The following is a 144,179-nucleotide window of genomic DNA, read 5'->3' on the forward strand; positions in this document are numbered from 1 at the left end:
GACTTTGCTTTCTGGGTCCAGTGAAATGCCTGACTTCAGGTCATCCTGTGTGAGAAGATAGATGTCTAAGTCCTGTACAGGTCTTCAGTTAATGCCCTATTTTCACATCCACTTTCTCCTGCCCTTTCTTCTACCTGTCGTCTCCAATCCGAAGCATCTCGATTTCTGCTGGGTGAGTTGTTTCCTCTATCTGCTGAAGCCTCCTTCTCTCTTCTTTTGGGCTCTGGCTTCAGTACAAGGCATTCTTTCTCAATTTCCATATTCCAGAAATGTGTTAAAATACTGGGTTTTGGATAGTCCCACTATTCTTTTAGTTATTGTGTTTTTATAATTTTAGATAATCCTTATTTTAATCTGATGGGGTACGCAGAGGGCAAAAAGTTGAAAATGGGCTGAATTTGCCATTTTGTCCTAAAATATAATATATAATGTTTGGATGAAGTTGGTGGGGGAAAGCATAAGACCAGCTAGTAAAAATTTGTTAATGATTCTTAGATTTTATGTGTAAAGTAGAGAAAGGGATAAGGATACACAGAAATAGCATCTTATGTGATTTGGACCCGTAGAATTCATGGGTGATACCTTGTTTTTCAGTCCCACTATTCCCCTAACTTCCAATCAAATCAGAACTTTGATTCAAACACATCTAAGAATATAAAATCTCCTTTGATTTGGATTCTTTTGGTTTTTTAAGGCCCCTTTTCTATAGAGACTTCTCAGAATTGTGTGCAATAACCTCCAATCTGGTGTCTCGATTATAGTTTGATCAGAGAAGGAGACCCCCTATGAATGATATAAAATAGATTCATGGTAGCAATTAGACTGTACAAAGTGTAAGAGAATCTGGAGACACAAAGATCCAAAAAGTGAGGGTTGGAGGATCAGATAAACGTCGTTAATCATCTTAAAGGGAAACTGGTGAAGTAATATCTGGAAGTCCCCTCTGCACCCGTCTGTGGTGGGCCTGCAGTCAGGGTAGATCAGGAGGACAAGGAAGCGGGAAAGAAATCTGGACCTGAAGTGGGGAAGGAAAGTGCGAACTGAGATCCACGGGGACAAAGTGGAACCCGAGAAGACAAATTGGAACTCATGTGGGGCAAAGGGAACCCTGTTTGATGCTCATGACGTCTAATTGTGGCAATTTGGGTGACCTGAAGATGAACCTGATGCCTTCTCACATTGTCGCACATGCACCTGGACTTGAACTCAGAAATCTAAAGAAGGATATGTGGTAGGAGCTGAGTCCCTGAGGACAGGCAGCATCTCCTAGTCAGGTGGGTGAGCAGGTCAGGGACAAGGTGCATAAACTGTAGCAGTGTGTGGGGGACAGTCTTAGTTCAGGCTGTCACCATTTATCAGTTAGACATAATCAGGTCTGATATTTCTGTTGGATGTCCATGTGGACATGTTGGTGGAAAGTTGGAGTTTGTGGCCAGAGAGCATAATAGTAGAATCTTAAGGTTTTTTAAATAGAAGATTTCCATGGTTGATAAGATTCAGAAAATAGAAGATTAAGATCACTAGGTTTTAGGAGATTAAGGAACCATGAATCTAGGACTTTAGCCTATTGGATAAGTCATCCAAATGGACATTGAAGTCATACACTATGATGATGGGTATTTTGAAAGACTAGTGCCAAAAACATCTAAGGTAAGTATTGGCCAAAGGCAACAGATGGCTGAGAATAAGGGCTGCATAGCATGCCTCAAAGGAGAGGTTTGTTTCCTTTTATTAGAGAAAGGTAGAGAAGAAATGCTTTAAAACTAACATGACGTGCTAGGGAATGCCATTTCTTCCCTAGTAAATAGCTTATTTTGTTTTCCTTTGGAGATATGAACTTCATGGAAGCCCTATTAAAATCAGACAGTGATAACAGGGCATAAACAAGGCATCGCCCTGGACAAATGGAATATACAGTCAATCTCTTTGTGCAGCAAGACGAGATTTAGTCTATCCCTGAGAGCATCTTTTCAGAGCAAACCTAATCATCTGGAAACACAGGAAACAAAATGTGATGATGTTCAGAATTCTCAGAGGTAGAATATTGAAATAATTGCCACTGGGTCTCTGACCTGAGTTGTGAGTTTTTCAGAGCCACCATTGCTTCAAAAAGATCTAGATAAAATTAGCACGGAGAAGATCAGTTTAGGTTTTTGGATATTTGTTTCTGATGAGCATTCACTTGTTTGCTTATTAAACACTGTTACTGTATTTTTGTACAGCAAATGGGGAAATAAGTTAGAAATATGCTTAAGCATAAATAAGCTAGTAATACTTCTGATGAGGTATGGATTCATATCAGAAAAACCACAAAATAGTACTGAAGCTGATGCTTATTATATTTACCTAAAAATTCAGATATTCAAATATATCGAAAAATCAGATTACTCAAATATTACTCAAAATGAGATTACATCAGAATTACCCTTGGAAATGATAATTGAGAACTTATATTTTGCCTTTGGACCTACAGATAGAATAATATAGGTTCTGTTAATAATTCCTAAATTTAAATCTTGTTGAATAGGAGACCAAATATTTTCAAGTTCCCATAGTGTCACATATTTTTACTCTTCTAGGGAGCCGGAGATATTACAGTTTAACCTTCAGTGCTTCATATGATATTTTCATTTAGAGATCTTTGCTTGGTATGTGGGGAAGGAAGCCTTACCAGGTTAAGAGAGAGTGCCGTTTACTTTTGGTTTTATTTTATTTTGTAGGTGTGCCCAAAATTTTGAAAAACAGAGTCTTTTATATTTAGTATAAAATTATAGTAACACCTTGCCAATAACCTAAATCCTTTGGAACAGAGCCCTGAATTGGAATTATGCAGAAAAGGCTTCTAAGTTCTCTAAACAAATTTCACAAAGCCTCTACACTAAATCCATGCCCTTAACTACAACACCAAGTTTACTGACCTATCATTTTGTGTGTGTGTGTGTGTGTGTGTGTGTGTGCCAGAGTATAAAAAACTTTATTTTCTCTATGAATAGAAAATTAGGAACAAAAAACTAGAGGGAAGGCAAGGAGAGCTGATAAAAAAGGAGACAAATTTAATCTACATATATTTTAATGAGATCTATTCTTAATGAAGACTCTGAATCAGCAAGAAAAATTTAAATGATGTCCATGAGCTACTGCTTAATAAGGGTAAGATATAATTTCTTTTAGAAAGAATTCCATTAAAAAATCAGTATGGAGCACTTGGGTGGCTCAGTTGATTAATTGTCTGGCTCTTGATTTTGGCTCAGGTCATGATCTCATGGTTTGGTTCGTGAGTTCGAGCCCCGTGCTGGGGTCTCCACTGAGCCTGCTTGGGATTCTCTCTCCCTTTCTCTCTGCCCCTCCCCTGCACACACTCTCTCAAAAGAAATAAATAAACATTTTTAAACAATCAGTATATATGTTTTAACAAGTTGTTGGTATTTAAAGTTGTAGGCTTTACATTTGGGTAAAATTCACTGTCACTGACCACTTCATTCTCCTATAAAACTATATAAATGAAATGGTTTTATAATATGAATTATGTGAAAGATAATACAAAATTATGCATATTATGTGATATGTAAGTATATAAAAATATTTGTTGGTATAATTTCCCCCCAAAATAAATCTCTCTGGACGTGAATACTTGAGACTGAGACTGATGAGGGAGAGTTTGGGAAAATGCATAATTCTGGTTTTCTTGGCCGCAGGTTATAGGACTGTTTTTAGCTGGTGCTTATTTGAAGTGATAAGTGACGTCATTCTCTAGTATAGGAGTCTAGAAACGCTGATTCAGTATCACGTCCAAAGACATTTCCTTGGGAAGTTGATGAGGTTGAGCTGGGAAACAGCTGTAGTTAACGCATAGAAAGTGGTGGATTAGCTGCTACAAGGTACTGTGGCGACTGAGGATTCATCAACATTTCAGTTATGAAGAAAAACAAAATAAGCAAATTGTTTCATGAGAAGTAACATATTACTATACTCTCCTTCCCGCTTGCCCTTCTCATCTATGGATTATTAAAATTGAGTTGTTGGGGCGCCTGTGTGGCTCAGTCGGTTAAGCGGCCGACTTTGGCTCGGGTCATGATCTCGCGGTTCGTGAGTTCGAGCCCCACGTCGGGCTCTGTGCTGACAGCTCAGAGCCTGGAGCCTGTTTCGGATTCTGTGTCTCCCTCTCTCTGACCCTCCCCCGCTCATGCTCTGTCTCTCTCTGTCTCAAAAATAAACGTTAAAAAAAAAATGAGTTGTTAAAAACAACTTGGTCCCATCTTTGGGACCATGAAGAGAACAAGACAAGACTATAATAACTCCGGCCTGGGGCTAACATTGCCAGGATTCCATACTCCACACCAAACACATTCTTGTTGACAAATTTCTCTTCCCTCAAATTATGAATGAATCATTGAGTTGTTGGTATAACCTCTGAATCATTTTGCTGGTGTGAAAATATGCTGTTAGAGTTATTTACATTCCTTTCTTCCATTTCTTTTGGGTCGGGCTAGGGGAATCTGTGGACAGCGATCGGTTTCCCTCTGCTGAACCTTGTACTAGGATCGCTGCTTGGCTCTATTGCTGTTGAGATTTTTTTCAGCATATCTACTTGGCCAGGTGCTTGTGGCTAATGAATACCATCTGCACAGTAGAGGGAGTATCTTTCATTTTTGCAGATACACCAAGCCCTGGGGGCTGTGTGTAACATAAGTGCTAGACTTCAGTCTCTAGTTATTCAATGACCTACCAAAGCTCTCAGAACTTCTTTCAGGTCTTAAGTGTTGTGGCCTCCCTGTTTTGCCTGGTGAGGTTCTTGCCATCATTTGTCTTGTGTCTTCAGGACACAAAGAAATGAACAAGTAGGGGGTGAGAAGTGGGGGTGGGAAAGAGCTTGGAATGACACAAAACAACACATTCTTTTCTCATCTGAATCTTAATATGGTGGAGGTGGAGTGATCTTAGTGATTGGTTGGAAGTGTTTTCAAATACCAGAGTGGCAACTCACATCTTTTTTTTTTTTTTTTTAAATTTAAATCCAAGTTAGTTAACATACAGTGTAATCATGGTTTCAGGAATAGAATTTAGTGATTCATCACTTACATATAACACCCAGTGCTCATCCCAACAAGTGTTCTCCTTAATGCCCATCACCCATTTAGCCCATCTCCCCATCCAACACCCCTCCAGCAACCCTCAGTTTGTTCTCTATATTTAAGAGTCTCTTATTGTTTGTCTCCCTCTCTGTTTTTATATTATTTTTGCTTCCCTTCCCTTATGTTCATCTGTTTTGTATCTTAAATTCCGCATACAAGTGAAATCATATGATATTTGTCTTTCTCTGACTGAATTATTTCACTTAGCATAATACACATTAATTCCATCCACATTGTTGCAAATGGCAAGATTTCATTCTTTTTGATTGCCGACAACTACATCTTTCAAAAAATAAAGTACTGCTTTGCTGATTATTTGCTTATTATTTATTTGTTTGCTTTTGGTAAGGCAGAGGACATTATTGCTAATAATTTCTCACTTTCATTTCATCACCATTTTTTAGGTTTATTTATTTATTTTGAGAGAGAGAGAGAGAGAGAGAGAACATGTGAGTTCCAGCCCCCTTTCAGGCTCCACACCATCAGCATAGAGCCTGAGGTGGGCTTGAACTCACAAACCAGGAGATCATGACCTGAGCTGAAATCATGACCTGAGCCAAAATCAAGGGTCGGTCACTTAACTGACTGAGCCATCTGGGTGTCCCTCATTACCATTTCTTGAGTGGAAAAAGAAAGGAGCATAGTTACAGTTACTATGCTGGGAATTTCACAGGACTTGTCTTCTCCATACTGCAACCCGGAAGTGACTTACTGTTTCATAATTCTGCCTGAGCTGTTCTTCACTCCTTTCCTGTTTGGAAAAAGAAATCTGCTATTTCTTCAAAGCAGAGATCCAGTGTCACTTCCTTTCTACTAGCAGCTCTCCTCCCCCAACCCAGCAGAACTTTGCTCTTCTCAGTTCTTTATGATACCAGATGCTGCCAGTATGATGCTTATCACCTTATGTTTCAGTTGGGTATATGCAAATCTCTCCCTCCTACGAGAGGATGAGCTCTTCAAAGGCAGAAGCTCTCTTCACTGATATATAGACAGGGCCTCACAGAATGTCTATCTAGTTCTTGGTAATGCCTAACAGATATTAGTGTCAGAACCAGAACTGATGCCAGTCTGATATTCTTAACACTATACCAAATTATTTCTGAAACAGAAATTAATCAACCAACCAACCAACCCACGAAACAAAAAGAATAGTTGTTGACTTTATTACTGGCCTAATCTGCATCCTTTACTTAACTCAAGCATGGTTTTGAGCGTGGGTGTGTAGAAAGTGGTTGGGGCAAGACAGGATAGAACATGTTTCTGAGTTTATATCTTCTGAGACTTCAGAATAAGTCACGTAAATCACAGAAATCTACATGATGAATACACTGTGAAACTTTTAAAAGTCAAAAAATACAGGCCTTTCAGATGAAAGGTGTGAGCTGTTGGGACATTAATAAGTGGAATGAATAATGAACATTGAAGGTACTGTACTTTTGTCAAAAGCCTGGCTAAGAGAATCTGAAGGAATTTCTCTCTGTCCTTGTATAAAGCAATCTTTTTGTTTCTTCTTTTCCTCCCACCCTCCTCTCCTTCTGCTTTTCCTCCTCCTTCCCTTCCCCCTCCTCCTTCTTCTTGTCTCTATTTTATATGCTCTCTTTCCCTCCCTTTTTGTTCCTAGAAGTTTTATTTTTTAGAAGTTGGCAATGACGACGGCAAGTCAGCAAATCGAATGAGGGGATGGTTATGGAGAAATTAGTGCACGTTAGACTATGACTATATGAGGAAAATAGTTCTTACTTGTTTTTATTTTTCTGTGTTTCAAAATGCATTTATTTATTTTGTCTAGGCAATACAGTTACATAGAGCAAAATTCAAAACTAGAGAAGGGAGTATAGAGAAAAATCTTCCTCCCACATCTATCCCTTTAGTAGTCAGTCTCCTCTAGGCAGAAAGGCAAGATCAAGTTTCTTTTGTATCTTTCCAGAGATATTTTCTACATATACAAATAAACACTCACTCACACACAGATATTCCTTTCCTCCTCTTTTACATAAATGGAAGCACACATTTTGCACCTTAATTTTTCTGCAAATTATTTTTCTTTGATGGCTATAAGGCATTCCACCATATGGATATATTATAATACATTTAGCTACTTATTCATTGATGGATATTTAGGTTGTTTCCAATATTATGTTGTTGCAAGTTATGCTAAGTAAATTACGTTGTACATATGCTGTTTCATACATGTTTAAGTATTTCTATATTCAAAGATGAAGAACTTCTAGGTCAAAGGGAATGATTTTGATAGGTGTTGCCCAAGTGCCCTCTGCTCTCCCTTCTCTCACAAGTGGTAGGTTTTAAAACTTTTTGATAATCCCCAGTATGATTCACAGGATTTGTATGAAGCATAATAATTTTTTATTAAATATTCCATTAGCTAATTATTAAGGCAAAAAGCATTTGCTTTTAGTGCTTTTATGATGTTTAAATTTTAATAAAGTGCACAAATAGAAGAATCTATATTGGAGACCATGTCCAAAGAACTGGTTGAAAAGTAGAAAAAATAGAATTCAACTGGTTATTTTGTTTACATAATATTGAACCACTGATTTGAGGGTTTGTTTTACTGACTTGGCAAACATCATTTAGGCTTAGATTGAATTTCTTAATTTCATAGCAGTCCAGAAAAAATATCATTTTATATCTGTTTATTTTCATAGTTACTTTCTATTTAATTCAATAAATATTACCTACCTAAAATGTGTTAGACAAGATTGGGAGATTCAAAGACAAATATGACAGTCTGCCAATTCAAGGGTTCACAGTCTTATAAATGGCATTCAAACAGACTCCTTTTGGGGTGCCTGGGTGGCTCTGTCGGTTAAGTATCTGACTTCAGCTCAGGTCATGATCTCATGGCTCCTGAGTTCGAGCCCCAAGTCGGGCTCTGTGCTGACAGCCTGGAACCTGGAGCCTTCTTTGTATTCTGTGCCTCCCTCTCCCTCTGCCCCTCCCCACTTGTGCTCTGTCTCCCAAAAATGAAATAAACATTAAAAAATTTTTAAATAGACTTCTTTTTTTTTTTTAAGTTTATTTATTTTGAGAGACAGAGAAAGTGAGAAGAGAGAGAGAGAGGGAGAGAGCATCCCAAGCAGGCTCCACATGGTCAGTACAGAGCCCGACATGGGGCTGGAACCTACAAACCATGAGTTCATGACCCGAGCCAAAATCAAGAGTCCCACACTTAGCCTACTGAGCCACCCAGGCACTCCCGTTTAAACAGCCTTCTAAAACATAGTTAGGAAATACTGAAAGCACTTGCTTGTCATTTTAAAGATGGCTATTAAGGAAATCACTGTCATAAAGAGGTGAAGAAAATCTCAACCAGGAAATTGATCTCCATTTCAACTGACCAATTGATAATTAGTCACAATTCTCTCCCTGGTGCTAAGGCAAACTGGATAACCTCTTTGAGTAAAGCAACATGAAGTGAGAGCTATAAAATGCTTCACTCCTTTTGGCCTGGTAATTGCTACAATTGGGCAATTTTCTTTTAATTTGGAAATGGTTGGTCAATTTAGCCTGATCAGTGAAATTACTTTTAAGAGACCAAACAACTAGTTGAAAGATCAATGTTTTCAATTTTCATGTTGTAGCCTTGCACTGACCATGAAGCATACTATTCATGAATTAATATTTACTGTATGATCAGACTATAAACAGAATCATGGACACTTGAAACATATATTACACAATAGAAATTGTATGACATTGCTCTACTTAATGAAGTTTTTGTGAAATCCCTTCTGTTGATTAAACATTAGATCTTAACTTCTTATGCAATGAATAATTTGTTCCATATCATGTGGTAAGAGTTTTGTCCCACAATTACATTGTAAATAGAAATTACAATTTATGATTTTTATAGTGTGCTATTGTTAATGTTGTGCAACTTTGATTTCAGTACTGTGCTTTCCTAGGGCCAGTTCAACCTTCTTATTTCAAAGCTCATGCACTGAACAAATACTAATTAGCACCTATTGTATGCCAAACTATATTTGGATATTAAGATAACAGCTGGGTATTGGGATGTAGACCTTTTGTCATAGTGCAGAAGACAATAACAGATAAAAAAATAAGATAATTACAGATTTGGATAGCTATGATGAAGGAAACAACTAAGAGATGAGAGGAAATGTATCCAAAGCAACCACCAAATAGTCAGGGAAGGCCTCTGAGACGTTCGCAGTTGACCATGGATCAGGAGTTTGAGAATAAATGGGTTCTATGATTATTGGGAAGAGTCCTCTAGGCACAGATAATAAATGTTAAGCCAGGAAAAAGAGCTTGATCTTTTCTGGGAGAAAGATGAGAGCTCATGACTTATCTGGAAACACACTCCTACTTCATGCTAGAAGTCATAAGGCTAGCTTTGTGTAAAATCATCAAACACATCTGATTGAAGGTACAAGGGATTCATCATTCGTCTAGGCCTTCACTTATTTAATATGTTTCCCTGGAAATACAAAAATCAAAACAGCAAAACCACTGCCTTGACATCTGATATTTTCAGTGGTTAAATGACCTTTTAATAAGTTTGTGTTCTTATCATTTTCTTGATACTGAAATATTCACTTCATGAAGGATAAAACATGAAGATGAAGAAGGATAAAAGATGAAACATACAACGTTTGAATAATATTTTTCCTGGGTATAAAGAAGATTCTAATTGCCAATAGGTTATAAACTCTGACCTTTTAAAAGATTAATATGTAAATGGGACATCACACTATGTATTATGCTTTTCTTAGCCCCAGCTGAACCAGAGGTGGACATCTGATCCATGATGGACCAGGCAGATGATCCCTTACATGATGAATGGAGCTTGACCGGAGAGATTCAGTAGAGGGGGTGAAAGCCATTGCATGCCAAAGCAACAAACTACCTAAACTTTAGGGGGGTATTAGAGAGTCATATAATGCACAGAAAGTCAATTTGAAGAAAGTAGCAAGAAAATATGGCAAAAATGCAGAGAAGCAACATTAAGACCATGTGGCTCAATGAGAAACAGAGTGTGTGCTTCCAGATTTTCCAATCTTTATGTGTAGGATTGCTGTTAGATTCCCCCAATGGGATTCCTGCCATGGACACTTTAAAGCATGTGGGGCCCACATATCACAAACTCACACAAAAACAGTTACTTCACTAAAGAACTCAAGGATGCTTCTATCATTCAGTAGCCAGGCTGCTTCTATCATTCAGTAGCTCTACACTGGCACAGCAAGACCCCAAATTCGGAACAGTCATTCCTGTGACTAGCACAATTCAGTCCTAATCAAAATGCTGCTCTATATCTCCCGCCCTGTGTCCTTGCAATAAAGCAGCAGTGCCAGTTGTTGTGACTTTGACATCAGAGGGAGCCACTGTTTCAGAATGTGCGCCAGATGGGGGAAGGTAGACGTTCTTGAGTAAGAGAAAAGACTGGCTTTCTTATCAAAGGTTTCTCTCAGCCAGTATGAATGCAATAGACTTTTGCACAAGAAAATGTCATTTACAATAGTGCAGGATGCATATTTTTTGTTTCTCTTCAAATATTCCAATTTGTGACTCCAGAGGAATTCACAAATTGCTATAGTATTTAGAACAGTTGTGCATGGTGGAAAAGGATCATTTCATAATATTAAACAATTCATATCATATATAAATGTATATAAATGTGAGTTATAATACACATATTGGTTTTTTTAAATATATAACTGAGAGGTTCTAAATATTGTGAACAGAGCTGATAAAAACTGACATACAAGTTTGATGGATTGATGTTGTAGACTCTGGGTCTGGAGTTCTCTCTTGTCCAGCAAGAAAGCGGGACACAGGATTAAAAATGCAAGAAAGGCTAATGTCCGGGAGGAGACAAGGGCCCCGAGTAGGGACCTTGCTCCGTTTTTATTAGTATCAGAAGGCTTACAAAAGTGGTGATGGACGTGCACAAAGAGACAATGAAATCGTGAACATTAACTTATGGGTGTGAGGGAAAGAGGGTTTTGAAGATATGCGGTGTGAGGGGTTTGGGTCAATATAAAACAAAATCCTGGCGCTGGGAGGAAGGTTGTTTACAGCACACATGAGGCCCCCCTCCGTTTATCTACACTGGCCTAGGGAACAAGAAAGACAGAGCAAGCTACTTCAGGGTCAAAAAGGCACCTTTCTTTTGCTAATTACTCTGCTCTGGGAAGCTTCACCCTGCAACTGTTTATAGCCCTGTTTACCTGTTAACCTAATTTGGTCCTTCCTTCCTGTGAAAGCAGCTTTCTGCTATTGTACTAAGTTGGTTGGGGGTGGGGGGGCATTTCCGCCCTGAATACCTAATCTTGTTTACCTCATCTTGGATGTTTTCATCCTGAGATTCCCTATTCCTATACCTTTGTCCTATAGGGGAGGCCTTTGCCCCATTTACCTAATCTTATTTACCTAATCTTGTTTACTCAAATTTGGGTGTGTACATCCTGTGGCTTTCTAATTCTTTATGCCTTGTTAACTCATCAGCGCAGGCTCAGGGAATTCCTAAGCTTATTCCCCATAGATTGATACTATACAATTAGTATATTTTGCAATATTTTTGTGGAATAATAATTTTCATATGCAATCCCATTAAATTTTAAGTTATGGTATATAGAGTTCTTGGTTCATTTCTGAGTTATTGACACTTCGTGTTGTCACTGCCTCATAAGAACAAAGTTTGTCCAAGTAGAAACATACAAATGTATTCTTTAAGAACTACAGTGACTCGAGAGTGGTTGTCTAATTTAGCATTACCATTGATAAAACACAAATGAAGTGAACATTTGACTATGACGACATCATCAGCAATTTTGCTGGGACAAAATAATTAATTTTGTAGAATATGTTATTTATTGCTTATATCTGTCTTTATTAGTCATCCAAGCATCTGCCTACCAGCAATATACCCGGATATTTACAATTATAATTAAATTCATTTACATTGTGATATGTTGCCAACTTTCAGTTACACTAAACCATAGGTTTATGTTAAGAAAAAAATTGTTATCAGGTTTGTGAAGGAGAAGGATCAAACGTATCTAACTTAACAAACATATTAGTACTTTGACATCACCTTCAAATATTCACTCATATGGTATAGAAGTCTCCATTGTACCCTTGTGCCATGTGCTACAGATATCAGGGGTGGGCCTGCTGTGACCTACTTTTATTTTTTTCTCGTTGAGATTCCTGTTGTGTCATTTCTATGAGACTCCTATTGTATCCTTTTAACAATGCCCCAATTTTTTGACTTAGGCTGGTTTGAGTGGGTTTCAGTTTTTTGCACTACAGAGTCTTATCTAAGGCAGTCACAGAGGCACATTTCATTTCCCATGTAGAGGAAGAATAAATTGGTTCTCATTTGAATAAAAATCATGTAAACCACAGTTTACCAAATTCTGATCTTCTTTATCTGGAGCCTTTGTTTTTAGAAATCAAGACTTTTGAAAGAGACTAGTGATCCTGACAAATTTATTAGTACATACACTTCTGTTCTCTGACTATTTGGATTGATTTGAAGTGTGCTATAGGGATAGAACAGGCCAAAAAAAAAAAAGTTTTACAAAAAACAATAATTATACTTTGAATTCAGGTCCATCATTTTAATAGAAAAACAGTCAGCTCAATGTATTACAGAGTATATTAAAAGCCAAAGTGACATTAACGGTACTTGACTCATACTTCAGACAGAAAACTAAATATAAACAACAGTAGAAAAGAACTTCGTGTAAAATATAAACACGGTTCAAAAAGAAATCTCAACTCTGTGTTTTGTTTTATTTGTTTTATTTAAGCACAAATTTCAAAGTGAAAACCCAAGAGAAACATTTCCTCTATTTATTTTCCTGGTTAAAATCAGATTGTTCACTGTTTGGAAAATGTCCTCTAATTTTGAGTCAGAGGATTCTTAGATCTGAAAAGATCTTTGTACAGTTCTCAAAATCCACTCTCTCACTTTAGAGAGGAGAAAATTGAGCTCAGAATGCTATACCAATTTGCTCAATGTTACCCAGACCATAAATGGAAGTTTAAAGTGTGCTTGTATTTTGGATTATTAAGTATATTCTTTGTACTTTCTTTAAATAAAAGAAAAAAAAATTTTAAGTAATTATAAGAGAGAAGAAAGAGGGTTGATGGCCAATTTTAGACTCCATTTCTGACCCTGTTATTCCTGAAGACATTACTGTGAGATCAAGAAGAGAAAGTTTAACCCAAGGGAAGTATCTTGGCATTAAATTCAGATTTGAACATATTTTGATTCCATCTAACTCTGTGCATTCATTCAGATGTGAGGCAGATATTCGGATTCTGTCCTTTGGTGCCTGAATGCCTGGAAAGTCAGTCTTGGTATGAAAAAGGGACAGAACTGTCGAAGTTCCGTGAAGCTTCATTTTTTTTTTGTCGAGTCACTATTTCAACCTCTTTCTTTTCCCTTCCTCCTCAGGGGAGTTAACCATTTTCATGAACTGTTTTATCACTTCCTTCTTTCCAAGGTGAATCCTTGCACATCCGCTTCGAAACCCCTCCATGGGTACCTCTTCGGGGACCTCATCTTTTCACACTTTTTGCTTGTCTCTCTCTAGGGGGTCTTTCCTGTCAACATTTGAACGTATTTCTATTTCTCCCATCATTAAATTCAAGCAAGCAAGCAATTTCCTCTGTCTCACCAAATGGATATTCCCTTCCATCTAACTCGATTCCCTCTTTCTCCTCAGGGCTAGGCTAACTGAAAGATAAATGTCTAATCCTGGTCTCCACTTGCTCACGCCCGACTCATTCCTTAATGTATTTCTTCTCGGGGTGGCCCTCCCTGACTCGCCTAACTCTAACTTCTAATCCTGAATTCCCTCACAGAAATTGCTCTCTACTGAAGTACCACCGGCTGCCTCCTTGCTGAATCCCAAGGATCTTTTTCAATCCTATCTGTCTCGGTCTATAGAAACACAGAATGTCACATCTAGGAAAAAACTACATTGTCCCCTCCAGCCTCCTCAAATTGAGCATACAAAAACTGGAACCATGAGACAAGGCATTCTCCTTGCCCACCACTCTCAGCAGCCCTTCCCTAGGGAAGGGAAAGAAATGAAATGTCATGTTGCCAGAAGACTCTTCTGAGTCTTCACTGTTCATCTGCCCGTCTCTCTACCAGAAGAAATAAATGAAAATTCATGATGCTGAAAGTGAAATGCTTTCAACGGGGGGCCAGAGGAGAACTGTTTTGTGGTTTGCATGCCTAATGAGTCTCATTCACGAGCTTTACGGTAGCTAGCTTTTAAAAACAGTGTGTGATTCTGGAATTTAAAAAATAATTTATTTTTACAAAGAAGAATAGATACCAAAGAATCAAGGAAGGTTTGACAGGAGTAAAATCCCTCTCTTAGTACCAGGGAATTTCTGAAGCGGCCAATGCTGATACATCTGCATGAATGAATTGTAATTACGGACACAGTAAAGAAGTGAAAGATGCCTCTTGTTGCAGATGTGATCTATCAGCCGGCTAGATGGCTTTCTGCTGGAAGAAGGAGCTGTCTGGTCAGCTTCCTTCCTCTCTCCTCACAAAGATGCTATTTTTAACCTGTTACTCGGGCCAGCCTGGGTCTCCTCCTGTTCCAACTCAAGTACTTTTAATTTTCACACTCATCTGGTGTTTCTCAGCTTCAGGAATTAGGTCAGCATTTAAATTTAGAGCAACTCCTTATTTAAAAAGTTGAGAGGCACTGGAGCCACGTCAAGCCTTATCTCTGTGAAGCATTCTGACTCGCTCTTACTAGCACTATGTGAGAATATTCTCTGAAATGTCCTCAGCACTTGCGAATTCAGTTTGTGCCACCGATCAAACGTCTGCTCACATGTTGTCTTGGAGCTCTTTTGTAGTTTTTCTCCATTTAGGTACGTTTCTTGGCCCACTTGGCTCATAATTTCCGTGAAGAACTTGGAGTCTATCCAGAAAGATGAATGAATATGGGCAATTTACTTATCTTTCCTAAATCTTAATCTGCTCATCTCTCCAACGAGAGTACAATTACCTGCTTCACAAAACTGTTCTGAGGATTATATGTTCCCAGTGTACCCTGCACATGGCAGGAATCTAACACATGTTGATTTCTTATCTCCCTCATTTCCTCTCTTCCCTCCCTTGCTCCCGAGCAGCACCTCTTTCTTACCGAGTCACCTTTGGTAGATGCTTCTTTGTACATTCTCGTTAGGTGAGTGGGTATTACCGTGGAAGATGAAAGTGGGCACTTATTTTGCACGGTTAACATCGAAAACTGTATGTATACCTTGGGATGAGTTGTTCTTTATGATACAGCTAACTAGGTGTACTAAGCAAACTTTGAAATAATACAATAAATTATTAATCCAAATTAGAGAGTGGTAGACTAGAGCCCTGGATGCGTGCCCGGAGAATGGCACTGCCACGTTATAGGCATATGGTCGCCTGGCTGGGACAATGACTTTTTGTACGTGTGCCAAAGAAAACTTAACAATATCTGTTGACATTCTATCCTTCCTTTGTTTTCCCATTATTGGATGACTTTACTGCTCTATCTTTTGTGTGTGTGTGTATGTATGTATTTTATCCTAACTTATGCCAAGTAAAACATCGCTGAGAAAATGAGCAAGATGAAGGAGAAGGTTTCTCTTGTTAGATGGTTTCATGAAGTGTTCAAGCTGAAGCCCTCTATGGGCTGCCCATGAGTAGAGGTTCACACCTTTATACTGAAGGCCCAGTTTTGTTTCTACTCATGTTTACACAATGTGAAACACTCAGCAAGGCAGAATCTCTGTGTATGTGGAGTGTGTTTATTCTCAGGTTCAGGAAGACACTGTCTGTCCTCCTACACAATAAATATCTGCCACCCAGCTGCTTTCCACATATATCTGGTTTGGCATTCCTGGTACTGAAATCCTCAGTAGATTGGTAGAGATAAGTAATTTGTATCTATGATAATTTATATCACCAGCCCTCTAAATAGATTGTATGGCTAGTGATCTAATTTCTAGGCAAAAGATTAGAAAGCTGATGAATCTTCTCAAATATGCCCAGATAGTAACTAATGTTTTTTTGGCTAAAATCAATGATACTTTCTCAAAAACATTTTTCTACTTAATAAAGTAGGTAATGTGATCTAAATTATAAGACCATATATTATGATTATTGAAGTTAATTTAGTTATTTTCAGACTGAGTGGAAAAGTAATCTCTAAGCATTTTTTTGTTTTCTCAACTAAACCCACATGCCAGTTGCTTACCATGGAGTTCATTGCTAAGAGGCTGGGGATTACTCTACAAAGGCCATACTGAAACACAAACATGTGGGAAAATTTATTTAAGTCTCTTTCTGAGCACATTTACCCGGTTAATGGAACAGACTAGTGAGTTGCCACTTTGGATTCCTTAGTGGGATCAGATAAAGGATTGGTAAGCTTCAGTGGGGAAGGAATGAGCAGGGTCACTCAGGGAAAGACTTTTTGAGGGCCTGGGAGGGGCACCTAGAACAAGGAGAGACAAACAAGACAGGCTTTGCTCAGGTGCAGTTATACAAAGGGCCTAGTCCCTGCATCAGAGGAACCCAGCAGCTGGAAATTGGCATATGGTGGTATAATAGTAAAGCGGAAAGGAAACTTCTCTGACAGGCAGGAATTATGGCTTGATCTGGGCTTTGCGTTAACCAGCTCTGATTCTGGACAAGCCATTATTTTGGATGAGCCTCTGTTTCCTCAGTTACAAAATAATGCGGTCAGGCGACTTAGGCCCCTCTTTCTACTGGTAACATTCTATGATTCTAAGATTAGCTAATCCTTATACCACATTCTCTATATAATAAGAGCATTTCCCAAATTTCTAGGTAGAGCTGGGGAAATATCCACTGTTGTCTTCTGAAGATTGATGGTCTTAAGTTTCAAATAAATTTTGTATTTCCAAGTTGACTAGTGGCTCTGTGTCAGTTGACTTGTAGCTACCACTGCAGTAATGAGACATGATCTGAGAGTATTAAATATTATTCAGACAATATATTTTCAGAAGCATTCTGCACAACTTTAAAATATCTCTGTGTTTGGGGCACCTGGGTGGCTCAGTCAGTTAAGTGTCCAACTCTTGATTTTGGCTCAGCTTATGATCTCACAGTTGTGAGATCGAGCCCCATGTCGGGTTCTGGGCTGCGCACGGAGCCTCCCTGGGAGTCTCTCCTTCTCCCTCTCCCTCTGCCCCTCTTCCTCTACACCCTGCCCCCAAGATAAAAATAAAAATAAAGGAAATAAAATACCTCTATGTTTGGTAATTAGAAAATGTATTTCAGATCACTATTAACAATGATAAATTCTGACCTCAAAATTCTTGAAAAAAAAAAAAGCTTGATAAGTTATTCTTACTGTGTTTTATAGTATACTTTCTTTTAACCTTGTAACTCTTGTTTTCACCAAAAGTGCTGATAGACCAATAAGTGGTTATACGATCGTATACCAAAAGTTCAAAACAAACTCTTTTTCTTATCTTATGGTTATGAAATCGCTTGTTCCTCCTGTTTGTTTGGTTTTATTAATAAATATTACTTATATTAAGAATTCATACACAATCCCCTGGGCTGATCATATGATACAATTCTACATTAAAAATTATCCCTGAATTGAACAAGAAAATTCAGAGTATATATATTAAATATTACCTTAGAGGTGAAATGCATCATTTAAGTATGGAACTGAATCAAAAGAGATCTGAAATAGACATAGTAACCTACCTGAATGAAGTAACCTACCATACTTTCCATATGGAAAGTGCTAGAAGAAAAAGCTAGTTTCCTAGATTGGAAGAAACATCAGCATCTGGTTATGCTACTGGCACAGATGGAAAGAGGGGCCATAATTTTCTAATAGATTAAAATATTCAAAGGCATAGAAAATTCCCATAGATGAAAGAAATTTATATCCCACCAATTAAACCTGGATAGAAATTATTGCAGATTCCTGAGAGAGGAAATGCTAAAGGAATCAGTCATAAAGTATTACAGAACCACTTGGCCAAGTTTCTGGGTCCTATAGAAGACATTTCCTTTGACAACACTCCTGAAATGAAATAACATGTGGGGATTTCAACTGAAATGGAGCTCTACCAGGGGAGTGTGAGCGAGAGTAGGGCAGTTTTTAGGAATTCAGTCCTTTTCTCTCTGTGGCATTAAGAAAAAAGAAATTGCAAGTGACCTGAAATTCAATGAGACAATGTGACTGTTTCAGTGAAAAAGTTCATCTGGTTCACAGCGGAAAAAAACTGAAATGAGAGTTTTGCTGAAACAAGCAACATTTATAATAACCACATGAGATATTTAAAAAGAGGAAAAAGAAAAGCATTCTAAATAATTCTAAGAAAATAAGATGTAGCCAGAAAAATCACGGCCATTCTTCACATGTTCCTCCTTGGGAGCAGGAAATCGTACCACAGCTAAGAGGGTTGGCAAGTGTGGACACGGCAGAGCCTCTGGGCCCTCTGCTCCTTTCCTGACCTAGCATTATACAGCCTGGAGGGCTGGTGGAGAAGGACAGAAAGCCGGTGGGCCCAGCTGACATCCATCTCTAATGTGACGACATTATTTTGTGTCTTCTAGTCTAGACTCCTCCCAGGTCAGAGACGAGAGTTTTAGGTACCAGGAATAGCAGTTCCAAAATGTTTAGGAATTGTTGATTAGAGAAAGACTTAAGAACAAACAACAATAACAAAGAATTCCATGTCTATTTAACATGATGAAGTTATAGCAAAACCTATTTTAAAATATGTGTTTTATTTTATTTTTTTTACGTTTATTTTTTTGGGGACAGAGAGAGACAGAGCATGAACGGGGGAGGGGCAGAGAGAGAGGGAGACACAGAATCGGAAACAGGCTCCAGGCTCTGAGCCATCAGCCCAGAGCCCGACGCGGGGCTCGAACTCGCGGACCGCGAGATCGTGACCTGGCTGAAGTCGGAGGCTTAACGGACTGCGCCACCCAGGCACCCCTAAAATAAGTGTTTTAAATGTAACTTAAATGTTATTCCTAGTCCGTAGAGGAATGTGGGATTAAGACCAGGTATATTGGCTTCATCCCTTACCTGTCGATATTCCTCCAGGCTCTGTGCTGGATCCTATTTTATTCCCCTCTCCACACTGGGCAATCCCAGGTAGCCCAACACTTCAGTGACCACATGCCTATCACCTTCAAATCTGTATTTCTCTCTCAGATCTCCCTGATGAGCTTTAATCACACAGTACACACTTGAAAGTTCATCATGGATGTCCTACAGGCAACTCAAACTTAATAAAATAAAGTCATCATCTATCCCTTCTAAACCAAACCCTTCACTAAATTTATAGCTCCTTTACTGCTGTGTGGAAACCCTGATTATCAGTGTTTTGTTTCTCCTCCTGGTCCTCTACTTTCTTTTCCAATGCATAATTTAAATTAAGTTTTTACTTTTATTTGTATACTTTGTAAGCTACCTTACATCTCTATTATGGAACAGGAATAGGTAAAATAAAGAATAAAAGTGAAAACACTCTAAGGTGGCAGCGAGGGAGGGCACATTCACAAGGCAGAATGTTCTCTCCAGGAGATGGCGCTCACAGTGTATTTTTGCTTTTAGGTTTCTATGTTGAGAAAAATTTCACAAGTTTCTTATATAGAGAATTAATTCGAAACAGTATGATGTTTCATACTTTATCACTTTTAAGACAGTTCTCTGGGCTACCAAGACTTTACCTAATGACTTTGTGTCTTATTTGACAGATGTAGGTAGGGTTTGGGGGTGCAATTGCTAGAAGGAATGACATTTTTGATGAAGGAGATCTGAGATATAAGGTGAGAAGAAGTACACACCTAAAAGCTGTTCCAGTAAACAGAAGGTCATCATCTTATTACTACAGGGTGGGAAGCATACAAGCTGGAAAGCAGAAGAGAAGATAGAGACGTGGGGAGAGGACAGCTAACAACTGAACATATGCCGAGGGTTATCTGAAAAGCTAAAGTGGTAAAACCATATATTTCAAAGGCAATTACATAAAGTAGTCCTGGCACTTCACTTCTAAGATGTATGATCATAGGAAAGGTTTTTTTCCTCTCTGTCTGTTAGCTGACTTGTCTTTCAGAGTCACAAAGTTGAGCTAGATAATATCTATGGATACTACAGTTCTAAAATTCTATGACTGCCAAATAGAAGCACAGAGTAAGGGGGAAAAAGTAATTACAAGTTTAACTGGGGAAAGATATAGGCTGAGAGAGAGTCTTCATGCCTTATGAGAAGGTAACCTACTGGTTTTTCCACAGAAGTAGTTTGTGGATGGATCTTAACTCTTGGTCATTATTATTCACTCTGGCTTCATCTTTGGTTCCCTGGGGAGGATTCTGAATTATTGCAATGGCTGGGCCTCACACAGATCAACGAACCAGCATCCCTGGAGGTAGGCCTAGATTATCATTAGTTGTTAAAAAGTGCTCCAGGCAATTCTAGGGTACAGATGATTAAGAACCACTGATCTAAAAAACCTGGAAGATAGTAAAGCTAAAAACCTTTACTGGAGATAAACAACATTCCTCATACTCGAGAAAGATGTGGGCATAAGCCTAGAAGGGAAAAAGATACAAAAGAAAAAAAAATAAAAGAAGAAAGAGAGAGAAGATACAGACTATAAATCTGGGAAGAATAATAGGGTGTCAGCTGGTGGGGATCCCACCAACTCAATGTGTCACCACATTCAGAAAATTTAATCTAATGAAGACAATTGCTCCATTAAAGAAAGAAGAAGAAACATTTTCCTTCACCCTCCATTCCATACCTTCAGCTCTGTTGTCACTGTTGGGAAATGAAAATCCTGAATGTGGGAAATGGTGGGAGTAAGAAATAACATAGCCATGTTTTTATAGCTCACATCATGTTATCTGGAATCTCTTCTCTTTCCAGATGGAAGGGCTAAGTTTAAGGCATCTCTGCAGACAGTCTTCTTTCTATGATCTCTTCCTTATTGAACCCTTTGTTGAATTTAAGGTTGCAAGTGACTCTTATGGTTCTCTACTTGATTTTAGTACTTTGTCCCAAATAAGTCTGCAGGGGTTTTTTTGTTTTGTTTTTTTGTTTTGTTTTTTTGTTTGTTTGTTTAGTATAAGGATCATTTTGATAGCCTTTTCTCTCAGATTGCTTGGCTCCATTTTGAATGAAGAGAAACTATTTGTTGCCTGGGTCATTGGACTTGAGAGCACTAATAACAAAAATGTCATGTTGTGTATTTGTTTCTTTCTTTGTAAACACATAATATTGCTATTGTGGAAATCTCACTCTCTAGAAAGTTTATACTTGAGTAAGAATGCAGAGGAAAATGATAATGATCTCTCAGAGAAAACAGGGTAAAAAAATTTCATTTAAAACACACACACACAAGTTTTATATACAATTTTAAGGGCTTCATTATGGTCTTGAAGCCATTCATGGATTTCTATTGGGCCCCGGGGGCGGGGGGGGGGGGGATATAACCAAAAGGAATCTGGATTGGACATATGGACAAGTTAGTTGTTGTCTTTGACTTGTTAAATGAATATGCACTTACATGGTTTTGTATATATGAGGGAACTCTAAAAAAGGCACAGAAGTAGACTTGAGCAAATGAAGAAAAAAAAATCCCCTGTTCTTGGAAGGATGACTCACCATGATAAAGTTGTCAGTGTTTCCTTAAGTTATAATTTTAATTCAATTTAATAAAAATACCAGCAAATATTTAATGGAGCTAGACAAATTGATTTGAAAGTTTATATTAAAAAAATTCAGGAGTAGCCATAAAAACACTGGAAATGTAAAACCATGAGATGGACTAGCTCTACCAGACATTAAAACACACCACAAAGTCACCATAATTAAATCAGCCCAGTGCTGGCTCTTGAATAGACAAAAAGACTAAAGGAATAGAACTGGAAAAATAAATCCCAAAACAGACACACTACATATGGGAATTAGTATAAGATAAAAGTGGCATCTCAAATTACTGTAGGAAAGATGGACTTTGTAGTAAATGGTGCTGAGACAACTGGGTAACAATATGGAGAAAAACAAAATTAGATTTTAGACCTTATGCTATACATAAGAATAAATTCCTATATAATCTAACCATACTATACACAAGAATAAATGGAACAGGGATAAAGATAGATAGATAGATAGATAACCATACAAATAATAGAAGAGAACATAGGTAGATGATTCCCTAACCTCAGTATTAGAAAAGGCTTTCAAACTATTGTCAAAACCTAGAGGCCATAAATAAATTGATACATTTAACTACATAAAATAAAATTATTTGCATGCAAAAAAATACCTTTAACAAATTAAATGACAATTGAGGTTTTTGTGTGTAAAGAGATTGGAAATTGCCACTCTGTCTTAACAAGTAAAAAGCCGAACCGGCTGAAAAATCAACTCTTGAATTCTTAAGAGAAGTGAGGACACAGGGCAAATCCCCAAATTGGAGAGACAGTCACGTGAATACAAGGGGTCACAGCTCTGTCTTCTTAACTGAGACTCATTTTGCTTAACAAGGCCTGTCCTCAGGAAAACTAGTTAACCAGAGGCATCTTCCTGGGGTGTTATCAGAGACTAACCAATATGGCAGAAGGGAAATACCCATTCCAGCCTACTCTAGTCATCCTCTCCTACCTAAAGGGGAAGAAAAAAAATGCTGAAAAATACTTTTGAAGTTTATAGTCCAGAAGTATAGGCTCGCTAAAAGATTGAGATCCAATCATAGGACTATAATATACCTCCCCTCCCCCCATATTTTACCACCATAATACAAAAGGACTATTTATAGTAGTTCCTTTTATTTAGTATATCATGTCCAGTTATCAAGAAAAAAATGACAAGGCATATCAAATGGCAAGAAATACAATTTGGAGAGACAGAGCAAGCATCAGAACCAGTCATGACAGAGATGTTGGGATGGAAACAACTGTGGGAATGTAAAGGAAGTATGGGGATTTAAAACAACTATGATTAATATGCCAAGGGCTTTAATGGATAAAGTAGACAGCATGCAAGAACAGATGGCACTATAAGTAAAGAGATGGAAATCTTGAGAAAGAACCAAAAAGAACTGCTAGAGATTTAAAAAAACAAAACAAAACCAAAAACACTGTAAGAGAAATGAAGAATGACTTTGATGGGCTTATGAATAGACTGGATGTGGCTGAGGAGAGAATCTCTGAGCATAAGGATATCGTTGTAGGAATCAAAAACTGAAAGTAAAAGAGATCAAAAACTGTAAACACATAAAGGGCTGTGGGGCAACTACAAAGTTATAATGTTCATGTGATGAGAACACAAGGAGAAGGAAGGAAAGAAACAGATGAAATATTTGAAACAGTGATGGATTTACCCATATTAGTATCAGACATCAAACCACAGATCCAGTAATCTCAGAGAACACCAAACAATAAATGTAATAATAGTAATAATAATAATAATAATAAAATAATAATAGCAATAATCAAGTTAGGAATATTATATTCAAACTACAGAAAATCAAAGGTAATGAAAAAAATCTTGAAAGAAGTTACAGGGAGAAAAAATACCTTACTTATAGAGGAACCAAGATGAGAATTATATCAGACTTTCCTCTGAAACCATGCAAATAAGAAGAGAATGTATTGAAATATTAAAATATTGAGAGAAAAAAACCCCACCAACCTAGAATTCTGTACCCTGTGAAATTATCCTTTGAAAGTGTAGGAAAAATAAAGACTTTCTTAGACAAACAAAAATGGAGGGAATTTGTTGCCAGCAAACTTGCCTTGCAAGAAATCTTAAAAGAAGATATTTAGAGAAAGGTAAAATTATATAGGTCAAAAACTTGGTTCTGAAGAAAGGAAGAGCATTAAAGAAGGAGTAAGGGAATAAAAGCTTTTATTCTTCTTTTTTAAAAAATTTTTTTAACATTTTTATTTATTATTAAGAGACAGAGAGACACAGAGCATGAGCAGGGGAGGGGCTGAGAGATGGAGAGACACAGAATCTGAAGCAGGCTCCAGGCTCTGAGCTGTCAGCACAGACCCGATGCGGGGCCTGATCTCACAAACCATGAGATCATGACCTGAGCCAAAGTCAGACGCTTAACCGACTGAGCCACCCAGGTGCCCCATAAAGCTTTTATTATTCTTATTGCTAACAAGTAAGAGTTTGTTCAAAGTAATAATAGCAATGATGTATTCAATTATGTATGCTATGTGTATGTTATATATATGTATGCTTTATGTATGCTTATATATAAGAGGAATGAATGACAGCAATGATACAACTAATGAGAGGGAGAAATTAGGATTATTTTAATATTATAAAGTATTCACACTATCTGTGAAGTGGTATAGTGGTACTTGAAAATGGACTCTGATTAACTATAAACGTATACTGTGAACTCTAGGGCAACCACTAAAAAGTAAGAAAAAAAAGAAAGAAAGTATGGCTGATATGTAAGAAAGGTGAAAAAAACCCCAAATGATATAAAATGCTCAGTTAAATCCACAAAAGGCAGAAAAAAAAAGGGAAAACAAAAATAGGAACAAAGAACAAGAGCAACAAATAAAAAAACCAACAAATACGGTAGATAAAAATTAGAATGTATCTGCATGACATGAAAAATCTCTTTAACCTATTGCTTTTTAAAACTTACTAAATTGTGCTAACATTCACAGGGTTAAATTTTGAAAAATTCTCTTAATTCTAAATGATATAATATAGAAGATACAACATTGCAGTTTCAAGTACTTTTATCTGCAAATAACTTTTTAAGTGAATTTTTCAAATATGTATTTGGTTAACTATCAAATTGAGAACATAGAATGTATATATATGTTAGAAAGAAACTTGAGGAATTTGGTAAGTTTTGGAAAAAGAGCTTTTATCTTCTAAAATCATCTAGGTAGGGGCGCCTGGATGGCTCAGTTGGTTAAGCATCCGACTCTTGATTCGGGCTCAGGTCATGATATCAAGGTTTGTGAGATCAAGCCTGGAATAGAGCTCCATGCCGACAGCCAGAGTCTATTTGGGATTCTCTCTCTCCCTCTCTCTCTCTCCCTCTCTCCCTCACACATGTGTGCCCTCTCTCTCAAAATAAATAAACATTTAGAAAAAAATAAAATCTTTAAAATTATCCAGGTAAAAATGAATGAATTATGGGGTATAAACAAGTGTTTCAAAATCAGGGGCAGGGGTTTTCTTTCTTTCTTCCTTTTTTTGTGATAAAACTTGTAGCTGGCTATATTTTAAAAACTGTATTTTTTAAAAAATATAATTTATAGTCAAGTTGGCTAACATACAGTGTATATAGTGTGCTCTTGGTTTCAGGGATAGATTCCCACGATTCATCACTTACATACAACACCCAGTGCTCATCCCAACAAGTGCCCTCCTCAATGCCCATCATCCATTTTCCCCTCTGCTACCCTCCCCCCATCAACCCTCAGTTTGTTCTCTGTATTTAAGAATCTCTTATGGTTTGCCTCCCTCTCTGTTTGAAACTATTTTTTCCCCTTCCCTTCCCTCATGGTCTTCTGTTAAGTTTCTCAAGTTCCACATATGAGTGAAAACATATGATATCTGTTTTTCTCTGACTGACTTATTTCACTTAGCAAAATACCCTCCAGCTCCATCCACGTTGCTACAAATGGCAGGATTTCATTCTTTCCCATTGCCAAGTAGTTTTCCACTGTATGTATATACCACATCTCCTTTACCCATTCATCAGTTGATGGGCATTTAGGTTCTCTCCATAATTTGGCTACTGTTGAAAGCACTGCTAAAAACATTGGGGTACATGTGCCCCTATGAATCAGCTCTCCTGTATCCTTTGGATAAATTCCTAGTAGTGCTATTGCTGGGTTGTAGGGTAGTCTCAGGGGTTTTCTTTTGGACAGAAAATAACATTTTATGAAACAAGTGACAGTTTAAACAACTACTTAGGCTATTTCAAAGGCTCTTTTCAATTGAACATAGTTGTTCAAATGGTCCCAATTCAAAAAGATGGTAGTTAAAATGAGCCAATTTAGGTCTGACAAATATTGTTTTTAACTCTAGACATGTGTTGAAGTTGTTGATTTTAACACTAGATTGCCCCGTGGATGTAATTACTTGGTTACCTTAACTACTTAAAACAAAACAAAACAAAACAAAAATCCATAGATATATATGCTGAGAGAACATCTTTGAAAAACCTACCAAACAAAGGATTTTCCTTTTCATCTGGTAGGATATTTGGATGCCACAATAGGCAGTTATTTGGGATTTTTTTTAGATTATGAAGTATAAAGTTGGCCTGTAATTAGAATGTATAAGCTCCGTCTTGACCTCTTTTCTGCAACACAAATTTATTTGCAGACACAGTGCAATATGATAACAACTACTAGTTGGCTTCCTCTTTCTTCTGTTTCTTTCATTAATTACAGAAATAGTTATAGGTGAACATTGGAAACTTAACACACAGTGGTTTTATTTATCATAGATGCATACTTAGCCCTCTGTAAACATGTAGTAGTCCTAAAGGTGAATATTCCTTATTATTTTTCTTTCTCTTCTCCTTTGTGCTCAGCTACTACTGCTTTCACTATTTCATACTGGGTTTTAGACTTTAAACACGGTCTTTAGGGGCGCCTGGGTGGCGCAGTCGGTTAAGCGTCCGACTTCAGCCAGGTCACGATCTCGCGGTCCGTGAGTTTGAGCCCCTCGTCAGGCTCTGGGCTGATGGCTCAGAGCCTGGAGCCTGTTTCCGATTCTGTGTCTCCCTCTCTCTCTGCCCCTCCCCCGTTCATGCTCTGTCTCTCTCTGTCCCAAAAATAAATAAATGTTGAAAAAAAAAATAAAAAAAAATAAAAAAATAAAATAAACACGGTCTTTAACTTATGGCCTCACTTTCTCCCGCCCTTTGGACTAGGCATTTCCACCGGCATTCTGTCCTTGCTCCTTAGTTCTGTGTGAAGGACTCTGGCTTGGATTCATTTGACTACTATTTGAGAATTTTTTTCTGATTGCATACATACAGTCCTAAACTGGCTCCTTGCAATCCAAGTTGGTCTACCTGAGCTCATAGTGAAGGGAAGATTCTGCCCAGTGGGGTGAGTACAGAACCACTCAGTTAGTATTTTCTAGAGCATGAATATTAGTTTGGAAAAAAAAAATGAATCTTCATTTCATTGTCAGCCTCTTCACTAAGACTAGCCTGATTATGTAACCAATTTAAAGGAACAGCCTCAGTACTGCTCTATCAGCTCTCACAAAGCTAGAGGCTCTATAAAAGTTAAGGTGTTGCAAGGCAGAGGTAGATGGCCCCAAATTCCAAATGTGAAAGTTCCTCAGCTGGACCTTTTGAGGGAGAGAGTGCCAATGCTGCAACAATACAGTATCAGCACAAGCCACTCCAGGCCTATTTCAGAACTAACACCTGGCACTGGAGAATCCATATCCCACCTAATATTACCTTTAAATCAGCAAATCTGTATTCCTGGGATTCCTAAGGGCTGATAAAAACCGTAAGATCTGATAATAGAGATTCATTCATTCTGGCCTAAGAAACTCCAACTGAGATATTCCCAATATGAAAGAAAAATTTCACTGGATGCTTGTTAAAAATGGTAAGGAAGACTCTATTCAACCTATTGCAACGGGGGTCAATTCCATTGAAACAAAAGGCAGGAGAGTTTAGAAGCTCTGATGTAAGGTAGGGGAGGAGTACTGGAACACATTAAGGGGGAGGTCTGTTAGTGTGATTAGGCCATTTGTGTTTGCCAATCAGTGCTTATAAATTGGGCTTCCACTTTCTCACACAGACTTGGAGATACGGAAACTATCTTTCTAGATGTTTACATTTCTGGGAGAAGATTTACATCTCAAAGGCATAGAAAAAGAATTTACACTTGTCAATTTTCTAGAGTAAATCCTCTGAGTAAAGGGAAGTCAAGGGTCTATAGTCAGAAAGAAAGTGTCTAAAGTTAAAGTCAAGCTGAGAGGATCATTAAGGCCATCTTGGTCAACAGGTGAGGGGAGTTCCAGTGAACCATGAAACTACCCAGGAGAGAGGAAGTTTTAAGCCATTGGCAGACCCATAGAGTGAGAAGAGAATACCAAGTACCAGTCAGTTAAGAATTTCTTGCCCCCTTTCTTCTGTCTTGAGTTGGAATTGATGTTTTAACTGTTTTTATCCAATTCTGAAGAGTCTGGCCCAGAAGGCTTCTTGGTGGAAGAAGTGGAAAATCATGCCAAGTATTGAGCTTGTAGGTTAAGCTTAAAATAATACCCAACATTACTTTTTTCTCTCTGGTCCTCATCTGCCTTCCCCATTTATATATTTTCAGGTTGTGTCTCACCCCTTCATTCTTCCAGACATCCTACTTATCCTGGAAGTCATCCGGCTTTTCTCCCTTCCCTTAGTCCACTCCACTGAAAACAGAATGAGATGTGATTTGAATTTATTATTTATTAAGTGTATGAATAAAGTGAAGATATGATTAAAAAATATATAAGATATCATAATGTTAAACTTAAAGAAGTTTCTGGAAAGAAAGATTGAGGACTTGCTACTGCTGGAGTGGTTTGAGCCATTGGTGACTTTCAATTCAACATCACATGTTAGAGTAATAGCACAAAGCAGCTGATATGTTTGGTCCTCTGGCTATAAACTCTATCAGTTTATGATGGGGTTTGGAGTGGTGGTGGGGTTTTGGAGCTGATGGCCAAGAAATAATTCTTGAAGACATCTTTGGTGCAAAAAATGTGATTTTATTCAAGAATGGGGATGGGGCCATGGGTAGAAAGAGCTGCACTGGGGTTGTGAAGAGTGACTGGTTATATACTGTGGAGTTGGGGGAGGTAAAATCAAGAGGAAATTTCTTAAAGGAATTTCCATATGCTAAAGAAGACTCACAGGTTACTGGAGCTTAGCTATTGTCAAGCTAAGGTTGCTTTTCCCTCTAGCAAAGCATTATCCTTAAGAGTAGTGAGTTCCTGGAGATTAGGCTATTGATAAGATTGCCCATTTTTGTATTATTACTAAGATATTTGTAAACTGATGGAGACTCTATCAGTTTAACCATTTGTTTTCTGTCCTTTCCTTTGTTCCTGGGCAGCTAGGAGTGCATGAGGAGTGTCACACATATCCTACCTGGGGGGGGGAATAGGTATGCTAGTTTGTGCTTTGCCCTCAGCTTGCCTTATGCTCCCTCATCAATTTCTCCTTCTCTTCCCAGGGAAAAGCACTGGATATTAGGAAAGCCTAATGATGTCTAATATCATCTAAAGATAGTCTGGCTTGTCAAGTTGTATCAGGATATTAAAGGAGAAGGTTAATGATCCTTGATCTATTTCTTTTCTAAAGAAACAAAACCAACTCTGGAACAAACACAGGGACAAGGATCCTCTTGGTTGGCCCTGTCAACAACTATATGATGTAGATTTATTATTCCTACTTTATGGGTAAGAAAATTAGAACTTTGCAAGGTAAATATCATGTTCATTGCAAATGCTGCACTGGATCTGAACCTAATCAGATTGTGGCAGAACCCCAACGTTAACCACATCACTATCCTGGGTCAGATACTCTTAAAGAAAAATATTGCACTGTACACTTGTTAAAAATGGCATGGAAGATTTTATTCAAGACTATTGCAATAGTGGGTTCAGACTATTGCAATAGAGGAGAGAGATTCAACTTTGAATATAATTGGGACAAATGTGGCTGTACAGCCAATGGGTAAAGTGAGAGAGTGGATGAGAAATTACTAAGTGGAACTTTGTTAGGTGCCAAGGGTGAGAAGAAAGAGGAACTTGATTAGACATCAAGGGTAGAGGGAAAAGGACTTTGAATAGACATCAAGGGTGGGGATTCTTGATAAACTTGTTTAGCAGGATTCCTTGCTAAAACTGAGCTCAGCAGCCCAAAGTGAGAGGTGGGGGTGGAGGGAGGACCCAGGAGACTGACTAATTTTTGGTCAAAGTCCTTGTCAATGCAGCAGTGAATTAAACAGCTGAAGATATTAGAGTTTAGAAGGAAAAAATATGTACATAAAGTTGCTTTTTAAGTCATGTTACATTGAAATTTAGTTAATTTGTATATTCTGTTTTATGATGATAGGCTTTGGAAAACTCTTGGGCCTCATTTCCCAGTCATCTTGTCCTAATTACATTACTTTTATTCACAAGAAATGATAATATCATTGTGATATGCAGGAGGGAGGTAAAGAGGAATAATGTAGAAATGTTTCATATTTTTTATTGCATTTCAATATTTACTTCTTTCATATAGGTTATAGGGGAGCAAATTTTACCACCCCAAGATGTGCCTTTTTGGTGTATTTTAGGTTGGTAATTTTTTTTAAGTTTGATTGATTTATTTATTTTTAAGTAATCTCTGCACCCAATGTGGGACTTGAACTCACAACCCCAAGATGAAGAGTCACATACTCTTCCAACTAAGCCAGATAGGCACCCTTTAGACTGGTTATTTTTAAGAAATTGCAGACACAAGAGAAGCTCTGAAAATTGAGTAGAAGTTACTGTTCTTTTAATGAGAGATTTACATGTATAAGGGAAATCTCAATTTGTAAGAGTGTCTCCCTCAGTACCAGGAAGATGGGGAAACTCTTAAATCTCTAGAAACTGTTATCAATGGAGAAGGCATGGGCTTAAATCTGGTAACAACCTTGCCCTTGTTTATTGTCCTTTTCCTGGTAACCTCCTGCAACTGACTCCCTATCCCCAACATTTTGCCCTTAGCTGGAGATGGTATTTAAGGTGATATCTTGGGCCATTTTGGGGAGTTATTCAGTTCTCCAGGGTCTCATCCATGCATACAGGAGGTACACCTGTTATTAAACTTCATTTGATTTTCTCTTATTTTTCTGTTTCATGTTAATTTGATTCTTAGGCCAGCTAGAAGAACTTTGAAAGGCAGATAAAAATTTTTTCCTCCTCAATCAGGTACAACCCCATTGATGACGGAGCATAAGACAAGCTGGGGGTAAAGTACAAGCTAACAAAACACCTCTCCACCCCCCCCCCCTCCCCGCCACACACACACACACACACACACACACACATAACCAGGTGGGATATGTGTGATATTTTCTGGACACTCCTGGCTGTACAAGAACAAAGGAAAGAAAAACAAATGGTTGACTAATAGAGATCACAGTCATGCAGGACAGGAGTCTCCTTCAGTTTATGGATAACTTAGTAAACTGCAAGAAAAAGGCAATCTTATCCACAGCCTAATCTCCAGAAACCTATAGACTGTTTCCTGGAGCCCTAATATCACCCCCATCACAAAGTAAGAGGGTTTGTTTAAGTGCTTGTCATGGTGATGTGGGAAACAAAGGCAAATGGAAAATTAAATTCCCTACTTCCTACACCCTTTTGACAAGTCCTTGAAACAGGCAGAGTGACCTCCCTCTAGGAGCTCTGCTGCCTCAATGATGACACTTTGCTAGGGGCAAAAGGGAATTTTGGATTAACATTATCCTGACCCCCCCAGAATCCTGTGAGTCTCCTTAAACACATAAAAATTCCTTTGCAAATCTCCTTTATCTTTACCCCCCAAGTATATGTTGGCAATTATACTCCAAGCATATGGCCCCCTGATTTACATCTGAAGTTTCATGACTGAGGTTTTACTAAACATTAGTAGATGACATTTTCCTAACAACAGCTAGCCCTTCAAGGTCTTGGAAACCTTGCTTTCAAAACTCCTTAGACACTGATACTGCCCTTAACCCCCACCCAACCTGAAGGTATATAACCAGTCACTCTTCACAACCCCAGTGTGGCTCTTCCTGCCCACAGGTCCTGTCCTGGTGCTTTAATAAAATCACCTTTTTACACCAAAGACGTCTTCAAGAATTCTTTCTTGGCTGTCAGCTCTGAACCCCACTATCACCCCAAACCCTCATCACCATTATCTGGATTCTATGTCTATCTCGTATTTCCACCCTCCTTCCTTCCCATCCAACTTGATCTTTTTCTTTTTCTTCATTTGCAAATAGAGAAAAAAAGGAGACTTATTATTTCTTTTTATATCTAGAGTCCTAGTTTCAATTTTATTTTATTTTTTTCTCATAATTTTTAGGTTTTTAAAAATGTTAAGTTAGTTACTTTCCTTCTTTAAAATGTGTTATAGCAAGAGATAAACATACTCAACTATTTTAGGACATATGCAACTTTAAATTATCTGTGAAAGCCAGCTGAGATCTAGAAACATTGGTATGCAAGAGCATGTACTTGAGACTATTTGGTTTCCAAAGGTCCTTCATAACATCCAGTCCTGAAACAACAAACATCCTTTTGCTCTTGAAACTGGTTCAGGACAGAATAGAAAGAACAAGGCCTGCTGGTTAGAGCATTGGAGGTAAGCCGACCATTTGCTCAACAAAGCAAGGCTTTACCTCTCCAAGGCGCTTTCATCTGAAAACTGGGTTTGGAACCAAGTAGAAACAGGCCCGCTCCAGTGGGATTCATCACTTCCTGGTTTCAGATGGGTACAAAGAATAGACTCTTTTGTGTTTTCCTGCTATTCACATTTCTAGTCAGATCCGAAACTCGAGGTGTGCTTCAATAATGATGGCTGGTACACATTCCCTTTTCTCCAACTGGGGATTCAGATTCTTATTTTCCCAGAGCAAGGTGAAACTGCTTTTCAACTCAGCACACTAAAAGCTGATGCAAAATAATATGAAAGGAACAGTCCTTCATAATGAGAAAGATAATTGGAAACATACAGTCTCTGCTGCCCCCTCTGAATGCCTTGTAATTTTTTTTTTCTTGGCCTTTAAAAGCTCTGGGTTTCTTTCTGAGGACAGGGAATAGAAAGGGGAGCTCTTTAGCTATACAGATACTGCTAAAATCAGATAATTTGGCCTAACACGACGTTCAGAAAGCCATTTGTTCCCCCTATTCCCGTTTTTGTGTAATTAATGAGAACTGCATTGATTTACATATGTGTATTCTAGAAGTTTGAATACGGTGCTAATCATCAGAATAGACACGGTTTCATCTCTGCTGCCTTTTAAGAGTGGTCAGCCTCTTTTGAAACGGAAATAAAAAATACAAACTAAAACCAAAAACAAACCACAGACAGGCAAGTACTGTTTCTGCCTCCAAATGTGCATAACCGTCAAACTCCGTTTCCTGATCGGACCTACCCTTTCAACAAACCCTGCATGTTGTGACCACAAATGCACATTGTTTGTGTTCAGAAGTGAGTCTGGTCAACTTGAAGATGTGGATAAGAAGCTAAAAGCAGGGGACCACTAATGTTTGGGTCTAGCTCATGCCAGAACACTTTTAAAGACCATCAAATTCCATTTTCTTTGTGATGGAAGGCACAATATTCTATATCCGAAAGGCCTCTTAAAAAGCAATAGTTGAAGGAAAAGAGGTACTAATGTTGGAGGTGGGCATTCAGTTCTTTCTTATCGCAATCTATTAAAAACAAGAATCTAAAGATTGGGTCTTAATGAAAAAAAAATGAAAAACAGAAGAGTGAAAATAATGAAGGACTGATAGGTGGGTAGAAATCTAAATATTAAGTATATGGGCATCTGATTAAATGCTGTACAAGGTAGTAACTAAGAAAAAGATATATTGTCTGTCTTTGAGGACTTCTTGCATTCTAGGCACTAGTACAGAATAGAGGAAGTAAAAGGATAGCCTCGCTTGTTATTGTCGAAATGAATATTGGCAAAATGAAACAATTTAAGTAAACAGTGTGATGTCTTTTATCCAAGGTAAAAAAAATCCACGGACTGGGGATTGCAGGGTCTAACAATCTGTGGCGCTCTCTTCCCAAGGGATTTTGGGCAAGGGCAAGTTTTATAGAGTTTTAGAAAAGGCAACTTGAAAAATGGCATGATTGACTAGGAGGACAGGGATTTCCTCATAGGGCGAGCAGACCCTATTTTCTAGGGCCAGATAAGCTAGCTAAAACCGAGTTGGAGGATTGTGCTTGGTGTATGTTAGGCTTCCTTGACAGTGAGGCATTTTCTCCACCTGCAGGCTGACTCAGGTGCAGGTCTGTGGCATGGGCTGGGCCACTGGGACAGCCTACATTTTGTGGGTCCTGAGGTACACAAATTAGCTTTACGATCATAGGTCCTGAAAAGCAGGTGAACAGTAAACTAGAATGGTTCATTCTCTCTTTCTCCCTCTGCTTCAATATCTAATTCCCTGCTCACCTCATCCCTGTCTTTAACAGCACGTCTAAGGCTTATCAGAACGCACACTGACCCAACAATACTTGAAGACATAGAAAAAGAGGTGGTTTTGTTTTTGTTTTTGTTTTTTGATTTTGTTTTTGTTTGATTTTGAAAGAGAGAGCGTGAGAGTGAGCAGGGGAGGGGCAGAGGGAGAGGGAGAGGGAGAGAATCTCAAACAGGCTTCACACCCAGCATGGAGTTGACCAGGGGCTCGATCTCATCATCCTGAGGTCATGCGTGACCTGAGCCAAAATAAAAAGTCAGGTGCTTAACGGACTGAGCCACCCAGGTGTCCAGAGCCTTTTTTTTTTTTTTTTAACCAGCAAAACCAAGATACAACAATTGTATTGAAGAAAGAAGAACAAATGCATACATTCAACTTGTCAAGGCCTTTTATGACAAGACTGAAAATGGTGTTGACTTTTCTGAGGTTTTATTGTATTCTTTTGTTTGGAACCTATTCCCGTTTCTTTATTTTGCTCACTCACTGGGCTGGTTTCCATGCATTAGGTAAAACAGCCACCTCCCCCAGTCTTGAAGGAGCGGCCTGCAGCGGGAGATAAACCTCACCGTTCAACACTGGCCTACCTCTTGGCTGTCCCTCAAACCTCAGTGACTGTCCCAGCGGCCAGTTTTATCTTTAATGGCTCCCAGTGGTTGAGGGTGTGCTAACACCAGGGACCTGAAGGGGATGGTTTCAGTCAGCACCTGGATTCAGGCTGATTGGAAGCCAGACCCTCAGGCAGTAAGTAGCTTTTAAAATATGCAAATACAGACAGTCAGTGGGGGCTGCAAGCTTAAGCCCCACTGGCCACCAGTGCTAGGTGATCTACAGGGGTCCCTTGTGGTGCAGCTGCAAATATCCGGGCTCCAGACACGTGTATGCAAGCTCCTGTCTGGGAGACAAGAGCCGGCTGTAGGGACGCGGAGAGCAAGAGTAGGGAAGGCGCCCGCCAGGAAAGAAGAGGAAAACAAAGGAAGAAAAGATGGCACCTGCCAGTCTCCATCCTCAGAGATACCCTAGCAGGCCCCCCAGTGTTGGTCAAATGCCTGCCCTTCAGGCAGACCCTCCAAGACAAGCGCAGGAGCATCTCCCACCCGAACCCCAGGCCCAGCGGCAGGGCAGGAGAGTCCCCGCACACCAGCCACCTCTCAGGTCCTTAGAGCCCTGGGGTTCTGGTGGAAGCAAGTCGCCCTGGGTTTCAAAGCTGGGTGCTTCGAGGGCTCCTCTCTCAGGTGCACGACTTAAAAGTCTGGGGGTGCCTGATGTGGGTTCACACTGTTGGGGTCCTGAGGGAGAAGCTCTGGGATCTGGGTGCCCTCCAGACTGTGGGTCCCGGCGCCGCCGTGGGTGGGGTTTATGGCGAGGCTGTCTCCCAGCCTCTCCTACCTGCTTCTGCGTAAGCCTTCCCTGACTGTGGGATGCCCAGGAGCCGCTCAGCCCGCCGCTGCACCTGTAGCTCCAGATTCAGTACGTTCCATGGAGGAACTGAGTTCAGGATCCTCCTGCCTCGCTGTCTTCAATCCCAACTGGGTGTTGATCTTTGAAGGCTGAAAATAATAAATATGGAACAATTCAAAACAATTTAAAGTAACTATAGGCAAGGAAATTGGGTGAACACCTTCATGATTTTCTACCAGATTTTCATGCCCAAGAGACCTGTTTACCTGAAAGAGGTCTGGACTAATCATTTATTTATTTATTTATTTATTTAACATGTATTTACTTCGAGAGCGTGTGTGCACCTGTGTACCTGCATGAACAGGAGAGGGGCAGAGAGAGAGAGGGAGAGAGAGAGTCCTAAGCAGGCTCCACACTGTCAGGTCAGAGCCAGTAGCGGGCTGGATCCCACAAACCATAATATCATGACCTGAGCTGAACTCAAGAGCCAGAGGCTTAACTGACTGAGCCACCCAGGCACCCCTGGACTAATCATTTAAAAATCCAAACCCAACTAAAGGAAACAATAGCTTTACTGTTAGTTCAAGCATTCATTGAATAAATTCTAGTGGTTAAAGAAACCACAACCCAAGAAGTATCATAGTTCTTGTACAAGGGCTTTTCTTTCAATGAGCATTGTTGTTGATGATAAATATCTAACAATACATAGTATTTGCTAAATGAATAAATCTTGAAGTTGTCTTATTTTTTATTTTTTTATTGCACAAATAATATATTTTGTTTGTGGATGTTACAGAGAAATACTATATATATATATCTATATCTATCTATATATATATCTATATATATCTTTGCATATTCTTTGGCATTTTCTACTAACAGTGTGTGTGTGTGTGCACGTGCATGAAAGTAAGTTTTATTTTTTTCCTCTCCAATTTTTATATTTTTTTTCTCCAGTACAATTTGAATAGAAATGGGGAGGAAAGATATGCCTTTCTCATTTCTGATCTTAGAAAGTTTTCAACGTTTTGCCATTGAGCATGATATTTGCTATAGTTCTCTTCTTTTAATGCAGATCCTTTATCAAAATAAGGAAAATCTCTTCTATTTTTAGCTTCTGAGATTTTAACATTTTATCATGAATTGATGTTGAATTAAATCAAATGCTTTATTTTCATTTACTGGAATGATCATATTATTTTTCTTTAGTCTGTGTATTGGAAAGCCATTGTCACCATAAAATTGCAAATCACCCCAAAACTCAGTGATTTAAAACAACAATAACTTGTATCAGGTCTGTCAATATCTCACTGGCCAAAGTAACTGACTTGGCTTAGTTCTGGGTCAAAAGGAGGGAAATGCTTTCTGCCACCAGTGAGAGGAACTTCAAAATTTCATGACAAAGAACATGGATAGTGGGAGGGGTCAGTAAACAGATCTTCCACATTTCTCTTCTTGGCCACAATTATTTACAACCCTTTCCATGCAGAATACATTTATGCCCATCCAGGATCCCCAGAAGCTCACAATACATAGCAAGAGGCTTAAGATCAGATCAAGATGCTACTCCTCTTGATCTAGAGCCCTATAAACAAACAAACAAAAAGTCAAATTATCATCTCATTTATAGGTAGCATTGAACCATGGACTGGATAATCATAGTAAGTGCTCTCAGATAATGGGAGAAGGGAGGCATACAGCAATCTCTAGTCCAAGGCGATTCTGAAATTCCACTGGGAAAATGCTACCATCTTCTCTTACTTGGAGGTAGAAAATGTTACTTGACCAACCTACATTGCTATCTGAGAATGGCTATCCATCAAGTGTCTTTTTTGGCTCTTGCCTCTATGCTCTAGGAAGTCATTCCTTTTCCATTATCCTTCATGGTTTCTGAGGAAAGGCATTAGAGAATATGCTTTGCGGTGGAGCAGGTGAGCAGTTTTATTGGCCTGTATACTGCCTCTGGAAAGTTGAGGACTAAGTTTTTAAAAGTCTCCAACAGCATCAGTCCCTTTATCCCAGGCTAGTGACACTTTTGCTAATAGAGATCTATTTAGAAGGTTGTTGATTACCTTTGCATTTGATTTCACTCAACTCCTTTTGTCAAATGCTGCCCCTACGGTTCTTTTAAAGACATTTCTTGCTTTCTTTAGGCTTAATTATAGGTATTTTGGGTCTATCAGATTTCTATGGGCCCACATCCTTCAGCTTTCTAGGAGTCTTTTTATTCAGGTGGAAGGGTCTACTAGGTACCACCTTAAGTTTTTCATAGCTTTTAACAAAGGGCATGAATACTTCATCTTTGATTTGGTTTTTACTACCAAGCTTAATCAAATGGCCACGGTCTTGATTTCATCTCCCCCAGCCCCATCACAATTTGAAACTCTACTCTCTGGACAGGTATAGATGAAAGACAGTTTTATTTTTCAGCATAGTAAATTCTGGGCTCTTTATATACCTTCTAAAGTCTGCTTGTACACTGGCCAGTTCTTTTCTGAATTTATCTTTGCTTCGTAGTGTCTTTTTTTTGTACAAGGAAAAGGGATAAGCTGAAGCTTTGAACATCCTTCCTGAAAAACATCTTTCCCAAGACTACACATTAATTAGGTACACTTAAATAAAAGTTTCTTTTGAGAGAGAGAGGGAGAAAGAGAGAGAGACAGCATGTGGACATGCACACACACAAGTGGGGGAGGGGCAGAGAGAGAATCCCAAGCAGGTTCCACACTGTCAGTGCAGAGCCAGATGTGGGGCTCAAACTCATGAACCCTCAAACTCACGAACCATGAGATCGTGACCAGAGCAGAAATCAAGAGTCAGACGCTTAACCAAACTGAGCTATATAGGCACCCCTCATTAGGTACAGTTTTCATCTTGCATGTTATAGTAGGCAACAATTTTGCCATTATGTAACATAGGTCATCATTTTTTTTTTTAGTGTCCTGTGTTAATAACTTTGTCATTTTTCAAGACTTATAACATTTTTCTCACTTTCCACTATCTGGTTCTAAAACAATGCTATATATACTGGCAGCATTCATTTCTATTTTGGCTAACTATTGCCATAACAATGCTGCCAACAAACCATCCTGAAACTCAATGCCTTAAACAGCAATCATTTATTCTTACAGGTCTCCAGGTCAGCTGGAACAGCTCTGCTCATATGTTTGTCAGACTCATCCTGGGACCAGCGGTCTAGTCTGAGCATGTTCTTCTAATGTTGATGGCAGATACTAGATATCAAGTCCACTCACTTGAACCATTTCAAGTCTCTGCCCCTCCCATCCCATCACTACTAACATTTCATTGGCCAGAAAAATCACGTGGTTGAGCTCAAAGTTAAAAAGAAAGGAAATGCATTCCTAACTAATGTAGTGGAAGGAAATGCAAATTTAAATGACCAAGGGCATGGATACAAAGAGGTGAAGGAAGAGTTGAGGCAATAATACACTCTACTATGTTCTGTTAATGTGGTGAATTACATTAATTTTTCATGTTCATGTTAAATTGGTCATGTTAAAATATTACTTGCATTCCTAGAATAACCTCAATTTTGTCCTAATAGAGTATACTCTTTTCATTTGCCTGGATTTGATGTGTTAATATTTTGTTTCAGAGTTTGAACTTATTTTCCTGAAACACTGAGTGGTTTGTTTTTTTTCTTTTTAATGCCAGTTTTTAATATTAAGATACTTTTGGCCTCATAAAATGAATTGGAAGGGTTTTCCTACTTGTCTATATTCTGAGTGTGTATAAGGTTGGTGTTGTTTCTTAAATGTTTGGTAGAATTTATTAATAAAGTCATGCATACGTGGTGATTATTTTTGTGAAAAGCTTTCAACTATGGTTTGGATTTATTTAATGTTTTTTTTTTAATGTTTATTTATTTTTGAGAGAGAGAGCATGAACAGAGGAGGGGCAGAGAGAGAGGGGCACAGATGATCCAAAGCAGGCTCTGCATGCTGACTGCAGTAAGCCTGACACTGGACTTGACTCACAAACTGTGAGTTCATGACTTGAGCCAAATTCAGATGCTCAGGCACCCGATGTTTTGGTTTTGTTTCTATTTATTTATTTTGAGAGAGAGAGAGAGAGAGAGAGAGAGAGAGAAGGAGAGAGAGAATCCTAAACAGGCTCTGGGCTGTCAGTGCGAAGCCCTATTTGGGTCTTGACCTCATGAACCGTGAGATCACACCCTGAGTCAAAATCAAGAGCCAGATGCTTAACTGACTGAGCCAGGCACCCCTGAATTTATTTAATTTTACCCAGATATTCACTTTCTCCTTGTGTCAGGTTTGTTTGACATTTGTGCTTTTCTAGAAATGTTTCATTTTATGTAATTTTTCAAATTTACAGGGAGAAGTTGACATCATTGTATCCTTTTAATGTCTGTAGAACCAAAAGTTATTCTTCATATTGATGTTTTCTGCCATCTCCCTTTCTCTCTTACACTTCACCACCTCCTATTGTTACTATCTCTTCTATCTTGTCTTGCATTTGCTTTACAGAAGCAATTGTTTCAGCCAGAGTTTTGTATTCAAGGGGATATATTTTGTCAGATTTTTCATTCACTTTATGCCAATATTTTTGTGGTGAGTGCTCTTATCTACTTTTACTTTTCTTATTCTTTTCTTCCTTTGTTCTTGGGGTATCTTCTAAAAAAGATTTTCTTCTGGCTTCGTTTTGATCACTTATCTTTAAATGAGTTGAGATTAATTTCCTATAGCAATGACTTGAGAAGTAGGAGTGGTCCCAGAGCCATGTTTCAGTTTTGTAGGCATTTTCCCTATGCTCTTGCCTTTTCATAAGTGAATAGTCCTAGTCTTTACTTCTTCCCAGTCAATAGACATCAAGAGCTATAAGTCTACTTACCATTCAAAATGTTTCTTCTCTTCTTGCAAATATGGCTTATGTGTATGATTCCATTTTAACTCTCTTCTGCTCATTAGAACCAAACTGGAATAACCGAAGCTCTCATCTCTAGCGTGCTTGTGGTCATGTTAATTTTAGTTTTGTACCTGAGATCTTGATGCACACATCAAGATGCACTCTGGAGATGTGTATGTACTTTGACTCTTTTCTGCTAACACAAGATTCTTGTCTTAATTCTTCCTCATAACCCTAATGCACTTTCCTGCTTTTGACCCCTCTTTCACCTTTTTCATCTTGTTAAATTTGGAGAAAATTAATTATTTTACTAATTTTTTTGCTAATGCATATTGTTTCTTTTTTCTTATTCTCCTTGTTGCATTTAAAAAGATAAAGGAAAATGCCAATTTTACAGAATTAATCAAAACTATGGACTGTGTTGATACGTGTCAGAATTTGTTTGAAGCAATCTTTTGTTCGTGGTCTTGAGGTCAAATCCTGGGCTCTTTTCTCATTAATGCACAACAGTTGGCCTCAGGTGGATTAGAGACCGACTGTTTCGGTAGATCTAAACACATCCAAATCCATTTTTGAAAAACATGATTTATAATGAGTTTTCCAATGAAAAGAAGGAAGCATCATTTTTGTACTTGAAAAATTCTTTCCATATCTATCTATCCAGCCATTTATATGTATCACAACTCTTTTACAATAATATGATAATAAAGAACAAGAAATGAGTATTTACAGTTAAAACATTAGATATATATTAGTTGATATCCTAGAGTAGACAGAAAACTGTATGATGTAGCCCTGAGGAGGAGAAAATATATATAGATGGTACCAAAGTAACATAGGGAAATGGTAGAGTAGATCTCAGCAGTAGGACCAGGCTATCCGAGGTCTAATCCCATCTCTGCTCTGTCCCAGCTGTGTGGCTTGAGGAAGTGACTTAACCTCTCCGTGTCCTCATTTGTAAAGATGAAGAAACAGTAGCATCTCTCTTATAACGTTGTTGAATTGATATATGTGGGGAGCCTAGAATAGTATGTGGCATACACTAAGCACTCAATAGATGCTTACTGTTATTGTGTGGCAGTTGACCTTATGCAAAACTCTTCACAAGTCAAAATAGTCTTTTTTGTGATACATATAAACTTATGTCTACATTTCCTCAGCTAGATGGTAGTTTTGTATGCACGAAATGGAGAACAAATTGGCAGACTTTTGTAGTTTTAATTATACTTTTGCTGTATATTATTACTTTACAGTTACTTGCTTTCAATTTCTCACAACTTAAGGTAATTCTGACTTCATAAAAAGGATTTTTTTATAAAAAAGTATTATTATTTTTTAATGTTTATTTATTATTGGGAGACAGAGAGACACTGAGCATGAGCAGGGAAGGGGCAGAGAGAGGGAGACACAGAATCTGAAGCAGGCTCTAGGCTCTGAGCTGTCAGCACAGAGCCCGATGCGGGGCTCGAACTCACAGACCGCGAGATCACGACCTGAGCTGAAGTCAGATGCTCAACCAACTGAGCCACTCAGGTGCCCCAAAAGGATTTTTTTTAGAGAGCTTGTGCTAATCAATTGCTGTACATGAAGCATATAGTCTCTAGTTTTCAGAAGATCAGAGAATCTGGTCTTTGTTCAGGGCATACCCACCATGTACACTGTTCAGTGACGAATACTTCCAAACCCAAGGGGCCCAGCTGTGTGCTATCTTCTTCAAGAAACTTTCCCAAACCCCTGCAGGACAGTAAGTCTCTCACAGTAGTGCTCTAGCTTACAGCTGCAAATAAGCTAATCCCCTAAGAAAGCGACCTAAACAGTGGTGGTACTAAAGCATACAAAAGTTCTAGAGAGGGGCAGCTCCATGATGGGCTCAGCAGCGTTCTGCTATTATTGAGGGTCCGTCTTTTCACCTTATTATCCTCATAGTACTGCGTGAGTCTAAGACCCTGTGGAAAATTGCTAGATAAAAATTCAAGGTCTTCCCTCTTCTAATTCTTTTTTTTTTTTACTAACAGAATGACAGTTTTATGTGCAAAGACTACTTGTCTAGCTTAAAAAAAAATGTCAGAGGAAGTCCCCTTGGACGACACTGACATCCAAATGAATTCTGTAAAATACCACTACTTTTTTTTTTTAATGCCCACAGATATTCCCTGGAACATTTTGGGGGCTTTGATTTCATTATAAAAGTGATTCATGCTCAAAGATAAAAACTATTAGGGCGGAAAATCTTAAAGGAAAAATTAAAAATTATCTCCCCTGATCCACTCCTACACTCCCAATTTCTACTCTCCGTTCAGTTAACTTCAGTTAACAGTCTCTTGTATATTCTTTAAATGACATTATTTTAAAATGTCTTTTATTTGCTGCATAAGTTCTTTCTTAGCCCTTTATTTTTCTATTACAACCACCCCAGTTCCTTTACTCGTCTATATATTCTGAGGTAGGTCGGCTAGAAATCACTTTTGGAATGCTACAGAGACATTGGCTGTCTTTATCAAAGACAATATGTTCATTTAGGAGAAGAATTTGAATGAACAAGACTCGCTTTTGAAACGCTAAAACCTGTGACGATTATAGTTGTAATGACGATGGTGCGTGTATGTGCATTTTTGTGAATAGATTACTGTCATGTCACCGCTATATTATCCATTATTAATAACTATGGCAGTGAGATGCGCTGGTCAGTCACAGATTTTGTAAATGGTCTGCCATCTTTAGTGGCAAGTAATATTTTATATTTTGTTGTAGCACAAAAGGTATGAGTGATATCCTTTCACTGACACGTATAAAGCAAGATGTGAGATTTTAAAAATGCGAAGCATGTCTTGGGTACATGTGCTGGAAGATTATGGCAGAGAAAAATGACCGAGGCTAATGCATTTGAAGCTTGCTATAAAGTACAATATAGTCTAAGGTAGGACTGTTTTGGATTTCTTCCAAGCCATTTATTTCTAAAGAACCATAAGAACCTTATTAAATAGGGGTTATCCTGGGCAGTGTTATAATGTCCTTTTAAGTCTCAGCTTACTTTTCCCACATAGTTCTCCCTTTCCTCCAGAGACTATTTTATCCAGTCCTTCAGGAGCTCCCACACTGTTTCTCCTTCCCACTAGTCTAAAGGCACTAGTATTCATTTACTTCTTAAGTCACCATGTTTGGATCCCATCTCTTACTCTGAGTAGACAAGGTGTCTTTCACCTTAAATCCTTAATTAAAGGAATATACACCATTCTTGAAGGAGCTGGAAGTTTCTGAGCCCTTTAAACCTCACTCTACCAGCTGAGAAGAAAGATGATCCTCCATTTAATACGTTGTCATTTCTTTTCTTTTTTTTTTAATATATTAAATTTATTGTCAAACTGGTTTCCATACAACACCCAGTGCTCATCCCAAAAGGTGCCCTCCTCAATACCCATCACCCACCCTCTCCTCCCTCCCACCCCCCGTCAACCCTCAGTTTGTTCTCAGTTTTTAACAGTCTCTTATGCTTTGGCTCTCTCCCACTCTAACCTCTTTTTTTTTCTTTTTTCCTCCTCCTCCCTCATGGGTTCCTGTTAAGTTTCTCAGGATCCACATAAGAGTGAAACCATATGGTATCTGTCTTTCTCTGTATGGCTTATTTCGCTTAGCATCACACTCTCCAGTTCCATCCACGTTGCTACAAAAGGCCATATTTCATTTTTTCTCATTGCCACGTAGTATTCCATTGTGTATATAAACCACAATTTCTTTATCCATTCATCAGTGGATGGACATTTAGCTCTTTCCATAATTTGGCTATTGTTGAGAGTGCTGCTATAAACATTGGGGTACAAGTGCCCCTATGCATCAGTACTCCTGTATCCCTTGGGTAAATTCCTAGCAGTGCCATTGCTGGGTCATAGGGTAGGTCTATTTTTAATTTTCTGAGGAACCTCCACACTGCTTTCCAGAGCGGCTGCACCAATTTGCATTCCCACCAACAGTGCAAGAGGGTTCCCGTTTCTCCACATCCTCTCCAGCATCTATAGTCTCCTGATTTGTTCATTTTGGCCACTCTGACTGGTGTGAGGTGATATCTGAGTGTGGTTTTGATTTGTGTTTCCCTGATAAAGAGCGACGTTGAACATCTTTTCATGTGCCTGTTGGCCATCCGGATGTCTTCTTTTTTTTTTTTATTTTTAAAAAAAATTTTTTTTTCAACGTTTATTTATTTTTGGGACAGAGAGAGACAGAGCATGAACGGGGGAGGGGCAGAGAGAGAGGCAGACACAGAATCGGAAACAGGCTCCAGGCTCTGAGCCATCAGCCCAGAGCCCGACGCGTGGCTCGAACTCCCGGACCGCGAGATAGTGACCTGGCTGAAGTCGGACGCTTAACCGACTGCGCCACCCAGGCGCCCCCCGGATGTCTTCTTTAGAGAAGTGTCTATTCATGTTTTCTGCCCATTTCTTCACTGGGTTATTTGTTTTTCGGGTGTGGAGTTTGGTGAGCTCTTTATAGATTTTGGATACTAGCCCTTTGTCCGATATGTCATTTGCAAATATCTTTTCCCATTCCGTTGGTTGCCTTTTAGTTTTGTTGGTTGTTTCCTTTGCTGTGCAGAAACTTTTTATCTTTATGAGGTCCCAGTAGTTCATTTTTGCTTTTAATTCCCTTGCCTTTGGGGATGTGTCAAGTAAGAGATTGCTACGGCTGAGGTCAGAGAGGTCTTTTCCTGCTTTCTCCTCTAAGGTTTTGATGGTTTCCTGTCTCACATTCAGGTCCTTTATCCATTTTGAGTTTATTTTTGTGAATGGTGTGAGAAAGTGGTCTAGTTTCAACCTTCTGCATGTTGCTGTCCAGTTCTCCCAGCACCATTTGTTAAATAGACTGTCTTTTTTCCATTGGATGTTCTTTCCTGCTTTGTCAAAGATGAGTTGGCCATACGTTTGTGGGTCTAGTTCTGGGGTTTCTATTCTATTCCATTGGTCTATGTGTCTGTTTTTGTGCCAATACCATGCTGTCTTGATGATGGCAGCTTTGTAGTAGAGGCTAAAGTCTGGGATTGTGATGCCTCCTGCTTTGGTCTTCTTCTTCAAAATTACTTTGGCTATTCAGGGCCTTTTGTGGTTCCATATGAATTTTAGGATTGCTTGTTCTAGTTTCGAGAAGAATGCTGGTGCAATTTTGATTGGGATTGCATTGAATGTGTAGATAGCTTTGGGTAGTATTGACATTTTGACAATATTTATCCTTCCAATCCATGAGCAGGGAATGTCTTTCCATTTCTTTAAATCTTCTTCAATTATCTTCATAAGCTTTCTATAGTTTTCAGCATACAGATCTTTTACATCTTTGGTTAGATTTATTCCTAGGTATTTTATGCTTCTTGGTGCAATTGTGAATGGGATCAGTTTCTTTATTTGTCTTTCTGTTGCTTCATTATTAGTGTATAAGAATGCAACTGATTTCTGTACATTGATTTTGTATCCTGCAACTTTGCTGAATTCATGTATCAGTTCTAGCAGACTTTTGGTGGAGTCTATTGGATTTTCCATGTATAATATCATGTCATCTGCAAAAAGCGAAAGCTTGACTTCATCTTTGCCAATTTTGATGCCTTTGATTTCCTTTTGTTGTCTGATTGCTGATGCTAGAACTTCCAGCACTATGTTAAACAACAGCAGTGAGAGTGGGCATCCCTGTCGTGTTCCTGATCTCAGGGAAAAAGCTCTCAGTTTTTCCCCATTGAGGATGATGTTAGCTGTGGGCTTTTCATAAATGGCTTTTATGAACTTTAAGTATGTTCCTTCTATCCCGACTTTCTCAAGGGTTTTTATTAAGAAAGGGTGCTGGATTTTGTCAAAGGCCTTTTCTGCATCGATTGACAGGATCATATGGTTCTTCTCTTTTTTTTTTTTGTTAATGTGATGTATCACATTGATTGATTTGCGAATGTTGAACCAGCCCTGCATCCCAGGAATGAATCCCACTTGATCATGGTGAATAATTCTTTTTATATGCCATTGAATTCGATTTGCTAGTATCTTATTGAGAATTTTTGCATCCATATTCATCAGGGATATTGGCCTGTAGTTCTCTTTTTTTACTGGGTCTCTGTCTGGTTTAGGAATCAAAGTAATACTGGCTTCATAGAATGAGTCTGGAAGTTTTCCTTCCCTTTCTGTTTCTTGGAATAGCTTGAGAAGGATAGGTATTATCTCTGCTTTAAACGTCTGGTAGAACTCCCCTGGGAAGCCATCTGGTCCTGGACTCTTATTTGTTGGGAGATTTTTGATAACCGATTCAATTTCTTCGCTGGTTATGGGTCTGTTCAAGCTTTCTATTTCCTCCTGATTGAGTTTTGGAAGAGTGTGGGTGTTTAGGAATTTGTCCATTTCTTCCAGGTTGTCCAATTTGTTGGCATATAATTTTTCATAGTATTCCCTGATAATTGTTTGTATCTCTGAGGGATTGGTTGTAATCATTCCATTTTCATTCATGATTTTATCTATTTGGGTCATCTCCCTTTTCTTTTTGAGAAGCCTGGCTAGAGGTTTGTCAATTTTGTTTATTTTTTCAAAAAACCAACTCTTGGTTTCGTTGATCTGCTCTACAGTTTTTTTAGATTCTATATTGTTTATTTCTGCTCTGATCTTTATTATTTCTCTTCTTCTGCTGGGTTTAGGCTGCCTTTGCTGTTCTGCTTCTAGTTCCTTTAGGTGTGCTGTTAGATTTTGTATTTGGGATTTTTCTTGTTTCTTGAGATAGGCCTGGATTGCAATGTATTTTCCTCTCAGGACTGTGTTCGCTGCATCCCAAAGCGTTTGGATTGTTGTATTTTCATTTTCGTTTGTTTCCATATATTTTTTAATTTCTTCTCTAATTGCCTGGTTGACCCACTCATTCGTTAGTAGGGTGTTCTTTAACCTCCATGCTTTTGGAGGTTTTCCAGACTTTTTCCTGTGGTTGATTTCAAGCTTCATAGCATTGTGGTCTGAAAGTATGCATGGTATAATTTCAATTCTTGTAAACTTATGAAGGGCTGTTTTGTGACCCAGTATATGATCTATCTTGGAGAATGTTCCATGTGCACTCGAGAAGAAAGTATATTCTGTTGCTTTGGGATGCAGAGTTCTAAATATATCTGTCAAGTCCATCTGATCCAATGTTTCATTCAGGGCCCTTGTTTCTTTATTGACCGTGTGTCTAGATGATCTATCCATTTCTGTAAGTGGGGTGTTAAAGTCCCCTGCAATTACCACATTCTTATCAATAAGGTTGCTTATGTTTGTGAGTATTGTTTTATATATTTGGGGGCTCCGGTATTCGGCGCATAGACATTTATAATTGTTAGCTCTTCCTGATGGATAGACCCTGTAATTATTATATAATGCCCTTCTTCATCTCTTGTTACAGCCTTTAACTTAAAGTCTAGTTTGTCTGATATAAGTATGGCTACTCCAGCTTTCTTTTGGCTTCCAGTCGCATGATAAATAGTTCTCCATCCCCTCACTCTCTTTTTTTTTTTAATTTTTTTTTAACATTTATTTATTTTTGAGACAGAGAGAGACAGAGCATGAACAGGGGAGGGGCAGAGAGAGAGGGAGACACAGAATCGGAAGTAGGCTCCAGGCTCTGAGCCATCAGCCAAGAGCCTGATGCGGGGCTCGAACTCACGGACCGTGAGATCGTGACCTGAGCCGAAGTTGGACGCTCAACCGACTGAGCCACCCAGGCGCCCCCCCCTCACTCTCAATCTAAAGGTGTCCTCAGGTCTAAAATGAGTCTCTTGTAGACAGCAAATAGATGGGTCTTGTTTTTTTATCCATTCTGATACCCTATGTCTTTTGGTTGGTGCATTTAATCCATTTACATTCAGTGTTATTATAGAAAGATACGGGTTTAGAGTCATTGTGATGTCTGTATGTTTTTTGCTTGTAGTGATGTCTCTGGTACTTTGTCTCACAGGATCCCCCTTAGGATCTCTTTTAGAACTGGTTTAGTGGTGACAAATTCCTTCAGTTTTTGTTTGTTTGGTAAGACCTTTATCTCTCCTTCTATTCTAAATGACAGACTTGCTGGATAAAGGATTCTCAGCTGCATATTTTTTCTGATTAGCACACTGAAGATATCATGCCAATTCTTTCTGGCCTGCCAAGTTTCAAAAGAGAGATCAGTCACGAGTCTTATAGGTCCCCCTTTATATGTGAGGGCACGTTTATCCCTTGCTGCTTTCAGAATTTTCTCTTTATCTTTGTATTTTGCCAGTTTCACTATGATATGTCGTGCAGAAGATCGATTCAAGTTACGTCTGAAGGGAGTTCTCTGTGCCTCTTGGATTTCAATGCCTTTTTCCTTCCCCAGTTCAGGGAAGTTCTCAGCTATTATTTCTTCAAGTACCCCTTCAGCACCTTTCCCTCTCTCTTCCTCCTCTGGGATACCAATTATGCGTATATTATTTCTTTTTGGTGTATCACTTAGTTCTCTAATTTTCCCCTCATACTCCTGGATTTTTTTATCTCTCTTTCTCTCAGCTTCCTCTTTTTCCATAACTTTATCTTCTAGTTCACCTATTCTCTCCTCTGCCTCTTCAAGCCGAGCTGTGGTGGTTTCCATTTTGTTATGCATTTCGTTTAAAGCGTTTTTCAGCTCCTCGTGACTGTTCCTTAGTCCCTTGATCTCTGTAGCAAGAGATTCTCTGCTGTCCTCTATACTGTTTTCAAGCCCAGCGATTAATTTTATGACTATTATTCTAAATTCACTTTCTGTTATGTTATTTAAGTCCTTTTTGATCAGTTCATTAGCTGTTGTTATTTCCTGGAGATTCTTCTGAGGGGAATTCTTCCGTTTGGTCATTTTGGATAGTCCCTGGAGTGGCGAGGACCTGCAGGGCATTTCCCCTGTGCTGTGGTGTATAACTGGAGTTGGTGGGCAGGGCCGCAGTCCGACCTGATGTCTGCCCCCAGCCCACCACTGGGGCCACAGTCAGACTGGTGTGTGCCTTCTCTTCCCCTCTCCTAGGGGCAGGATTCACTGTGGGGTGGCATGGCCCGTCTGGGCTACTTGCACACTGCCAGGCTTGTGATGCTGGGGATCTGGCATATTAGCTGGGGTGGGTAGGCAAGGTGCACGGGGGCAGGAGGGGCAGGCTTAGCTCGCTTCTCCTTAGGTGATCCACTTCAGGAGGGGCCCTGTGGCAGCGGGAGGGAGTCAGATCCGCTGCCGGAGGTTTGGCTCCGCAGAAGCACAGAGTTGGGTGTTTGCTCCGAGCGAGCAAGTTCCCTGGAAGGAACTGGTTCCCTGTGGGATTTTGGCTGGGGGATGAGCGGGGGAGATGGCGCTGGCGAGCGCCTTTGTTCCCCACCAAACTGAGCTCTGTCGTCCGGGGGCTCAGCAGCTCTCCCTCCCTTTGTCCTCCAGCCTTCCTGCTTTCCGAGAAGAGCTGTTAATTTATGATTCCCAGACGCTAAGTCGCGCTTGCTGTGGGAACACAGTCCGTCAGGCCCCTCCGCTTTTGCCAGCCAGACTCGGGGGCTCTGCTTGGCCGGCGAGCCGCCCCTCCGCCCGGCTCCCTCCCGCCAGTCCGTGGAGCGCACACCGCCTCGCCACCCTTCCTACCCTCTTCCGTGGGCCTCTCGTCTGCGTTTGGCTCCGGCGACTCCGTTCTGCTAATCCTCTGGCGGTTTTCTGGGTTATTTAGGCAGGTGTAGATGGAATCTAAGTGATCAGCAGGACGCGCGGTGAGCCCAGAGTCCTCCTAAGTCACCATCTTCCTGACCTTCCCAATACGTTGTCATTTCAAAGACAGTCACGCAGAGAGCATTTTAGTGAGGTTCTTCATTGATGGTCAGTCCCAAACTTTTTGGTTATACTCAAGTAACCTGGTAAAGAACACCAAGGAAAAAGACGTTAATTTTTTTAGTGGCCTGATAGACTTTCGTTTTGAAGATTCCGTCCCACCCAAGTCTTACTGTGGTTAACTGTTTAACTTCCTGCTTCCTACTTTGAAAAGATGAAGTCCCCTCTGCCATGGTTTCGGCCTTCGCTTGGTAAAGGTGCTTTGGCAGTGAGCTGATGATAGAGCCACAGCAAAAAATGGCAAAGCACAGCGCTGTAATGACTGCCAATCTCTGACACCCTGGTCGGGTCTGTTTGCAATTATTCTAGAGTGCGAAATAATTTCAAACTTCATTCACAAGTAAGGGGCAGTGGAAAAACACTGTTGTGAAATAAGAGACACCATGATAAGGTGTCTCAGATCCTCCAAAAGGGCGTGTCACTACTATTATGCATCTTTTCTGGGCTTGAGATACAGTAGGTGTTTCTTTAGGATCTTAGATTCAATCAGCGACGTTTATGATTCTTTTCAGAGTTTTGTAATGTACTTGAACTACCTAATAACCTTATTTATGGGAAACTATTTTCTTGTTATCTATCCAATCTACCTAATGATTTTTCAGTAGGTATCTTTGTGTGACTATCTTTTTTGAGAATTTAAATTGTTATTTCATAACTCTTATTATTATATATAATCATTTGACTAAGTGTCAGAAAGGACTTAAAATGAGAGCTGATGATATAAAAAGGAAGTTAGACACTGGAGGGACTCCACTAACTTTTAACATTTGACTAAGATAATATCCCAGTATTAAAGTATGGGTTAGTCAGTTTTCTGTATGAGAGAAGCTCACTCATTAGCCTCATCTCCTTACCTGGTAAAGTATATACTGAGATTCTAAACACAAGTACTCTGGAATTCACTATTATTTTCAGTAATAAAAAATTCCATTTAGAAAATGTGCTTATGTGTTTTTATGTTCCTTTATTCAGAAATTTCCTTTCCTTTTAGGGTAATGATCACTCATTTGTGAAACCAAATTCAGCGTAGTTGAAGACAGCTTCAGTATGTCTTCCCATTGTCAAAATATTTTTTTGTGTGTATGAAGGTAATAAAAATGGTTAAAATAATGATTTGCTGAAGAGCACCTGGGTGGCTCAGTCGGTTAAGCATCTGACTCTTGACTTTGGCTCGGGTCATAGCCTCATGGTTCATGGGTTCAAGCCTGCATCATGGTCTGCACTGACAGTGCAGAGCCTGCGTGGCATCCTCTCTCTCCCAAGCTCTCTGCCCCTCCCCGCTCACATGCTCTCTCTCTCTTTCTCTCTCTCTCTCTCTCTCAAAATTAATAAACTTAAAATAAGTAAATAAATAAGTAAATAAAAGAATGATATATGGAAAAGAAAAAGAAAGAAAAGAGAAAAAGCAAGCAAACAAGTTCTGATGTAAAATCTACATTAGACTTAACTTTTTTCCCAGTTTATAGTCATGGCAAAAGTTACCCAGAAATATCAGCTTTGTATTGTAATCCAACCAACATCTTTGGGAAGAAATGTGACCTGGCTGAAAGCAAAGAATGCTGATGGCTAACTGGAATGGCAGGTTTTCAGGATGTTTTTGATTAAACATTTGCTCCGAGAAGAAGCGACTATATCTCTCTGTTCTCCAGGACACTCAGATCGGTAATGCTGTGTGTGTTAAGACTACTAAACCAGCCACTGGGTGGATGCTGGCCCTCCCAAGGAAAAATCTGCAATTGATTCAAACGAAAGATTATTTGGACTAATAAAATGTACTAATGTAGTGGCCAGAGTACAGTTTTCTTCTTCTTCTTCCCCACAAAGTATCTCACTTTTTAGCTGGTAGAAGTCCTATAGCTAAGTAACAAGAAGCAATCCACTATTAAATGAACTAAACAAGGAGGCCATTAGACTGATGTCGATCTCGCACCATGATGGCTTACAGAAGCAAACCAAATGCTGAGCCTGTAAATGCCTCCAGATTACAAAATCAAAATGCTAAGGACAACCAATCACGAACAGCCAACTAGGCTCTAAGCTATAGCCCATCTACTAATTTCCTTTCTTTGCTTCCACATTTTCTCTGCAGTAAGTCCTTCCCCTGGTTCCTGTTGGCAGAGTGCTTCTAACCCCGTTTGGAATCGACTTTTGCTCAAAATAAACCCTCAAAAATTTTAATGTGCCTCATATTACCTTTTGACGTTACCTAAAGTCAAGAAGGGATGGGGATGATTAAAAATACAGGGGCTTTTATAAGATCCAAATGCAGGAAGTACAGCTAGTCCTCCCTGGAACTGAAAAGGAGAAAATAATCAAGCCTCTTTCTGTCTCCCTGTCTCTTTCTGTCTTTATTGTTAGCTCTGTCTCTATCTCTGTCCTACATGTACACACATGCACACAGACACACACACATCCTTTGTCTTGGATGTATATTGGCTTCATTCTTTTCTTTTTACAGATTGGCTACTTAGGCTTAATGCCCAGGTCCATCTGGTCTTTTAGTTCAAGTTTTCATACAGCTAATGAAATCTCTGTGTCCCTATTTTTAGATTCTAGGAAGAGAGAATCATTTTGGCCCTGGATGTGACATCCATACTGAGCCCAGAGCCCCTGAGTTTATATTCTGGCACAGATGACCAGCTGTGTGGTCTTAAATATGTCATTTTGTCAATCTGGGTTGCAGTTTTGGGGATCCAGGCATGGGGAGAGGCAGCCAAGTTAGAGGTAAAGGCCTGAGCCAGTCCGAGTAGGGTGGAGGAGAAAGCAGGGGTGGACAGGAAGTTCATTCTCTATCTCCATCTCTGCTTTGAACTTTGGAGCTTCATTTTTAGAATCACCTTAAGAGACTGTACCAGATACACAAAGAAATAATTTTCTTTTCTTTGTGGGTACTCTTTCCTCACCTCTGCCCTTTCCTATTTCCCTCAATTCATTTCCTCCTCCTCTTTCCTTCATTTGCCTCTTAACAACAAACCACAGTCTGAGGATTGCCAAAGATAGACGCTGGTGCCTGTGTTAGAGACCAGGAGAGAAGGCTGAAGAGCAGGAGGAGGTTGGGAGGCCAACCCAAGCCTGGAAGTCTGGCTCACAGCGTGTGGGGAGGCAGCCTCACGGTCTATTTCTATGGTAGCTATTACTGGGCTTGTGGATATGAGCAAATGCCAGTTTTGACCAGCTCTGCTTGTATTATTCCTGTGAACAAGACAACTCTACTCCACAAATGGAGATGTCTAAAACAACCAATTTAAATTAATAGTCAAAACAAATCATAAGATAAATACCCCCTACTTATTTAAAAAAATACAGTAGTCCAAGTTGATAGTATGGAATTTGTAACTGATTTCTGTTAGTCAGTTATAAAAATTTCAGTCATTAGGAAGTAGAGGCTGCCTGTAGTCTGAAGGACCAAACTATCTATCTATCTACCTTTCTTTCTTTTCTTTCTTCCTTTTCTTTCCTTTCCTTTTCTTTCTTTCTTTCTTTCTTTCTTTCTTTCTTTCTCTTTCTTTCTATATTTGATACCCTTGTTAAAAACAAATCCACCTCATTCTTTTATAATCATATTCCATGCTTATTGGCCTGGGCCAGAATCAACTTCAAATGCTACTTTTTTTTATTATACATTCTCATTATGGTTTGTTAATATGGATCTAATATACACTGCATTCCACGCTACGTTGACTTATATGTTAGTGAGACTGTCATAATTTATTTATTCTACAAAGCGTTTATAAGATATTCATGTTTACATATTAGTATTTACATCACAGGAGTCTATGTTTAGTGCTAGTATTCAAACTCTAGGAGAAAAATGATTCCTGTGGTATTTCACTTTTAAAGTGGTGTATACTAATTAATATATGGTACTACATGCTGCTTTGTAAGCAGAAACCAGAGAAAACCAGGTCATGCATCCTTTTTACTATTGTACTCATTCATGTACAATATGAAACCACTGTGTCTCATATTTATTAATTTATTTCAAAACAAAAACAAAACCAACCTTGCGATCTTGCCAAAGAAACTGAAACAAGTTTCTTCTTGGAAGGGACTGGATTTGAGTAAATAAAGTTTATTATGCTGTCCTTCAGCCCATGGCCAAATCATCCACAACCCTGCCTCTCCAATAGTTACAATGATTTGAACTTTTCTATGGCCAGAATCCAAACCGCTTCTTTGTTAACACTGTAGTGGGAGACATGTAAAGCCATTTAGGACTATGGTGGATACTGACTTGAATTTATTCTGTGAGATTATTTATTCAAATTATCCTTGAATGAAGGCAATGCAAAAAAAATTTTGTTTTATTTTTTCAAAAAAATGTTTTAGGGGCGCCTGGGTGGCGCAGTCGGTTAAGCGTCCGACTTCAGCCAGGTCACGATCTCGCGGTCCGTGAGTTCGAGCCCCGCGTCGGGCTCTGGGCTGATGGCTCAGAGCCTGGAGCCTGTTTCCGATTCTGTGTCTCCCTCTCTCTCTGCCCCTCGCCCATTCATGCTCTGTCTCTCTCTGTCCCAAAAATAAATAAGAAACGTTGAAAAAAAATTAAAAAAAAAATGTTTTAACTGCCTGTGACACTAATGTAACTAACTGTTACATTAAGTGTAATTAATCTGACTTTTAAAAAAAGGGAATCTACCTGTATAAACTAATAGTAGGTGGCAGGAATAAACACCTTTATTTCTTTTTATTTTTTATTTGAGAGAGAGAGAGAGAGAGAGAGAGAGAATACAAGCAGGGGAGAGGGATAGAGGGAGAAAGAGAGAGGGAAAGAGAGAGAGTGAGAGAAAGACAGAGGGAGAGAGAGAGAGAGAGAGAGAGAATCTTAAGCAGGCTCCATACTCAACACTGAGCCCAAGGGGGGCTGGGGCTCGATCCCACAACGCTGGGATCATGACCTGAGCCGAAATCAAGACTCGGATGCTCAACGGACTGAGCCCAGAACAACCCAGGGCACCCAAGTGCCCCAGAACAACTTCCTTTCAGTAATTTACAGTATGAATTAAGTTTCAGTGTTAAGAGTGAATGATATTACAAATTGGTAAAGGAAAGTAGTCCATGTGAATTCTTCAGTGTTTCATGACACTACAGAAAAACAGAGAAGAGTCAGGAAAATAGCTATGTCTGAGCTTCATATTCCTCACATGTAAAATGAAGGAGACAGAGGATCCTGAACACCTTCCCAGATATTACTCCTATTCAGTGTTTTGCAAAGACCCCGGGATGATGCCTGTAGTGGGCTTCCATTAGTCAGTTCTAGAAGATCTGCAACAGAGCCTGAGCAAAAGAAGTCCGGCTTTGAGAATCTCTGAAAACAGAGATTGCTTTCCCTTTTCCTTTGCTTAGCAACTGGATGTGATGAACTTTGGCTGCTAGCAAGGCAGGCTTGTTCCTTGCTAGAGAACTTTGTGGACACATCTGCTTTGATCAGTGTTTCAATATAGCAGCATGAATATCATCCAAATTATTAAATAGATGAAGGCAGTTTCCTAAGGGGGCTGCCATCTGCTTTGTCTACTAGTCCTAAGGGGACTGAGCATGTAACATCATGTTTTGAAAAACATCAGAGAAAATGAGTCAAGAAGCTGCTGATCATAGAATCCAGACCATTGACTTCATATTTACAATACTGAAGCATATTTAAAGCTCTTTGCTTTAAGCCATTATAAATAATTTTAAAAGTATTGACCTAACAAAATAGAGCTTTTTTGTTTTGTTTTGTTTTGTTTTTTTAATTGGACAAGATATGGATTTCAGATTTTGTGAGCACAGAAAAAAAAAAAATAATGCAAAAACATTCTTGGCTATAGTTCTCTCCCCTGGCTTTCATGAGCCTTCTTTAAAGCCAGAGAATTGGTTTCTTATCCAATAGTGTAGGCAGCCTTAGAGCACTGCCACTAAAAGGAAGTTCAAAATGACTACAATGCACTTTGTGAATATGGATTCTATCCGGAGGCTAAATGAAAATCTATAGCAGAAAACAATAATAAAAGATTGTACTCCAAGTGGTAGGCACATAATTTTAGTAATTTAATAAAACTGTAACAAATAAGTAAACATATTACTTCTCTAATTTATTGATGGCCCAATACCAGCTGTGATAGGAACGGATGTTTTATGAATTCATGAATTATTCTTTTGCTTAGTCTTTCATTCCTGAAACTAAATGTTTAAGTCATGTTTTTAGCTTTCATTCTTTGTATTACATAAAAAGAACTCTTCCTTCAGTCCTAAAAATGTAAGTGGAACATATTTGTATAACCCAAACATATTTTTTCATTATTAATGGCACAGCCAGCCAGTCATGAAGGTTACGATTCGCTATTTGAATACACAATTGAAGGTGCCCAGCTTGTCGTTTGGGTAGGAGAGCTGTATGTTATTAATGTGAGGGAATTACTACTGAACTCTAATCCTACCAACTGTGTTTTTCTTGGAAACATGTTTCTCTATATCTGCCTTTGGGATTGTTTTAGTGATCATATCTGGCATACAGTGATTGTATAGTGATATAAAGTCATTTACTCACATGGCATATGTAAGTCATGGGTCCTGTGGTTTCCATTTAAAAAATATTTACTCAGGGGCGCCTGGGTGGCTCAGTCGGTTAAATGTCGAACTCTTCATTTTGGCTCATGTCATGATGTCACAGTTTGAGTTCAAGCCCCACATTGAGTTCCATGCTGGCAGCATGGAGCTTGCTTGGGTTCTTTCTCTCTCTCTCTCTCTCTCTCTCTCCTCTCTCTCTGCCCCTCCCCCACTTGTCCTGTCTCTCTCTCTCTCTCTCTCTCTCTGTCTGTCTCTGTCTCAAAATAAATAAACTTAAAAAAGATATATGTTTACTCAGCTGTCCTAATTGTTATTAAATGAAGTCCAAATTCCTTGTTTGAACCCTACTCAACACATGCCTATGAGTCAGAGAAAACTCTTTCATTTGCTTCTATTTTATTAATTTAATTTAATTTTATTGATTTTATTTTAGAAAGAGAGAGAGTGTGAGAGGGGGAGAGGGGCAGAGGGGCAGAAGGAGAGACAGAGAATCTTAAGCAGGCTCCACACTCAACATGGAGCCCGATGCAGTGCTCAATCCCACAACCCTGTGATCATGACCTGAGCCGAAATCAAGAGTCAGATGCTCAACCAACTGAGCCACCCAGGTGCCCCATCATTTGCTTCAATTTTAGATGGAATAGAATTCCCTTGACAGTTAACTTTAAACTTGTCTTTTAAAAATCCACCAAGGGTTTATTACAACCTAGACTGAAATTTGCTTATTGGAGCATTGTGCCCCTTGATAAAATGGAATCAAGTTTTATGGGACTACTTCTAGACCCATGATGGGAAATTGCTAGAAAATTATTACTAAAATGTAGACAATAGGCAAGGGAGCTGTCCAGTAAATTAACACGAATCTTTCTGAATAAGAAAACTTTAATAGTAAATAGAAAATGACATGTATGGAAAACAGTAAAGATATAAATGACACTGTCAGAGAAATGAAATAAAATCCTGGCTGACCACTTAATTTACTAGGTGATCCCGTGAAAATTACTTAACCTGATGTCTGTACTTCACCGTCCTAATCAGATAAATGGGTGCGATAGTGGTACATCTTTCCTAAAAGTTGTAAGGATTTGGGGTGTCTGGGTGGCTCAGTCGGTGAAGCATCCGACTCTTGATTTTGACTCAGGTCATGATCCCAGGCTCATGGGAGCGAGCCCTGCAATGGGCTCCATGCTGGGCGGCATGAAGCCTGCTTAAGATTCTCCCTCTCCCTCTGTCCTTCTCCTGCTCACTCTCTCTCTCTCTCTCTCAAAAAAAAAGTTGTTGTGAGGAGTAATTGAGATTTTTTTTTTAAGTAAAGAAGTTGGTAGAGTGCCATGCTCATAGACATCCCTCAATATTGATTAATAGTAGTAATGTGGTACTTAGCACAGTGCCTGGCATGGAGTTTTTGATAATAGTGTAGAGGGTGCATTGAAGAAACATCATGGTTGGCCTGTAACCATAATGAAAAGTTTGTCTCTGACTGCTCCTTTACAATTTACTCACCAAGAAGACATTTCTCTTGTCAATAGATGAAAACTGAGCAGATCCATTCTTAGTAAGGGTAATAAAAAGTAAGCACATGGTTATGGTTATTTTAAGGTACAAAATGCTCTGTCAAGTCATAAATCTGGTATTCAAAGATCTGTATTAACATTTCACTCTTCCATCAAAATTACACTTTCACCTTCTCTTCCTGTGCCTTCTGGCATCTGCAGTTGGTTGGCCGAATGCCTTGGGTGGGAAAGGGGGTGTGAGGCATCACTGTGATGTTTTCACTCTGTGCCCTCTGTGTCAGACCACATCAGGGATGGATTAGGGGAGAACAGGGGGCAGGACTGCCAAGTTCTTTCTTGACTGATCACTGAGCCTGGCAGGAACTAGCTTATTCTCTGGCTCTAGATGTTTAAGCATTGATCTTTGTCTAGTGGCCTTCTCTTTGGCAAGCCACTACTCCCTCAGCCAGAGTCTCTAGGAGCATATTTTGTACATACCTTCTCACTGTTGAAGCCCCCATCACGTTCCCAGGTTGCCATCTTAGCAGTATTTGAAATGGCTCCAGGCACACATTTCCCTTTTAGCCTACATTTAGTCTGTAAGGAACAATCTCTCACTCCTTGTCCATGCCACTTGTGGGACTGTAGTTACTTCCCAAATGCTCTTCTCTACCTTTCCCTCTACAGGGCCTGTATCAGGTGAATGCCATCACATCATATCACATCACATCACATCACCTCACATCACCTCACATCACCTCACGTCACAGCATCTCTCAATTGCAGGCAACAAATTACAAACTCTCCGAGTGGTTCCCTGGAAGCCTGCTCTCTTTAGGCTAAAGAGAAGGAAGAAACACCGGTCCTCCCTGTTCTTCCTGCTTCTCACAGGGCAATCTGTCACCCCTCTGAAGCAGAGAGGGGACCCCTCAGGGAGCCATTCCCTCCAGGAAATCTCCTCACAAATCTCCTTGAACACTTGTATGTTTCTAAAACGGATAAGGAGGGATTAAAAAACTGTGGGGTAGTTTATGATTTCTCCTTTGGAATTTCTGTTAGATGTAGAGTAAATCTATATTATTATAGAAATAATAACAAGCACAATAATAATAAATAACATTTATGGAGTGCTTACCAATGCCAGATATTGTGCATGTGCTATTTTATTTAATCTGTTAAAAAGAAAATCCTGCTATAAAATAGGTCCTAGTTTCTAATTCAAAAAAATAAGGATACTTACTGAAGCATAGAGAACTTTAGTTATACGTTCAAGCCCACATAGCCAATTAAAGCCCTGGCATTTTAATTTTGAGGGACACAAGCACATTGTAAGCTGCTTCTTCATTACTATTAAATGAATCAGTGATTTTATATTAGTCTTATTTTCCATTATCCCCTAGGATTTTACACAGTTCCTGACAGAAGATAGGCTTCAAATTTTTATTGAATGAGTGGGAAAAAAAACAAGCGACAAAACTCGAAAGATTTTATAAAATAGATTATATTCTTTTTTTAAAAATTTTTTTTATGTTTACTTATTTTTGAGACAGAGAGAGACAGAGCATGAATGGGGGAGGGTCAGAGAGAGGGAGACACAGAATCTGAAACAGGCTCCAGGCTCTGAGCTGTCAGCACAGAGCCTGACACGGGGCTCGAACTCACGGACCGCGAGATCATGACCTGAGCCGAAGTCGGCCGCTTAACCGACTGAGCCACCCAGGCGCCCGTAAAATAGATTATATTCTTAAGGACAAAAGTTTTTTGGGTTTTTTTTTTTTTTTTTTTTGTCTGCAATTGGGTCAATGTATGAATTTGTTGGGGGTGGAACACATTTCAGGCCATAACACATGGTAACAACTGTAACAATTCCACAACATGGGTTGACAGCCTCTTTTTGAAATATCTTCCTGGATTTGTGTGGTCAACTAATTTGAGAAACTGGCAGTGGTATTTTTCAATGAAAAATTTTTACTACCACTTAGCTTACCAGAGAGAAAGAAACACATGCTCAGAATCGAACACCCTTGTTTTACAAACAGATTTGGTTTGTGGAATCTGCACTCCTTCTAACTCTCTGGTGACTGTAAGAAGTGAGATCAGAGTCTTTACATGTTCTGATCTTCTGGGGCAAATTATTCCCCAGGAACTGAGTGAGGAGCGCATGTTCACAGGGTCAGCCGTGAACACAGCTCCCCACAGAACTGAGAAAGGAGACTTGGAATCTGGCTCATTAGCTTTTACTCTGCAGATTCCTTGTTCATTTAAAAAGAGGTCAGCGTCTTAGCCCCTTTTTTTGGTTTCATTACAGCTCGCTCTTCTCTGCAGAACTCTTCTTTGATTTCTAAGTTTTTAGAATTTTCTTGGCAGGATTTGCTAGAGTTGCTCTTAAAGTTCTCTCGTGACCAGTTTTGGAATTTTCCATAATAAATGCTTTTCACAATTGGTAATTGTAAACACCATATGCCTTCTGTTTATTTAATTCTTCTCAAGGCTTCATCAAATCCCTATTTATAATATAAAGAAAAAGCACCATGGAATTTAGACTTGTTAAAGAAGGATGATGTAGCCCGTTTCCCGGGTTTGAAATCTGCCTCTCCAATTTCTAATCAGTGTGTCTTGGGAAAGTTATTTAACTTCTCTGTGTCTTGGCTTCCTCATCTGTAAGATGGGGATAAAATAAGATGTTGTTGAGATTAAAGGAAGTGATGTACTTAAAAGGACTTAGAATTAACACAGAATGCTGCTTGGCACAAGGAAACACTCGGGAAATGTTAGCTGCCAATCAGTTTTGTTGCTATTGTTTTTACTGAGTAGTGTGGATGTCCTTTGGCAGTTGAGGAAACTCCATGATGCTGCTTCTCACTATTCAGAACCGGCTACCAGGGGAGGGGAGATCACGGCCAGGTTCCAGGAAGACCAAACCTCTGTAGGATTGTATGGGACTCTGGGCTCTTGGCTTTGCCCTTGTCCATTTCTTCCAAGCTGGGGACATGACTTAAGTGAAGTAAAATCAACTTTCAACCTCCCTTCCTCCCATTCCCCCGACCTACTCCCTTGACCACTAGCTGGAAGTGGACACTAGACTTTTGGATTTAGCTTTCACTTCATGTTTATGAACATGGGCTTCTTCACACAGCACTGGGAAGCCATTTAGGTTTACTTTAGTGAACGTCTTATCTTCTTTGGTACTTTCTGCCAAAGTTCCATCTACCACCAGAAGATATCTCAGTGCTCTACCACCTAAGGCTCTTCATGCCGTCCAGGTGCTCAGATCCATCCTGGGGGGAATCCTCCTGGGCTGGTTTCCTCAGAAGGCACGAGAAATTACAGGCAGTTTAAAACTGGAGAGACTGGGATGAGGAAGACAGTTCGGGAAGGTAAATCAGTGTGCCATCGAGATGTTGCATATTTGGGAAGGATCCTCCTTGCAGCACAGACTCTGGGATAAGTCAGAGTGATCTGAGTCCTTGGGCAGGTCCTTCAACTTTGGTAAGCTTTGGTTTCCTGATGTGTAAAATGGAGTTAATTATATTTCCTACTTACAGGTGAGTGTTGAAAGATTTATGAAGTTTACATCTATTTATCTATCTTTCCATCTTCTCTCTTAGATATAACTTTATCTGGGGGCCTAACACATTGTACGTATTCAATAAATATACTGTAAAGAAAGAAAGAGGGAAGGAAAGAAAGAAAGGAAGGAAGGAAGAAAAAAGAAAGAAAAGAAAGGAAGAAAGGAAAGGGAAAGTAAGGAGGGACGGAGGAAGGAAAGAAGGAAGGAAGGAAGGAAGGAAAGGAAGGAAGGAGAGAGAAAGAAAGGAAAAGGAAAGAAAAAGAGTGACATGTCTCTACTCAAGGCAGCTAGGCTGGCTAGCTTCTGCTCTCTCTTTCTTGCACTAAGTTGTAGCCACCAGAGACATTTGTGCCTAGACCAAAACACCAAATTTGGAGAGGCAGGTGGGAGGTCTCCTGGAATTGCCCTCTTCTAGCTGAGGGGCAGAGTATAGGCTGAGGGGAGGAAGCAAGTGCAGTGGGGCAGGTTGATGGTGAAAACAACGAAGTGATTTGTGTTCATGGGAGAGGGTTAGGTATGGTCTCCAGGATTCATTCATCCCAAGAAAATATGAATGTTAAGAAAAGCCTTTGGGAGATTATACTGCTGTTCAGATTCAGATTCAACCAAGAGAGTTATATTCTACAAAGTGTTTGATACGCTATCAAGGCCATTTGTTTTGGTGTTATATCATTTGTAGCCTGATGAAAAACAATGACTTAGGGGCACCTGGGTGGTTCAGTCGGTTAAGCATCTGAATCTCGGCTGTGGCTTAGGTTGTGATTTCATGGTTTTGTGAGTTTGAGCCCCGAATCAGGGGATTCTTTCTCTCCCTCTCCCTACTTCCTTACTCACACCATCTCTGTCTCTTTCAAAATAAATAAATAAACTTAAAAAAAAGGACTAAGATGAGGCCCATTTCAAGGCAGACATTTTCCTGGGTTGTCCCCTGCCACTGGGCTGACTAGATGCTCATCTGCTTTCTTTCATGCATAATCAGCCCTACTTTATAACTTTCCAGACACTGGAGCCAGTGAGCGTGTTAACTGTATTAGTTCCCCCCCCTACACCAACTACATGTCCCTTGTTGTTTATCAATTAGTATATATTCAGTGTCACTGTCTTCAGTTAGCACTTGTTACTAGTATCAGTGCTGAAGTCAGGGATTCCCTGATTTTTTTACTTGAGAGGAAGCAGGAAAAGCATCAATAGCAGCCCAAACTGATACAGAACTGGTTAGTCATGAGGTATTTCAAGGAGCTCCAGTCTGGCCTTTGAGCAAAGTAGTCTGATGAATTAGCGAACACTGACAAGACAGGATAGAAATGGTTTCGGAAATTCAGGAAAAGAACTCATTTAGGTTGTGTGTTTTTCATCCTGCAGAGACTCCTTCCGTCTTCTTCATTTTATATCCTTGCCTTATTCCTATTATTTCCATAGCGCTCTTTTGCCCTGGTGACATCTCCTTTCAAAAAAGTTAACAAACTCACTCCTGGGTGTAAATTCATTTAGCTATCAAGTTGCCTAATTTGTGTAGGGCCCACAGCCAGCAGGTTTGTGAAGTTTGCTTCCTGCCCCCCGAGAGTGGACTTCATAACTTGGTAGGAATTGCATGAATGGATTACATACACTTAGACGGTTTCTCTCTCCAGTGGATTGATACTGATTAAGCATCCAAGTATCTTCAGGCTACATGAAGCAGATGAAATATATCATGGAGGTGAGTGAATCATCCTGAAGATCCTGAAATCAGTGGACCTGGTTGCTTGGAGATTCCAAATGGGCAGCAACAGCTCCTGGGAGCTACAGCTTCTCTGGAAAGTCTACTTGATGAGAATAGGTGCCATATCTGTGTTGTTCATCACCAAGCCTACACAGGACTTGAACACCATACATTTACATCGACTGTTGTTGCAGGGAGTCAAAGAATTTAAAGGCTGTTCTTACAGAGGAAAACAGGGGAGGAGAAAAACTAACTCCTGTAAAGGTAAGGCTAGAAGTCAAGGACACATTCAACTATCTAGTGACCACGGGAGTTTGTTATTACCAAACATTGAACATAAATGTATCACCAACTTTTCCTTTTTATTACATAATAAAAGCACTATGGCAGTTGTATAGGGACCTCCTCTTTCCGTCTTTTCCTCAAAAGGATTTGAAACAGTCAGTCTTATAAAAGTGGGAAAGGGCTGCCTTTTCAAAACTTCAAAGCCTCACAGAAATCTTTAATGGTATTTCTCGCCATCTTTCACACTCTTCTCCAGAGCAATGGATAAAGTTAAGGGCATCAAATGTCAGACACCCTTACTCCAGAGTGGCATCTAATCTCCTTTTGTCTATTTTATTTTTCCTGTTTATACTGACTCTATTCCATGACCTCTGAGCAAAAGGAGCCCATTTGCTAGAAGACACCCTTGATTTGACCCTCAAGTTCATACATAAATGGCCATATTTTATGGTCAAATAATTGCATACATAGTTTTACTTGTTGGGTTATTTATATGAATGTCACTATATCAAAATCCCTTTCCTGACCACACAGTCTAAAGCAGTTCCCCATTCCAGCCCACCTCAACACTTGTTAGCCTTTACCTTGCTTTATTTTTCTTCTTAGCATTTTTATCACCACCTGAAATATATTTATTTGTTCATGTTTATTTGTTTGCTATCTCTTAGCTTAGTGTTGTATCCTTAGTGCCTAGAATAGCACTGGGGGAATAGGTACTCAATAAATATTGATTGCATGAGTGAATGAATGAATCAGATATTCTATAACGTTTAAGCCATATTTCGGCATATATTCAAAGTACTTAGAACTGTAAATAATAAAAGTATACTAAGCTGTGATCTGGTTGTTGAAGTTGATAGACTTTGAAAACACAGGAACCTGGGTTTAATGATAACAATCATTTACTAGTGCAGTCTTATTAATCCTTTTGAGAGAGAGAGAGAAGCAGAGCATGAGAGGTAGAGGGTCAGAGAGAGGGGGAGACACAGAATCTGAAGCAGGTTCCAGGCTCCGAGCTGACAGCCCAGAGCCTTACACAGGGCTTGGAATCACGAAACACAAGATTATGACCTGAGCCGAAGTCAGAAGCTTAACTGACTGAGCCACCCAGGAGCCCCTAATTCTGTTTTAAAGGTTAGGAATGATGTATGCAAAATGTCAAAGATTGCTCTGTTCGTGATAATTATTAAAGAGAAAGATTCATGATTTCAACAACTAGAAAAACAGCAGCAACAAAAACTAGAACACCCAGGATATTTATTATAGCTATGAGAAATTCTTTTTTTTTTTAATTTTTTTAACGTTTATTTATTTTTGGGACAGAGAGAGACAGAGCATGAACGGGGGAGGGGCAGAGAGAAGGAGACACAGAATCCGAAACAGGCTCCAGGCTCTGAGCTGTCAGCACAGAGCCCGACGCGGGGCTCGAACTCATGGACCGCGAGATCATGACCTGAGCCGAAGTCGGCTGCCCAACCGACTGAGCCACCCAGGTGCCCCTAGCTATGAGAAATTCTTAAAATTTTATGGAATTATTTTTCAAGTCGTGTCAGGTGGTTGTTGGCAAGTTGTTGCCTGCCTATTATAAAAATGGATCTTTCACCTCAAAAGTTAATGCCACTACACACATCAAAAAATAAAAACTCTTTAGGCTAAGGCTGTGTGTGGACTATAGAAAATGACCCGTGAATCTGGGTTTTTTTTTTTTCTCTTTTAAAAACTGTGTAAAACATCAGCAGGCACCTGGGTGGCTCAGTTGGTTAAGCATCTGATTTCAGCTCAGGTCATGGTCTCAAGGTTCGTGGGTTTGAGCCTCGAGTCCAGCTCTGCGCTGACAGCTCAGAGCCTGGAGCCTGCTTCGGATTCTGTGTTTCCCTCTCTCTCTGCCCTTCCCCGCTCACACTCTTTCTCTCAATAATAAATAAACATTAAAAAAAAAAACCTGTTAACACATCAGGGTACCCCCAATTACTTTTGAATAGCTATGCCCCTTTGTGATTCTGAGCTTATATAGAGAAAATTAAAACAAAAACTCTGGCTTATAGAATTCCTAGTGGTTATGTAGTTTGAGTAAGAAATAGACCTTGCTATGGTAAGTTTTGGGGGTTAATGTCTTACCATAATGTAATGTAGCCTATTCTATTTTTTTCTTTCAATATATGAAATTTATTGTCAAATTGGTTTCCATACAACACCCAGTGCTCATCTCAACAGGTGCCCTCCTCGATACCCATCACCCACCCTCCCCTCCCTCCCACCCCCCATCAGCCCTCAGTTTGTTCTCAGTTTTTAAAAGTCTCTTATGCTTTGGCTCTCTCCCACTCTAACCTCTTTTTTTTTTCCTTCCCCTCCCCCATGGGTTTCTGTTAAGCTTCTCAGGATCCACATAAGAGTGAAACCATATGGTATCTGTCTGTCTCTGTATGGCTTATTTCACTTAGCATCACACTCTCCAGTTCCATCCACATTGCCACAAAGGGCCATATTTCATTCTTTCTCATTGCCATGTAGTACTCCATTGTGTATATAAACCACAATTTCTTTATCCATTCATCAGTGGATGGACCTTTAGGCTCTTTCCATGATTTGGCTATTGTTGAGAGTGCTGCTATAAACATTGGGGTACAAGTGGCCCTATGCATCAGCACTCCTGTATCCCTTGGGTAAATTCCTAGCAGTGCTATTGCTGGGTCATAGGGTAGGTCTATTTTTAATTTTTTGAGGAACCTCCACACTGTTTTCCAGAGTGGCTGCACCAATTTGCATTCCCACCAATAGTGAAAGAGGGTTCCCGTTTCTCCACATCCTCTCCAGCATCTATAGTCTCCTGATTTGTTCATTTTGGCCACTCTGACTGGCGTGAGGTGATATCTGAGTGTGGTTTTGATTTGTATTTCCCTGATAAGGAGCGACGTTGAGCATCTTTTCATGTGCCTGTTGGCCATCCAGATGTCTTCTTTAGAGAAGTGTCTATTCATGTTTTCTGCCCATTTCTTCACTGGATTATTTGTTTTTCGGGTGTGGAATTCGGTGAGTTCTTTATAGATTTTGGATACTAGCCCTTTGTCCGATATGTCATTTGCAAATATCTTTTCCCATTCCGTTGGTTGCCTTTTAGTTTTGTTGGTTGTTTCCTTTGCTGTGCAGAAGCTTTTTATCTTCATGAGGTCCCAGTAGTTCATTTTTGCTTTTAATTCCCTTGCCTTTGGGGATGTGTCAAGTAAGAAATTGCTGCAGCTGAGGTCAGAGAGATTTTTTCCTGCTTTCTCCTCTGGGGTTTTGATGGTTTCCTGTCTCACATTTAGGTCCTTTATCCATTTTGAGTTTATTTTTGTGAATGGTGTGAGAAAGTGGTCTAGTTTCAACCTTCTGCATGTTGCTGTCCAGTTCTCCCAGCACCATTTGTTAAAGAGACTGTCTTTTTTCCGTTGGATGTTCTTTCCTGCTTTGTCAAAGATGAGTTGGCCATACGTTTGTGGGTCTAGTTCTGGGGTTTCTAACATAGCCTATTCTAAATAACAAATCCACAAATTTATCATTTTCTTTATGCTCTTCATCCTATCTTGCATATCAAATCTTCCCTTTAGGGTAACTTTCCTTTTCTTTAAAGTATATATCTATTAACTCCTTTGATGTACGCTTATTGGTGATAACTTCTTACTTTTTATTTGTCTTAAAGTATCTTTAGTTTTTCTTTGTGCTTAAAGGATATTTTTGCCAAATATGTAAATCTAACATGGCATTTATTTTCTCTCAACACACTGAAAATAGAGTCTATTTTCTGGCTGTCCTGTTGATAAGAAATCAACTGCTGTCTGTTACTTCTTTGAGGTTAATTTGGATTTTCTCTCTGGTTGTATTCTTTGGTTTTCTTGTGGATGATCTTTGATTTTTTTTCTTTCTTTTTCTCTTTCTTTCTTTCTTTCTTTCTTTCTGGTTGTGCCTAACTTCACTCTACTATTTCCAAAAGTAGATTTCCTTTCATTTATTCTTGAATTTTTCAGTTGGAATAGTTTACTATTTCTGGAAAATTAACATCATTTCTTCAGTCATCTTCTCAGTCATCATCTCTTCAAATGCTTCCTCTCCCTCATTTTTCTTTCTTCTCCTTCTGGAACTCCAATTAGATGTATCTGTAGCAATTTCTCACTTTATTGATTGATTGATCACTTTTAACCAGTGTATGTTAATTGAGCATCAAGCGTTTGTGTTAACCCTACTCATGATTTTTTTTCTCACATATGTGAAATCTTTATTTAAACCATGTATTCCCTTTGGCAAGTCTTTAGTGAAACTTAAATAAAGAAATAAGACACTTGAGAAAAATATCTCTGCTTCCCCTACCCCTCCCCACTAGTGTTTTTAAATTTACTTACCACATATTGCATTTCTTGAATGAAACATGGTTTCATGTATTTGGTTTCTTTTCTTTTTTTAATTTTTTAAATGTTTATTTATTTTTGAGAGAGAGAGAGAGAGAGCGAGCAGGGGAGGAGCAGAGAGAGAGGGAGATACAGAATCTGAAGCAGGCTCCAGGCTCTGAGTTGTCAGCACAGAGCCCGACGCGGGGCTCGAACTCATGAACAGTGAGATCATGAACAGAGGTGAAGTCAGACGCTTAACTGACTGAGCCACCCAGGAACTGTTCTTTGGTTTCTTTTCAAACATCTTTGGTCACTTATAAGTTATGGTTTTTTGCACTTATTTTCAAGTTTGTTTTTAATTTCTTTAAGCAAAACAATAGCTATTTTAGTCTCCTTGCTACTACTGGTATTTGAAGTCATGCTTGTCTGCTTCTGCAGGCTCTCTCTCAAGATAATTTATTTCTGTGCTTGTTGGTGAATTTTGCAGGTGAGTACATATTTGGTTGATCTTTTCATTCAGAAAACCTCTTTGACTAAATTGAAGATGCTTACCTCCTGGTAGCATGTGTGCTTGTGTTTGCTGGAGCTTTTCAGCTGCTCCACCATCACTGGTTCCATCTCAGAAACTTGTGGTTTGGTGTTTCCAACTCATCAGCATTTGCCTTCAGGGCAGCCCTACTTTTTGCGTGTTCTCAAAATTTACCTTGTGAGTTTCAGGTCATGGACTGTGAACTGATTGGCCCTTAGGTGATTTCTCTTACTTCTTGTGAAAAAATAAAAAGTAGGTTTTATCTAGGATCTAGCTATTTTATCTTATTATTTGATTTTATTTATCGAAAACATTTTTTTACATTTATTTGTTTTTGAGAGACAGAGAGAGACCGAGCACAACTGGGGGAGGGGCAGAGAGAGGAGACACAGAATCAGAATCAGGTTCCAAGCTCTGACTGTCAGCACAGGGCCTGACGTGGGGCTCAAACTCAGCAGCCATGATATCATGACCTGAGCTGAAGTCGGACGCTCAACCGACTGAGCCACCCAGGTGCCCCTAAGATCTAGCTATTTTGGAGTGAGAGGTTCTTCAAAAGCATCTACTCCTCCATGCTGTTTGAAGTACTTCTAGTAATGTGGTGATTAAAAACAATTATTTGACCACATATCTTTGATCCTGTGGAGTATGTACAGGCGTGAATTTATGCTTCTACTTACATAAGCCAGCTCTCCATCCTTCTCCTCTCTCTCTGTAGGTCACTAACATTTCACACATCTTCCTATTTGAGCAGGTGCCATTTGCAAATGTGTTGGATACGTGGAGGGTACTATGCATATTTCTTTGTGCTTCCCTAAGCAATAGCTTGTGTTGTAGATGTATATTCATTTGTAACACACTCCTAGGTGACTGTCATAGCAGTAAGGAGATCTGAACTCGAAACTAACTAGAGCATTTTTAATGAAACTCTGTGGTTGCTGTCAGGGAGACTCTTTTCTAAACCACGTAAAGGCTTGTCATTATATGTGTGCATGTATTTTTAAATTCTGAAAAGATTCCAGAATTCCAAGGAGAATCAACGATACGTGACTTATACCTGACAAATTGGGACATTTTGAAACCTAATGAATGCCAGAGTGGAGGTTCGACACACACTGTATCAGATCTGTGGTGATCTTTAAGGCTATCTTTGGAGTTCATTTTGGTGCCTAAATAGGAATGCATTATTTGGGCTCTATTTCTCTTCACCTGCCTCTCTGTCAGGAACCCTCATTTGGGCTATATTTCATAACTGCTTCATATTATTCAGCATTATTAAGATTGCTGGGTGGTTATTTCCCCATTTCCCATCATCATGTTATTTGAGGGAAAATGTTTTTTAAGGAATACTTTTAAAGACTGCTTGAAATTCAACGTGTCAGCTTCATCAAAATTTGCTGAATAGATGCACACCGCACCATCTCTAGATACAACCTGCCAAATGCTCTTGGTCCCTGCCCATCGTTTTCTCTCCCTTTCCCTGCTCCATCTCTCAGCTTGGCTCACTGACTTCTGTGAGCCAAGTCAGAAGTCCAGCTTCCAGCCAGTTCGTTTTGATATATTAAGTTCCTTGATTCTTTTCTTCATATGTTAAATGAAGAAGAATTCAGAGATCATTTTGTAAAGTACCTTCATAGGTAAGGAAATGTAGACTTGCTACTTTATATTCAAAAAAAATTTTTAAGTTTATTTATTTATTTTGAGAGAGAAAGAGAGAGCTCACCCATACAAGCAGGGGAGGGGCAGAGAGAGAGAGAGAGGGAGAGAGAGAGAATCCCAAACAGGGTCAAGGCTGTCAGCGCAGAGTCAGATGTGGGGCTCAGTCTCATGAACTGTGAGATGAGGACCTGAGCTGAAATCAAGAGTCAGATGTTTAACTGACTGAGCCACTGAGTCACGCCCCAGACTTGCTATTTTAAAGTGTTTTGCCCAAGGTCACATAGAGAAAAGTTAAGTCCTGCTATGTCTTACCTGAATGAAGGTGAGAGAGACTAAGTTTTGTGGACTTTATTTACCAATGAACAGCAGCCTCTTTATTTCAATGCTCAACTGACTGATATCCGAACGATTCTAGTAGCCTTTAAATTTCAAGGAATAGACCACTAAGTTCAATCAAAACTGAAATAAGCTTCAGCGATATTTTCAATTTTATAGAATTAATTGTTTCAAAACTAAGAGAATCCATCAGCTTTTAGATTCACGTCCTAGTAGTGACTATAACACAATGTCAGTAGAGGGCAGCCAGCTACTAAAATTTAAAACATGCTTCTTGGCTTTTCTATTTGTCCTAAAGTTTCCAAATCTGATTTTATAAAACATTTATGTGTCAGATACAGTAGTGATTCTTTTTTTTGTTGTTGTTAATTTTTAATGTTTATTTACTTTTGAGAGAGAGAGAGAGAGAGAGACAGAATGTAAGCAGGAAGGGGCAGAGAGAGAGGGAGACACAGAATCCAAAGCAGGCTCCAGGCTCCAAGCTGTCAGCACAGAATCTGACATGGGGCTCAAACTTGGGAACTGCAAGATCATGACCTAGGCCAAAGTCGGACGCTTAACTGACTGAGCCACCCAGGCGCCCCAGTAGTGATAGTTTTTGATTAAAAATAATAAGAATTTATTCAACTTCCACTCCAACTATTCTAATGCCAAGTGCTGTGCTGAAAATCATTTCTGACACTAACCACCCAGAGCTAGTGTCACCTTCACAGATTTAAGGGCAGAGTCCTCACCAAGACCATCCTCCCTTCACATGCCAGCCCAACGTCAGTAGAGTCTCTGAACTACTCACATTGCTGACACACTGGGTGTGAAGTTGGTGGCTCCCATAATCCCCTTGGGTTTGATAATTTGCTGGAATGACTCATAGAACTCAAGAAAGTGCTACACTTATTTTATTACCAAGGTTAAAATCAGGAGGGCCAGCCAAATGAAGAGATGCATAGGGCAAGGTTTGGGAGGGACTATCGGTCTTCTGAATCCCTCCTTTGGAATCAGAGTCTCCTAGTAGTCAATGTATTCACCAACCAGAAAGCTCTACTGAGCTTTTGTTTCCAGAGTTTTTATTGGAGTTTCACTACATAGGCATGATTGATTGAATGATTTGTCACAACCTCGAACTCAGTCTCGAGCCCCGTTCTTCTCCCAAAGTTGGGAGATCAGGTTCATATCATAGGGCTCACACCCCAACCTTCTAACCATGTGATTGGTCTTTTCAACAAAACCAGCCTCCATCTTGATGCTATCAAAGGGTGAACCAGGAATTACCTCATTAGCATAACAAAGATACTCCTAAAACTCAGGAGATCCAAGGATTTAGGGTCTCCCTCCCAGGAACCAGGAACAGAGATTGGTCAAATTCTTTATAACAACAGACTCATGTACACATATATACACCCAATTTTGCCAAAGAACATTAGTGTTTATTAATCTCCTAATTATCATTATCTTCATTATTTGTTGCTGATTTTTACTAAAGGACTGAAGGAGAATATGTAAGTGATACAACATCGTAGACTTTTCTTTTCTTGAATATATACAGAAAGAAATATTCGAGGAAAATATTTTGCTATTTATACAATAGAGGAACATTTCATTTCTGATTAAATATTTTTGATGGAGTATGTTCTAAAGTTTGGGTTTATATTTAGCTCATGTTAATGGTGGACACTGGGGAAAAGTGAACAAATTATAGGTAAATCAACAGAGAATACAGGAGGAAAGCTGCTGAGTGAGTGCATAGTGGGATGGTCTTAATCAGGGGCATACATCATTTTGGCTCTATTCCTAGCTAGCCATACTATCTTGAAGATCTGGATGCTCACAATGTTTCCTTCATTTTCACTATGTAGAAATTACATGTAATTGTTTTTAGTATAGTTAAAAATACATTTCTCCCATTTAAAAATAATAACTTTTATCAGAAATGGCCAAGCCCATGGTATGGAAGTGGACTAAGTCCATTACCACACAGGGTGCTGGCACCTAGAACTGGCAATTTGGTTCCAGATTTCAGTGCCTCAGGGAAAAGTAGACTGAATGTATCCCACAAGGGGCAGGGCATTGGAGACTATTTTCCCACATTCATAAATGAAAGCTGTAAAAACTTGATTTTCTTGTGTAAGGCTGCATCCAGTTAGAACAGGTTCATGAATGGTGAAGAGAAGCACAGAATCCTAAATGATTATAAATGAGACAAATAGTGGGTATTAGCTTCAGTTCTAAAAATGTGAACCTGTTGAAGAGATACAAAATATACTTCTGATTTGTGGACCCTTAGGACCCGAGGTGAAGCTACTTAAAGAATGCCCAAGAGGAAAGGAAAAATGGGGGAGAGAATGAAAAATAAATCCATGGAAAGTAAATATACCAACCAAAATGACAGAACACTTGAGGAAATCCAACCCCATGATGTGAATTATTCCCTACTGCAAACAAACAAACCTGTGAACACAAAAACAACAACAAAAGCAAAGCAAACAACAATAACAACAACAACAAAACCACCCAAAAAACAAAAAAATAATTCATTCATAAAAATATAGAAGTAATTAAATAATCTAGGAAGTACTTTAAATGTATGTGTTTAAAATTCTTGAAGAAATATCTATAAGACAAAAGTAGGGAGCACTGAAACAAGAACAGGTACTTGTGAACCATGAACCAATTAGATTCCTTGTAATGAAAAAAGAAATTAAAATGGGAACCATAATACACATTATTCTTGAGACAGTTGGAGAAAAAAATTCTAATAAAGAACTTTGAAAATTACCTAGAATACGGCTTAAAAAGATAAAGAAATAAAGAAAGTGAAGTTCTGAGAAATAGAACATAGTTTTAGATGCTCTAGTAAAATATAAGAGAGAGAAAAGCCAACAATTTTCAAAACTAAAGGGCAATATACATTCTGATACTGAAAGAGTACCTTAAACGCCATGTATAACTAACAAACAAAACATCATTTACATTGGATAGATTGGATCTTGTGTAATTAAGATGACAAAAATCTGTACCCAGCTAAACTGTTAAACAAAACACTTGTGGGGAAAAAACAACAACAACAACAACAACAACAACATATTTTTGGACACTTAAAGACAAAAATATATTTGCCACAAAATATCATTGAAATTTCTCTAAAGGGTATAATTTAGCAAGAGACAATAATGAACACAGAAAGAAAAAATGTGACGCCAGCAAAGCACATTGATAAAACCATACTAGGACATAAAAATAAGCAATGTCTGCAGATATAATTTTGTTGATATATTTAAAAATAATGAACTGGAGCACCTGGTTGGCGTAGTCGGTAAAGGTTAGCTTCTGACTTTAGCTCAGATCGTGATCTCACAGTTCGTGAGTCTGAGCCCCACATTGGGCTCTCTGCTGTCAGCACAGAGCCCACTTCAGATCCTCTGCCTCCCTTTCTCTCTCTCTCTCTGCCTGCCCCCCTACTCTCACTCTCTCTCAAAAATAAATAAACATTAAAAGAAAAATAAAGAACATTCTATACAACAATCTCTCTACTTATCAATCTATTTGATTAAAAATTTAATGAGATGAAATTTATGATTTACTACGGCCAACATTATATCGTTTTTGTCGCCTACACAAAGGAAAATAGTTTCAAAACTTTGAAAGCAAACTGAAACAGAATGGGGGATCATTACCATTTAACTTTTTGTACAGTAGTCTGATTTTGCAAAATTGAATTTTTAGGCCCATGAGATTTTTATTGTTACATGCTTTAAAATTATTGCTTTAGAAGATTTTTTAAGTACCAAATTATTAATCTAACTCTTAATCGCCAGAACCAATATTTAGTTGTCAAATCGCCTTTGGCAATTAAATGTTCAAATCAGTAATTTAAGTCTTAGATTATTATGTTGAACTTCTATTTGATAATTAAACTATTATGTTGAACCTATTAAACCACTTAAAAAAATTAACTGGTAGCTGAAATATTCTGTGACATGATATTCTACCTTACAAAAATCTAATTTAGATTGACAAACTTTCTTCTCTTCTAATTCATGGCTTTTCACATTTAGAATAAAATAGAACTAAGACTTAACAGTTGAAAATTTAGTTCCCAGAATTGTACACCTTTCAGTGCTACACAGTGAAGAAGAGAAATTGGTCATGTAAAGCATTTGTCTTTTTCCTCCTTGCCATAATTCCTCCCTTGTCACATTAATATTTTCGACATATTTACAAAAAACCTTGCTTTATTAAGTTGAGAACAACAGAGATCATTGAGTCATTTATGTTAGTGTGTAACCTGAACATACCCAAATCTGAGGTGTAGATTAAACCTGTCACAGAAAATATTTACAGGAGGCAAAGCCACCATTTTTGTTGTTGCTGTTGTTGAGGTATTTAAAGGACATAAGTAGTATGTTGAGTCAGAATAATTTAGTCTGTATCTAGCAAATGCTACGGACACTATTTTTTCACTCTTAGCACTTAAATGCTACTTCAGTGAGAACGCAAACGCTAGACAAATTGCTAATGTTTTCATGCTCAGTGGTCAAATGAATCCCTTCTCCATTATGTAAGTTGATTGCCAGGCTGTCATAAAGCTCTGAGCAGAAACCCTCTGATATTGCTATCCCATTCCACGGAAGAATGTCGTAACATTGCTCGACTTAACATTGAGCAGTGGCGTGACCTCTAAGACGGGCATTTGCGGTAGTTTACTGTAATGCCAGGCGTGAGGCAGTGATGGCCTCCTAGCTGTCGGCCGTGGGAGAGTAGAAGCCCACTGTTTCCTAGGTGTTCCCGTTTTCATTTTCTTCTAAACAGCAATCCGATCACTGCTTCTAATTAAGATGCCATCACTCATGGCAATTTGAGAAGAGCAAATCGTGTTCCTGCGAGTTGCCGGTGCAAAGTAAGTTTGCAGCGTAAATAAAAGAAAAGAAGCCTTTGTATTATCTGTTTCAAGTGTGGCAACTCAGTGGCATAAAACAGAGATAGCATTTGCCTTTGCCAAGACCACAGGACAGGTTTTGCTCTCGTAACACATGTGACATTGAGATATTTTCTTTGTTTTCAGATTCCAGGAAATCATATATAAAATAAGTCATATAAGCCCGAAACAATTAAACCTCACTAGAAAACTCCTGAATTGCAGAATACCTTAATATTGTAGCATGAAAGGCTTACATAAAACTGCTGTGTTGTAGAACAGGGCGATTAAATACTGTTCCCAGGATATTAACGTGGAGGGGGCTGTAGAGGATGAATTAGGAAGTGGAGAGACTGGTACCAAGGAGGGAAAGTAGGAAACCGTAGAAATTTTCTTTGTGCAGTGATGCCTGTGGTTATAATAATAGAGGCTGAGAAAAGGACTTCAGTGATAATCTACTGAGACCCTCACTTTGTGAATAAGAAGTAAGGTCAGAGACATCGACTTGACGAAAGTTACTCAATCCAAATTTCCTAGCAGTATATTTTTATTGTCACATGAGCTGCTTCTAAGATTTATTTTTGAGAATTTAGAGGCTCTAACATTTCACCGACTGGGGACTGGCGGTAAGAGAGACTCATGTATTAAAGAAATTGTCTGCTTTCTCCTAGGCTAAAGTGAGGGGGAGGGAGTAAGAAGGAAATTATAGATTAGGGATTAGGCCACTGGGGTTGAATTTCAGATTTTGCCAAAATCTTACTGATATTTGGCAGAAGTTTTACCATGATTTACTACGAAGTTAACAAGACTTAAGCTTCAAGACTGTCATGCCTGCATGCCATGTTACGGGAGGACTTGGAAATGCATTCATATTTTTCACAATATTTATAAAGTAAAATATTAAAACACAATCAATATCACTGTCTCTTAACAATTCTGACCTCCACTCACTTCCCCTTATGCAGGTGGCATTGGAGTGACCACTGACATTGCTAACAACTGCCTACGATAAAGAGACGTTGACCATACGTTTAAGTTTCAAGGGATTATATTCACGTGGTTTGCAGCCACAGTGTGTATAGATGTATTTTCGCGTCCAGGGGAAGGAATGGGTTCCAAGAATTCTTCTACATCCTCAATGAAACAATGGACTCAATGACATCAACAACAAACTGGCTATGAGTGCTGTCAATACAAAATTCTTAAAAATAGTCACAGCAGCACAACAAATCTGGATATGCTCCAAAATATTACAGCTTATATATCATGACTTTAAAATTTCATGTCTTATGTGTAAAGGAAAACTGATGGAAGATTCCCCAAATTTGACAGCAATCTTAAAATTTCACATGACACCAATTGTGAAGCTAAACCATCAATAATAAATGATAAATACATTGCCACCAACGATGCTAGAGGGAAAATTCAATTACCTTTCTATTCTCTCCGTTGAAAAAGACTTTACAAAATTGATGTATATGAGGGGGTAATCAAGGAGCCTGTATCCCAAAATGTAACCTAGATGTGCACAAGGGAATTAATTAATAAAAATATTATATAACTTTTCTAGACTTTATGGTATTTGTGTTGTCAGCTTTCTAATATTTGTGATTTTTAGATCTTCTCACCAAAACATGTATATTTGTTCTAAGACCCAGTTTTGTATTATTTTCCTTTAAAAAGCATCCCCAAATTGTATATGATTAAGTTCACATAAAACCTGGATTTCTCCCCATTAGTTGAGTCCTTAGGGATCCAGATAAAGAGAGCTAAAGAAAGGGAGAAGAGAGATAGTGGACATTTCACTCCTCATCCCTTTGAGTAGTGTTCTTAGATAAGGATATACATGGTTAAACATGTGCAAGGTTATCCATGGCCTATGGGAAGAAAATAACTACTTTTTGGTTTACACTTAATCCTAGGGTACAGTCTTTTGGTCCTTCTCTCTGATTCCTAAAGCTTTTGAATCTAATTTTGATGCCTCTCTCCTAAGGTCTTCAAAAGATACAATTCAGTCTCTTGTCCTCTCTGACATTTCTTTTACAAAGGAGCAGAAGCTCCAAACTTATGGGCTTATCTTCGTAAGCCTCAGGGTAATGCATCACTTTTTTTTTTTTTCTTAATGCCTCAAGCCTTTCAAAGGGATTCAAAAAAATATGATAATGAGCTTTTTCACTCAGAGTCTGGGCCAAATTACTCAATCGACCATTATCAGAACCTGATATCTGAATCTGAAATTTTAACAGCACTCATGCTGAGAATGCAAGCATTATCGGCAGAATTGGGGTTCCTGAGAGGATCTTCAACAAATGGTATCCCCCTCCTCCATTCGGGATCAGCAATGGGTTGAGAAATAGGACAGAGTTAAAGTTGTGTCCAAATTAGCAGTCAAAGTTGCAGAGATAGCTCAGCACGACAGTCATTTTGGCCTGTTAGCTGACACCAGAATCGGGCAGATGTACCCAGCCAGGGACAGGCCACGCTGTACGAGGATACGGCTCACGTAGCAGTCCTGACCATACGGCTGAGCGGGAGATAGTTTCAGCTTTCTACATGCAGGCCTACTTTGTAGTCAAAAGTCTGTCACCTGCTGGAGTGAGCAAAGGAATGGGATGGTGCTGAGGAAAAATCCTTCCTTGTAGATCCTTGAAACACAGAAAAGGCATTCCTTCTAAAAAGGTAATTGCAGAAATTTAATTTCATTAATATTTATATTTAAATAAATATAATACATGGGTTAGTATCAAGAGCTATGGGCTTTTGAAAGGTTGAATATTCTTAAATACTGAGTACACCAATACTCAGTACTTGAACTTTTAAAATTGTGTGACTTTGGACAAATCACTTACCTTCTTTAAGACAATGTTCTCTTTCTAGCTAATTTCTTTAAAAATTTTTTTCTTAATGTTTATTTATTTTTTGAGAGAGAGATAGAGTGTGAGCAGGGCAGGAGCTCGGAGCCTGACACAGGATTTTAACCCACGAACCGTGAGATCATGACCTGAGCCGAAGTTGGACGCTTAACCGACTGACCCATCCAGGTGCCCTGCTAACTAATTTCTCTTAAAAGCTAAATGAGACTATGTGTTTAAAGTACTATACACGTATAAGGAAATGCTCTGCGCTGTATTGTGTGTGTGTGTGTGTGTGTGTGTGTGTTTGGTGTTTGTTGTTTTCAATGCTTTCTGAATGCAGCCTCCTGGGTGCTTCTCCTTATTAGGATGTTTGTTTGTCTGCCCTCTGCCCTCCTGTCAGTGCTTGAGGGGCCCCCTTCATCTTTCCTTAGCAGAGCACACATAGTCATTTCCATGCAGCATAGGCTCTCACACCTTTATTGCCTGGCTTTTTATTTTTTCCCCAAGCACAGATGAATGGCAGGTCTTATAGATCTTTTCTAACTTACCATTATGTTTCGGGTGAAAAACACTTTTCCATTTGAAAACTTCTCCCAAACCCTGAAGGTCACTTCCTTCTATCAAAATATATTCTTTAGTTCTCTGACATGCTAGCTTATTAAATCACAGCTCAGCTCTCCGTGCTCAGATGGAAAAAAATCTGCCAGCTTTTATTTTCTCTAGTATATATCTCAGGCTTTACCAAGATATAAGCAGAGAATATCTGAATATATAATATATTGATATGATATAATATTGATATGATAAAATATAACTATGATAAAATAGAATTACGATATATGATATAATATGATATGATATGATATAATATAATATAATATAATATTAGAAAATTTTATGCTATGCCCCTGTCCCAGCCAAACCCCAAATTTCCTCTTTATGCTTCTATAAATGACACAGACAATTTAAAAATATGATTGGGGTTTCTACTGGGTTAAACATAGCAAAGGTGGGTTTTTTCCTAGGAAATTTTTTTGTCATTATGATCTAAGACTTTAATAGAAAGCTTTGTATGTTAGCTCTCTTTGCTAATACATTTTGGAGGATAGAAATAGAAAATACAAATATACGTTCTTAAAAATCCTATTACTTAGAGTTAAAATGTTTTCTTCTAAAACCCTAATGTGGGGCACCTGAGTGGCTCAGTCAGTTGAGTGTCCAACTCTTGATTTTGGCTCAAGTCATGATCCCAAGGCCATGGGATTGAGCCCCACATAGGGCTCCACACTGTCAGTGTGGGGATTCTCTCCCTCCCTCTCTCTCTCTGTCCCTCCCCCATGCTCTCTCCCTCTCTCTCTCTTTCAAAAGTAAATAAGCATTTGAGAAAAAAAGAACCCTCATTTATTAAAAAAAAAAAATAAGTAAATAAAAACCCTACTGCTAAATTCAGTTCCACTATTTACCTTGGCTCATGAGATATTTTACACAGCTGCTTATGAAAAACATGTGCAGAACATTCAATTTTTCCTTTACGTTTGTTAAGTAGCCTCTAAAGATCATGTTCCTTTTGGCAAGCTTCTATTCTTCCAACCCATCTCTGGCTGTTGTTAATTTTATGCCCTCTTTCTTCAATTGCTGCCCGAAGTCTAAGGCCTTTTTTACTGCAGCGATGTTTCCGGTCTCATTCCGGGATCATGGCCATCCTTCTCCTGTGTCCTCTGCTAGCATCGATATCCACTCAGATCTGAGAATGCTTCCCCCATCTGACCAGGGTAGATTAGTTTCTCTTTGAGCACCTCCCAGAATTCTCTAATTCGCCGTTAACAAAAGGAGCTCTGACCTTGGGTTGAGGAATGTTCTCCATTTCTAATTCTTCTTCCAAAATGAACAAGTCTGTTGGAAGTTGTTTAGATGAGGGTTGCCTAGGGTTTCCCCCTGCTGGTCAGCATGCATTTTCCCCTGCTGAATATATGAGCTTTCCTCTTGATTTTTATTCTCTGAATCATTCATTTCTCTTAGAGGCTGCACGATGCCAAAATATCATGGTTTTCTACAGAGTCAATGTTGTTTGGACAAATGGATGTAAACTGCAGTTTAAAACAAAACAAGCATAACACCTGTGCCTCCCGATAGGCCTGACATAAGGGAACATCAGTCTAACTTCTGTATTTGTTTCTTGGCAGCATGGGGATGAATTATTCACTCTTATGTCTTCGTTGCATAGACAAGATCTGCACTCACATCTCTGGTATTTCACTTGATATATCAGAGTTGATATGTCATTTGAGACTGTCCATATATCATAGAAAAATAAAAAACTGGCAGAAAAGACCCCTGTGCCAGTACCCTGCTTGTTATTTAAAAATTCACACACACACACACACACACACACACACACACACACACGTATGAGGATTTGGTGGATGTTGTGTACTTTTAGAGTTACCTTTCCCTGGAATTGATGAATTCTATTCACAAATGATCTCAGTTTCCATATATAGCCTCTCATGGCTTTCAAGGCTTCCAGATTTAAAGCTGGATATCCTCTGATCCACTGTTTATTTTCTATATGTCTGCTCTTCACATGTCTCCAGCATTAATCCTCTTTGAAAGGATTAGAGCATATTCACTGTTAATACTAGGCCTCCTATGAAAACTGTTGAGGCTTAAGGAAAATGATTTCATTAATCCATGAATTTGACATTGTGTTTAGCAGCAACAAATATGGGTGTCTCCAGAGCTCCAGAAAACAGTAAGCTTAAAATGGAAAACTATCATAAGTAATTCTTATCTCTTCATTGTAATATAAAGAAGAATGTAGATCTAGGAGTCTGCAAATTTTATTTTAGACAGCGATCCTTCTTTTTAAATTTCTGCTAACAATTAGTAAGACACTAACTAGGAATATCCTGTACTCTCTATGTCAGAGGTGTTAATAAAATGCCCACAGTGTGTTGCAGAACAAGGAGAGGTTTAGATATTGATGTTCTTCAACCAGAAGCTCTTGTGTCTTCTATTTTTGTCTTTCTTCCTTACTGTCATTCATTTCATTCATTTCATTTTAGAGCCAGAAGGACGCTTTTCATATATGTGCTGCCAAAGTGAGCAGTGGAAGGGGCTTTGAAGGGCATGTGCTCACTCTCTACGTTAAGTAAGCGGAGGGCCAGACGTGTGAGTTGCCAGAATGTCTAGGCTGTTAGGGGCAAAGCTGATACTTGGCTATTCGACCGACAAAACAGTGCGCTGTCCACTAAATCCCAATGTGTTTTTTTGACTTGTTCTCTCTCATGTGTAGACATATGGTCTGGCTCAGCTGTGAGGAAGGAGAATAAAAGAAAAACAAAATATCAAGATTGGGAAAGGACAGAATTTTAGTTTTGAAAAAGTACAGACCAGAAGGCATAGTCTATATAGATATAAGCAAATGCTGTAGAATTTTATTTTTAATTTAATTTAATTTAATTTTTTATATTTATATTTTTATATTTTATAAAAATATTTTTATATTTTACATTATATATTTTTTATATTTTTATATTTTATTTGCCTTTGAGAAACAGAGAGAGACAGAACGTGAGCAGGGGAAGGGCAGAGAGAGAGATACAGAATCTGAAGCAGGCTCCAGGCTCCAAGCAGTCACCAGAGCCCAGTGTGATGCTCAAACCCACGAACCCTGAGACCATGACCTGAGCCGAAGTGAGTCGCTTAACCAACCAAGCCACCCAGGCACCCCAAATGCTGTAGAATTTTAAAATTCAGTCTTCTCATTTTTTATGCTAATTGACTCAAAATGAGTCAATTATATATATATATCTGGAGAGAGAGACAGAGAGACAGAATTCCAAGTGAAATAAAGCTAATAGGTTTTTTTTTATTGTAGAACTTTTCAAAAGTTTTGCATTGATAATGAACATGAACTCTTCTCCCAGTTTTTCTCAAAATTCATAAAACCAGGAACTCCTTTTTTTAAATCAAATATGGGATCTGTGGGATCTCTAGTGTGTTTCCAAATCAGTTTGGGAGAATCTTTCCATCCAGTTCCATGGCTGTGTAGTTCCATGGCTATATAAATACATATATACATATATATATTTCTTTTTCTTTTCTTTTTTTTTTTAATTTTTGAGAGAGAGGAAGAAAGTGCATGAGAAAGCATGTGAGCTGGAGAGGAGCAGAGAGAGTGGGAGAGAGAAAACTCCAAGCAGGCTCCACAGAGCCCACACTGGGGCTCGATCCTACGGACTGTGAAATCGTGACTTGAGCCAAAATCAATAGATGCTTAACCAACTGAGCCACCCAGGTGCCCCAATATGCATATTTTTATCTCTGGCTCTGATTTCTCCCTTGAGGTCCAGAATCACATAGCTAAATGTTTTCACATCCTTATTTGGATATTAATAGGCATCTCAAATATAACATAACATAATCAGACCCTTTATGTACACCCACACATTCATACACACAACCTATTTTTAATCAAAGTTAATTCTCATCTCAATAAATTGCACCACCATCCACACATTTTTTCAAACCAGCTTTAAGCTGGCTGCCATCTGGAATCATCTCCTGTCACAGGCTGGATTCTTTGGAAGCATAGCTGGGATGAAGTTTGATGTGCATATGTTTATTAGGGATCAATCCCTGTGAAAGGAAGGCGGTGCATATGTTTATTAGGGATCAATCCCTGTGAAAGGAAGTCGGTGGAGGCAGGTTTGGGCAGAGGGGAGGTAAACATTTGTTTGGTCCCCACAGTGTGCTTCAGCCAAGCTGACAGCGAACTTTCCAGTGAATACTGCCCCTCAGAGTCCTACCATGTTAGGAGAAAGTGGCTGCTCCTTTGGACTCCTGCCTGGTTCCTGTCAATCACCATATCAGTTGTCCAGGGAAAGGTATAACTCAGCTTTGAGAAGTTTCCTCAGAGGCATGTGTTACTGAGGACTCTCCTGAATTCTTGAGGAGGACTCTGCAGATCTGTAGATTTCTCCCTCTGGGCGGCTTTCTGCCTTACAGATTCTCTTTGCCTTGGTCTTCTAGGATGCTCAGCTCTGTTTCTTCAACTCCGGTTGCTCTATGAGGCTCTGTCTGGCTTCCCTTTTCTTGATCTGAGATGTTGGATCTCTCTTAAGCTATAACCTGAGGCAACTGTAAGGCTTACTCTGTCTGCTTTCCATCTTTCAGAGACCATTGACTTTTGTTTTCTGATGTCTAGTGTCTTGAAAATAGTGAGTTCGTATATTATGTCTGTTTTTGTTTGTTTCTTGGTTGTTTCAAGGAGGAAGGTGAATCAGTTCCTTGTTACTTCATCTTGGCCAGAAGCAAAAGTCCCTGGAGCTTCTCTTTTAAATTCTTCTTTGTACAGTTTGTTTACTTTTGCAACCACTTACTTCCTTGCAAGCTCCACTTGGGTCCTGCATCACCCCTCCGTCCAAAACAGAGTCGGTGGTAATTGCCCTCACTATCCTTTGAAAGACTTCTTGGTCTCCCTTTTCCTTCCTCCCTTTGTGTTAAACCCTCTTCTCCTTTCAGGGAAGAAAACATCAGACAGATACACAGACACAAATGCACACAACTTATTTCCATTTAGGTATTGCTGCAGATCTTTAAATTGGGAGGAAGAGCCTACATTACTCCATCTCACCCCATCTCACGTAGGTCAGAGGAGCTCTGTACAGATGAGCTTCTGTGAGGAAGGGACTGCTCTGTACCTGCACTGTTCGAGGCTGTAGCCAGCAGTGCCTGTGGCTATTGAGCACTCGAAATGTGCCTAGGGCAACTGGCAGACTAGATGCTGATTTTATTAATTGTGAATAATTTACATTGTTTTCAATGTTTTAAAAAAATTTTTTTTAATTAAAAAAAAAACCAAACATTTGACAGAGCATAAGCAGGGGAGGGGCAGAGAGAGAGGGAGACACAGAATCCGAAGCAGGCTCCAGGCTCTGAGCTGGCGGCACAGAACCCCACGCGGGGCTGGAACTCACAAACCAGGAGATCATGACCTGAGCTGAAGTTGGGCCACTTAACCCACTGGGCCACCCAGGCGCCCCGTGAATAATTTACATTTATATTTAGATAGCCACATGCAGCTAGTGGCTCTTGTTTTGGACCTCGCAGGCATACAGTTTATTTTTTGCCAGAGTTTAATAGTAGTTTAGAATGCTGTGGCTCACATCTCCCTTAGCTACCATTGTTTTTCTCAGCAATTCATCCCAATGACAGATTGAATTGCCACTGTATAGGGTCAAAAGCGTACACTCCTTTATTTATAGACAGCTGATAGGCACTAACCGTTTGTGATGAAAATTTAACCTATTTGAATTTCAATCTTCTGGACTAACGGGGCTGATGACACCTTCAAATAGTTTACTGTCAGTTCATGTGAGATATTGTGTAAGTACATAGTCATTGTTTAGTAAACATTATTTTTCTTCTTCTTCTTCTTCTTCTTCTTCTTCTTCTTCAACTTCTCCTCTTCCTCCTCCTCCTCCTCCTCCTCCTTCTCCTTCTTCTCCAATACATCTCCTTTTAGAAATAAGAATATTTCTGAAGGCCATAAAATACTAAACCAATTACACTTTAGTGTGACTATGTTGAATAAATACTTTTCCTCTGTTTTTATTTGTGCGTAGGGAAAGCGCTCTTAAAGAAGGAGGAGGGATGTAACCAGACTGCCTTAGAGGAAGCAGGATGCACTGAAAAAAAAGTTCATCAACTTGAAATGTCAGCAGAGCAGGACGGCAAAAGTGGGTCAGCCTTCAGGAGTGGTAGCACCCTTTTTACCCCCAGGTTACAGCGGCACTCTTGTGCTTACTGAAAGTCAACACTTCTTTCAACCTGCTATTCCCTGAGAACACTCCATTCAGAGCCATCCTTTACCTTCAAAGCTTCAGTTCAGTTCAGTTTAACGGGTTTGGACTAATGAACTGGTGTAGCAACTTGTAGCCAAGAGCCCCAGAGGTGTCATTCAGATCAGCAACAATGACAAGAACAATAAAATGTATTTAGTTTGTCTTTTAAAAATAGTATCATAGTCGGGGTGCCTGGGGGGCTCAGTCGGTTAAACATCCGACTCTGGATTTTGTCTCAGGTCATGATCTCATGGTTTGTGGGTTTGAACCCTGCATCTGCACTGTGAGTGCAGAGCCTGCTTGGGACACACACACACACACTCTCTCTCTCTCTCTCTCTCTCTCTCTGCTCCTCCCCTGCTTGCATGCTCTCTCTCTCTCTCAAAATAAATAAATAAACTTAAAAAGTAACACCACAGGCACACGAGAGACTTGAATTTATTGATCTCTGTTGTTTTCCCCCTAATCCACTCATCTGGAGTGAAGTGTGGTAGAGAGCTCTCAACTACCAAGGAGCTTCTCTTTTTACAAGGTGACTGCTATGCACTATTGTTTCTCTGTTAAGTGTCAAACCGTGAGCCAAGATTCCTACTGGAAGTCATAAATGTCTGTCACAGGCAGACGCAGGACTGCATGTTTGCTAAGTGCTAATTTGGGGGGGGTGGGGCGTGACACCAGGTGGAGGAGAAGCTGGTGTTTACGCTGTCTTTTGCTGTGTTCTCACCTGCACTGTGTGACAGTGGGAATGTTATATCACGTCTCTGAGGTTTAGATTGCCTAGTTGCTAAAAGAAAAAGAAAAAAGAAGGAAGGTAGAAAGAGATAAAAATGAGCGTTATGGTGCCGTTCAGGGCTGTGTGGATAAATGAGATTTCAAAAAAAGAAAAAAGAAAAAGGAAAACCTCGATGGGTTATGCAGTTCATATTTTCTTAACCGTGGTGTTCATTTATTTCGGCTGCATTCCTAACATCTTTGATGCTTTCGAGCATCTAAGAAATATATATTTCGACATCTATAGATGTCTGATTCAATGATTAGAAAAATCTAATTAAATAATTTAAGAGCATCAATAAAAAATGACACTTCCTAAAATAGGTTATGTAACAATTTCCACACCTTGGAAACCATGAGTGCATTCACTTGTACTGTTAGGCTAACGAATTTGGGGCCATCTCTAGCTAAAAAGAAGACTTTTTCTGCCTGCAATGAATTATAAAGACTGTAGTTATATAGAACGCTTAAAAAGTCTAGCCTTCACATCGCTGGTGAGCTAAATTTGCACTTGAGCAAGTACCCAGTAGAGCACATATGCAATTGAATTTATTAAAATGTCAGACAAAGCTCATGGGCGCCTCCAGCCCGTGCCCACCTTCTGCTCCTGCAGCTACACTGTGCACCGTCGGCGATGTGCAGAAACTCACACACCATGTCACTTGGAGATGTGAAAACGTAATGACATTTATTTGTATTTGAGTTCAACTTTTATAGCGAAAAAAAATACTGAAAACTTCAATGTATTTTATTCAGGGGAATTTCATAAAATATTTCTGTTATCCCTGCAATATCATCTTGAATATCATCTTGAAACACTGCACTGTAAGCGTATAAACAAGGCTCTCCATTGCTTTCAAAGATGAAATTCAGGGAAATAAGTTGAAACCTGACAATGAAGATGTACTTTTAGCATACAGTTACCATTTGATAGGTGAGGGAATGGAACACACCATTGAAGTATGTGCTAGTGACACTGCAGTAGGTATTTATGTGAGCTTTCATTGAACAATATGTTGTCTCATAAATAGAATTTAGAGAAGCATCTAAGCATGCATGTATGGGAGTGATGCCAGATGGTCTTCTCCAGGATCTCTTTCCTCTTTTTCCTAAGAAAGAGAACCTGGCTCTTTGCTGGGCACAGACTTCCACAAAGACTACATTTTCTGGCCTTCTTTGTATTAGATAGGGTCAGTAAGCAGAAATTTTACATGGCAGATTCTAGGAGAGCTTCTGCTTTTTCTTGCCTTTTCCCTCTATCCAACTCCCTGGAACATGAACGTGGCTGCTGGAGTTCTGACGGCAATTCCACTCGGCTGAGGAATGGTGGAGCAATGTTTTTGCTGGGTTTGTGGAACCACATTACTGGCTGCCTACTAACGCATTCTTTTCTACGTAAGGAAATAAATTTATGTCGTGTCTAAGCCACTACTATTATGCTTTTTGGTCACAATCAGTTACACAAAATCGTAACTAATGTAGACATTTACTCACTCGAAGACAGAAATCATGTAACATTCTCTTGGTTCTAGGGACACCAAACCGAAAGTTGTAGATTGCTTCATTTGGCGTAATTTTTATGCCGTATTCTGGGGGCTCAATATGAGGAGGACTGATACTTTTAAAATAAGCGATATGCACAATAAATATAATAATATAATATAATATAATATAATATAAATAATATACATGATAGGAGAAAAAATACTAAATACTCAAGGTCAACTTTTAACATACTTTCAAATAAAGTGGCATCTGGAGGTCTCTGTGCTGATAGAATAATTACAATAGCAGAACACTCTGCAGGTTGTGTAGCTCCTGTAACGTAATAACCAAAATGTTTTTAGGAAGTCCTTATAGAGCTGTGTCTTGTGCAAGAATCAAGTTCTCAAGTTAGCCTCTCTGGCCAAAATCCTGTGTGGTCAGTACTACCCTTAGAATTCTTGTAAAGTTAGAATATATATAGTTGTGGGATATGGCTCTGCTCTGATTTCTGGGCAGTCAAAATATTCTTCACCGACATCTATGGTAAAATCCCTAATTGTGAGTGGACTAGTTGGGAGAAAACTCTGAACTTCTTTGCTTCTGTTCAGGTTTTACTTCAGGTTTGTATCTTAAGCCTCTAAATCCCAATACACACGAAGATATTTGTGTGGGTGAAGATTAAATAAGATGGAAGAATTGCGTTTCAACATAGAGCTAGGTTCAAAGTCGTCTGACAACGTGTTAGATGCTCAGGAAGTCAACTTCTTGTGCTGCGTTTATATCTTCCCGGTGGTAGGCAGATACCAACATCTTTCAAAATGTCACTGGTTAATTTTCATACACAATGTCAGTTTTATGAGGGTGTGTCTTTTGATTCTAAGTTTTTCAAAATTATTTGTAATTTTATACACAACGAATTCCAGAAATTTACTTTTTTTTTATGTCCAAGTTCATTTGCAAAATGTTGGTATGAATAATTCACCGTATACATTATTGATAGAGTGTATTAGTTAATTGCTTTTATTTTATTCTTTTCTTTTTTATTGAAGGATAATTAACATATAGCTAGTTAACTTTAAAAAAAATCTTTTTTAACATTTATTCATTTTTGAGAGTGAGACAGAGCACAAGTGGGAGAGTGCAGAGAGAGAGGGAGACATAGAATCCGAAGCAGGCTCCAGGCTCTGAGCTGTCAGCACAGGGCCTGACGCAGGCTCAAACTCACAGACTGCAAGATGACCTGAGGTGAAGTCAGATGCTTAACTGACTGAGCCACCCAGGCGCCACCTAGTTAACTATTTTTTTTTAACAATATAATATGCTTGCGCTGGTTTGTATCAAGGTGTTCTTTTCAACCTACTGAATGAACTCAATTTGCCGAGGCAGTAATGTGGCTGTACTCTGCGGATAAATCTTAGGAATTAAGTAAAATTTTAAGTTTGGACTGACATGGAAAATAAAGTAAATATGATTCATTTGTTGCTTTAGAGGTTTGATAGAAGCGAACACTGAAGAGTCTTTTAATTTTAATTTTTATTTGTAACAAAACATTATGGGGAAACAATTTAAAAGGCCATATAGTAGGGGCGCCTGGGTGGCTCAGTCGGTTGGGCGGCCGACTTCGGCTCAGGTCATGATCTTGCGGTCCGTGAGTTCGAGCCCCGCGTTGGGCTCTGTGCTGACAGCTCAGAGCCTGGAGCCTGCTTCATATTCTGTGTCTCCCTCTCTCTGACCCTCCCCTGTTCATGCTCTGTCTCTCCCTGTCTCAAAAATAAATAAACGTTAAAAAAAAAAGTTTTAAAAAAATAAATAAAAGGCCATATAGTGCTGAGAGTCATAAAAAACCATCAGTCTCCTGTCCCTGCAACAGATTCCCCACAGGCAAAGACTTTCAACTCTCTTGTTGTTTCTTCTGATATCTATCTCTACAAAGGCAGATAACATTGGCTACTGCTATTTGTTGATTCAGGAATTTCAGACATATCCCTGGATTTTTTATTTTGAGAGACGAGGATTTGGGCTCCTTTAGTGCTTTCTTCCTTGCCATCATACATTTTGGTAAAACCCACACATATTTTTTTCTTGTTACAATATAAATATTATTTACTTTGAGCAAAATAACATTCTGTAATTAGATTTTGTTCCCTGAATGGCTTTCTATTTTTTTTCCTGGAGATAATTGGCTTATTTTTACATTTACTTAATTCTCTTGAGTATTTAAGCTTTCTGCACACTCAAGGAACTCTGAAATTGTTTTCTACGCAATCCAAACTTTTAGATCATTTATCAGTTACATTTTTGTCCTGGAGAACTGCTCCTTGAAGTCTCCGCCATGCTGTTAATCGGAACTCTTTGCTTCCTGGGCCTGACACAGACTCGATTTGGCTGTGCTGCCATTTAAGACTTCACTCTGACTCTTCCTTTTTTTGGATTCTCAGTTTCTTGATTCTTGTATCTTCCCCTTTCCTGACTTAATCCTGTATTTTGGTGCAGCACATTTTCCAATAGCTTCCTGAGAACAGGTGCATGGGAAATAACTTTTGCAATTTTGCATATTTAAAAATAGCTTTATTCTAACCTCATTTTTGATTGGTAGTCTTGTGGGTCTAATAATTCTAGGTCTAATCATTCTAGTTAAAAATAATTTTCTCTCGGGGCACCTGGGTGGCTCAGTCGGTTAAGCATCCAACTCTCGGTTTTGGCTCAGGTCATGATCTTGTAGTTTTGTGGGTTCGAGCCCTGCATCAGGCTGTGCACTGACAGTGAGGAGCCTGTTTGGGATTCTCTCTCTCTACCTCTCTCTCTGCCGTTTCCCTACTCATGCTGTCACTGTTTCTCTCAAAACAAACTTAAAATAATTAAAAAATAATAATGATTTTCTCTCAACACTTTAAAGGGAAAGTATTGCTTTATTGTTTTCTGGCTGCCAGGGTTTGTGGTAAGTCCAATGCTACTCTTACTCCTAATCACTGTTACTTGCCCTGTTTTCTTTTTCTGGAAACTTTTACTATCTTCTTCTTATTTTGGGGGAGGGATGTGTCAGTATTTTCTGTTCTATGCAACTTAAACAAAGATCGTACTGTCTAAACTTTGTTTCTATGAAAACCACCTTGCCAAAGAGAAAAGAGCTAAGACGGTTGCGTAGAATTAATTCACTTTCCAAACTCGAGTTCTCTTCTAGGTAGTTAGCATCATCTATCTTTGTTTTATTCGAATGAGTCCCCTCATCTGCGCTGTGCCATGAAATAATCCTAGGAAGGTGAGTTATGACCCTGAATGCCTCCTAAGGTTGTTCACGGACCAGGCAGCGACTTCTCTTTTGCAATGTGGGCTTGCGTGCTTCTACAACAGCCGGATTTTTGTGACATTATCAAGATAAGCTGCACTCGTCCTAAGATTAACATAGATAGCTAATGTCTTACAATGGGAAAGTTTATGGGCTCTGTTGTACTGTATTTTATTTTCATTGTGTTTTTCCATTGTTAGAATAATACATTTCAAATTCAGAAAAAACCAGGAAAGAAATTTATTCATCGTTCCAGAGATTATAAATATTCACATTTTAACACTTGTTACAGAGAATTGCATGTGTTGCCCCTTGCTCTAACAGTGTATCAGGAGCACCTCCCCATGTCAGGTATCATTGCACATATTGTACAACATGACTTTTGATGGTTGCCGTGTTTCTATTATACAAACTTGCATTATGTATATAACCTTTTTCTTAGGACGTGAGACCTCCATTTTTGTTTTTGTTTTTGCCTTTGCTGTCCTAAGCATTGAGGAGCCCAAATGGCTCAAGTTTCATCAGCCTATACATGAAAATGGGGTTGCGCTAACATTAATTTTCCAATGATGATGTGTCATAGCCCCTTCCTGCGTGATTCAACCCCCATTTGTTATTTCTAGAAGACCCTGGGGAAGTCTTACTTGTATACAGGAGTAAGTCAATATATGTCCTTCCCCTTGTGCATCTTTGAGGGATTACCAGCCACAGAAATTTAATGAGGGGTCTTGACTATGCTGCTAATGCTGGTCCCTTCTGGGGAGAGGCTGGCCCACACTGCACCTCTGTACATCCTTCACAGTATTTGCAAACTCTACTATGACAATTTTCTGCCAGAGAAAGGACAGAATGTGCCTTTCCCATTTTGAGCTGGAGTTCGTTTTCTAGGTTCTAAGGAAGTAATGCTTATACGCAGAGTCTCGGGGACACTCTTTCATGGAAACAGTCCTTCAGCTTCTGACTAGAATGCCTCCCTCTTGAAAGCAGTGGTTTTCCAGCCGGGCTGAACCACACACAGGTCTTTTAGAAGATAGAAATTGTCCAGCGCATACTTCAGATCTGCTGAAATACTCTCCTAGGTGGAACCACAGGATGTGCATTTCAAAGTCCATCAAGGTGCATCAGTTTTGTTGTGTGCAGTGGATCCTGTTGGTTCTTCTTATAGATCTTTTGTCCCAGAATCACAGCCCTCTCTCAGCTTCTACAAACACAGTGGTTAACAGCTTATGCTTGTGATCTTTCCCCAGGGATTACATTTGCCTTCTTGCCCAGAGATGCCAGGGGGGATGCAACAACTCCAGAGAGGCTTTATTGGAGAGTACACCGAATCATTGTAAAGGCTCTAATTCTAGGAAATCTGGGCTAAGACAATGTGTGACTAGGCTACTCTTGTGAGGCGCATGAGCAGTCCACAGAATAGGTAAGAGACAGCCATCACGTTATTTCAACCACTGGTCTGATTTCTCTCTCCAGAGTACTCCTGTCCATGAGCACATGCGCGCGCGCACACACACACTCCTTCGTGCACCACATACACACACACGTAAAGAGAATTATTCCATTCTCCTTGTAACAGAAAAAACAAAAATCTTATGCATATCAACTCATCTATTACTTGCTGATGCTCCATTTATGAATCTATCTTTAGGCATATTATTTTGCAGTATCAATAACTATAAATGAAATTGCTGATCTGATCGGAAGACTTTTGATTCAAATTGCCAACAGTTTCTCTGAGAGTTCATATTAATTTACTCTGTAACAACCAGTGTACAAGGTCTCCATTGTCCTATAACCCTCCCAGGGCTGCCTACCTCTCTACTCTAGTTTTTCTGGGAAGGGGAGGAGTCAGACAGACATAAATGGTGGTGACAAAGTCTATGGTTCATAAAAATAGAATTGAATATAGATAGGAATCAACCTAGAGGCATAGGCTGGAGAAGATAGGCAGGGGGGCAAGGTGAAGATTTGGCATGAGATCACTTTAGGACAAGGATGATGGCATGGAAAATGGCAGATTCTCAGCTTCAGGAGGGACTTGGATGTTATCCAAGCGAAGATGAAGAATGTATGTTGAGGGATATTGCTTAGAGTTTTTCCCCCAGTCTCCAACTGCACAAGGAGGAAAGGGCTGATGTAGTTGAGTTCAATACAAGGCCATATTTTTTTCTCTATATTTTTCTTTGGCATTGAGTTGTAAGGATGGCTTAAATATACATTAGTGTTTTTGTGAGACTTAGGTGTAGATATAATGAGTAACTTTATATATAAATCTTTTTGCTCTATAGGGCTTCAAGTCTGCCCATTATAACATTCTACTTTCCATATTGAATAAAATAATTCCAAACACCTATTTTGCTAAATTACAGGCACCTTCAAGGGAGATCAGGAGGTAATGTGGGTTCTCTGATATTGAGGAGTCTCTATTCTGTAAGATCCTCACTATCTGAGGATTTATAGGCCGAGGTTTCTGAGAAGAAATGAAGCACAATCTAAAAAAAACCTTAAATAGTATGAATTCTAACCACCTTTGCCTTAATTCTCATGAGAGCAGAATCTAGAAAGACCTACTAATGAGTTACTACTCTTTTAGGTCCAGGCCTTGAAGACACATGAATCAATTTATTAAAATTTATCCTGGGGGTGCCTGGGGTGGCTCAGTTGGTTAAGTGTCCAACTTTGGCTCAGGTCATGGTCTCACAGTTTGAGAGTTCGAGCCCCCACATCAGGCTCTCTGCTGTCAGTGCAGAACCTGCTTTGGATCCTCTGTCCCCCTCACTCTCTGTCCCTCCTCTGCTCATGCATGTACACTCTGTCTCTCAAAAATAAAATAAACATTTAAAAAATATCCTGTAAGTAGGTTAAATAAAATTAACATTAAAAAAATTTCTCCTGGAAGTAGGCTAACATAAAAAGACTTTGGTTATTTGTACACTCTCCCTTTATGTCTCTTTTTTCGAAGACATCTTTTTAACATATTTAATATGACCTGGCTGAAAAATCATAGAGAGCTGGCTGCATGCACCCAGGTAACACTTCCTGCTCAGAAGTGGTCACTGTCAGGGCATTGTGTACAGCGGGGACCCTGGATTCTGCTGCACAAATACCCTCACAGAGGCACTGAATCATCCTGGAAAGCCAGAGAGGAGCTTTGTGCCACCAACTTCCCAGAGCTGCCTTCGAAACTGGTCTTATTACATTTCTGCTGGGGTAGTTTGCTCTGGGGAGCTTCTGAGTCACTTGAATGGAAAAAAAAATAAGCCTTCAGTCTGTGACCTGACTTTACTTATAGAACAAGGCTCGTGGAGGATTCTGCTTCTGCTCTGGGCCACAGGGAAAGCCCACTCCGGTTAGTGCGATGCTAAAGGCTCCTAGCTCCTCCCGACTGAGCAGACTCCTTCTCACACGCCTTCTCTAGTTCCACCTGTTCCCACTTGAAAATACAAAAATTACGTTAATATAAATAAGAAAGAAGGACTAATATATTACTTTTTCATCTTTCCCCAGGGAGACCTGACTGGGAATAGGTTCTTCTGAAACCTTAGGGCTTGTGGCTGGTTTTCTTCCTTTGGTTTGATCCAAACATCCCCCTATTTTCACAGAATATTCTGGAACCTCAGTCACTGAGGTTCTAGCTCTTTACCCTGTGTACGTCAGTGGCTGCAATGCACTTGGCTGGAGGCAGGTTCTCTCTGGATTCACACACAGCATCTGCAAATTAGACTAAACCAGATGCGTGATCAAAAGAAGTAATCATTACTGACAAAAAATGTGCCTAACCAGGTGTGGAATAAAAATAAAACAATGTGTAAATACAAATCCCTAGAGCTGACATTCTCATCGGGGTTAGATGACAGCCACTAGATGGAGACTATGTCCTCTAAAGGCCAGGCTTCCCTACAAGCTCCCTGTAGGCACACCTAGAAGACAGTCCAGGTGAGGACATCTGGAATCTGTGAGTAATAAAGACATCTGGAAGGGAGAACCAGGTGGAGAGTCCCAGATCAATCCCATCTTTGAGAACATATGCAAATTAGGCAAGGACTTTTGGGAACTGTCCCTGGGCCACACTAGGTGTAGGCCCCAAGAACCTGTGCCTGAAAGCAAAACTTCGGGCCTGAAGCAGGACCAGCATCTTCCCTGTCCTGCCCTGCCTGCTGAGGGGGAAGGGACAGGCTGACGATTACATAATTACTGGAAGGGGGGCTTAAATGAGAAGAAAAGAAAGCAGGATGGCTACTGTTCTACCACTAATCCTAATGAACATTTCTTGTGTTCTAGGAGAAAAGGGTAAGATGAGAGGAAGAGAGGAGAGGCAAAGCAATAAAGAGCAAGAGTAAGTCGAATGGCACAAGCAAGGGCCCCAGAAGATGGTTCTGGAGAGTCTTCTCCCCATTAGAGGATGCAGAGTAAGGAGAAAGCCACTTACCTCTGCCATCCACCTTTTTGGATTTGGGAAAGAGGTGGCATAAAATTCAACGCAATCAACAGGATAAAAGGATATGTAATATATGCCAGACACCATGTTTCATGCTGTGAGGGATGAGAGAGGAAAGAACAGTCCCTGTTTTTAGGGGTATTGCAATATGGCAAAGGAGATGACACATTCAGAAGGAATAATAATTCCCAACCCGCCGAAGTAAGATCCATGATAAAGATGCAAGCGGGTAGCAGCATGGGAACAGAGGGAGCGCAGTAATGAATGAATGCTACCTTGGGAAAAGCCTCATGGGGCAGCTTTTGAGTATGAAGAACAACCAGGACACAGAACAGACACAGAGGAGGGGAACAACCTTCAGACTGAAGAGAGAGCTTGAGCAGAAAGAGGCATGGAGCCGGGGAAGGCGGCATGTTTTTGGAGAAAGGTGAGCTCTCATGACACTGGAGCTAAGACTGAACAGTGGGTGGTTAAGGCTGCAGGGGAAGGCAAGGCCAGCTTGTGATGACAGGCTAAGAAGGTTGATCTGATAATATGCAGGATGGGGATGCACTGAGAGCTATTCAAGAAGAGACTGACAAAATCACAACTGTGCCAAAAGAATGTGAGTCTGGAGGCATTATGCATGACGTGCTAGAGAAAGCAGAGACTGGAGATAGGGGACATTGTTTACCAATCTCCCATGCGTTGCCTGCATTTAGGCGTATCTTGTAAGCACGGGCACTGCCTTTGTACTGAACTATTTTTTCAAGGATGCTTTTCTAGTGATTAGTGTCGGAAGAGATAGCGTCTCTCTCCAGAGCAACACCAGGCAAGCCCACTGTCTATTAACAAAAGATTCAGTTTCCCTAAGATCAGGCTTTCCTCTCCGATAATACAACCCACTTCCTATGCAAGAATCCATCTGCTTCTATCTCACGTCTCCTGTGGAACTTAGACGTAAGGGGAATGGACAGAGATGTGTTGCTTATATTGTTTTATGTCCTGAGAGAAATTACTTTGTTTCTGACCCAACAGTCTATGTCTTTTGCCATAATTCATGAAACCACGGCAGGCTAACTTGTCACCCGCATGTAGTGTAAAAATCTCAAATTGTTCATCTTTTTCAATGAAGGGGAAACTGTTAAGAAGCTTTTTCAGTCATCTTAATAGTAAATACTTATTTGACGGCAAAAATAGAATTTTATTTATTTTTGCACCAAGTACCTGACATTTAAATATGATCCATTTTACAATGTCCAGAAAACACGGTTTCTTTACCACAAACAGCCTGACCCAACGCCATTCACACTGTCAGTTCATCCCACACCTTTTTCCTGAGTCTCACCCACTAGAGTCTCAGAGGGGAAGTATGGCTCCAGGACAGGATGGGTGTCAGGGATTCCTATCATGCATAGAATACTTTTACACTCTCACTTTGTTCTTTTAATGTGCCTAAATGAAGCCAAATAGCTGTCCTAAAATTTCTTCCTTATTGCAACTATCCTAGTATTTAGCCAGTCGCCTAGCATATACTAACTAGTCAGTAAATATTTAGAGCCTGAAAGTGAAATAAAGCAATGAAAGTTAAAAGATAGAACGGGTTGGGAAATTCTTGTCTTTAATCACTTACCCCAATTCTAAAGATAGAGTTGTTTTTAAACCTATTTACGTTATTGTCTTTACACTATGTGGCTGATACTAGGTATTTTTAAGACTGGCTCTGCCACTTACTGTTTTTTGTGACCCTGAACCTCAGTGTTTTCACCATGAAATGGGACTCGATTATTTTCAAGGTCTTTTCCAGCATCGGATTCCATGAAGCCCAGTTCATGGAACTGAGTACTAATGTTACTTCCAGCTTCCTTATTTTCCTTGAAAAACACAGCCAGAAGAGTTATTTTAATGGGAAAGAAGGAAAGATGAGCGATTTAAGTATGTGAGTATGATGAACAAGCTATCAATAGCTTTCTGGCCCCTTTATTCACTTTGAAGCAAAGCCTAAATGTAGGGTAGCAATTCTTTCTTTTGATTAGGTTCATGGTATCTGTAATCTCTTTCAAAGATGAAAAACAATGGGTTTTGCTAAGATCCTTTCACATGGGCATAAAAATGGTGGTATTCTCACCAAAAGATAGAAACACAGTTTGAGTGCTGAGACTTTAGTTGTCATCCTTATTATGGCAACTAGTAATTAGCTTTTATTGTTTGCAAGAAGTGTGAAAAATCAGATAGGAAAATTCCTCACTGTTGGAAGGAATGGCCTATTAATTGTGATTGCACAAAAACAAAGACACCTCACGGTGGTGTTTCTCCTGCCAAGTGTAAAGATGGGCATATGGCTATGTGAGCTCAATTGGTTGGAACACCGTGTAATAGAGGCCAAGATCACAGATTAAAGTCCAATATGGGGCAGTCAACTCTTCTCTCTTCTGGCCTGCCAACCATCCTACAAACAGGAACCTAACTGGACGTCAAACACTATTGATGGCATGTCAGTTATCACTTCATACATGATAGCAAAAAGGAGGTCACCAAGTCCACTGTGTTCTGTCCTCTTTGAGTTCATGATGTCTTTATATGCCAATGCAATTTATTTCAACAATTACTAATTGCTTTCATGTGCTTGCAAGAAAGTTTGGCCTGATACCTATTCTGGAGAAGCTTATCATCTTGAATGGAAAGAGAAACTCACGTTTTCTTAAAATAATTTTATTCAAACTATTCATATGCATGTTCAGCATCAGTGACTTCATAATTTTTATAACTGCTTTTTGAGCCAAGTAATGTTTACCTAGAGCAAATCATCTTCACTTCCAACTAAGCTGTTGGAGATATCAGGCTAAAATTAGAATCTGTATATGATTCTGTTCCTGGAAATGTTGTGCTGAGCACGGATATCCACTTATGTAACATTTGGACATTAGGACAGTCTTTTCCCTCTGCTTTTTAGCCTATGTGTGTGCATTTTTAAAAAAAATTTTCACAATGCAATCACTTACCATATTGCTTTTTAAAATTATCTTTAGAAAGTTGGTTTTCAATGATATTCATTGCTTGCAACCCTGAAATCATGCCCTCCAGAAAAATAATCAAATTTTCCCATCTCTCTCTCTCTCTCTTTTTTTAAACATTTTTATTTTACTTTTTGAGAGACAGAGATAGAGCACGAGCAGGGGAGGGGCAGAGAGACAGGGAGACACAGAATCCGAAGCAGGCTCCAGCTCTGAGCTGTTAGTACAAAGCCCAATGCAGGGCTTGAATGCATGAACCCTGAGATCATGACCTGAGCCAAACTCAGATACTCAACCGACTGAGCCACCCAGGCTTCCTTCCCCTTTCTCTTTTTTAAAACATACTCATTATTTATATTTGTACCAGAACTGACTTGACTTCCTTAAGTTTTCTCCCACTCCTTTACTCCTCTATACCCATCTGAATTCTCTATTTTCCTGGCTTACTTGACAGAATGTTTTAAGATCTAACTTAGACTGCTACACTCATCCTTTACTGAGAAACTTCAATTTTTTTCCTGAAAACCAAGCTACTAAGTGAAAGGTTGTTAAATTAAAAAAAAAAACCTTCAATTTGAATGAGAAATATCATGATGTCTTCCATTTTAACATAAGATATCCAATTTTCACAGATAGAAACATTTAGCAATAACAGCACAAAAGCAAGCTTATATAAGCAAAACATAAGTTTGCAAGTAAAGAAATGTAGATTGTATATAAAACGAAATGTACTGAAAATTTATTGTATGGACTAGATGAGGAAGAGAAGACAGGATGTTGAGTTTTGGGGATAGAAGGGTATGGATCATTCTTTGTAGATTCTTTCTTCTGCACTGTTTTCCTCATCAAATTTTCAAACTTAATGAGGCTCATTGTCATCTTACAATCAAATTACAGTTAAAACCAAAGTTATAGTGCAGAAAAATGCCTTTAAGGGCAAAATAAAGGCTAACCACAAGAGTGCTTTGAAATCTATGAAGGGGTGCCTGGATGGCTCAGTCGGTTGAGTGTCTGACTCTTGATCTCAGCTCGGTTCTTGATCTCAGGCTCATGATTTCAAGTCCTTCGTTTGGCCCCACCCTGGGCAGGGAACCTACTTAAAAAATAAAAAATATGAAGACTTTGGGAAGACTGCATGTGCACCTTTTTCTATGAAACATCACAGAAAATCTCACCTTTTCATTCCACTCACTTTACTTACATACCCATAGAAAAAGGTTTTGAGTTTATCTAAATATGGCACACAATTTAAATTTGTTCCACATGATTGTTTCTGACTACAGACTTGAATGTTAAGTAAACATATGTGTCTTTTCCTGGAATTATAATTTTAAACTACTACGTCTCAAAGCATATTCATTTAGTGTGGTTTTAGATGTAAGAGAGTATTAAGAAACAGACAAAAAATCATCTGGAAAGTGGCATAACTTTTTATGGGTTGTTGTGAACATTTATTAACTGGTAAGTAACTGCATGGAGTGAATCTTTATTCCTGGTCCCAGAGGCCATCTTTGGATACCCAGCCAGGTGAGGTGTTCCTTCCCTTTATTCTCCTCTGTGTAGACCTTTCTATCTCTTTCAACATTGTTTTTTTTTTAATGTTTATTTATGTTGAGAGAGAGAGAAAGACAGAATGCAAGCAGGGGAGGAGCAGAGAGAGAGAGAAAGAGAGAGGGAGAGAATCCCAAGGAGGCTCTGTGCCATTAGCACACAGTCCAGTGTGGGGCTTGATCTCATGAGTCATGACATCATGACCTAAGCCAAAAGCGAGTTAGACACTTAACCGACTGAGCCACCCTGGTGCCCCTCAACCTTGTTTGTATTTATTTATTTATTTATTTATTTATTTATTTAAGTTTGTTTATTAATTTAGAGAGAGACAGAGACAGAGAACATGCACAAGAGGCAGAGAAAAGGAAGGAGAAAGAATCCCAAGCAGGCTCCACACCATCAGCATGGAGTCGGAGGTGGGGCTTGAACTCACAAACCATGAGATCATGACCTGAGCAGAAGTCAGACGCTTAACCTAATTGAGCCACTCAGGCACCCCTCTACATTGTTTTTAATGATTTCTTTGTGTATTTCTCTTGCTGTTTTGTAAGATCTCTGAAGGAAGGACCGTGAACTTTTTTGTTGCTAAGGCTTAACCCTGAATCAATGAATGTATAAATCTCCACATCCACTTTACCAGCCTCCAGATGAAGGCAGGTTTCTGTGTTACCTACTTAACAGACTACTGAAAATAGTTCTCTGTTTTAAGTTACCCCAGATCAACAGAGCATCTCATGTCTTAGAGAACATTTCTATCAAAATTCTGATAACTTGGGTGGAAAATTACTCTAGTGATCAAAGATTGACCTTTTTTCTTGGAATCTGCCTAAGTATCAGTTGGAATAGAATACTGGGTTTCTCTTTTAGTGACCTGAGACTCTTTACTCTGGGTACCAGATGGTTTTCTCTTTCACTTGAAAATGAAAACATGTGACAGACTTTGTCAGGGCATGTGTCAGTAATGTTATTCATGGGGAAAGTCTTCCAAATGACATGCTTGTCTCGGAGGGCGTTTATCTGGAGCATGTGTTGTGTCTTCAGATGCCTCAAGTTCACACATTAAAGATGTTAGTTCAGTTGTAAATTGTTGCAGGTCTGCAGCCTCGACGCTTGAAAGAAATCAAACTCTGGGAAAATGAACATTTTCACTCTTCTTTTTCTTTTTAGGGTTCTGAAATACACTTATAAACTGTAAGGGAGAAAAATTCGTATTTTCTTTCTCAGAAACTGTTCACCTGCACTGATTCTTCACACACTGACAGTCAATCAAATTTTCTTAGAGACTTGAGAATACACCAAGAAATTGTGCCTGGGGGGACATCCAGACTGTCTTCTTCCAGGCCTTGCCCAACACTCAGTAACCAATAACTGCTCAAAACTTCAGGCTGTGCTGTAATAATGTGCTAATATCTAGCCCAGAGACATCGCTGCTGACAGCTCCATATAATACTGTTAATAATGAAAGTAGGTTTTAGTTAAGTCACTCCTCTCTTCACCTCATGTGTCAGCTGACAGCCATTAGAAAGACAAGTGTCTGGATGTAGAGATTGTAATCCTAGAAGACTTTGTCTCTTTACAATTCTGATAACACAACCTTGGATTCATTAGCCCTGTGCCCAGCCCTCAGGGAAGTGCTCATTTGACAGATCATCATTCCGTGTCTAATTCCTGGAGGAAGAGGAAGAGGAAGAAGAAGGACTTCTCATGACAGATACAAAGATTTATTGTAACACTGTGGTAATTAAGATAGTATGAAACTAGTGAAGGCTTCAAGAAACTGACCATTTCTTTTAATAGAACCACATACATATAAAACTTTGATATATAGTGGGAGTAGTAGCCTGGCAAATCTGTGAGGGAAGGAAGGATATTTCAGTAAACGTAGCTGGAAAACTTAGTATCCATGTGGAGAAAATGAATTTGGATTCTTATTTCAGAGCATTCAAAGTCTAAACACAAAATATGTTAAAAACTGGAGTATCGAAAGCAAGGCTTTAAGTTTTGGAGAGGGCGGCGGGGGTGTGTGGGTTACATGGGTATCAAGGAGGGCACTCGTGATGAGCACTGGGCATTATATGTAAGTGATGAATCACTAAATTCTACTCCTGAAACTTAAACAAACAAACAAACAAACAAACAAAAGTTTTGGGGGAAAAGAAGTTGACTATCTTTATAAAGCAGGTGTAGGTGGGATACCTTCTTAAATAAGACAAAAAACCTCTCTAACTGTAAAGGAAAAAAAGATGAGAAATAAGAAGCACTGGGAAGGATATGGAGAAAAGTTTATTTACGCACTGTTGGTGGAAATGTAAAATGGGACAGTTGCTGTGGAAAACCGTCTAGCAGTTCCTCAAAAAATTAAAAATAGAACCACCATCTTACCCAGAAATTCCACTTCTGAGTATATACCCAAAGAACTGAAAAGGTTTTGAAGGGATATTTGTACAGCCATGTTCATGGCAACACTATTCGTGATAGCTACACTATTCGTGATAGCTCAAACATGGAAAAAACTCAAGTGTCTATCAATGGATGAATGGACAAACAAAATGTGGTAGATTCATACAATGGAATATTTTTCAGTCCAAAAAACAAAGGAAATTCTGACATTTGGCACAACATGGATGAACGTTGAGTAAGTTATGCGAAGTGAAATAAGCCAGCCACAAAAGCACAAATGTTGTAAGATCCACTTATCTCGGGTACTTAGAATAGTCAAAATCACAGGCACGGAAAATAGAATAGTGGTTGCCAGGGGCTGAGGAGAGGAATGAGGAGTTAGTGTTTAATGGGTACAGAGTTGCAGTTTACAAGATGCAGAGAGTTCTGGAAGTGGGTGGTGATGATGTTTGCACAACATTATACATGCATTTAATGTTATGGAAATATATATGCAAAAATAGTTGCAGATGGTAAAATTTGTTATGTATATTTTACCACAGTTATAAATATTAGGAAAAAAATATATTTGGACCAAGAAGCCTAAAAAGACCAACCATAGAATAGGGTCTTAGTTTCAGTTTGAGAGATGAGAGCTTCTCTAACTGGACAGTAGTGTTTAAAGCCCTCTCTGCACATTTCCTATCTACTCCAGGGGAATGAAGCAGGACTGTGAAAGATGGCTGCCTGCTTTTGTATTGCCCGTTGCACATCCCAATTGCACATCCCAAAGTTCTAAAACGGCTGTAAGAATTGCTTGTTTAGGGGTTCCTGGGTGGCTGAGGAGCATCCGACTCAGTTGATCCGACTCAGTTGATACGACTCAGTCAGCTGATCAGCTCAGGTCATGATCTCACAGTTGGTGAGTTCAAGCCTTGCATCGGGCTCACTGCTGTCAGCTCAGAGCTCACTTCGGATCCTCTATCCTCTGTCCTCCTGTCTGTCCCTCCCCAGCTTTCTCACTCTCTCTCAAAAATAAATGAACATTAAAAAAAAGAATTGTTTACTTATTCAGGAGTAACTTAGCCAGGCAACAGTTTAGACCTAAAGAGTATTTCCTAAGAAATCTAGGTGTGTAGGTCCCTGAGTCTTCTTTGGAGAGTACTGTTGTCCCCAAAGGTTCTGGGAGGTCATGGCTTCTAAATTTCCTGTCATCCATCATTGGAGTAGACATTGCTAATGAAAAACATGCTGGAATACTCTTTCCAGCCTACTTGCATCTAGCATTTGCCTCAGTCTTATTAAGTGTGTTTAATGAAACCCACCCTCACTATAGCTAAAAATGAAGTAAGAAAGAAAAATTATAACCAAACTACCTCTTTTGGTTTTTTTTACATTTATTTATTTTTTGAGAGACATAGAGAGACAGAGCACAAGTTGGGGAGGGGCAGAGAGAGAAGGAGACACAGAATCCGAAGCAGGCTCCAGGCTCTGAGCTGTCAGCACAGAGCCTGATGCGGGGCTCGAACTCACAAACCGTGAGACCGTGACCTGAGCCGAAGTCGGCCGCCCAACCGACTGAGCCACCCACGCGCCCCACCAAACGACATCTTTAACATTCTAGTCAAAACAATTGTATGATTTAGTATAGCTATTCACGTTTTAAGTTGTTGCTTTAACAAAATTGAGGCAAAGAGAAAGAAGAGGATACACTGTATTGTATCTACACTTGTATAATATGAAAGGTCATTTGTCACTAGCATAGAATATACTCTCATTAACTTTTTGTTATTTTATTTTTTAATTTTTTTAATGTGTATTTATTTTTGAGAGAGAGAGAGGCAGAGCATGAGCCGGGGAGGGGCAGAGAGAGAGACATACACACACACAGAAACTGAAGTGGGCTCCAGGCTCTGAGCTGTCAGCACGGAGCCAGACGTGGGGCTTGAACCCACAAACCGTGAGATGACGGCCTGAGCCTAAGTTGGGGGCTTAACTGACTGGCTCATTAACTTTTTAGAATAAAATTTATGCCAAAGAATTTTTGAAATGATAGGCTGCAACCTTAGCTTGACAAGGCTTATTTCACATCTGAATTGCTTCTCTCTTAGAATTCAGTCCTCAAGGCAGAGAAGAGTCTGCCTCTGACTCTGTGCCTTCTCCATCAATGAGACCTCTGTCAGCACCGTATAAATAATTAATTATTATTAATAACCACCATCACCATCATCTCTGTCTCTCACTCCTGAACGTAGCCAGCACTTTTTTGATGAACTGCAGGGAAGAGGTTTATTATTTAGTTGCTGTGATGAATAGGAAGTGGCAAGCATGCCCAGGGCCACAGAAAAATTCCAATAATAATAAGTGGGTAGAATAGCTTCTGTGTCATGTGAATACAAGGCTATTTGCAACGTAAATATTTTTCAGTGACTTGCAAATTATAATTAGGATATTTTGAGTTTCAGCCTCTGTAGAGTGTCAGGAATTTAGTTTGGGGTTTTAATCAATAAGCAGATTTTTGGTGAGTTTTTCCTACTTGTGAAGTGCCTCAAGCAATACATTCTGAAAGAGTGCCCTTTTTTCCTCTCTATGCCTAAAACTAAGCTCATGTCAAGAAACCATTTCCTTCCTTTTCTGATTATATTGACATATTTATTTTCCTTCTATCTTCTCCAAATTATTCTCAAAATGTATAATTATTTGAAAAAACGAGGAATATATATATATGTATATATTACATATACATATATACATAATATATATGTATATATTAACATTCTGACAGATCCTTGAGGTGGGATAGGAAATAGACAATGGATTTCCTTTTATTAACCGTTACGGAAATCTTGGTGGTGTTCTTCACACACACACACACACACACACACACACACAATATCTAATGAAATAAAAAAAAAACACCTGAAAATAGTGAAAATGAATAGAAAATTCACCAGCAATGACAAAACAGAGGAAGTCGTACTACATATCCTAAACCTCAAGGGGTAGTAGGGAGGACAGGATCAAAGGATTCGGGGGAGATTCCTAGCCCCACTTCCACTACCACATGCTAGAAGCAGCACAGGTGAGTTGACAGCATCCTAAAAACACTCTCAAATCGTCTGATAATTGCAGAAAAGTCACTGCGGTGGTTTCTTCACTGTTTCTCCATTTCAGATGAGGGAGAGCAGAAATGTTGGCGAGGAGATATAAATAAACAATGAGAGCTAAAGCCCTTTCATGAAATACTCCACAGTTCTTTGGGGAAAGATTTGAACGCCAAGATATCCTGGACATTCCACCCATCCCAGAGAGGAGAGATCCAAGTTCCATCAGCAAAAGTTTCATATAGCTTCACTTCAGAAGAGCTTTTTTGTCTCCACATCCCCCAAGCTCCACTTCCCAGAACTACGAGGTACAGTACTCCATGAGTACAGCCTAAGGAGCTAAACTAGAGATTTTACCTATATCATATTAGAACAAACAGAAATTTTGACAAAGAATCCCATATGAAACATGACCAAAATAAATGTGAAAACATATGAAGCCATCTGATCCTGGACTTTCCTCTGTTGGGAGGTTTTTGATTACTGATTCAATTTCCTTACTCATTACTGGTGTGTTCACATTTTCTATTTCTTCATGACTCAAGGTTGAATCATGAAGAATATTTGTTTCCAGAAAATTATCCACTTTCCAGGTTATCTAATTAAGCATTGTCATTATGAGATTAAAATTCATAATATACCGCATGTAACACTTTAAAGTTTTGACCTAACTTTGATTGCAGAGAATTCTTTACGTGTAATAAAAAACAAACAAAAAAATCTTTGTTTTCTCTTTCTATATATAGATATTTTGTTTCTTTTTTGGCTAACTTCTGAAAAAGGAAAAAAACTAGGATATTAAATGTCATTATTTTTCAGTAATGCATTTATTTTCTCACCTGTTAGAAAATTATACAATAAATAAGTGATTTTTGTCAATCTATTAAACATAGAGGAGGATAATTGAAAAAAAATACGATATTTCAATGGCTGAGCATCAAAGCTGATCTTCTCAATGGAAAAGTATAGAATTAAAGTTATTTTAATACACTTAACTTTATGTGTATTCATTTATAAGTTGCATATATACATGATGACAAAAATGCTAAGTTAAAATACTGAATAATATTTAATGAAAGAAAGTAGAATAATTAAAGTCAATTGTGTATTTTTTCCTTTTCATAAGATTCTAGGGCAGACGAGGGGTGGGGCATTGATGAATAAGAGGATAGTTCTGTTGCATGAAGCTTACTTTCCACCAGGAGAGAAAGCAAACCAATTAATTGTGCAGTTTGAGGTAACACAAATGGAACTGAAATTATTGATGTGCTTAAATGTAACCACAGATTACATGGCAAGGGAGATTCAAGGAAAAGCAGATGTAAAACCAAACTCAAATTACATTACAACACAGGATATGTAAAAAATAGAACTCAAATCAAACAACAGCAGCAAAATCTTGATTTTAAATGATGTCCTATGATTGACTGAGATTGATTTTATGAGCTATTTCTCTGAAAGTTCCCGTTACAGATATCTTAAAGATGGTGTCATTATAGAGACTTACACAATAATTAGTTCCTCCAGCATTTTCTAGTTCTAAAAATTTGAGGGGAAGGGTGTGTATCCTGAAGCAACTAAAGATTCTAACTTGGTAATCGCTTAGATTTCAGCGTGTGAGTATTTAAGAACAAAAATATGTTAAGGAGGAAAGGGCTCCTACCAGCCACACCTTTCTGTATTTTATTTCCATAGTTATTTTCAGGAAAAGTCGTCAGACTTGGAAGTGGGCAAAATGCCCGTGGGTATCCTTACAGGAGATTGCTAGGTGTTATGGCATGCTCTCTGGGGAGTTATCTGATTTCCCCGTGCATATGTAGAGATGTGCATCTCTGACTGTCTCTTCAGCCACTAGAGTGATTTATGACTTTGCAGAGGTAAAATGCTAAGTTGTAGGAAACTGAGAGTAATGCAAATTATTTTCATCTGTGGTGATTTATACTCTGTAGAAAAGACTACAAGCTTTACATTTTATTACGTTATAGGATTTTAAATTGCTTGGTATTTATTAGCAATGTTTCAGTATTTGTAATGGACCTTATACATATATGTCTGCTTTCCAAATTCACTTTAAACTGGTTCTAATATCTTATTAGTTTTCTCACAAATTAATGAGTTAAATGAAATCTTTATGTTTGTGTGAGAGTCATGGCTTACTATTTTAAAAACAGCCACTCTGGGAAACAGTGTGGAGGTTCCTCAAAAAATTAAAAATAGACCTAGCCTATGACCCAGCAGTAGCACTGCTAGGAATTTACCCAAGGGATACAGGAGTACTGATGCATAGGGGCACTTGTACCCCAATGTTTATAGCAGCACTCTCAACAATAGCCAAATTATGGGAAGAGCCTAAATGTCCACCAACTGATGAATGGATAAAGAAATTGTGGTTTATATACACAATGGAGTACTATGTGGCAATGAGAAAGAATGAAATATGGCCCTTTGTAGCAACGTGGATGGAACTGGAGAGTGTGATGCTAAGTGAAATAAGCCATACAGAGAAAGACAGATACTATATGTTTTCACTCTTATGTAGATCCTGAGAAACTTAACAGGAACCCATGGGGGAGGGGAAGGAAAAAAAAAAAGAGGTTAGAGTGGGAGAGAGCCAAAGCATAAGAGACTCTTAAAAACTGAGAACAAACTGAGGGTTGATGGGGGGTGGGAGAGAGCGGGGCGGTGGGGGGGGGGAGTGGGTGATGGGTATTGAGGGGGGCACCTGTTGGGATGAGCACTGGGTGTTGTATGGAAACCAATTTGACAATAAATTTCATATATTTAAAAATAAATAAATAAATAATAAATAAATAAATAAAAATAAAGTATTATGAATTGACCAGAAAAAAATAAAAATAAAAATAAAAATTGTATTTAAGCAAAATATAAATTGACCTAGGTGATACCTGCATTTTGGCAAGATGGCAATGATTCTTTTTGTTTTGTTTTATTTTTGTTAATAACAAAAAAAAGAGGGTATTTCAGAAAAGGTCATATACTGAATGTAAAATTCACCTTAAAATTTTATTTTGTGAGTACTTACATTTAAATTTGTTTAAATCACTAAAATGATTAACAGACCCTTAATAATAGGAAATGTGGTACATTCTTTATGACTCTACCTAAATACACTAATACTTGAATAAAGTTACCATCACTAAAATGTACACCTCCTTATTGTTCTTAAACAATTTTAAAAGCACTTCCAACTTAGTATTTAATTTACAATCTTAACACAGAGGCGAATAGGGTAATGTGTCACATTCTATTTAAAACAAAACAAAACAAAACAAACATCAAGAGGTTAAATGGCTTGTGTTCGTATAATTAAGCAGGGAAGAGTTTGTAATACTAGAACCAGAACTCTGGTCTTGTTACATGATCGGATTGTGCAGGTCTCTATCCTATAGTATATACTGAAATTACGGATGAAATGTTACTCCCACCTTTTTCAATTTTGCTCAGTGAGTGCAAGTTGCTTGGCTCAAGTTGGTAAGAAGATTCTTTTTCACTAAATAATGCAAGAGTTGCAAGTGACACAGAGGAAAAGAACAAGGGGCTTTTGTTTTATCAGCATAGCTTGTGCAGAATTCAGCTATTGTATAATTTAAACAAATTTCAAAATAGCAGCTTTGGTTTTACTGTGTTTTTCTTTTTCTTTCTTTTTGCAGTTAGTATTTTTATGGATCAAATTCATCTTTTTAATCTTTCTGAATTAAGGAGTGAAGTAAAGAGCAGGGCATTCCCAACATTTGGATGAAAAGATTTTTTTTTCATTACACAAAACCTTGACATCTTGGGGTGGGGGGACAGATGAAGGTTAATAAATAATGAAAGCTGATAGTTTCTACCATTTGAGAATCTGGGAAAACTTCAGAGAAAAGAACATTTATTATTTTATCAATTGAATAAATACCTTTCTGAATGCCTTCTGTGTCAGCCATTGTGACAGGTGCTAGCATAGAGAATACAGTATGGGATAGATTTGTTGTTTGAATGTAAGGAAATTTTAGCAAAGGAAACAAAAACAGCAAATAGAAAAAAAGAGTAGCTTGAGAAGTGCCACAACTGGGCACAGTTCACGTGGCGCATATACAGATCACGTGGAGCATCAGAACAGAGACCAGACCCAGGTCCTGGTGGGCCTGGAAGATGATGGCTCAGAGGCAAGAAATTTGTAATAAACAACTTATTTTACATTATTTAACCTCAGTATCCTCATCTTAAAATTTCAACTAATATACTCCCTTACGGATCTGCTGTGCAAACAAACAAAAATTATGTATAGTGCCAGGCACATAAAGTGCACAATAAATGGTAACCATCATTATTACTCTTATTATGACTAATAATAAAATGGAGCTTGAAGGGTGAATAACAATATCCTTTAGAAAAGGAACAAGAAGAGATTTCATAAAAACTCTTTATCATGACTGGATCTAGAGAGGATGAAAGAGATGCCAGAGATGAGCTAGAAGATGAGGAAGAAACCAGATTACATAGAACCTGGCAAACCACCTTAGGGATTTGGAATTTATCCCAAAGGGCATGAGCAGCCATTAAATATTTCAAGCAGGGGTGTGAGGTGTCCTGGTTTCCTTCTTAAGAAACCAAGACTTAAGAAACTGCAAGACTACTGCTTGCAGTTGAAATGGGGCAAGTTCAAAGGATACGGGACACAACTACAGAAATATATATGGCAGATGATCCTATCTTGAAGTGGCCTGGAGATGTTAGAAATGGAAAGAAATGGATAGAATTGAAAGTTATTTTGCAGATAAAATCCACTATTTGGGGGTTAGGAGTGAAAGACAAGAGGGTAGGATACAGAGAACTGTGCCTTCCTTAGGAAAATGGGTGGCTAGTGGTATAGTTCACGGCCATCGGGATGCAGGAAAGGAAGAGGAAAAAGAACTGGAGGTGGAGGAAGAAGTTTCAGGGAGATTTAATGAGCTCAGGTTTGGAAGTGTTGGGTTCTAAGACAATCAGTGAAGGATCCTCATAGGGCCTGGATCTATGGTATTGACTGCAGCAGGGAGAGAATTTGCCAGAAATTTCTTTTTTTCCGAAAATTTGTCCGTAACCCTTCTTTTAAAAGTTTTTAAAAATTTTTTTATTACAGAAATCATTTATGGTCTTGGTCGATAAAAAAAGAGAGTAAAAAATAAAAGACATATATTCCTATCAATGAAAGAAAAACACTTATATTTTTATCTTTTACTTGTAGGCCTTACATACATATAATTCATACTTCACAGAAAACAAAATGTGTCAACTTAGCTTTTTGTGTTTGTTCCAGATTTTCTATGAGTTGTTAAGAATATAACATATTTTAATAGAAGAAGTACTATACCTGTAATGTGTCAGCTCTCAATGCAGTCCATTGACTGGGGAAGCCTTAGTTTTTAATTTATCAAAGAGGAAATAGCATATATTTTACATTAAATGTCCAGTTAGCTAATGGGTCTATAATTATAATTATGAGAGGGAAGGAATCCGTTTAAAAAACTTTGATAAACTTTGTCTAAGAAGATGGAAACTTATCTGCAGAAATCAAGATAAACAAGTTAGCAGCATTGGGGACAATCATTCAGAGTGGTCCTTGGATCATTTTGGGGTAGAAAATATTCCCACTATATAGAAAAACTATGATTTCTTCTACTTTTTCCTGAGTAGAGATTGCATTTTGCCATTCCAGGGATTTAAAATTCTAGGGTCACCTGGGTGCCTCAGTCGGTTAAGCATCTGACTCTTGATTTTTGCTCAGGTCATGATCTCACGGTTCATGAGATTGAGCCCCACGCTGGGCTCTGCACTGACAGTGTGGAGCTTGCTTGGGATTCTCCCTCCCTCTCTCTCTCTTCCTCTCTCTGTCTCAAAATAAATAAACAAAACATTTAAAATAAAATAAAATTCTAGGTAAAATAAGGCATTCATAGGTAAAATTATATATATAAAATATATGTATAAATAAGTAGTTTAAACATGGCCACAGATTCTTTGCTACTCCTTCCATTGAAAAATTGAATCTGGGCAGAATCTATTGCTTGACTAATAGAAAACAAGAGAAAATGCATGAAAAGCAGTATTCCTGGATTTCTGAGATTAGAGAAAGCCTTGTAGCTTTTGCCTTGATCTTGTGGATCATTCATTCTGGTGGAAGAGGACTTCCATGCAAGAAGTGCAACCCGAAGACTCCATATTGTGAGGAAGCCCAAGCTCGGTACATGGAGAGAAGCAGATGCCGGACCTGCCTACGTATGGCCTAGGTACCAGGTGAGAGTGAAGAAGTCTCCAGATTGGACTCCAGCCTCAGGTGCTATAATGGCTTAAACTTTAAGAGGGACCCTAAGCTGAGCATATGAACCTATGGGACCATGAGTGATAAAGAATGGAGCTACTAAGTCTTGGAGTAGTTTCTTACACAGTAGTAAGTAGGTAATTGGAACACATGGGTTATGATTTAAAAAGAACCAGCCCATAGTCACCTTTTTTGTTTCATACCAGGAACATAAAACATCCCTTAAATATATAGTTTTGGTGAACTGAGAATTTCTGGAGAGGGGTCGACCCACACCAAGTCCTAGATCTACAACTCCAAGATGGAGACACTTGGACAAGTCAGTCAACCTGTCTGAGTCTTGGTTTCATCATCTATAAAATGAATGAGTGGGACAAAATGATTTCTGAAGTATTGTGGGGACCTAAAATTCTGAGTTAACAAATTGGTATCAATAATAGCAGTCCTTGGGGGCACCTGGGTGGCTCAGTCAGTTAAGCGTCCGACTTTGGCTCAGGTCTCGATCTCATGGTTTGTGAGTTCAAGACCCACATTGGGCTCGGTGCTGACGGCTCAGAGCCTGAAGCCTGTTTCAGATTCTGTCCCCATCTCTCTCTGCCCCTCCCCCACTCAGGCATTCTCTTTCTCTCTCTCAAATATAAATAAACATTAAAAAATAATTAGCAGTCTCTGGCTACATCTATTTTCTAATTCCCTGAGGCTCCTAAGTGCCATCAGCAGCAAGAGGGAGGAAACAAGAAAATCATCAGCCCCATTTAAAGTGACTTGACTGTTTCATATATTCCCTCTCAGAAACTTTAGCTATGTCAGCATAACAGCCATGTGGTCAGAAGATATTTTGCTCAATTGTAATATCTCAGTATTAGGAAAATCAGATTCATGCACGACAGGCAAACTTATGCTTCGGAATTTTTTCCAGAAGGAGGCTGTGATGAGGATCTTTGCTGTAAAGGAATCAGGTGCCAAGTTAGTTTTTGTCTAAGAAGTCCAAATATTACAAAGACAATTTTTTAAAGGTTAAAGCACAAACCCTACAACTGACTCAAATCTTAGTTCACTACAGTGGGCATGAAATTTCTTTCTAGACCTAATGCCTCGTCATCAAGATCCATCTAAACCTCCACCTCGGAGGACTCTGGATTTGTTACATGAACAAATTTTTAATGAGGACTTACTAACTGTATCTTAAGCTGAATGCAGATGGCTGAAAGTGTAAGACCCATGTGTTTCTTTCAAATATCCCTCAGGGGAGAAGTACACAAAAAAAGTATGGTAATGAAGGAAAGGAAGGTGGGAGATGCTGATAATCGTTGGTTATATAAATAATCACCTTCAGGATTCAGCATGAGACTCTGGGGCAATCTAGTGTGGACCACTGTTAACTCCTATTCCAGCAGCACGTTTGATTCTAACCTGGGTCTAGCAGCAGAAGATAGGTAAGCTGGAGGAAAGAGAAAATGGGAGACAATCTGGGAGACACGTTCCTGAGACAGTTTTACTTGAGAAGTGGGAGCAAGGTTACACACACACATGCAACCTGAATCTTGTTCCTCTATTAGAGACGCTGAATTGGTTACTGTTGCAGAATTCTGTCCCTGCTATTACTCCCATTACTAATTTTCTGACAAGAATGGAGTGGGAGTTGGGTAGTATTTCTACTCTGGCCATATGATTCAAGAGGCATTCACTCTTTACAACAGCAGATGAAATCAGACCGGGCACATATACAGTGCAACAGGATTTTCCGTTTTCTCGGTTTGTGTCTAATTTAAAGCCAGTTCTACTTGAATGCATCTGGAAACCTAGGAAATTAGGCCTATAGGAAGGCTAATTTGCATGGGAATCAAAATATCAGGTGACAACTAAATCAGGGTGTTCCTGGAGTACCTTTTTATTTGGCGATTCACTCTCTTTTTTTTAATGTTTATTTTTAATGTTTTTATTTTAATGTTTTATTTTTGAGAGAGAGAAAGACAGAATGAGAGTGGGTTAGGGACAGAGAGAGAGGGAGACACAGAATCTGAAGCAGGCTCCAGGCTCCGAGCTGTCAGCACAGAGCCTGACGTGGGGCTCGAACCCATGGGCTGTGAGATTGTGACCTGAGCCAAAGCTGGATGCTCAACCGACTGAGCCACCCAGGCTACCTGGTGATTCACTCTTTAAGTAAAATGCGTGTGCTGTCTACCTGTGAGCAATTTAAGTAAAATTGCTAAATGATTGCATCGTTGAATGGATGTGCAGCTTGAATGTCTCATATTTCAACATTGCTTAATTTGCACCTGAGCTCCAATGATACATACTATGTAGTCACACCCCTTCCCTAGACTACACAGCCTTACATACTAATTACTTTAACCCTTTGCCCACACATAATTAATTCTTTACTTATACCTTCTACTTAATATTTCTTACCTATAACAGTCCAGCTTTCCCACCTCATTCACCTTCCCCTAATGTTTCCACTGCTCATGCTTTAAGAAACAGATCAGGTATCATCTCCCCAAGCAAACTTTTACAACTTCACTAGCCTGAATGAGACACTCCATACACAGCACTCTGCAAACCTCTTTGATGTCCCGCACGAAATTGTTTTGTTGTGGTTTCTATACCCACACTCAACCGTGAACTCCTTGAGAGCAAGGACCTTGTTTTTATATGTGTATGTTCAAGGCTTGATTCAGTTTTCTGAATAAATAAATGAATGAGAGCTAGACCTAGAGAGACCTAGAAGGGATCTTCAGGGTGGGCAATGTTAGAAGTAATTCAACATGTCTATATTAGGTTCCCATTACTGTTATAATAAATTACCACAAGCTTAGTGACCTAAAAACAACACAAGCTGGTTTCCTTATAGTTTTAGAGGTTAGAAGTTCTAAAATCAAGTGTTGGCAGTGCTGCATTTCTTACAGAAGTTCAAGGAAAGAATCTGTTTCCTTGTCCCTGCCAGATTCTGGAGGCTGGCTGCCTGCATTCTTTGGTTTGTGGCCCCTTTTTCAAACTCCAAAGCCAGCTGCGTAGTATCTTCGTAGCTCTCTGATTCTGGCCACCTTTGACCACGTATAGGGAAGGACCTCTGTGATCGTACTGGGGTTGCCTGGATAATCCAGGGGAATCTTTTCATTTCAAGATCCTTAATCACATCTTCAAATTCCCTTTGCCATGCTAGCTAAGTATCCACAGGTTTGGGGGATTATGACATGGACATGCTCATGGCATTGTAGGCATTGCAGGCATTGTAGGCATTGCAGGCATTGTAGGCATTGTAGGCATTGTTCTGCCTACCACACAGTATTGAGTTAGGATGTCCATTAGCAAAGGTCGTCTAGTGAAAGGTGCCTTGTTCAAGGCTGGAAGGAGGAGGCTCATGACATGACAAGATAAAACTTCCTCTTGCACTTCTACCTTTAGACTTTTGCCTTCTACATAAGGGATACTTATAAATAGAGGATAAACAGGATCGTTCATAGATACATTGGAAGAATTCATGACACAATGATCCTTGCCCTCATACTGAGGAAGCTTTCTTCCAATACACTCCTTTCTAGCCAAATGATAATAACAAATAGCAATATGCATCGTTATTTCTTTTCTTGATGGTGAGAATCATTGCTGAACCGAACATCCTTATATATCCTAGAAGAGTGGCACTCAACTGCACACTTATATCATCTGGGAAGCTTTCCTTATTGAAAGAAATTTTTTAATGCTGATTTTATTTTCCAGAGGGAGAGTGTGTACGTGCACGAGTAGGGGAGGGGCAAAGAGAGAGGGGGGACAGAGGACCAAAGCGGGCTTTGTGTTGACAGCAGAGAGCCTGATGCGGGACTGGGAGAACCATGAGATCGTGACCTGAGCTGAAGTCAGACGCTCAACTGACTGAACCACCCAGGCACCCCTCATCTGGGAAGCTTTCTAAAAGTACTAATGCCTCAAATCTTACCTCCCCTTCCCCACCAAAGATGCTGATTTAATTGATCTGGGGTGGGTCCTGGCATTACTTTTTAAAAATCCTTCCAGGTGATTTTAATATTCCAGAGATTTCCACAGGCATGCCCACATCATAGGTGAGGCACTGTAAGCTATTGACTGGGTAGTTACCCGGTGTTAAAATGAAAGGACTAAAAACTGCAAACTGTGCAAGTTCAGCATGACTAAACCATATTAAATTCTTCCAGACAATTTTCTCATATTTCAAAAAGTAGCCGTAGTTCGAAATCTGAGATGATATGCATTTGTCTGTAAGTTCATGAATCTCACTTTACTTGTGATATAGACACAAGAGATATATTTCAGGAGGAATGATTTAAATATACTCAGGGTGTGGTGGGGCCTGAAGACATATAAAGTAAGAAGAAATTGAGCAGTGATCTTAGTTTGCTCAGAAGGTGGATAACAGAGAGGGGAAAACCTCATTAATTGCTTCAGAATGGTTTTGTTCAGAAAGCAACGGAAGGCCGTTTGGCTTTGGATGCGTCTGAGCAAACCAAGGGGCTTATAAATAAGAAGAAAGGCTCAGACTATTTCTATGTATGGAAAATGACAAGGTTTCCCAATGCATCACTGCTTTGGCAATGTCTATGTAATTATATTGTTCTTTAAAACTGCACTGCGAGATTCATTACCTGTCAGAATGGCAGCCACTTTACTTCTTAAATCAAAATCATTAGCAATTTTATTATGCAGGGAGATACTATCTTCTAAACTAGTAGCTATAAAGTTAATATCTAAGTTGTAAGATATACTTTATCCTTATCCTATGCACCCAACTCCCTAGGTTCTAAATATAATACCCACACATTTGGTTACATATCAATTGACTTTTAAACAATTTTTTGGTGATGATGTTTTAAAGCATTAATCCCTGGTTGGATAGTTGGACAAAATAAAGGGAATTCAAGAAATAGTCTAGCTTCCAGTACTGACATTCCTGCTGAATGTGACTACGTTAAGAGCTTGGATTTCTTTTTGTCTGTGTGTTCACACTTCAGGTTGTAACTCTTGGCACACTTAAAAAATGGCAGAGAACTCCCCAGAAACTGATGGTTCTGTGACAATGTCATCTTTTGTAGGTCATAATTTTTAATATACTTCAACATATCCTTCTGAACTTTTCATTTGAGTGCCTGCCATACTGCCTATGGCTCAAGAACAGAAGAGTCACAGCAGTAATTGGAGATAACAGAACCTTCACAAATATAGGAGTCATTAGGGATAGAATGTTCTGTGTGCCGGAGGAACCATCTTTTTGAGGTATAGTACCTTTAAAAAATTTTGATTAAGTTCTTATCTATTTGGGTAAGTCACTCGGTGAAGGGGCTACAAAAAGCATCTTTGCCAACCTGGATTTTGAGATTTAATATAAACGAGTACCTGTGTGGGTTTTCCTACAAATGAATGAACAGATATGAGACAAGTCCTATTTTCCATATGTAGCCCCATATGTAATTTTAAGAATCCCACATATTTTAAAAGATGCTCCACTTTTTACTCTCTTTCTATTCAAAAACATCGCTGGGCATTTTTTTTTCTCTCATTGCTCCTCAGGCAGGAAAGCAGCATTGGACCATAATTAATACCCTAAATATAGTTAAGTGGAAAATATAACATGTGCCAGACACAAATGGTCCACCTGACACGTAAGCTCTTTCATATGTGTTCTTCCTCTATTTCTAGTTCATCAGACTTTGGCCTATATTAAAATGGAAGACATGTTTTTATTTTCCCACAATACGACCACAATAAAGGACTGAAGAGGAAACTGGAATTCGTCTTGCAGCTGCTTTTATTTCTGTGCCTCACTGCAAGCTATAGTAAAGGTGAAAGCTCGTGTCAGGGAGCAAGGGACACCTTCCATTTCTCTAATGCACCACAACCGTGAGACAATCATGTTGGCAGATCCAGTCTCAATGGTTTTATTGGGAAGAAGGGAAAAGTGCTCTAATGGTGTCCTCCGGGCTCGAAGGTAAAGCTTGTCAGAAAGACAATGCCTTGTCTTCCACATGAGGAATGGGCGTTTTCATTCTGTTTGTGAAGGGTATTTATGCTTCTTTATAATACGCGGTGTTTGTAATGTGTGCTTTTTACTGGAGAAGGTTTAAAGCTTTGCTACCAGTAGCAAACACGGCCAGAGGCAAGAGGCCACCTCCATGAACAAAGGTGGGCAAACAGAAAAAGGGGACTTCCTTAAGGGGAAGGAAATATGAAATGGGCGGGGGGGACAATTTCTGGAGCACTGCCCACCCACAATACCACCGTAGGATTTGCGTGGCCTTCAATCTTTGCAATTTCTTATGGTTTTAGATTTTCTGCCTGAGTTTGTCTTCCCTGGGGCCCTTGTCACGTATTCTGGTGTTGGAAAATTAATTAACGAAGGTATTCTTTTTAAACTTGGCTGCGGTACTGCTGTGCTTCCAGAGATGCATCCAACCAGGATCATAAATATCAAGCTCGGATGCCTGTGCGTTCATAGAACCACATTATTTTCGAATTGCCACAGTTCTTGGACATAGTCCAGTTCTAGTTCATCATTTTACACCTGAAAAATAAAAAAGCAAAAAAAAAAAAAATGGAGGTCCTCCAGTGAGGATTTTTCAGTCATGCTTAAAAATTCTGAGTGTGGTTTTGGAGACACAAACTGAGCTAGGTGATGGCCTTAAGTGGTTCCCAGGGGCTTTTTGGGGCAGGATTTGTCTCCTCTAAAAGCAAAAACGCACACATATATTAAAAAGGCCCTTGGTCTAAAGTACAATGACTGGAATGTGCATTTGTTGATTGAATTAATAAGACAAAATGTGATCCCTTGAAGGACTGCCTAAAAAGGCTACCAATCATGAGTTAAGACATTTCCAATGACTCCTCTGTAAGAGGTAACACATAAAATGAACAGGTAACATGGGGTAGCATCATTCTGGTCATACCGCCATCTGAATCCACATTGCTTAGAGCAGTGCTTCCCTAGAACTGCCTATTAATCACAACAGATTTTTTTTTCAGTCCAAGGCTAAATGAAAATTTAATAAAATAGGAGAGGTGAAATAATTCCTAAATATTTTAAATTCTCTCAGTTTAACATATAATCTCCTTTTTCCTAAAATGAACTCCTTTCCATTTTTCTGATATTAAAATATATTGTTATGAAATAATTATGCTAACGTATGGTAAGTTTTTTCTTCTATCATCTTTATTGGAAAAAAAATTGATAATACTATATTTAACTGGTCCATGAAGCCAAAAGTTTGGTAATTCTTGATTTCCACATACCAGGTAGCTTTTGACATGTTAAGGACAGAGGCTAGTGGGTGAGTAGGGAGGCCCTGTGCCTGGCTGCTGGGGGTGACAATGAGGGCGATTTCACTGTCGAGAAAACTAGTGGGCTACCATAAGCTGCTACCTTTGCCAGAAAACTGTGGCCCTTTGATTTTCTATAGCACACACAGTTCTCAGATTGTTCCTCTTTGCTATCCATTATGAAACATTTTTTATTTTCCATACTTTTTGTTCTAGTCTGGGTAGTGTATACTTCTGTCTGACCGAGACATACTATGCCTGGATTTCTTTTTTTTTTTTTTTAAGTTTATTTATTTATTTGAGGGAGACTGCATGTATGCATTTGCATGTGTGTGTGAGTGGAGGAGGGGCAGAGAGAGAGAGAGAGAGAGAGGGAGAATCCCAAGCAGGCTCTGCGTTGACAGCGTAGAGCCCAACGCAGGGTGCTGTCTCCTAAACCATGAGATCATGACCTGAGCCGAAACCAAGAGCTGGATGCTTAACTGACTGATCACCCTGGTGCCCTTTTTATGCCTGAATATCTAATACCAATGACAATAGTCAGTACTAGCTGTGAAATTGCATGAAACTTGCTTAGCTTCTTTAAATTTCAGTGACCTCTAATGTAAGTGGAAATAATATTGATAACCAATTTATAGGGTTATGGAGAGGACTGAATAACATTACATATGTATTAGTGCCTGGCACTTAATAAATGGTAACTTATTCTTTATATAAGCTTATATATATATATATAAGACACAATATATAAGTGACATGTATTTGTGTATACATCATACATATAAAAGTCATATATACACACTGTATATATACTATATATACTACACACTTTATATTTACATGTAGTATGTGTATATATATGAATATGTATATATGTATATATCCAAACATATAACTGTACAAATGAATACGTGTAATGTATACAAAACACATATGAGATATTAAATGAGAATACAATAAAATCAAATGGTAAATTGTATAAATTTAAACAAGGGAGAGATAATGGGACATACTCTATACAGGTGTTTAGGAAAGCTTCATGGACTAGTTGGAGTTCTTGCTATGCCTTGAAGGCTGGAAACCAGGACAGAGGGATGAAGCAGACATTCAGAGACATTTTATAGAACGATCATGGGATCTGAAGTTGTAGGTCTTCTATTTAACAAAATAAACGGTTGGCATTTATTCTGACTGTAAAAAGTTGGTACAATGTGAATAGCAAACAACCTTTTCAAAACTAAGCTCTTCTCAATTATATCAGTGAAAAGTTTAAAACAGTAAATTGCCTTTATGTCGTGGAGATTTCTTTCTGTCCCAAACATTAAAGTCCATAGATATTAAAATGAATCCAAAAGGCACGCTTTAAGCCTGTTTTATTAAAAGAACAAATGCCATATTCGTTGAAGACTTGTGGTAGTTGTATACAAATGCATCTGTTTTGCATTTCATTAACAGCATCAAAGGCATTTTTGCAGGATTTTCTGATTTGCCTTCAACTTTTGCAATACTAAAAAGCATTTAGAAATGAGCCTTTATTTTTAGAATGTTTTAGGCTAAAGTGGTAGGATATATTTAAGGTATTTCTTTGGAGATTGATTAGACTTTTGTGTGGATATTGCCAATTCAAGTCCTTTTCTAGAATCAAGATAGTATTAAACTTCATTTTGACTCCATTGTGCGGTGGGAAGCACTTTCAACAATAGCCAAATTATGGAAAGAGCCTAAATGTCCATCAACTGATGAATGGATAAAGAAATTGTGGTTTATATACACAATGGAGTACTACGTGGCAATGAGAAACAATGAAATATGGCCCTTTGCAGCAATGTGGATGGAACTGGAGAGTGTTATGCTAAGTGAAATAAGCCATACAGAGAAAGACAGATACCATATGTTTTCACTCTTATGTGGATCCTGAGAAACTTAACAGAAACCCATGGGGGAGGGCACGGAAAAAAAAAGAGGTTAGAGTGGGAGAGAGCCAAAGCATAAGAGACTGTTAAAAACTGAGAACAAACTGAGGGTTGATGGGGGGTGGGAGGAAGGGGAGGGTAGGTGATGGGTATTAAAGAGGGCACCTTTTGGGATGAGCACTGGGTGTTGTATGGAAACCAATTTGACAATAAATTTCATATGTTGAAAAAAAACATTGCGCAGTGAGATCTTCTTGAATGTTTCCTTACCAATTGCACTTCTGCGGGTTGTAAGGGCCCACCTCTTCCATAATATTTTCAAAGAGAAAAAAATCAGGAAATGGATTCCCACCCAACTCCGTACACTCACACGTCTGCTTTAAATACTTGTCACTTTTCGAGGATGCTTGTGTGCACTGGACTACCTACGAATGGTCATTTGAGGACAGGAACCAAACACAGGATCAGTTTACAGAACTTGATGTTTCAATGTTCCACTTCAAAATGAACAGCAGGTCTCTTATCACTCATTCACTTTTACGGAGTTAGCTATCGCTTCTTACCCATCCTTTCAAACTTCCCAAACATGAATCTCCAGACATAACATCACTTCTGTTCTTAATTGTATTTCTTACTACTCTCTTCCGGGTTTTTCTACTCATTACTCTTTTTATTTTAATGTTTATTTATATTTTGAGAGAGAGACAGAAAGAGAGAGAGAGACAGCAAGGGAGGGACAGAGAGATAGATGGAGACAGAAACCAAAGCAGGCTCCGGGCTCTGAGCTGTCAGCACAGAGCCTGTTGCAGGGCTTGAACTCACGAGCAGTGACATCATGACCTGAGCCAGTCAGATGCTTAACCGACTGAGCCACCCAGGTGCCCCTTCTACTCATTATTCTATCATCATTCCAAAGTTAATTTGTCTAAAACTGAGTTTGTTTGTTCCTTTTTCCAAAACAATAACAAAACCCAAACCACCAAACAAACAAAAAAAACAAAGAAACAGTCCTAACTCTCCATCTTCATTATTCACTGTATCAATTGAAACATCCTTCCCACAGGCTGGAGAACTCAAATTCCTCTTTTTTTGTTTCCCTGTCCTATATAGTCCTTTGAAGTGTCTTTCAGATTTAGCCTATTCTTCCAAAAGCATTAAGCTTCCCCTGTCTTTAATCCATTAGACAGTGAGGTGGATGTTTTGAAGGTGCACTTTTCATCTTGCTTTACTTAGGAGTTTAGTAACTTTGTTACTTAATCCGTAGACTCACATTCCTCTGTCTGATTTTCCAGGTTGTCTGTTTCCTATTTCCACCCTATCTATCAACTCAACTTTGCTGCCAGACACGGGCCACCATGCTGACACACATAAATGCACAGCCATCTAAGTCAAACCATCCTGCTGCTTCTCCTCTACACGCCACCCTCAGCTTTCTCTCCATTCATTGATTCACACTGATGACAGTGAGCAAATACCCTCCTTTCGCCTTCTGCTATATAAACATTATGACTTAGTTTGGGGACCGTTCCAAGGGGTGAGTTTGATCTCTTTGATGCAGCTTTTCCGATTGCTCAAGTCCATCTTATTTTCTTCCCTCTTTGAAATGGGTAAAGACAGAAATTCACAAACTATTACTCAATTGTTCTGATTGTTTCATGTATATTTATGTTTCGTGAATACTTCTGGAGCCTATTCCCTAAGAAGGAATACTAAGTACTTATTTTTGCACATAGTAAGTAGTGATTTTTTTGGCAGTTGGTTGATTATGGCTCCCTGTCAGGACTTAACTATCATATTCAGGTTCTTGGTAACCATAGTCTTGCTCACTCTAGGTATAAACCTTTACCAGGTATAAAAACTGGTTCTTCAAAAAAAAAATGTTTTTAAGACTAAGTCAATCCTTTGAGAAGCTGAAGTGGCTTTCAGCCTGGGTCTAAAAATCATCACGTTCTTCAAAAAGTCATACATGAGAAATTCTGAAGAGAGTGCTTCACAATCTATAAGATAAAAATTCACATTTATGCCTTCATCTTTCTCCAAATACATCAGTACTGAAGAGACAAGACCATAAATAGAAAAAGGCCCTGAAGGCAGCAGCTACAGACACCGAACAAAAAGCAACGTAAAAACAATGCAAGAAAGGGACTGCGGTACCGCGAGTCGATCGTTGGAAACACACTTGCAGTTACAGGAGAGAAATTCATGCCACAAATACTTATCAGACATTTACACAAGAGAACTCACTTTCCAGTTATTATACATTGCAAAAAATAAAAGATCAGGATGGAATGCAACAATAGAGGCAAGGATGTATATACTTATATACATAATCATATATACATATGATTATACACACACACACACACACACACACACATATATTAATACAAAGGCTACTATTTCTTAGGGACCCACCATGTGCCATGCACTGTGCTTCATACATATCATCTCATGTAAAAAATCACAGAAATCCTAAGAAGTAGATATTTTTTTCTTCTTTAAGGAAAGAGACTTAGAAATTTTAATTTTCTTACCCAAAGTTACACAATAACTGGTGGAAATCCAGTTCATGTCCAGTTCTGACTTCAAACATCTTTACCATGTTTAGAAGGAACAGTAGCACTTTGGTCGATGGAGACAAGCATAGAGGAAGTTTGGGAACAGTGCTAGGCAGGGGCATCAGCATTAGAGCTAAAGCAAAAAAGGCAGGAATTGATAGTTTACCAGTGTAACTAGATTGTTCACTACTGTTGAGGTTAGGGGGTAGATGAGAGAAGCAAGGGGGTGAGTTGAGGAAAGTCATACCATAGAACGACATTGTCCAGAGTTTGGACTTTATCATAAAAGTAACAGTGACTCACTGTGGATGCTAAGCCTGGAAACATAGTCAGACTTATATTTCAGGAAGGTCACTGTATTGGCAGTCTGGGGGATGGTTATGACATGGAAATTGGAAGGGCATGGAAATATTTATAATGAGAGAAGTTGGGATCCTGAACTAAAGCTGTATAAGGGCACGTGGAGAGGATGCAAGAAACTCGAGAAATATCTTTTGAGGTGGAATTTATAAGGCCTAATAGATAAGGTGAGAAATAGAAAAAGTAGAAGCCAACATGACCTAAGATGGTACAGACTATCCTTAGCCCACTTAATTGTTTTATGGGAAGAGAGAAGAGTGAGCCTCAGGCTGGGAGCCTCCATTTATAATTTCATCCTGGGCCCCTCAGTTATTAAGGGTGAGACTTCTCTCAGGTTATTCGTTTTGGGTAATCAAGTGGATCATGAAATAACATGGTGAATATAGGAGAATCTGGTTTGAAGGAAAAGGACCAAACAACTTGGCTTGAGATATTTGTGACTTATCCAGTGAATGGTGACTCATAGGCAGGTGGATAAAGGTTATCATGTTGCTGTTTTTGTCTATTTTTTGTTTGTGTTTGCTAATAGCTTTCAGACCCCAACAGTTCCTATTCCCCTTCTGCCCCCACACCTAGGCAGGCTGATAAGAAAGCCTGACATTCCCTCTTTTGGTACCAGCACAGACTTAAACCTCCCCAACCCTAACCCACACAAAGGAAGCCTCACTCCAGTCTTCCTTCCAACCATGAGAAAACTCCAAGCTGGTTCCCCTACTCTGCCCGCTCTCAAGCCAATTTAGGACTGCTTTGGATCCTATTCTGTCTCCCAGCACAGCTTCATTATATGAATAATAAACTCTTTCATGCCTTCCTGATGTGTCTATAATGTCATCAAACCAAATTTTGCAAGGAAAATCCATACTGGCTCTGTGTGGGGCAAAAACAGTGTGATTTCTTCAAATGTATTCTACCAGTTCTCTCTCTCTTTTTTTTAATGTTTATTTTTGAGAGACAGAGAGAGAGAAAGAGCATGAGTTGGGGAGGGGCAGAAGGAGGGGAGAGAGGGGATCCGAAGCTGACTCTGTGCTGACAGCAGTGAGCCTCCTGTGGGGCTCAAACTCAGGAACCATGAGCTCATGACCTGAGCTGAAGTCGGGAGCTCAACTGACTGAGCCACCCAGGCGCCCCCATATTCTACCATTTCTTAATGGAGTTTTCACTGATCTTCTAGAGAACTTCCTTTCTTCTTTTTTAATGTTTATTTATTTTTGAGAGAGAGAGAGCGCACAAGTTGGGGAGGGACAGAGAGAGGGGGGGAGGGAGGGAGAGAGAGAATCCCAAGCAGGCCCTGCACTGTTAGTGCAAAGCCTGATGTGGGGCTGAATCCCATGAACCATGTGACCATGACCTGAGTCTAAACCAGGAATCAGACGCTTAACTGACTGAGCCACCTAAGGCCCCTGAATTTTATTTTTATTTTTTATTCAAAAGTTGCCAACATCCAGAAGGTCATCATCAAAAACAATGATTTTTATGACCTTTATAGTTTAAAAAAATACCAGTCAGGACTTTTGTAGAAAAGTTCATTTCCTTTTATTTCTGAGTTGTGCTCCATTATACTGACACATCACAGTTTGTTTATCCATTCACCTGTTGATGGAACTTTGTGCTGTTTCCGCTTTGGGCTATTACAAATAAAGCTGCCATGAGCGTTTACATACAAGTGCTTGTATGGACTTATGTTTTCATTTCTCTTGGGTAAATATGTAGGAGTTGAATAGATTAATCATATGGCAGGTATACACTTAACTTTTAAAACTTTTTTTTTTCAACGTTTATTTATTTTTGGGACAGAGAGAGACAGAGCATGAACGGGGGAGGGGCAGAGAGAGAGGGAGACACAGAATCAGAAACAGGCTCCAGGCTCTGAGCCATCAGCCCAGAGCCTGACGCGGGACTCGAACTCACGGACCACGAGATCGTGACCTGGCTGAAGTCGGACGCTTAACCGACTGCACCACCCAGGCGCCCCTACACTTAACTTTAAAAAAAATTATAACACTATTTTCCAAAATGGTTATAGTATTTAGCATTTCTACCAGCAGTCTATGTACCTCTAATTTCTTCCTATTCTTACTAACACTTGGTATGGTCAGACTTTAACTGTAGCCATTCCTGTAGAGGTATATAGCGTTATCTTATTGTGATTTTATTTGCATTTCCCTAATGACTAACAATGGTTGTGCCTCTTTTTATATGCTTATTTGCCATCTCTCTAGCTTCTTTGGCAAACTGTCTGTTCAAATCTTTTGCCTATTTTGGGGAGAGGCTGTTTCTTATTGCTGCTTCCTGAGATTTCTTTATATAGTCTATATACTACTCCTTCATTAGGGATATGCTTTGCAAATATTTCCTCCCAGCCTGTGGTTTATCATTGTCATCGCTATCTTTTCAACCTTATTTCTGTCTGTATATTTATATGCCAGTACCACACTGTTTGGGGTACCTTTATCATGTTTTGATACTTGATGAGACTGGTTCTCCACCACGTTCTGAGGTCTCAAGGGTTTTCCTGGGTTCTCTTTCTAGTTTTCTTGCTCACATTAACATTAGAATTAACATATATAGTTTAAAAATCTTATTCATATTGTTAATGGGATTATATTACACTTTGATTTACTTTAGGGAAACTGACATGTTTGTGATATTGAGCATTGTTTTTCATTAACATGATGTGTCCCTCAATTTGTTCAAGTCTTCTTTTTATGTTCTTATATAGCATTTTAGAGTTTTATTCATATTGATTTTATAAATATCTTGTTATGTTTATTCCCAGGTAATTCATCTTTTCAGATACTATTGTAATGGCATCTTTCTAATTTATTATTGTTTGCACACATGAATGACATTGGTTTCTGCATGTTAATTTTCAAACTACTTACCCCATTGAATTCTGTCATCATTTCTAATAGTTTTTCAGTTGATTCTTTTGAGTGTTCCAGGAATATGATTTTATTTTCTACTTTTTAATTTCTACATTTCTAAATCCTTTATGTTTTCTAGTTGTGCTATTATTTCCAAGAAAATGTTAAGTAATAGTGGAGGTAATGGTCATGGTTTCTGGTTTCTGGGTTTTTGTTTCATTTGTTTGTTTGTTTGTTTCTGTTTTCAATAGGTTTGTTTCAAGTGTTTGACCATTAAGCATGATACCAGCTTAGAAATAGAATTAGACTCATTTTTATTATAATAAAAATATTCTCATTTTTAGTACCTATTGGCTGCTAAAGTGCATAGTTTAGGGTTGAGAGAGATAAAAGTTATTTGGATCATTGCAAAGCTTCTTCTCAGAACACACATAGGAATTCTGCTATTTCTTTGTTTGGGTGGATAGAATTTTCTTCAGTTTTTGACATTCAAGAGTGTAGATTCCTTACACCAAAACGCTTTAAGCCACAACATCTCCTGACACTTCTTCACTGTCCTTCTTAGTCAACAGTCCCTATACCAAGGGCCTGGGTTATAGACAATAGGATGACATGTGGTCATGACCTTTGCTCAATCTCACCTTCCATGATTCTCGGTGCTATCAACCTGGAACCTTCAGTGACACTTAGGCCAGTTCATGACTCTACACTCCAGCATTGTACTTAATGGATAGGTAGGGGCTCTAATATTGGGATTTCTTACAGCATAAGTTGCCCATGTTGGTTTTCAGGTTCCAGCTTCACTTTCTTAGCTAAATATGCTTTTCAGCAAGGAGTTTTTATTGTAGCAAATTATATATAGATCTTACAGTATTTTTTCTTCAATTTTTATACTCTGTGAGTTTTCCTTGGGTATAGGACCAGGAGAGTACACTTGTCTACATTTACTCTCTTATTTCAACTCAGAAATCTCCCACATTAGTTTTCAAACGAGCAAAATATGCTCTTTGCCCTTCAAAATAACTACTTTAAGAGATAATATGCTAATGCTAATGATATTTTGCAAAGACTTAAAAAAAATCCCTCCTTTGGAAATAAGTTTAGGATTAACTTTTGTTGTGACATATAAAATCCACCTAATTACTTCATAGTCATATTGCATTTTCTAATGTAAAATGATCCCATTCAAGCACTCACCTCACCCTACAGTCACTGAATAATTCTGGACCATATTTGAAAACTAAATTAATCACCAAACACTGAAAACTTAATACAATACTACTAACGATTTTCAAAATAAAAGTCCCAAGTATATTCCTTTTTCCTTTTCTCGGAGACAGCTCAAAAGGTATATTACTCTGCTATTTTCCCCAGGGATACAACTATATCCCTAAGAATTAATATTAGGCATAATTATCCATTTCATTTTTATGAGTTATGAATATTTTATGAGTTAGATACTTGTCACTCACCTTTAAAAATCTTTTAATATTATTAATTTTCCAAACTGTATTTCATCACAGACTTGTACTGAGAACAGTTTATAGCTGATACATGAAAAAGGGCCCTAGTGATCAATAAGTTTGAGAATTATGCATAAACGAAGTTAAGCAAATTTCTTGGTTTCAGTACTTCTGATAAACCTTTATACGCTAATGTGTGCTGTGACTATCCAAGACAGATACACTACACAGCATTTGCCAGATTGGGCTAGTTAACTGAGTCCCCTCTTTCCTTTTTTATCATTTATTTTCTATCCCTCCCAAAGTGTGCAATATTCAAATAAGAGGATTAATTTATAATGCAGCAAAGAGATCTCTTGTCTTTCTTCTCTATTCTTTTCCTTCTCTCTTTTAAATCATGATCTAATACATCAGCAGAATTTAGTGTAGAGAGAGAGACACAGAGGCTAAAGGACACTGAAAATTCTCATCAGCTTCTTTAATTTTTTTTAAAACATTGCTCTATAATGCAAATTTGTTCTTACCTCTTTTGCTTACCCTCAGTAGCTATTTATTACTAAAAGAATAAATTCCATGTGTGCCTCTTACATTTCTGGACTCATCTACACATGCTCTGAATGTTCCAGCAGCATCAGACAGCTTGTAGATCACCTAACAGGCCAAATATGTCAGGATGATCCGGCATGATAGTGTCAGGAGCCCTGCAGACCTGTTCCCTAGGGAAACTGGTATAAACTTTTCAAAAATCAATCATTTTAAGGACTCTGAAAATGGCTCTAAGGGAAAATAGCAAATGAAGAAACATTTATTCGGGAAAATTTGGTAAGAAAAGCATGAATCTGTAATATGTGAGCCAAGACTCCTCCCTTCTGCCTTCTCTCAGCTCAGTGAGGCAGACTCTCTGTTTTAGATGTGTCTAAAGAACAAAGGGCTCTCTCTCACTCCAACCCCCAGTCAAGGGGCTTTCTTCCTGGGAGGGACAGGACATCGTCATTTCTCCACCTTGCCCCCAGGTACCTATCGTCGATATTAAATTTCAGATGGGGCTTCCTTCTGCCAAATCACTGCTCATGGAATGAAGGCTCTACTTAGGGCAAGGAACTGCTGACAATATTAGGGACTTTATCACTCTTGCCCTGGCTCTTGATGAAAAGCAAACAGAGGAGACCTCAGGCTACTTACTGTCCATCCCCTACTCTCCCACCAACTGCTTGGCTCCTAAGGTAACGATGTCATTCAGAGAGAAAGAAAGGGGTAGAAAAATTTTTCTAAGAAATAATGGTCAAAAACTCCCTCTTTTTTTTTTTTTTTTGGAAAAAACACTAACCTATACATTCAAGAAGCTCAACAGATCCCAAGTAGAATAAACAAACTTCAAATAGGATCTATAAACTGATACATCACAGTAAAAATGCTAAAAAGTCAAAGACAAAATCCTGAAAGCAGCAAAAGAAAAATGACTTATTACTTATATACGGGAATCCCAAGAAGGTTAACAGCGGATTCTCCCAGCAGAAACAATGGAGGCCTGAAGGCAATAGGATAACATATTCAAAGTACCCCTCCAAAAAGTCCCACCAAATCTGTTCACCAAGAATTCTATATCCATCAAGGCTGTCTTTAAAAATGAAGGTGAAACGTAGACATTCCTGGATAAACAAAACAGAATTTCTTGTTGATAGACCCACCTTATTAGGAATACTGGAAATTTCTTTGGCTAAATGCAAATGACTCCAGATGGCATCTTGCATCCACACATACAAAAAATAAAATAAAATAAAATAAAAAGCACCCGTAAAGGTAACTGTAATTATGAAAGACAGCATAAGTAGATAATTTTCTCCTTCCTTCTCTAAACTGATCTATAAAGCAATTATATAAAAATATGTCTATTATATTATTGGACTTGTATAGAAATATAATGCATTTGCCAATAACAGCACAAAGGAGGTGGGTAGGAGCAAAGCTATAATGGGCTAAGAAAATGACTAAGATGATAAAGTCATAATTAGAACACTGTATTACTGGGTTTGTAAAATTAATTGATATAATATGTATAACAATAATACCACAAAAAGAGGGAAAAGGGAATAGAGCTATATAGGAGAGATGTTTCTATGTGTTCTTACAATTAAGCTAATATGAATCTGAAACTAATTCTGACAAATTAAGATGTGTATGATAAACTCCAGAGCTAACACTAAAAAAACTTCAAACCCCAAACCAAAACCTCAAAAATAGTGAAAAAAATCATTTAAGAAATATTATGATACATTAGAAAATATTAACCTCATGTGAAGAAAGCAGTTAAAGAAAAACAGAGCCACAAAAAAGATATGAGACACTTAGAAAATAAAAAAATAAAATGGCACATATAAACATAACTATGTTGATAACAACATTAGTGTGAATGGATTAAACAATCAATCAAAAGGCAGAGGTTGTAAAACTAGACAAATATGCTAGTCTGTTTCACACCTCCATGTATATAAAATTCTACCTCAAATGTTTTTCTCATCTTGTTCATCCCCCTCACACCATTCAAAATATAATAATAACAACATAAAAGCCTACATCTAGCATCTGCAGGACCCAGAGGAAAGGTTGAAATGAAGGACCAAATGTCATATTGAAATTATTAATGCTTTAAAATATTTTAAAGATAAATATTAAATATTTAAAAGTTAGAAAACAAGTTGACAAACTATCAAGTAAAATATAGACTATCTTCCAAACTTTATAACAACCTAGGTTTGAATTTGAAATTCTTGGATTCCTTAGTCCATTCTAGAATGGTATCATGAGGTATTCCACTCCCTGGCCCCAATTCCTGGCTTTTCAGTCGATGGCCCAACATCCCTTCTCTTTTTATCCCTGTTTCCATTCCATATTACAAAGGGCCTTGCATGCATGCACATAACTAGAGCCTCACATTCAAAACCCATTTATTTCTCTTCGGCAAACAATTGTTTCTTGCCACTCCTTGAGTCACACGAGGTGTTACAACCACTCTCTGGAAGGTGGGACCACAAAAAATAACCATCTGGGCTCTGGAACTAGATGTGATGACATTTGGAGAGAGTGTTACAGGGTTCAGTGTACTTGGAACTTGGGAGTTATGGCTCTGTGTGGTCCATTATATTGGCCTTACAGACTTCTTGTCCTGTAAGATTGGATGTGGCCAGAGAGGTAAGGTAGGGAAATCTCAAATCACAGGACCAAGGAAAGGGGCACCTTTACCCTAGTATAAGGATACTAATTATATGTTATCTGAATCAGTCTTGGGATCCTACAAGTTTCAGCCCAGGTGACATAAAAAGAATATAGAGTGTACCCGATGAAAACAATTTTTAATTCTCATCTTTTGATCTTCTTTGGTGCTCTTTTAGAACATAAAGAAGGTCCAATTGATAATGCACACTTTGTTTTTTAAGTTTCTTTATTTTGAGAGAGAGAGTGCATGGGGAAGGGGCAGAGAGAGAGAGGCAGAGAATTCCAAGCAGGCTCCATGCTGTCAGTGCAGAGCCTGACATGGGGCTCAAACCCACGAACCGTGAGATCGTGACCTGAGCCGAAGTTGGGTAGGATGCTTAACAGACTGAACCACCCAGGCTCCCCAACAACATACACCTCTTACCATTCTTTTCATTTTTCTAACTGCTAATCAAGTCCCTTGCCTACCGTAGCCATGCCCAGATCTTTCTCCTGTCACTTCTCACTTTCAACCCCCAAACTCCTCCTTTTATTTCTGCTCTTTCCTTAAGCTTCTGTTAATTTTTCTCTCTCTTCAGCAAACATCTCTCCCTCTCTCTCTCTCTTTTGTTTTTGGTTCTTTCTCTACAGAGTCCTGAAATCATCACAATGGGGTCTAAGAGATATTAAGGAGAGGGGGAAATCTAAGCAAGCCTCCTAGAAATTTCCTTGGGATAAAGATAGAAAAAGAGGCGGTAACCAGGTTATTAAAACAGAGCATCTAGGAATTATGTTTGGCTCTCATTTCCTTTTACCTTCAGTATCTGGTAAAGTACATCTTGCTGATTTGGCTTTCTAAGTGTTGAAACATGTATAAGGGAGTTTCAGGAAGAAATACTGTCATATAAAATCATTGTTAATCTTAGCAAGAACAATTTCAGTGGAGTGGTGTAAGTGATGAATATAGTGTAGAGTGTTGAGTAATGCATGGAAGGTTGAGAAAGGGGAGAGGAGTAGGTGAATGTAGACAACCTTTTGGAAAATTTGTATGAGCCGTGGAGAATAATAAATAAAAGTACAAATGAATGAATTAATGTACTAACTGTGTTGTACCCTGTTATAGGATGTTTTACTTCCACAGGCAGTGGCTTTACCTGTTACATTAAGCTTACTGAATTCTTATTGAGGATGGATGAGCCAAAATTCTGGATTTTCAGGGATAATATCTTCAGTCCCACTCATTAACTTGTTTTTAAAATCTCTAGTTTGGTATTACAGGAGTTTTTCAAGAAGAGACTAGCAATTTCATAAAAGGCTCACAGGGAGGTCAATATACCAGGTGGGATTTTCAATGATCATAACCTTTATGATCTCTTTCAACTCTGAGATTCTTTTATTTTATAGTTTAAATGGTCATTCAAGCATAGAATCAATTTTATTCCCTAAATTTGTCATGCTAATCACAATTTTAAGTTGTAAAGTGGTAACGCTATTGCCTGATTTACAGACTCTCTAGCTTTATTTTACTGGGGTATATTGTACAAAGTGGGATTTAAGAGATGTAGGTTGGAAGCTTTAGATTTGGATATCTGAAGGAAAATTCCAGATTGTCTAAAGTATCTCATAGTTCCTGGTCTTTAAAAAGCATACACTGAATTAAATTCAATGGTGTACAAGACAGAATACATGAAATATTTAAGTACATAATTAAAAAAATTTTAAACAGCACCTTTCTTCTCCAATTAAACATTATGTCATATCCTAATACACTTAGAAGGTAAAGGAGGAATTGTTCTAGTTAAGGCAGGGGAAATGGACCCAGAGCCCTGCTCATTTAGCTTCATCATTTAAACCTTTCTCCTAAATAGACACACACCGCATACACTCAAGCATACACATACTCATACACATACGCACAACTCCCTTAGGATTCTGCAGAACACCATTTAACAAATGACCAGTTAACACTAAGAAAACAATGCAAGATAATTCAACATTTTATCAAATATGTATAAGCTATCTACTGCTGTGTATCCAATTAATCCCCAAACTTAGAGGCTTAAAACAACATTTATTATCTTACAGTTTCTGTGGGTCACAAATCTGAGCACAACTCAGTTGAGTCCTCTAGCTCAAGGTCAACGTCTCTTAAGGTATAGGCTAGGACCAGAATCATCTCAAGATTCTGCTGGTGCAGGATCTGCTTGCGAATTTTCTCCGTGGGTTTTGATAGAATTAAGTGCATTGCAGGCTCTTGGACTGAGGACTTCAACTCTTTCTTGGCTGTGGGCTAGAGGCTGCCCTCGGTTTTTTGCCACATGGGTCCGTGCGGCAGCTCAGAACGTGGCAACTGGCTTCGTTAGGGTGAATGATGGGGCAAAAGGAGTATGAACAAGATGGAAGTCACAGTGTTAAGCAATATAAAAAGATCTATACTTTTATAATCCATATCATTTATGCTCTTAAACCAGAGAAATGCTTTGCTAATGATAATGAATCAGATGTTTTACATTGTTTAAAAATTTCTCAGACTTTTTCTTAATTTTTTTTCTCTAGAAACTCGAATACTGGCATTGTTTTAATGCTGAGTTTTACGTATCTAAGGGTTATAGAATAGTTCATAACCTCCAGTATATTTTGGAGAGGAAACAGGATGTTAATGAAGATGTGGTAATAATGTCTCCAGACAAAACTTAACATCTTGATGTGTTTAAGATTAATCGCGTTTCTGTTTGAAGTATAGCCTGTGCCTTTCCTCCTGGCATGACATCGAGCCCCACGATCATTAATGTATAAAGAGCCTGAGCCTCTGTCAGAGATAGGCATCCCTTCAGAACTGAAAAGCAGCAAAACCAGCAATCAAATGCTATGAAATGCATGTTAGGATGCCATTTAGAGAGTATGCAGTGAGCAGCTGTGGTTAATAGGATAACTGATACTAAGTGATCTATATGAGCATCATGCAAACAAGGCACACTTTGAAAAGTGAGGTTTCTCCTGCATATTTCTTCCTGAATTCCACCCAAAGGGATTCTAAATGCAAGACAGTGGAATTCTCCCAGAAGCACTTCACTAATCGGGCCTCATTTTCTCAAGGAGACACAGAAAGAAGTAAAGACAGAAAGCTGTCTTTTTCTAAAATAAAGCCCTGGGCTAATGAAAGTTTTGCTGTTTGTTATCTAATACTACCCTAGAAACATCTGGAATCACAGAGCTGGAAGGTAGTGCTGGGCTTTAAAAGACTTTTGCAAAAAAAAATAAATAAATAAATAAAAAATAAAAGACTTTTGCTTTTAAAGAAGGAGTGTTTTTAAGAACAGAACAGACTAGGGCTGGGGAAGATCCACAGTACAGAACTCCTTGGAGAGCCTCACCTCCCCAAGAGCTCTTTTGCACGTCACATGGGGCCAGGTCATGAATTTTACCAACACTCTTCACTTCTGCTTTTGTTTGAGTTTACATCATATTTTCCCCCATACGGGTCCTCAAATTCCATAATTCACCCCAAATCCCTACTGGCTACTACTGATTCTACAATAATGGTGCTGCTACTTTAATGGATGTAGCTCCATGCTGCCTCTAGCTGGGAGACCACACCACGGCTTCCTCTTTCCGAGTCTCCCGCCTATGACTCCCACTTCACCACCATCCACACCCTGTCATGGCTGTCCACTGGCCTTTAGTGGGACTCTCAAGAGAGACCACTGCAGCTCCCTACATCTGCACCGTACTGAAAATTGTCTGCCCAGCTATGAAAAGTATTGCTCTGTCAGCCTGCTATACCAAACACTGAATGAAGCCCCTTAAAAGTGTTCTCCATTTCCATTTTTATTCTCCTTTGGGAAGCCAAACTGTCATACTCACTCTACTAAATTTGACAGTGATGTATGCTCCCACTTTTCTAAAATCTTCCTGCTTCAAAAAGCAAGGGCCTTTGATGTTCCAGCTTTTTATTTTTGTCCTTCCCGCTGTGTATAAGATTCAAGACCCTGTTCAGGAGTAGGCCTGGGAAATGACTGTAACTCTGTGCACCATTATATACTAAGACATGGTGCTCCAACTGTTGGGATAAGGGAGATGTCAGTATATGTTGGTACCCCTACCAAGCTCTGGGTTCCTCATATCTTATACTCTACTTACCTAAATTCTCTAGAAGCGGAGTCCAGGTTCACATTTCTATAATCATGCTTCCTGCTGAAATCTGAGTCCCATAATGACACGACTTGTATGATCAATTCCTACAGGATGAAGTCACTTAGGCACACTCTCTATGCATTAATGTCTCTCTTTCATCTTAAAGAATAAGGCAATAGGAGGGGCGCCTGGGTGGCTCAGTCGGTTAAGCCTCTGACTTCAGGTCAGGTCATGATCTCACAGTTTGTGAGTTCAAGCCCCGTGTCAGGCTCTGTGCTGACAGCTCAGAGCCTGGATCCTACTTCAGATTCTGCATCTTCCTCTCTCTCTGTTCCTCCCCTGCTTGCACTCAGTCTCTTTCTCTCTCTCTCAAAAATAAATAAACACTAAAAAAAATAAAAAAGAATAAGACAATAGGATTAAACACTATATTGAGTGACTCAGACAGAAAATGATGGGACATAAGAGCTAAAGTGAAAAAGGAGTTTGAGAAGGGAGAGTTCCATCTGAGCTGTAGCCAAAAACAAAGTGTCATGGTCAAGGTGAAGCTAGAGATATACTTCAAAGAAAGACAAGCTCAGTGAGACTAGCATAGGACAGGCAAGAGGGATGAATAACCACATATACCTATGTGATTTGGGTACCCGGCTACTGATCCTTCCCCTCTGCAATACGAAGATAATTTTTGCTAAGTTCTTAGAAAATGAACACCCTTAGAATTATGTGGTTTGTTGAGACTACTGAGTTGAACACTTCATAATAGAAGAAGATGAGAAAGCAATTCATGACCGAAATGCCATCTCTTTGTAGTACATGAAGATGTTTATTGCTCTGGTTTTTGCAGGACCAATCCAAAGAGTTAAAAAGAAAAAAAAGAGTTTGGAAGGGAAGACCTTTGATGTTTTTACCCATTCTCTTCACTTGTAGGCATGGGTAATTTACATTGCTCTATTAGTTCAGAGAAGCAGAACCAATAAGATGTGTGAGAGATTTATCTCAAGATATTGGCTCACGGGATTATGGAAGCTGCTAAATCGGCAGGGTGGGCTGGCAGGCTATAGATCAGGGATGAGCCAGTTCAAGTCCAAAGGCTGTCTTCTGCAGAATTCCTTCCTCCTTTGGGGAGGTCAGTCTTTTTGTTTTATTCAAGCCTTCAATTAACTGAAGGAGGCGCACTCACATTAGAGAAGGTAATCTGCTTTAAAGTCCACTGATTTAAATGTTCATCTCCTCTAAAAACACCATCACAGAAACATCCAGCAGAATGTTTGACCACATATCTGGGTATGGTGGCTCAGTCAAAGTGCCATAAAATTAAGAGTCAGCACTGACTCTTAGTCGTTTTTTTTTTTTCCTATAATCCTTCCTAGTGACAGTGGATAAGTCACTCACTCATTCTTTCCAGCCTCAGTCTTCTCTTTTGTAAAAGGAAGACTGATGTTGTCTAAGTTCCCTTCTATCCCAATCTCACAATATTGCTTTCTCTGATGTAGTATCTTTTTTCCTTTTTCTACCTTTCTTCTCCACAAATATACTTTTATAGATATGTAACTATATAAGTAAAAGCAACTGATGATTGATCTAATTACAAGAGGCTATGACGTCAATAATTGTGGTTTTTTTCTATGTGAAGATAGTATTCCCATATATTGTTAGAAGAATGTATGAACCGAGCTGCTTTTTCACTAATGCTGATAGGTTTGAGCTCTGTCATCCTCATTTTCTCAACTGAGTTTACCTTGGGGCTAAAGATACACATAATAAAAAGACTTGCTATTATTTCCGTGTAGACTGTGCCCTTAGAACAGAGGCAATTGGCTTCTAGGAGATTTAATGACTTTATTCACATTAGAAATGTATTCTTCAATTAACTGAACTAACTAGACTAATGACCTAAGGTTTTTGTCTGTGTAGCTACCACACTAAGATTCAGGAGCAAATGCTAGTTAAAATACCAAAGTCAAATGGCAAAATGATGTCAAACAGACCAACAGGCCCTATCAAGATTTCTAATTTAAGGACTGATTACTACATGAAATGTTACTTTTTCATGCTTGGCTTTTCTGAATTAAGAACTGAAAAGTAGGATGTTTAAAAGTATAGGATTATTGGGGTGCCTGGGTGGCTCAGTCGGTTAAGCGTCCGGCTTTGGCTCAGGTCATGATCTCATGGCTCGTGGTTTCTGCCCCACATCGGGCTCTGTGTTGACAGCTCAGAGCCTGGAGCCTCCTTTGGATTCTGTCTCCGTCTGTCTGCCCTTCCCCCGCTTGTACTCTGTTTTTCTCTCTCTCAAATAGAAACATTTAAAAAAATAATAATAAATAAAAGTATAGGCTTATTAAAAGTTCACCATTTTTGATACATAGTTCTGCCTTTCTAGTATACACAAATATGTTTCTGCCGTTAATCAGAGATGCTCATAATCAGAATTTTAAAAAATAAAGCTTTCTTCCTAGAGTACCATGGCACTCCAGAATGCTTAGCCAGTGCTACACAAACATTTGGCTCTGTAGATTTCCCTAAGACTCAGCCATTTATGAACATCCTTGGATTGTCTTCAAAAATAGCTTCCATGCCCTAGAGTTCGGAATGCATGCGAAGTAACTGGAATGAGACCATTTCCAAAAACAGACTATCAGTTGACACAGGTAGACCAGATATTATAGAGAAGATTGATTTGGCCACGCCCATAGTATTTCCTTAAGAAAATTGTTATTATATTGGTAATGTCCAAGAGAAAATAGATATGTTTTAATTTCACAAATAAGGAAATCCAGGCTTCAGTCATTATAGAATTCATTTAGCTAACTGTCACAAATAGTCCATGTGATAGGTTTTGAAAGATCTGTGGAAAGATTCTTATGTTGAGACCATTGATCACAGAGCATGAGAACATTCCAAAAGTGTACCTAAAATTGACTTATCAAGACTCAGGAGGCTTATCTGGAATTGATTCCTAAAAAACAAATAGAAGTGTTAAGAAGATCACATGTGTTTTATGCCCTTAGAGAATAAATCTTCACAATGCAACTGTGGTCTTTTGAGACAGACTCATTTCTGTTTTTTAAAAAAGTATATATATAATGTTCTGCAAACACACTCTTTATTAAGAGCAGCAATACCAAATATACTCAAAGCAAGAACAGTGTCTGAGCTATAAAAATTCCCCCATGTTTAGCCTAACATTGCATTTGAGTCTGAGAATTTTCTTAATATGTCACACTGATAATGGACATTTTACCATCTACAGGCAAAGTGAATATTCTGTTGGCCAGTGTGTAATATGTGTCAGTTACAGAACTGAGATAGTTAAGAAAACACCCAAATATACATGTGTCTAAATTTTGATTTTTTTTTAGAAAGTTATATCTATAAAATCACCAAAAGTTGTCTTTAAATCCAATCCAATGACCATTTGTCAGTTTTTCTCTCCTTCACAAACAGACGAATAAGTGTATACATTGACTGTGGCACTATTGACTGCTGATGTCTGGAAGTTCAATTACACAGACGCTTCTGGTGATACTCTTATTTCTGTGATTGCATTTCTCTCCTGCCTGGTTGCTTTGTTCTCTACTAAACAGCAAGGGGTTTCCTTTCCCCAAGCTTAGATGGCCTCTACATGCCCTCCCTTGGGAATCTCATCTTTTACACGGATTCAGAATATACAAAGAAATATACAGAAATGATTAATCTATCCAGTTCTGTCATCTGGATGAGTTACACTCCTCAGTGTCATCTATTTTTTTCACTAAATGACTTTGTGCTTCTATGCTCTGCTCTGAGAAAGGTATATTGATAAAATGTGATTAAGATTCCAGTAAATGAAAATCCAAATGTACAATTGGTTAGTATTTCTTGTATTTCAAAATTCTGCTAGAGTATCCTTTAACTATGGAATTTCCACAGCAATTTAAGTTTTCATTACTGTCATTTCATTACTTCATAAATAAATTGCCCGACACCTTAATTAAGAACATTCTTATGACCAACTCTATATAGAATCATAGATACAAGGTTCTAGGAACTTATAAAAATTAAAGATAAATAATAAGGATAATAATTTAGTAATTTGCTAATTAAGAAATACTCTCCTACATCACAGTAACAATCTCAATTTTCTCTGTGCCGTGCACAAAGTGAGGACAATACACAAGGTGAAGTTGGCTTTTCTACGTAAGAAGGTAACTCATAGTTAATGCAGGGAATCGATAGAAAGGGCTTATGAGAGAGGCTGACTTATCATAACAAAGGCTGACAAATCATGGGCTGATTTCTGCAAATATAGTAAAAGCTCATAATGGAAAGAGAAGAGATGTATTTTATCTCCCCTGCATCATCTCGTGCCACTCTTGTGCTTACTTTCTCTGCTCTTGCAAACCCTTCTTATTTCCTCAAGATGGTCCAAACTCTTCTTTCCTCAGGGTGTATGCACATTCTATTCTCTCTGATTGAAACACCCTCCCTCCCGCTCTTCACCTGGATGATGCTCTCTCATACCTCACAAAGTCCTTTCCTTGCCCTTCCAATCTAAGTGAAATCCTTCTTGTTAGTCTCGTTCATTACATCCGGGTTTTTTGCCACTTTAGCTTTTTCCAAATCTAATCGTGTGTTTCCTCGTGTGCTTATCTTCCCATAAACTGCAAGATCCATGATGCCAGGGAAAATACTTCATCCTTGTAACTGTAATGCACTCTGCAAATTGCTCAGTATTTACTGAATGAAGGAAAAAGTTCATAATCACAGAAATTTCAACTCCCTAAATAGTTCTTGTGAAATGGTTAAAGCAGAGCGTAGGATAAAATCTTGACTCACTTCTCTGACAAATTCATTCCTCAAAGATAAAACAACATAAATATCTGCCTTTCTAAGTTTAGATATGAGTAAGTACTTTTTAGAGATAAGAACTTTGGAGGATGTAGCAGTAGGAAAGAAAGAAATTACTAAGTATTGGTATAAAAGTATATTCACAGACCCATCTGCAGAATGGGAACAAACCTGTTCTGCGTGTATTCTATAGTCTCTGTGAAGGCCAAATAAACTAAAGTATATAAAGCTTGTAAAATCTTGTACAATTTAAGATGGTAGTTGCAGTATGGCAGTTTGGGAAGAGGATACTTCACATATTTAAATAAATAGGAAAGACAGGAGTGCCTCGGTGGCTCAGTGGTTAAATGTCTGACCTGCTTTTGGCTCGGGTCATGATCTATCTCGTGGTGGTGAGATTGAGCCCCACGTCTGCCTCTGCACTGACAGCGTGGAGAGATTCTCTCTCTCTGCCCCTCCCCGGCTTGTGCTTGTGCGTGTGCGCGTTCTCTCTCTCTCTCAAAATAAATAAATAAACTTAAAAAAATAAATAATAGAGAGAAGCCAAATAAGGAAAAGGACTTCTAAAAAGTGAAGTAGGTCAAAGTCCTTAGTTTATTCCTGAGATAATACATGTTAATGATAGAAAATGTATACAATTAAGACTTAAAAAAGGAGAAAATAAAATTTCCCTTAATTTTATCACTTGGAAATAATACTTTTTAACATTTTGTAGATATTTTGACATTTAATTTTTGTTTTTATCTTATTGTTTTTTAAGTTCATTTATTTTGAGAGACAGAGAACGCCAGCAGGAGAGGGGCAGAAAGAGAGGAAGACAGAGAATCCCAAGCAGGCTCTGCACTGTCAGAGCAGAGCCCAATGCAGGGCTCGAATTCACGAACCGTGAGATCAAGACCTGAGCCGAAGTCAAGAGTTGAACATTTCACCAACTGAGCCATCCAGGCACCCCTAATTTTTATTTTTATTAACAAAAGTGGTGTAATTTTCTGAAACTGCTTTGTAATCTCTTCACTTAGTGATAGAATCCTTAATGGATGAATAGTATTTCCCTATGCTGAACTACTCATTCATTCTTGCATTTCTTCACTAATTGAGTAATTATTGATTGAACACCTACTCTATGTAAAGTACCAAGTATGATGCTGGCAGTGGTGGTCAAGACAGAAAACAATAAAAAATTATTCCATTAAACATTTAGTTCTAGCGCTGATAAATGCTAGGAGCAGAGTTACATGCTGCGAGTGCATTTAACGGGGTGTGTAGGAACTAGGGAACTAGGAAGGAACTAGGAGGTCAGGGGAGGGAGGCATATTTTAAGCTAGGATTTCAAAGATAAGGAGAAATAAAGCAAACTATCAGGGACGCCTGGGTGGCGCAGTCGGTTAAGCGTCCGACTTCAGCCAGGTCACGATCTCGCGGTCCGTGAGTTCGAGCCCCGCGTCGGCTCTGGGCTGATGGCTCGGAGCCTGGAGCCTGTTTCCGATTCTGTGTCTCCCTCTCTCTCTGCCCCTCCCCCGTTCATGCTCTGTCTCTCGCTATCCCAAAAATAAAAATAAAAACGTTGAAAAAAATTTAAAAAAAATTAGTCAAAAAAAAAAGCAAACTATCAAAAAGGGCATAGTAGGCAAAACCTTACATAAGAAGGCACATGCAAGTGTGATTTTTGGATTGGAACAGAAATCGAAACTTCACTAGAGAGTGAAATTCTGAACATACTCTTGAAATATTTCCAGTTAAGAAAAAAAAAGGAACAACAGAGAAGATGCGTTAAAGAAACCAAGGAACAGGAAGTTTTTCCATACTCAGAATTTAGAAGAATACCTAAAAATTATGAAAGAAGGAGCATAGAAAAAAAATGTCGTATTCAAGAATCATTCACATGTGCCACAATTTGGGGGACCTTCTCTGATCTTCTTCAATAATTCATTTGGGATATCAAATTGAACTTGATACAGTACAGTCATTCCCTACTTGTTGGGAACAGAGGCTGGTGGGAATAGAGGCTGGTGGAGACCCTGTTAACCCCAAAGCATGTGCCACATATTGTCTTCATAGATGTGTCTCTGAATTATTTTTCACGTAGCTGCTATGCTTAATAAAATACAAGTACTTTAAAAAACACTACTTTTCCTTAACAACTATACCACCCACTTCTCTGAGTTATGTCACCGATCCCTAGGCCACCTCTTTCTTGTACTTACTTCCAGGTTCATTGGCATGCTTTCCAATTTTATCTGTCACAATCCTTAATGAAATTCAGTGTTGACATACGAATCTATCTAACATCCTGACTTCTTGGCTGCTTGACCTACTTTTCTCAGTGATCATGTCCTTCATCCTAAAACTGCTATTCATTCCTTATCTCAGTAACCAAATCTCAATAATTTCAAACTCTCAGATCCTTCCATGTTGGGAAGCTCACCACAGACAGATAATTAATTCTCTTTCAGAATATTGCTAAGAATTAAGAAACAGATATGTTTAAATTTGCATAATAATCTGACTTATGAAACATCCTCTCCTGCCTTATCCCTTAGATCGTTCACCAGACATCTCCATTTTGCAGTCCCGACAACTGATGAGGTTGAGATTTTAGTTCATATCTATTTTGTGCTGGTCTCAGCTATCGAACGTAATGCTATCAGCTAGAAATACCTGTGGGCACTCGCCTGGGCCCCGGTGAGCTTCCCACAGACATCTCTCCTTCCAAACCAGTGTTACAACTGAACTGATCCTGTGGTTCTTACTATCACTGCAAGATATCCTTCAGCAACAACAATCAGGAAACATTGAAAAAAAATATATAAGTTTATTACTTACAACATCTAGAAATTACATGGCACACACAGTGCCGTTAGGGATGAGGGTTGTACACAGGGGCTGGGGTGTTGTGCTTTCATTGAGGTTGAGGGTAGGGGCCTAGGGTTTCAAGGGCTCAATCTTTATTGGTGAATTTAAAACATAAGAGCAGGAATATGAAGCATGGGAAGAAAAAAAAACCCAAGTGGCCCAAATGGCCCATTATTGAAATAAATATCTCAAACAGAGGAGCCTCAGTATGGGGAGGTGTGATGGCTCTGTGTCTAGTCATGTGTCTGGCAATGTGTTTATATAAGGTTTCTTTGCAGTAGATGCCTCTTTGAAATAGATCCCTCAGAAATCAAAATGTAAATCAGGAACTTACGTTACAAAAAAGGAAAAAAAAAAACCCAACTGCCAGAGCTTATACTACAATATCTCTGGGTTATAATGATATTAGATCATCTATAAGATCACTAGAACTTTCTCCATACATCAAAATTTAGGAAAATTATTTTTCATAATAAACCACGAAACCAAACAACTTCTTGCAAGAAAATCATATGAGCATTAGACTTCTGTCTACTTAAGCATTGAGGTGAACCAAAGGAAGTACAGGAGAGAAGGGTCTTGAAAGGGAAGAGGATTGTAATTGTAACAGGGGACACATATACTGCTAGAATTTGGGGGAAACTGATTTTGTGATAAGCATTTAACATTTTGCTACTAAACTTGTCACGCTGTTGTGGAAACCTTAAGACATCACTGAAAGTACTCAACTTCTATTCTGCATCCTCACTGGCTTAGAGCCAGAAAACTTTAATTCACAGTTAAACATTTAACAGAGTCCCCATAAATGTTGACTAGTCGATGGAGTTTT

This window comes from Prionailurus bengalensis, chromosome A2 (genome assembly GCF_016509475.1).
Source record: "Prionailurus bengalensis isolate Pbe53 chromosome A2, Fcat_Pben_1.1_paternal_pri, whole genome shotgun sequence".
In the NCBI taxonomy this organism is placed as follows: Eukaryota; Metazoa; Chordata; class Mammalia; order Carnivora; family Felidae; genus Prionailurus; species Prionailurus bengalensis.